Source organism: Symphalangus syndactylus, chromosome 9 (genome assembly GCF_028878055.3).
Source record: "Symphalangus syndactylus isolate Jambi chromosome 9, NHGRI_mSymSyn1-v2.1_pri, whole genome shotgun sequence".
NCBI lineage: Eukaryota > Metazoa > Chordata > Mammalia > Primates > Hylobatidae > Symphalangus > Symphalangus syndactylus.
Genome location: NC_072431.2, coordinates 71006618 through 71143385, shown reverse-complemented (window position 1 = coordinate 71143385; position 136768 = coordinate 71006618). Strand labels below are relative to the sequence as shown.

General features: G+C 44.1%; 2 protein-coding genes and 1 non-coding gene across 7 annotated transcripts; 1 reads left to right on the top strand and 2 right to left on the bottom strand.

Annotated features, from left to right (window-relative positions):
• Positions 1-8237: 8237 nt before the first annotated feature.
• Positions 8238-8344, bottom strand: LOC129490832 (U6 spliceosomal RNA). Its single transcript, XR_008660324.1, has one exon. It is a non-coding gene; the product is annotated as a U6 spliceosomal RNA (small nuclear RNA).
• A 13305-nt stretch (positions 8345-21649) lies between these two features.
• On the top strand, positions 21650-107526 carry LOC129489831 (vitamin K epoxide reductase complex subunit 1-like protein 1). The gene is made up of 3 exons (XM_055293013.2): positions 21650-22142; positions 97673-97782; positions 103050-107526. The coding sequence occupies exons 1-3, from the start codon at positions 21808-21810 to the stop codon at positions 103274-103276; spliced, it is 672 nt and encodes a 223-aa protein (XP_055148988.1). The 5' UTR covers positions 21650-21807; the 3' UTR covers positions 103277-107526.
• Positions 107527-109652: 2126 nt separating this feature from the next.
• On the bottom strand, positions 109653-132298 carry GUSB (glucuronidase beta). Of its 5 annotated transcripts, XM_055292973.2 has the most exons (13): positions 132034-132050; positions 131791-132001; positions 130029-130214; positions 129537-129721; positions 129210-129352; positions 125488-125675; positions 124386-124538; positions 123993-124171; positions 123762-123908; positions 119522-119606; positions 116947-117123; positions 113568-113703; positions 109653-110032 (listed from the first exon to the last, which is right to left on the bottom strand). In XM_055292973.2, the coding sequence occupies exons 2-13, from the start codon at positions 131998-132000 to the stop codon at positions 109866-109868; spliced, it is 1956 nt and encodes a 651-aa protein (XP_055148948.2). In that variant the 5' UTR covers position 132001; positions 132034-132050; the 3' UTR covers positions 109653-109865. The 5 variants fall into 5 exon arrangements, with proteins under 5 accessions (XP_055148948.2, XP_063502433.1, XP_055148952.1 ...); XM_063646363.1 differs by having other exon boundaries at positions 131791-132098; XM_063646364.1 differs by lacking the exons at positions 109653-110032; positions 113568-113703; positions 116947-117123 and adding an exon at positions 121042-121163 and having other exon boundaries at positions 132034-132298.
• Between the last annotated feature and the right edge of the window lie 4470 nt (positions 132299-136768).

The following is a 136768-nucleotide window of genomic DNA, read 5'->3' as shown; positions in this document are numbered from 1 at the left end:
TTAACATTGACATTTTCTATTTGATGGTATTTTTATAATAGGAAATTGAAACTGAGCTAATTAAAAAAGAATAAGGCTAATTAAAAAAGAATAAGGTGATTCATGCCTGTAATTCCAGCACTTTGGGAGGCTGAAGAGGGAGGATCACTTGAGGGTAGCAGTTTCAGACCAGCGTGGGCAACATACAGAGACCCCTGTGTCTGTAAAAATAATTTTTTTTTTTGAGACAGAATTTCGCTCTTGTTGCCCAGGCTGGAGTGCAGTGGCATGATATCGGTTCACCAACCTCTGCCTCCCGGGTTCAAGCAATTCTCCTGCCTCAGCCTCCCAAATAGCTGGGACTACAGGCATGCACCACCACACCTGGCTAATTTTGTATTTTTAGTAGAGATAGGGTTTCTCCATGTTGGTCAGGCTGGTCTGGAACTCCCAACCTCGTGTGATCCACCTGTCTCGGCCTCCCAAAGTGCTGGGATTACAGGCGTGAGCCACCTCGCCCGGCCAAAAATAACTTTTAAAAAATAAACCAGTTGTGCCAGGCGCAGTGGCTCATGTCTGTATTCCCAGCACTTTGGGAGACTGAGGGGGGCGGATCACCTGAGGTCAGGAGTTTGAGACCAGCCTGGCCAGCATGGTGAAACCTCATCTGTATTAAAAATACAAAAATTAGCTGGGCGTGGTGGCAGGCACCTGTAATCCCAGCTACTCAGGAGGCTGAGGCACAAGAATCGCTTGAACCCGGGAGGCAGAATTTGCAGTGAGCCGATATCAGGCCATTGCACTCCAGCCTAGACAACAAGAGTGAAACTCCGTCTTGAAAAAAAAACTAACCATATGTGGTGGCACATGCCTGTAGTCCCAGCTTCTCCAGAGGCTGAGGTTGGAGGATCACTTGAGCCCAGGAGATAGAGGCTGCAGTGAGCCGTGATTGCCCCACTGCACTCCAGCCTGAGCAACAGAGCTAGACTTTATCTCTAAAAACAAAAAAGAAAAACAAAAAAAGGCCGGGCGCGGTGGCTCACACCTGTAATCCCAGCACTTTGGAAGGCTAAAGCAGGTGGATTACCTGAGGTCAGGAGTTCAAGACCAGCCTGGCCAACATGGTGAAACCCTGTCTCTACTAAAAAATACAAAAATCAGCCGGGCATGGTGGCAGGCACCTGTAATCCCAGCTACTCAGGAGGCTGAGGTACAAGAATTGCTTGAACCCGGGAGGCAGAGGTTGCAGTGAGCAGAGATCATGCCACTGCACTCCAGCCTGGGCGACAGAGCAAGACTCCATCTCAAAGAAAAAACGAAACAAAAACACTAAAAAGAACATTTCAGCTGCTTGTCAAGAGACTGGACATGGAGGGGCAAGAGTTGGAGCAGGACATCTGGTGAGGAGCTGCCACATCAACATCTTTTGATCACTCCAGACCATGTTTTGAGTGGGGCCTCTGCTAGAATGTGGTCCAGCCTAAGATGCCTTAATTCTGACACTCAGTGCCGGTAGAGGCCCTGTGAGGTCACACTGTGGAGGCTTCTCAGGAAAGTGTTGGCTCTAAAATCAACGTCTTGGTTCATTCCTTTGATGCTGGAGACAATGACCTGTGTCTCCTCATATGTCTGCTCAAGACTGTTACAAACAGGGTGGAGTGTCTCTTAGTCTAGGAGCTTGGGCTGCTCTGGAGTTTGCACAAATACAAATCATCATCACAGGCTCTCATGCCGTGTGTCTTGGTTATGACCCAAAACAGCCCTTCAGCAGTGGACATCTACATAGTGGAAGTTCCCAAACACCTCTTTTTTTAAAAAAAAATATAGAGACAGGGTCTCACTATGTTGCCCAGGCTGGTCTCAAATTCCTGGCCTCAAGAGATCCTCCTGCCTCAGCCTCCCAAAGTGCTGGGATTACAGGTGTGAGCCACTGAGTCTGGCCCTTTTTTGTTGTTGTTGTTTTTAGACAGGGTCTTGCTCTGTCATGCAGGCTGGAGTGCAGTGGCATGATTACAGCTCACTGCAGCTTCAAATTCCTGGGCTCAAGTGATCCTCCTGCCTCAGCCTCCTGAGAAGCTGGGACCACAGGCATACAGCCACACCCAGCTAAGTAAAAAAAAAATAAAAAAATTCTGGAGACAAGGTCTCACTATATTGACCAGGCTGGTCTTGAACTCCTGATCTAAAGCCATCCTCCTGCCTCTGCCTCCCACCTTGAACACCTCTTTTCCCCAGTTTGAAAATGAAATCCACACTTTAAGAAGGAGGAACAAATGGGGAAGACAGGAAGCCAAGAAGCCAACCAGGCTTGCCTGGATAAACACTAAATCCCTTACATTGGTTTTACTTCAATGATACAGCTAATAAAGGGTTGTTGACTTTTTTAAGTTCCTATTTGGCAAGTGAACAGTTTCTTCCTCAGTAAATTTGAACATTAATAATCTATTCTGTGATTAAATGAAGCAAATATTTTACACATGGGAAACCATTGTTAAATGATTGATTATATTATAGAAAGGGATGAATGGGACGGGGGAAAGGCAGGGGTGGATGTCAGTGCCTGTGTCCCTGTGCTCCCCACCCACCTCCTCTGTCCCTGCTCCCCAATGGTGTTTGTCAAGGGGCACAGTGCGCTGAAGGAGGGGTTACCAGGTGGCATATCCAGAAGACATCATTCTCGGCTACATGGAATCCACTTACTTTGATCTAATTTCTTTACTCATAAAATTCATTAAACATTCACATCAGCAGCTTCTGAATATCTAAGCCAATTGTTAAACATAGTGATGTTACTGGATTCTTAAAACAAGCTGGAGGCCAGCCGGGCACAGTGGCTCACACCTGCAATCCTAACACTTTGGGCAGCTGAGGGTGGATCACCTGAGGTCAGCAATCAGAGACCAGCCTGGCCAACATGGCGAAACCCCATCTTTACTAAAAAAAATACAAAAAAATTAGCCGGGCAGGGTGGCAGGCCTGTAATCCCAGATACTCTGGAGGCTGAGGCAGGAAAATCGCTGGAACCCTGGGGTCAGAGGTTGCAGTTAGCCGAGATCGCACCACTGTACTACAGCCTAGGTGATAGAGCAAGACTCTGTCTCAGAAAAAAGCAAAACAAGTTAGAGAAGGGTTTTTTTTTTTTAGCTTCATTTTGAAATTGTGAAGACAGGCAGTGAGAGTGAGTGAGTTGTCCAAATTCCGACTGCAAGCTGGAGAGCGTGCAATTCCTGGCCTTTTGTAGCCAGAGTGTGTGGGCCCGCTGTGTGGTGGTGTGCACTCCCCCCTCCGTCTGCCGGCACTACCATGTACCACGTCTGGCCTTGTCACCTGGAGACTTGGGAGTCTTCTTTTGTTTTCCCTGACTTTTGTCACCAGATCTGCTTACTTACAGTCCTGTTGGTTGTGCCCCTCCCAGCCTTTCCCGTCTTCCTCCTTTTTATCTTGGTCATTATTTCAACCCAGCTAGAATCATATCTGGCCCAGATTACTGCATTAGTTCCTAGTTGGAGTCCTTTAAACTCTCTTTTTTAAACAAAGATGGCTGAACAGGTGGCTCATGCCTATAATCCAAGCACTTTGGGAAGCTGAGGCAGGAGGATCACTTGAGGCCAAGAGTTCAAGACAAGCCTGGGCATCAGAGTGAGACCCCCATCTCTACAAAAAAAATTTTAAATTAGCTGGGTGAAGGAAATAATGTATACAGTGGTCAATTTCCAAGACAAAGTGCCTTAGATTAGGTCAGCAAACTACAGAAGAAACAGGGTATACACGGCTCGGCGTGGTGACTCACGCCTGTAATCCCAGCACTTTGGGAGGCCAAGGCGGGTGGATCATGAGGTCAGGAGATCGAGACCATCGTGGCTAACACAGTGAAACCCCATATCTACTAAAAATACAAAAAAAAAAAAAAAAATAGCTGGGCGTGGTGGCGGGCGCATGTAGTCCAAGCTACTCAGGAGGCTGAGGCAGGAGAACGGCCTGAACCCGGGAGGCGGACGTTGCAGTGAGCCAAGATTGCGCCACTGCACTCCCACCTGGCTGACAGAGCAAGACTCCATCTTAAAAAAACAAACAAACAAAAAAACACCTAAAGCCCCTACCCAACAACCAATAGGTGACATCCAGGAAGATTGTGACCCCATAATACTCAGCCTATGTATGAGGAAATGGGAGGGACCTGCACACAAGAGGATAAATTGCTTGTTGAAACTGTTCTGAGTGTGCCTGCCTATCAGACACCCAATCCTGCAAGACCATTGTTAAAAGTCTTACTTTCACTGTTCTCTGGGTATCTGAGTCCATTCTTTGTGTTTGGACAGGTGAGTTTGTTTCTCACACTGGGCGTGGTGGTGCAACCTCCACCTCCCGGGTTCAAGTGATTCTCCCTTCCTCAGCCTCCTGAGTAGCTGGGATTGCAGGCACCTGCCACCATGCCCAGCTAATTTTTGTATTTTTAGTAAAGACGGGGTTTCATGGTGTTGGCCATGCTGGTCTCGAGCTCCTGATCTCAGGTGATCTGCCTGCCTCGGGCTCCCAAAGTGCTGGGATTACAGGTGTGAGCCACCGGCCCTGGTCCAGTTGTGAAGTCTTATACAGAGTATCAGTCAATGTTATTCCCTGGTTTTGAATGTATTTGTTTTACTTCAAGAGTAAGTTGGTGGGTGCAGTTGGTCACACCTGTAATCCCAGCATTTTGGGAGGCTGAGACAAGTGGATCACTTGAGGTCAGGAGTTTGAGACCAGCCTGGCCAACATGGTAAAACCCTGTCTCTACTAAAAATACAAAAATTAACCAGGCATGGTGGTGGGTGCCTGTAATCCCACCTACTCGGGAGAGTTTGAGACAGGAGAATCACTTGAACCCAGGAGGCGGAAGTTGCAGTGAGCTGAGATCATGCCACTGCGCTCCAGCCTGGGGGATAGAGTGACACTCTGTCTCCAGAAAAAAAAAAAAAAAGGAGGGAAGTGGTATCTAGAGGAATTAAATGAAATTTGATGCTAAGAGATAAAGGGAGAAAATTGAGAGTGTAAAAAAGCAATATTTAAAGAGTTTAGCTAGTGTTTTTATCAGAAATAGTGTTTCTTGGACTCTTCTCCATTACAAAAGTGGCCAGGTATAGTGACTCATTCCTGTAATCCTAACACTTTGGGAAGCCAAGGCAGGAGAAACGCTTGAGGCCAGGAGTTCAAGACCCAGCCTGGGCAACAGAGCAAAACTCCATTGCTCCAAAAAGGATTTTTTTCAGATTAACCAAGTGCAGTGGCACACACCTGTAGTCCCAACTACTTGGGAGGCTGAGGTGTGAGGATCACTTGAGCCCAGGAGGCAGAGGTTACAGTGAGCCAAGATCTCACCACTGCACTCCAGCCTAGGTGATAGAGCAAGGCCCTGGCTCTAAAGGAAATTTTAAAGATTGCCCTTGGAATTAAGATTAATATGTATTCCCTGTGGTTTCCAGGGTATCAAGGAAAAAAAAAGGAGGCAGAAAGACAGAGAAGAAGAAAAGGAAAATTTGAGCAAGAATGGAAGAAGGGCTGGGCGCGGTGGCTCATGCCTATAATTTCAGCACTTTGGGAGGCCTAGACGGGTGGATCACCTCAGGTCAGGAGTTCAAGACCAGCCTGACCAACATGGCGAAACCCCATCTATACTAAAAATACAAAAATTAGTAGGGCATGGTGGCGGGCACCTGCAATCCTAGCTACTCGGGAGGCTGAGGCAGGAGAATCGCTTGAACACAGGAAGCGGAGGTTGCAGTGAGCTGAGATCATGCCATTACACTCCAACCTGGGGGACAGAGCAAGACTCTGTCTCAAAAAAAAAAAAAAAAAAAAAAGTTTTCTGAGCCCAGGTGCAGTGTTTCATGCCTATAACCCCAACACTGGGGAGGCTGAGGCAGGCAGATCATTTGAGGTCAGGAGTTTGACACCAGCCTGGCCAACATGGTGAAATCCCATCTCTACCAAAAAATACAAAAATTAGTTGGGCATGGCAGTGGGTGCCTATAATCCCAGCTACTTGGGAGGCTGAGGAAGGGAGAATCACTTGAATCCGGGAGGTGGAGGTTGCAGTGAGCCGAGATCGCGTCATTGCTCTCCAGCCTGGGCAACGAGTAAAACTCTGTCTCAAAAAAAAATTAAAATAAAAATAAGTCAGTAAAATAAATAAAAATACAAAAATTAGCTGGGCGTGGTGGTGGGCGCCTGTAATCCCAGCTACTTGGAAGGCTGAGGCAGGAGAATCACTTGAACTCAGGAAATGGGAGGTTGCAGTGAGCCAGAATTGCTCCATTGCACTCCAGCCTGGGCAACAAGAGTGAAACTCCATCTCAAAAGAAAAAAAAAAAAAAAATATATATATATAGTGAGAGAGAGAGAGAAAGTTTACCTCTACTTGATGAGTCAAGTCTCTTCAGTGTGTGAAAAATAAATGCTTTTTTTTTTCAGCCACCCCAGACTTCTGGGAAAGGAGCCTGGAGCTGTGCCCAAGCATCCCAGCCTTTGCCCTCAATTGCAAACAGAGTGGAGTGTCTCTTAGCTCAGAAGTTTGTGCTGCTCGAGAGTTTGCACAAATACAAAGTTGAGAAATACTCCTTGCTGAAAGGGGTGTAAAAGGCAAAGGACAAACCAGCTGTCCTCTGAAGTGAAGACATTTCTATTCTATGTTGGGCTATGATCTTGGAGGATGCAGGCAAGGAACAAGTTTTGCTGGTTTTTCAGTGAGAGACCCCTTGTATTAAGAGAGGCTCTTCTCTCTCTACCTGGTGAGTTATTTCATCTCTTTGGTACCCATTTCCTCATGTTTAAACTTAGGAGTGAAACCACACGTCCCCTAAGATCCTTTTCTCTTAGCTGTTCTGTGAGTTAATTAATGAGATTTGTTTTCCCATTAGCATACATCCAAAAAGGTAATCAGGGTAGGTTTTCCATGTTTCCTGGAATCTTGTAATTGCCCCAAATGAAGTGGGAGTATTTGGAGGAGAAGCCCTTCCTTGCTTCCTTTATTTCATTTTTAGAGACGAAATCTCTCTGTCACCCAGGCTGGAGAGCAGTGGTGCAATCCTGGCTCACTGCAACCTCCAATTCTTGGCCTCAAGTGATCCTCCCATCCCAGCCTCTGGAGTAGCTGGGACAACAGGCTCACACCACCATGCCCAGCTAATTTTTAAAATTATTTTGTAGAGACAGGGTCTCACTGTGTTGCCCAGGCTGGTCTCAAACTCCTGGCCTCAAGTGATCCTTCTGCTGCAGCCTCCCAAAGTGCTGGGATTACAGGCGTGAGACATTGTGCCTGGCCCTTCATTGCTTTCTAATAACCTTAATTCTTTTGAATATCTTTAGAACTACAGTGGTTTTGTCTTTTGAGGCTAGAGTTGATTTCCATAAATAGTCATTTTGAGCCAGGTCTTTTGAATAAAGTGAGTAGCCAGAGATGATGCCACAACTTTGGCGAAAACAGTTTCCCAAGGATCACGCCATGAACTCTAAAATGCTGTGTGCCGGTCACTGGGCCACAGTTCACTCTTCTTGCCAAATTCAGAATTGCAAATGAAAACTTTATTTTATTTATTTATTTAATTTTTTTAGAGAGAGTCTCGCTCTGTCACACAGGCTGGAGTGCAGTGGTGTGATCTCAGCTCACTGCAACCTCCACCTCCCGGGTTCAAGAGATTCTCCTGCCTCAGCCTCCCATGTAGCTGGGATTACAGGCATGTGCCACCATGCCCAGCTAATTTTTGTACTTTATTTATTTTTTGAGATGGAGTCTTGACCTGTCACCCCGGCTGGAGTGCAGTGGTGCAATCTCAGCTCACTGCAACCTCCACCTCCCGGGTTCAAGCGATTCTCCCTGCCCCTCCGACTCCTGAGTAGCTGTGATTACAAGTGCCCACCACCACACCCGGCTAATTTTTGTATTTTTAGTAAAGACGAGGTTTCACCATGTTGGCCAGGCTGGTCTCGAACTCCTGATCTCAAGTAATCCACCTGCCTTGGCCTCCCAAAGTGCTAGGATTACAGGCATGAGCCACTGCACCCGGCCTAATTTTTGGACTTTTAGTAGATACGGAGTTTCACCATGTTGGTCAGGCTGGTCTCCAACTCCTGACCTCAAATGATCTGTCCGCCTTGGCCTCCCAAAGTGCTGGAATTACAGGCATGAGCCACTGTGCCTGGCCAATTTTTTCTGATATCAAAGGAATCACCAGGGTCTTCCCTTTCTTTTGATTCATTTATTTTCTTGGTTCTGAAATATTTTTTTAAATATGGAATGCTTCATGAATTTGTTTGTTATCCTTTCACAGGGACCATGCTCATCTTCTCCATGTCGTGCCCATTTTAGTATACGTGCTGCCGAAGTGAGCACTGGTTCTGGATTGATTGATTGATTGATTTGTTTGTTTATTTGTTTTTGAGACAGGGTTTCACTGTGTCTTCCAGGCTGGAATACTGTGGTATCATCATGGCTCACTGCAACCTCCGCTCCCCAGGGCTCAAGCAGTCCTCTTGCGTGGGCCTCCCAAAGTGTTGAGATTACAGGCATGAGCCACTGTGCCCAGCCTGGAATGTTTAACTGCTGACTTTGATGCCTGGTTTTGGTTGTACTAGACACTCCCACTACTTTTTTCTGTAAAAATTACTGGTTTCTTTAGCTCCTTAAAAAGATCTTTGGTGTTTTATATATCAAAATATGTGAGGCCAGGTGTGGTGGCTCATGCCTGTAATCCCAGCATTTGAGGAAGCCAAGGTGGGAGGATCTCTCAAGCCCAAGAGTTCAAAACCAGTCTGGGCAACATAGTGAGACCCTGTCTCTATAAGAACTAAAAAATTAGCTGGGCACGATGGTGCATGCATGTAGTCCCAGCTCTTGGAAGGCTGAGGCAGGAAGATCACTTGAGCCCAAGAGGTCGAGGCTTTAGTGAGCCATGATCATGCCACTGCACTCCAGCTTGGGTGACAGAGTGAGACCCTCTCTCAAAAAAAAAAAAAAAAAAGTAGATTAATAATTGCGGAAACATTTTCTATGCTCCAGATTACTTTAAAAATTAGACCTAATCTTGGCCAGGCATGGTGGCTCACGCCTGTAATCCCAGCACTTTAGGAGACCAAGGCAGGTGGATCACTTGAGGTCAGAAGTTGGAAACCAGTCTGGCCAACATGATGAAAGCCTGTGGGTAAAAGTAAAGTTGGGTGTGGTGGCTCTCTCTGGATTTCTTGATGCTTTTAATACCCTGAGTCCTCTACCCCACTCTGAACCACATTGACACTTGTGCACCAAGGTGCGTGGTGTGGCCCCAGTGCCCACAGGATCGCTTGTAAGAACTGCTTCAGCCCCCACCTGTGGCCTCTCCTCCAGGGTGAAGTCTGGTTCCTGATGTTCACACCACACTCCTTCTCACCAGGGTGCACAGGCATCACTGCCTACAAAACATTTGATTGAAACCTGTTCCTTGTGGGGCCACCTTACCTGTCCAGGATGGCTTTCTCTGAAGCCAGTTCTCCCACCACAGTGGAAGTAAAGAAAATTATGAAAATTGGCCAGGCACAGTGGCTCATGCCTGTAATCCCAGTACTTTGGGAGGCCGAGTGGGGCAGATCACTCATGGTCAGGAGTTCGAGACCAGCCTGGCCAACATGGCAAAACCTGGTCTCTAATAAAAATACAAAAAATTAGTCAGGCATAGTGGTGTGTGCCTGCAATCCCAGCTTCTCAGGAGGCTGAGGCAGGAGAATCGCTTGAGCCTGGGAGGTGGAGGTTGCAGTGAGCTGAGATCATGTCACTGCACTCCAGCCTGCACGACAGAGCAAGACTCTGTCTCAAAAAAAAAAAAAAAAAGAAAAGAAAAGGAAAAGAAAATTATGAATACTCTCTCTTGAATATATGGGCATCTCCTGAACAGGGAGGTGGTTGAGGGGAGGTCCTGGCAGGTGGGACAGGGAATCCTGGCAGAGCAGCAGCTGGGACTTCAGTGTATTCAGTGTCCGGACCACAATGGTGCCCTTTGTCACAAGTATCCATCTACATTCACTGACTTATATGGGGAAACCTGGGGAAAAACCAATGATATGGTTTGGCTGTGTCCCCCCCCAAATCTCATCTTTAATTTTAGCTCCCATAATCCCCACATGTTGTGGCAGGGACCCAGTAGGAGGTAACTGAATCATGGGGGTGTGTTTTTCCCATGCTGTTCTCATTGATAGTGAATAAGTCTCAGGAGATCTGTTAGTTTTATAAAAGGGCACTTCCCCTGCACATGCTTTCTTGCCTGCCACCATGGAAGACGTGCCTTTGGTCTTTGTTTGTCTTTGGTCACAATTGTGATGCCTCCCCAGCCATGCTGAACAGAGAGTCCATTAAACCTCTTTCCTTTATAAATTACCCAGCCTCAGGTATGTCTTTGTTAGCAGCGTGAGAATAGATGAATACAATCAACTTCAATAGCTTAAGTGGGTCTAGCCACCACTCCAGAAGAGATACAGGATTATAAACCATGGTGGCATCCACACAGTGCTAACTCAGCATATGTGCAGAGTATATGAGCTGTGGGGCTATGGTGGGCTCCACCTAGATTTCTTTCTTTCTTTTTTTTTTTTTTTTGAGATAGAGTCTTGCTCTGTTGCCCAGGCTGGAGTGCAGTGGTGTGATCTCAGCTCACACTGCAAGCTCCACCTCCCGGGTTCACGCCATTCTCCTGCCTTAGCCTCCCGAGTAGCTGGGACTACAGGTGCCCGCCACCACACCAGTCTAATTTTTTGTATTTTTAGTAGAGACGGGGTTTCACCATGTTAGCCAGGATGGTCTTGATCTCCTGACCTCGTGATCCACCCGCCTCAGCCTCCCAAAGTGCTGGGATTACAGGCATGAGCCACCACGCCCAACCCTCCACCTAGATTTCAAAACATGTATTGAACAGCTGGGAGCCCCAGGCAGAAGTTTTTCACAGAGGTGGAGCTCATGCGTGTAATCCCAGCACTTTGGGAGGCCGAGGAGGGCGGATCACAAGGTCAGGAGATCAAGACCATCCTGGCTAACATGGTGAAACCCCATCTCTACTAAAAAAAATACAAAAAATTAGCCGGGCATGGTGGCAGGCACCTGTAGTCCCAGCTACTTGAGAGGCTGAGGCAGGAGAATGGCGTGAACCCAGGAGGCAGAGCTTGCAGTGAGCCGAGATATAGCCACTGCACTCTAGCCTGGGTGACAGAGCGAGACTCCATCTCAAAAAAAAAAAAAAAAACTTAGCTGGGTGTGATGGCGGGCACCTGTAATCCCAGCTACTCAGAAGGCCAAGGCAGGAGAATCGCTTGAAATCAGGAGGTGGAGATTGCAGTGAGCCGAAATTGCACCATTGCACTCCAGCCTGGGCAATGAGCAAAACTCCGTCTCAAAAAAAAAAAAAAAAAAAAGTGGCCGGGCATGGTGGCTCATGCCTGTAATCCCAGCACTTTGGGAGGCCGAGGCGGGTGGATCACGAGGTCAGGAGATTGAAACCATCCTGGCTAACATGGTGAAACCCCGTCTCTACTAAAAATACAAAAAATTAGCTGGGTGTGGTGGAGGAAGCCTGTGGTCCCAGCTACTCGGCAGGCTGTGGCAAGAGAATGGCATGAACCTGGGAGGCAGAGCTTGCAGTGAGCCGAGATCGTGCCACTGCACTCCAGCCTGGGCAACAGAGTGAGACTCCATCTCAAAAACAAAAACAAAAACAAAAAAAGGAAAGAAAAAGAAAAAGAAAGAAAATGTCTGCCTTATATCTGTTCACAGCTGTCGCCTCAGAATGAATTGTGCCCTGGGTCTCACCCATATCTGATTTAGATGAGACTCTAAACTTTTGAGTTGGTCCCGAAACAAATTAAGACTTTTGGAGCTATTGGGATGGAATGAATGTATTTTGCAGGTGAGAAGGACATGAATTTGGGTGGTCGGGGCAGAATGCTATGGTTTGAATGTGTCCTCCAAAGTTCATGTGTTGGAAACTTAATCCCCAATGCAACAATGTTGAGCAGTGCAACCTTTAAGAGGTAATTAGGTCACGAAGACTTTGCCTTCAGGAATGGATTAATGTCGTTATTGTGGGAGTGGGGTTCATTATGATGCGAGCGAGTTCCTTATGAAGGATGAGTTCTGCCCCCTTCCTGCTCTCTCTCACCATGTGATACTTTCTGCCATTGTCTGATATAGCAAGAAGGCCCTCACCAGATGTAGCCCCTCTACTCGGACTTCCCAACCTCCAGAACCCTGAGTCAGATAAATTTCTGTTCATTATAAATTACCTGTTATAGCAGCACAGAATGAAGACAAGTGCCTCTGAATTATTCACCCTGGAGAGAAGAAACTGGTTTTAAAAATGCAGATTTTTTAGTGTCTCCCAGAGCTCTGAATCTAAATCTCTGGATAGCTAAACCTCTGGATATGTAATTTTTAACAATTTTCCTGGTGATTCTTAAGCACATTCAAATTTGAGAACTGCTGCTCTATGCCCAATATCATTTTAACCTGGAAAATATGCACTCACCAACTGTTCAATGTTATTACCTGAGTTTGCCTGGTCATAAAGGTCACTAGAGGGCTTGATAAAAAACCAAACACCAAATGTTCTCACTCATAGGTGGGCATTGAACAATGAGAACGCATGGACACAGGAAGGGGAACATCACACACCGGGGCCTGTTGTGGGGTCAGGGGAGTGGGGAGGGATAGCATTAGGAGATATACCTAATGTTAAATGACAAGTTAATGGGTGCAGCACACCGACATGGCACATATATACATATGTAACAAACCTGCACGTTGTGCACATGTACCCTAGAACTTAAAATATAATAAAAAAATAGAACTAAGAAGTTACATAGTATAATATACTGTGAAAGTAAATGTATTTAATAAGAGAAGAAATGGAAAATATCAAATAAAGCAACATAATAATTTCAAAATAAATATATATATATATATATATATATATATATATATATATACACACATTCTTAGGTCACTCTGCTGGTGGCAATCATGAATGAAACAAAGCCCAAGAATTTACATTTATTTATTTATTTGCTCTTTTTGAAATGGAGTCTCTGTCACCCAGGCTAGGGCGCAGTGGTGCGATCTCGGCTCACTGCAACCTCCACCTCCTGGGTTCAAGTGATTCTCTGGCCTTAGCCTCCTGAGTAGCTGGGATTACAGATGCCCGCCAACATGCCCGGCTAATTTTTGTATTTTTAGTAGAGACAGGGTTTCACAATGTTGACCAGGCTGGTCTCAAACTCCTAACCTCAGGTGATCCACCCGCCTTGGCCTCCCAAATTTCTGGGATTCGAGGTGTGAGCCACCATGCCCAGCCAAGAATCTACATTTAAATGCAGTTGTTAAATGTTCTTCTAAGTAACTGTGTACACATTTATCTATTTTGTGGAATTACTGGAATATAGATCAGTTAATTTTTGGATACCTTTAGCCCAATATGATAATTTTAGTTTTGAATACAGTTTATTTTAAGCCATTGCTTCCAGAAGAATTTAATCTGATCCAATGTTGCATTTTTCTTTCACCCATAGAGACAAGAATGAAGATAATAGCTTCTTGAACATTAACTATGTGCCAGTCACCATGTAACTGATTCTCCTCAAACCCTCTGAGGCATGGACCACTGTACTACTGCCATCCCCATTTTACAGAGAAGATACTGAGGCAAAGGGGAGTTAAGTACTTTGCTAGGCACAGGCAGTTATTAACGCGGTAGAACTGGGATTCCAAACCATTCTTGTAAGCAATGCAACACTGCGTCTCTGGACTTAATCCAGACCAGTTTCTCTGATGCTCAAAAGTTGCCTGCATTAAATGCGCTTTTGTGAAATTCCTTCCTTCCTTCCTTCCTTCCTTCCTTCCTTCCTTCCTTCCTTCCTTCTTTTTTTTGAGATGGAGTCTCTCTGTCACCCAGGCTGGAGCGCAGTGGCGCAAACTCCACTTACTGTAACCTCCATCTCCTGGTTCAAGCGATTCTCCTGCCTCAGCGTCCCTAGTAGCTGCAATTATGGGTGCCCACTACTATACCCGGCTAATTTTTGTATTTTTAGTAGAGACAGGGTTTCATCATGTTGGCCAAGCTGGTCTCAAACTCATGACCTCAGGCGATCTGTCTGCTTTGGCCTCCCAAAGTGCTGGGATTACCGGCGTGAGCCACCATGCCTGGCCAAAATATATTTCTTATATAAAAGAGAAAGTTTTCCTTGTGCTGTGTTTTACTCATGGTTAAAAGGTTCCTAAAATGGGCCTTGTTCTTTTCTCTTCTTCTTCTTCTTCTCTAGAGCAGCTAGAAAGAAAGACACTTGTTCTTAACCCAAAGAGGCCTCTTCTAAAAATGTTTTCTATATTGGTGAGACTAATTAAACTGGAAAAGATCACCAACTAAATGATGAAACAAGGTAAAGCCTTTTGCTGATTATTTTTGAATAATTTATTCCTGGCCTGGCACGGTGGCTCACGCCTGTAATCCCAGCACTTTGGGAGGCTGAGGTGGGAGGATCATGAGGTCAAGAGATCGAGACCATCCTGGCCAACATGGTGAAATCCTGTCTCTACTAAAAGTACAAAAATTAGCTGGGTGTGGTGGCACATGCCTGTAATCCCAGCTACTCGGGGGGCTAAGAAGAGAGAATCACTTGAACCTGGGAGGTAGAGGTTGCAGTGAGCTGAGATGGTGCCACTGCACTCTAGCCTGGCAATAGAGTGAGACTCCGTCTCAAAAAAAAAAAATTATTCCTGGGCTCCCTATGACTTGTTGAGGAATTGCAAGATACTGGGAAGTCTCTAATTAGGGAGTTTTAGAATAAACAGAAGTATAAACATTCATAGGAGTTAGATTTGAAGACAACGGCTTTTAACACACAGACCCACCAGGACGTGAGCATCTTGGTGGGGGTTATTTATTATGTGTTTTACTTTGAACAGAGAACATGCACATTCATTATCTCAAAAGTGTTCTTGTCCTCACATAGTGAAGGAAATGTGTGCAAGATAAGGATGAATGTGGTATGCAGGGAGATCCAGGCATGGCTGGCGTTTGGCTTTGCTGATGGCTACAATGTGGACTGTGGACAGTGGGCAAATTAACTCACCACTTTTTGAATGGCCTTTAGAGCGGAAATCCTAAAAAGATTCCAGGACTTGCAGCAGCCACACAGGAGATTGAGTATTCAAGGGAATAGAATGCTGGAGAACACAGAGACAGTTAGGTTAACTAAAGAAGATGAAAAATTAGGCTGGGCACAATGCTTCATACCTGTAATCCCAACACTGTGGGAGGCTGAGGCAGGAGCATCATTTGAGCCCAAAAGGTTGAGGCTGGCTTGAGTGACATAGTGAGAGCCCCATCTCTACAAAAAATAAAAAGAAATTAATTGGGTACGGTGGCATGCACATGTGGTCACAGCTACTCAGGAGGCTGAGGTGGGAGAATCGCTTCACCTGGGGAGGTGAGACCCTGTCCAGGAGGAAGAGGAGGATGAAGAGGAAGAAGGAGGAGGAGGAAGAAGAAATAGAAGAAGAAGAAGAGCTGGGCGCGGTGGCTCATGCCTGTAATCCCAGCACTTTCGGAGGCTGAGGCAGGCGGATCATGAAGTCAAGAGATCTAGACCATCCTGGCCAACATGATGAAACCCCATCTCTACTAAAAATACAAAAATTAGCTGGGCGTGCTGGCATGTGCCTGTAGTCCCAGCTACTCGGGAGGTTGAGGCAAGAGAATCACTTGAACCCAGGAAGCAAAGATTGCAGTGAGCTGAGATCATGCCACTGCGCTCCAGCCTGGTGACGGAGGGACACTCCATCACTAAAAAAAGAAAGAAGAAGGAGAAGGAGAAGGAGTAGGAGAAGAAGAAGAAATGGTCTCTGAGCAGCCATGAAGAGTAGGAAGATAACCCAACCTACCTCTCGCTGGGTCTATGGGGAAAATATTGATTAAGGCAGGGCAGGTCTTCAGAGAGAGACTAGGTTTGGTGAGTAAGAGATTCGAAAACTAGAAGGGAATGAGGATATTTAAGTTACTCTTATTGCATAATATATAACCCCAAAACTTTAGATGCTTAAAATCTTTTTTTTTTCATGGTTCTGGGAGTTGACTGGGTTCAGGTAGGTGATTTTCACTCAGGGTGTCTCATGCCGTTGTAGTGGCTGGGGCTGGAGTCTTCACAAAGCCTTCTTCAGTCCCATGTCTGGCAACTGATGTTGGCTGTCACCTGAAACCTGTGCTGGGACTGTTGATTGGAACATCAAAATGTGGCCTCTCCCTGTGATCTGGGCTTCCTCATAGCATAGTGGCTGGGTTCAAAGAGCAAGCATCCCAAGAAGACCATGGAGAAAAGGTGTCTCCTTTTATGACCTACCTTGAATCACTTCTGCCAGTCACACTTTCTTGAATTCAAGGGGGAGGAGGACAGACCTGACCTCACCATGGGAGCAATGTTAAAGTTATGTTGAAGAATAGCACATGCTATTATTATTATTATTATTATTATGTCTTGCTCTGTCACCTAGGCTGGAGTCCAGTTGTGCAATCTCGACTCACTGCAACTTCCACCTCCCAGATTCAAGTGATTCTCCTGCCTCAGCCTCCCGCGTAGCTGGTATTACAGGCACATGCCACCACGCCTAGCTAATTTTTGTACTTTTAGTAGAGATGGGGTTTCACCATGTTGGCCAGGCTGGTCTCAAACTCCTGACCTCAGGTGATTCACCCGCCTAGGCCTCCCAAAGTGCTGGGATTACAGGTGTAAGCCACCACACCTAGCACATGCTATTAGTAAAAAGTCAGAAAACAGGTGAGATGGTTCGCACCTGTAACCTCGCATTTTGGGAGGCTGAGGTGGGCAGATCACTTGAGGTCAGGAGTTCAAGACCAGCCTGGGCAACATAATGAGACCCCCATCTCTATAAAAATAAAAAATTGAAAGTCAGAAAACAAAAGATGTTGGCAAGGATTCAGAGAAAAATGAACGCTTATACACCATTGGTGGGAATGTAAATTAGTACAACCATTACAGAAAACAGTAGGGAGATTTCTCAAAAAACTAAAAATAGAACTGCAATCCAACCAGCAATCTCACTACTAGGTATCTACCCAAAGGGAAAGAAATCAATGTATCAAAGAGTACCTGTACTCATATGTTTATCACAGCACTATTCATAGTAGCAAAGATGGAATCAACCTAAGTGTCCATCAACGGATGATTGGATAAAGAAAATATGGTACATGTACACCACAGAACATGACCTAGCCACATAGAGAATGAAATCATGTCTTTTGCAGCACTGTGGATAGAACTGGAGGCCATCCTCCTCAGTGAAATAATTCAGAAACAAAGTCAAATACTGAATGTTCTCACGCATGGGAGTTAAACAATAGGTACACATGGGGAGCAATAGATATTGGAGACTCCAAAAGATGGGAGGATGAGAGGAGGGTGAGGGGTGAAAATTTCCTATTGAGTACAATGTTCACTATTTGAATCATGGCTACACACAAAGCCCAGACCTCAACATTCCACAATATATGCATATAGCACTCCACAATATTTGCCCCTGGTCCAGTTGTGAAGTCTCATACAGAGTATCAGTCAATGTTCTCCCTTGATTTTGAATGTATTTCTTTTACTTCAAGAGTAAGTTGTCAAGCGTGGTGGCTCACACCTGTAATCCCAGCACTTTGGGAGGCCGAGGCGGGCAGATCACTTGAGGTCAGGAGATCAAGACCAGCCTGGCCAACATGATGAAAACCTGTCTCTACTAAAAATACAAAAATTAGCCAGGCATGGTGGCAGTCACCTGTGATCTCAGCTACTCAAAGGCTGAGGCAGGAGAATCTCTTGAACCTGGCCGATGGAGGTTGCAGTGAGTTGAGATCACACCACTGCACTCCAGCCTGCGTGACAGAGCTAAAAAAAATTTTTATAAAAATAAAAATAAATAAATAAAAATTTTAAAAAAAGAAGAGCACACGGGATGGCAGAACTTGTTGCAGCCACCTTGGAATATAGAATCTGCCACAGAGGGCAAGTAGAAAGTGTGTCAGAGTTTAAGATTTCAGAAATCTAGCCATCCCAAAGGATCACAACAGCCATTCCTGGCTTTGGGGAGTGGAAGCAAAGGTCATCAGAACTGAGAAAGACGTGGGATGATGAGTCAGGCGAATTGCATGCTCATCCACGTGGACGCTGACATCCTCAGGAAAGCAGAAGGACTTCAGATAACAGAGGGCAAAACACGATTTCATTCTTTTTTTTTTTTTTTTTTTTTAGAGACAGGGTCTTTCTCTGTCACCCAGGCTGGAGTACAGTGGCGTGATCATAGCTCACTGTAGCCTTGAACTCCTGGGCTCAAGCAATCCTTCTGCCTCGGCCTCCTGAATAGCTAGGGCTACAATGTGTGCCACCACGCCTGGCTAATGTTGTATTTTTATTTTTTTGTAGAGATGGGGTCTTGCTATGTTGCCCAGGCTTGTTGATAACTCCTGGCCTCAAGCGATTCTCCCACCCTGGCCTCCCAAAGCATTGGGATTACAAGCGTGAGCCACTGTGCTCTGCCTCAAAACACTCTTTTAAAAGCTTTTGTTTTTTTTCTGGAGTGGTGAAATAATTAATCTCTGTGGTGAGGACTTCCTTTTTATTTGGGAAAAGATATTTGCTGTGGGCCTATTGTTTCTGCAAAAATACTAGCAGCTAACATTTTTTAAGTGTCCATTCTTTCATTCATTCATTCAAAATATATATATGGGGGCCAGACGTGGTGGCTGACACCTATAATCCCAAGGCCAAGGCGGGTGGATCACCTGAGGTCAGGAGTTCGAGACCAGCCTGACCAATATGGTGAAACCCCATCTCTACTAAATACAGAAAAAAAAAAAAAATAGCCAGGCGTGGTGGCGCATGCCTGTAATCCCAGCTACTTGGGAGGCTGAGGCAGGAGAATCACTTGAACATGGGAGGTGGAGGTTGCAGTGAGTCAAGATTGCGTCATTGCCCTCCAGCCTGGGCAACAAGAGCAAAACTCTGTCTCAAATTAAAAAATAAAAATAAATGAGGGCTTATGAGGCATCAAAGGTCATTTATAGAATGTTCTTAGCAATTTAATTCATGATAGCTAAAAATGGGCCAGATGTCCATCTGTAGTAGAATGGACAAGTAAAATTGTGGATATCTAATATAATGGACTATTATACAGTAATGAAAAATAACAATCACTACTTGCAATAGCATGGGTACACCTCCCAGACCTGTTGATGAAAGAAGCCAGATGATCAAGAAATCTCATCAACTGAGTAAAGGAATCTATAAGAAGGGAAGTTGCAGGAGTCCACTTAGATTTATTAAAATCATTAGGGATGTAGAGTGAGGTTTTTGTTTTGTTTCTGAATCAGTGTGTCACTCTGTCATCCAGGCTGGAGTGCAGTGGGGCAATGTTGGCTCATTGCAGCCTCAATCCACACCCCTGCCTCAAGCCCTCTGGGCTCAATCAGTCCTCCCCCTTCGGCCTCCCAAGTAGCTGGAACAACAGGCATGCACCACACCTTGCTAATTTTGTATGTATTTTTGCAGAGACCAGGGCTCCCTATGTTGCTCAGGCTGGTCTTGAACTGCTGGCCTCAAGCAATCCTCCTGCCTCAGCCTCTCAAAGTGTTGTGAGCCACCCCACCCGGGCAGAGTGAGGATGTTTTTGAGGACTGTGGTAGATAGCTTCCTCATATTCATGTCCTGTGTAATCCTCTCCCTTTGAGCATGGGCTGGACCTAGGGACTATTTTCTTTTTCTTTCTTTCTTTTTTTTCTTCTTTTTTTGAGATGGAGTTTCTCCTTGTAAGCCAGGCTGGAGTGCAATGGTGTGAGCTCGGCTCACTGCAACCTCCACCTCCCAGGTTCAAGTGATTCTCATATCTCAGCTTCCCAAGTAGCTGGGTTTACAGGCATGTGCCACCACATCCGGCTAATTTTTGTATTTTTAGTAGAGATGGGGTTTCACCATGTTGGTCAGCTGGTTTCGAATTCCTGACCTCAGGTGCTCTACTCACCTCGGCCTCCCAAAATTCTGGGATTACAGGTGTGAGCCACCGTGACTGGCTGGACCTAGGGACTATTTTCTAAGTAGCAATAGACTATGTAAAAGTGATGGGATGTCACTTCTGGGATTAGGTTTCAAAAAAGGACTTTGATCTCACTCTCATTTTCTTCTTCTGTCTCTTCCTCTTTCTCCTCCCTCTCCCTGGGGTAAGCCTGCCGCCTGTTACCAAGAGGTGCCAAGTGGACAGGAAATGATGTCTCCAGCCAACAGCCAGAGAGGACCTGAGGCCTGCCAGCAGCCGTGGAAGTGAGTTTGAAAGAGGATTCTGAAGCCTTGAGAGAGCTGCAGCCCTGGCTGACAGCTTGATTGTATCCTCGTGAGAGCCTGAGCCAGAGGACACTACCTCACCCAGATTCCTAGCCCATGGAAAATGTGAGGGAAAAAAAAGTTTATTAAGCTGCTAAATTTGGGGTGATTTTTACCCAACAATAGATAGCGAATACAAGGATATTGCTTATTACTCAAAATCACTATATAAAGCCCCTGAAAAATTGAAAGCTGCAACCAGGGAAACACTGAAAATCTCCAAGAACACTGTGTTTCTTCTTAAAGACAGTGAGAAAAGCACATACATCTGTTTTCCTTTTAGTTTTGGCCACCAGGAAGCTCAGAGCCAAATTTATGACGCAATTTTAATAACTATGTAAGCCCCTATGGCCTGCTTATCTGTGTTCTTATTCCTGGCCTTTCATTTTATTCTGACTTTTCTTTTTCTTCGTCCTGATTGTATTAGCTCATCTTTATTTTTCTATATTATATGACTTATGGCAAGCCACTTCAAATTCAGCTTACAGAGAAGCAAGGCATTTGTAAATTTTTTTTTTTTTTTTTGAGACTCTTACTCTATCGCCCAGGCTGGAGTGCAGTGGCACGATCTTGGCTCACTGCAACCTCCGCCTCCCGGGTTCCAGCAATTCTCATGCCTCAGTCTCCCAAATAGCTGGGATTACAGGCGCCCACCACGACACCGGGCTAATTTTTTTTGTTTGTTTTTTGTATTTTTAGTAGAGACGGGGTTTCACCATGTAGGCCAGGCTGGTCTCGAACTCCTGACCTCAAGTGATCCACCTGTCTTGGCCTCCCAAAGTGCTGGGATTACGGGCGTGAGCCACCGTACCCGGTCCATAAATCATTTTTTAAAAATAGTTTTTAAATTTAAAACATAGTTCTGCACATTAAAAAAAAAAAGTTTTGCACAGGTCAAACAGAGAGTCCCCGGAGGTGGTGGTGAGAAGATCAGGTCATAGGAGTGTGGCTCTGGAGCTCCAAGCATTAGCCAGAGTTGATTTGGATTAGGTCAGAAATATACTACGAAAAAGGGAAAAAGGATGGCAATTGATTGCCATCCCCAGAGGGAGGGGCCGAGGGTTCGCCCAGTCACCCACAGTGGCATCCTTGCAATGTGCTAGTTACACCGCTCCTCTAAGTCCCTCCCGCACTGGCCCGCTCGGCCCCGCCCCTCCCTGGCCCCTCCCTTCCCCACCCGTGCCCCGCCCCTCTTTCTTCCGGGCTCCACCCTTCGCGCTCGTCGGGCCGCGCCGCGCCGCGCCGCGTCGCGCTGCCTCAGTCTCCGCCCGCCGATCCGGCCTCCCCGGCGGTTGCGCACTCCACCCCCTCCCTCCGCGCCCGCGCGCGCCTTCCCCGCCCCGCCCGCCTCACTCTTTTCGGGGCGGTTGGGCCGCGCGCCTGTGGGGGCGGGGCCCGGAGCAGGCGACCGAGCCAATGGGGCGTGGCGGCGGCGGCGGTGGTGGCGGCGGCGGCGGAGGCGGTGGTGGTAGCGGCGGCGGCTGGGTCGGGCCCCGACGGGCGGCGGCGGCTGAAGTGGAGGCGGAGGGAGGCGGCGGTGGCGGCGGCGGCGGGAAGATGGCGGCGCCCGTCCTGCTGAGAGTGTCGGTGCCGCGGTGGGAGCGAGTGGCCCGGTATGCAGTGTGCGCTGCCGGAATCTTGCTCTCCATCTACGCCTACCACGTGGAGCGGGAGAAGGAGCGGGACCCCGAGCATCGGGCCCTCTGCGACCTGGGGCCCTGGGTGAAGTGCTCCGCCGCCCTTGCCTCCAGGTAGCCGGCTTGGGGGAGTGGGCCGGCAGCGGCCGAGCGGGGTGAGGGCGGAGTCTGGGGGTGGGGAGGGCGCGGCAGGAGCTCAGGCCTGGGGGCGGCAGGGACCGGGCCGCAGGGGGACTGGCGGGGTCGGGTCGGGGCCGGGCTGGGGGCGGCGGCGGGGCGCTCCTGCCCGGGGGGCGGCCTGAGCCCAGGCCGCGGGGCGGAGGTGGCGGGGCCGCGAGGCACCCGGGGAGGGATGAGGTGGCAGAGTGCAGCCGGGTGGCCGGGGCGGACGCGGAGCGGTCGGGCGGGCTGGGGCCGGGCTGGGCAGGAGCGTGAGGGAGCTGCGGAGCGTTGGTCCAGGCTGGCTTGACAGTTTTCCTGGTTCTCGGGAGGCGGGCCGGGGGTGTGGAACCTTGTCCGCCGCACCCGTGAGCCAGCGGCAACCTCTTGTCCCCCCGATCGCTGCAGCCGAGGCTTTGGGGCCGGCCCGGAGACAGGGGGGTTGCGTTTCCCACTGTCTTGCTGGTGCTAGGACAGGTGTTTCCGTGGTCAGGCCTCTGTACTCCAGCGCTAGTGAGAATTTGCAGACTTACTGGGACGGTGACATTTGCTGGCAAACACGAATTTGACCCTACTCTGGAAGAAGATACCAGCACTTAACATATCTGATTTCTTGGATTCCCTCTCGTATATTTCAGTGTGCCAGGAGAAGGAGATGGTCTGAGTTTGGGTCTAGTTTAAGCTTCATTGGAGTAAAGGACAAGAATGTTATGTGTGTGGTGGTGTTTTAGGCATTGGGATGACTTTTAAACGTTGTTGCCTATTAGTATAATAGGATACCTACAACAGATTAAAAACACACGCTTTGCTAAACTGGAGCGATTGGTTTGTGTTACTGATCATTTTAGTTTTTTTTTTTTAATGTAATTGGTTTGTCTGTTATGTTTTATTTTAAGGCATTACATTTTCCTAGGCAAGTTACTTTGAAAAAGGGGGGAATTTACATTTTAAAAGTGGCTGCTTTTTTTTTTAATGGGGAGATTGAAAACATAACAAAAGTCGAAGGAATTATTTCAAAATGGGTAAGTTACGATTTTAATAGAGACTATGTCTGATATTTAGATGTTTGTTAACAGCAGTCACATTTGAGCGATTTCTTCCCCTCCTGTTGATTGGTAAATTGGTATGTATCAGAAATGTATAGCTCACTAGTTTATTTCAACTCATATATTGTTGGTTACATGAACAAGGTAGCATTGGAGTTTCTCTTATTACTGGTTACAAACTTCAGGGAGCTGATCTTTCCACTTAGCCTTTTTCATGGACCAGATACTCTGTCTCATTTGCTCTTAAACCAAAATCCTGTCCTTTTTAGAGGGGAAATAATTATAGGGCCAAATGAAACATTTAAAAAATGCGTTTAAAATGTAGGTATCGGTTTACAGGGGAAAATACATAGATGTGACAAAAAGCTCACAATTGTTGTTGGTTATTCAGAACAAAGTTAATAGGCTGATTAGACCCAGATACACTTTGAGAACCATTGAGTGTCTTTTATGCAAACGTTGTTATGTTATTTCCACTTTCAGAAAGGACTTTTAAACTTACAAGTACCTTCCACCCAAAGTTAGTTGAATGAATAAATATTTAAGGAAAACATTGTGCAGCAGCACGTTTCAAGTATTTTAAGAAACAAGAAGAACTAAAAATGACTTTTGATCCTAGTTTAATATGGAATTTAAGCAGAATTATTACCAATTTTAGATTTTTTTTTTTGAAACAAGTAGTCTATAATAAATGGACCTTTTATTGGGGCATAGAAAGAGTACTTACTGTATGCTTAAGTTCTTTCTTTTTTTTTTTTTTGAGACGGAGTCTTGTTCTTGTCACCCAGGCTGGAGTGCAATGGCATGATCTCGGCTCACTGCAACCCCCGCCTCCCAGGTTCAAGTGATTCTCCTGTCTCAGCCTCCTGAGTAGCTGGGATTGCAGACATCCACCATCATGCCCGGCTAATTTTTGTATTTTTAATAGAGATGGGGTTTCACCATATTGGTCAGGCTGGTCTCGAACTCCTGAGACCTCAGGTAATCCACCCACCTCTGCCTCCCAAAATGCTGGGAAGCAAGCGTGAGCCACCGCGCCTGGCCTGCTTAAGTGCTTAAAATTGACTTTTCTTGGCCGGGCGCAGTGGCTCACGCCTGTAATCCCAGCACTTTGGGAGGCTGGGGCGGGTGGATCATGAGGTCAGGAGTTCAAGACCAGCCTGGCCAACATGGTGAAACCCTGTCTCTACCAAAAATACAAAAATTAGCTGGGTGTAGTTGCATGTGCCTATAGTTCCAGCTACTCGAGAGGCTGAGGCAGGAGAATTGCTTGAACCTGGGAGGCAGAGGTTGCAGTGGGCCAAGACCACACCATTGCACCCTAGCCTGGGCAACAGAATGAGACTCCATCTCAAATAAATAAATAAAATATAAATAAATAATTTTAAAAAATTTACTTTTCTTTAAAAAAGTGTATTTAGCATACACTCTAAATATTCACAGTTATATCCTGCAAGAGCTGTGTGTTTGTGCATAAAACATCAAGTAGCATATTAAAAGTATGTATAAATACATGTAAGACTAAAGGTAACTGGATCTCTTTATAGTTTTAAATGTGAATTTAATATGTTGTGACTGAAAGTGATGTTTCATTGTGTAGCTGTGGACATAAAATAGTTTAACTTAGATGCTTGCCAAAGGAGGGTAGGTAAAAATAAGATTTGCTAATAAGAAGAGTAAATAACTTATTTGCCATGTATACAGTGAAATTAAGAAATTTGTTCAATTTGATCAGCCTGTTTATAAACTACTTGCAAAAATCAAGTAGCTTATAAACTACTCATTTAATAAATGAATTTACGGCCGGGTGCGGTGGCTCACGCCTGTAATCCCAGCACTTTGGGAGGCCGAGGCGGGCGGATCACGAGGTCAGGAGATGGAGACTATCCTGGCTAACACGGTGAAACCCCGTCTCTACTAAAAATACAAAAAATTAGCCGGGCGAGGTGGCAGGCGCCTGTAGTCCCAGCTACAAGGGAGGCTGAGGCAGGAGAATGGCGTGAACCCCGGGGGGCGGAGCCTGCAGTGAGCCAAGATCGCGCCACTGCACTCCAGCCTGGGTGAAAGAGCGAGACTCCGTCTCAAAAAAAAAAAAAAAAAAATGAACTTACAAATCAACTTGTTTTGCAGGTAGTTTATAAGCAGGCTGATCAAAATCACATATGTATATATACATATATAATCACATGTATGTACATATATAGACTCATTTTCTTTTGGAAGTGGGTAGACAAAACATCATTGAAAGTTTTTATTTTGTCAAGCTGAAAGAGACTTTTCTTTTTTTTTATTTTGAGATGGAGTCTTGCTCTGTCGCCTAGGCTGGAGTGCAGTGGCGCGATCTCGACTCACTGCAACCTCCACCTCCCAGGTTCACTCCATTCTCCTGCCTCACCCTCCCGAGTAGCTGGGACTACAGGCGCACGCCACAACGCCCAGCTAATTTTTTAGTATTTTTGGTAGAGACGGGGTTTCACCATGTTAGCCAGGATGGTCTCGATCTCCTGCTCGTGATCCGCCCTCCTCGGCCTCCCAAAGTGCTGGGATTACAGATGTGAGCCACCTCGCCTAGCCTGAAAGAGACTTTAAATGAAAGCTGATTATTGGACACCTCAAGTTAGTTTCTTTTGAGTAGTGATTGCTTTGTAGCAGTAGTACTCAAAGATGTGACTCTTTTAGGAAAAGAAAGTTTGAGCCCAGAGAAAAGTTAACAGATATAAAAGATTCTGAAGAAAGGCATCTTCCAGGATCCAGAGTCAGCACGTGGTTTTGGATTGCTCAAACTCACTTTATTCTCATTTCACAATCCCTAAATGTCTTAATCCAAACACAGTAGTAGAGATTAATGAGAGAATCTTGAGAGGCAGGTGTTATCTGTGTGTAAAGTTCTCTATTATTTTGGGGTGGAATAATGATGGAAAATTTCAGATTTTATATTTCTAAAGAAATATTTCACCGAAATTAGTAGGCTACAATAGAAATGCTGATTTTTCAATTCTACCAGGTACAGCCAATAAAAACAATAACACACCACTGTCTCCTGTCATCATCATTTCATTTAACAAAAGGATATTTCCATTCAAACAATTTGAAAGAACAGAATCTCTCAGAATAAAAGATTTTTAAATGGAATCATTTAGCTATATGGAAAAGTTTACTTTCAGGCCAGCCTGGCCAACATGCTGAAACCCCGTCTCTACTAAAAATACAAAACTAGCTGGGCGTGGTAGCATGCACCTGTAATCCCAGCTACTCGGGAGGCTGAGGCAGGAGAATCACTTGAACCTGGGATGCGGAGGTTGTAGTAAGCCGAGATCACACCATTGCACTCCAGCCTGTGTGACAGAACAAGACTCTGTCTCAAAAAAAAAAAAAAAAAAAAAAGTTTACTTTCGTGTCCTTACTTTTTCCCATTTTCCCATAAATTGGTGAAAACTCTGCTGCAAACCTGCACCAGCCTGCCAGCTAACATTAAGTTAGCAGTCCCTACCCCCTTGGTTTGGTACACTGAGCTCAAATCTAAGGGATCTGGGTGGACTTCCACCTCTCCCAGTTCTTAGACTTGTGGCCTTATCTTCATGGTGCCTCAATTTCTTATGTTAAATAGGGATTTTAACACCTACTTAGGGCCTGGTGCAGTGGCTCACACCTGTAATCCCAGCACTTTGGGACGCTGATACCTGGCAGACCTCTTGAACTCAGGAGTTTCAGACCAGCCTGGGCAATAGGGCAAAACCGTGTCTTTACAAAAAATACAAACGTTAACCGGGCATGGTGGCGCATGCCTGTATTTCCAGCTTCTTGAGAGGCTGAGATGTGAGGATCACTTGAGCCTGAGAGGCTGAGGTCTGCAGTGAGCCATGTTGGTGCCACTGCACTCCACCCTGGGTGGTAGAGAGAGACCCTGTCTCAAAAAAAGAAAAACAAAAACCCTACTTTGCCAGATGAGTGTTATGATGAAAAGTGATACCTGTATGTTCCTGGAATAAAGCCTGTCCTCAGTTATAGCTGTTACCATTGATTGGAGATGTTCTTTTTTTTTCAGTGTTTGATAATAAATGCCTTTAAGTATAAGTTTCTTGTACATACTTGTTTTTACGTTTAAACATTAATTATTTTAAAGTAGTTTATTGCTGACTTCATGGCATAGTATAAAGACGTGTTCATTTAAAACAATTTTGAAGTTGTGCAAGAGAAACTAATATGCAGAATATTCTTTTTTTTTTTTTTTTTTTTTTTTTTTTTGAGATGGAGTCTGCTCTGTCACCCGGACTGGAGTGCAGTGGCATGATCTCAGCTCACTGTAACCTCCACCTCCTGGGTTCAAGCGATTCTCCTACCTCAGCCTCCCAAGTAGCTGGGATTAGAGATGCCCACTAGCATGCCCGGCTAATTTTTATATTTTTAGTAGAGAGAGGGTCTTGCCATGTTGGCCAGGCTGGTCTTGAACTCCTGACCTCAGGGGATCTGCCTGCCTCAGCCTCCCAAAGTGCTGAGATTATAGGCATCAGCCACCATGTCCAGCCATAATATGCAGAATATTATACGTAGGTATTTTCTGTATATTAGACCCACTCTAAGAAGGGTTTCTATGTAAGAATAGTACAAATGATCTGGAAAGGTTAATAGGCTTGACAAATCTATGTTTCTTAAAACTGTAAAAATAGTCCGGTTGTCCTATGGTATATGTATAGAACATATACCATAGGGGATTGGTTCCAGGACCCCTGTTTTTACTGAAATCCTGGCATACTCAAGTCCCCACTGTGGGCCCTGCAGAACCTGAATGTGAAAATTTGGGCCTCCAAATATGCAGGTTTCGGTCTGCATTTGGTTGAAAAAGATCTACATATAAGTGAGCCCATGCAGCTTAAACCCCTGTTGTTCAAGGGTCCACTGCATTTGAAAATCAAGTCCATAAAAAAGTTGCCTTATTTTTACAAAATGTTGGATTACTACCTCTCCCGTATCTTAAAAAAAAAGTACCATCTATTTACTACCCCATTGAGATAATAAAACTTTTAGAATTAGAATAGAACCTAGGGCTGGGCATAGTGGTTCACGCCTGTAATCCCAGCACTTTGGGAGGCTGAGGTGGGTGGATCACCTGAGTTCTGGAGTTCGAGACCAGCCTGGCCAACATGGTGAAACCCCCTGTCTAATAAAAATACAAAAAATTAGCCGGACATGGTGGTGGGCACCTGTGATTCCAGCTACTCGGGAGGCTGAGGCAGGAGGATCGCTTGAACCCGGGAGGTGGAGGTAGCAGTAACTGAGATCGTGCCACTGCACTCCTGCCTGGGCAACAAGAGGGAAACTCTGTCTTAAGAAAAAAAAAAAAATAAGAACCTAGAAGTATTTACTGCTCCTTGCTTTGTCTGAGACTCGGAGGTTAAGTGACTTGCCCAAGATAGCACAGGTAGTAGCAAATTGAGACTTGACACCTGGCTTCCAGAGTGCTTATTTAAAGTCCCCTTTGCACCCCCATTTTAAAAATTAAATTCTTGGCTGGACGCAGTGGCTCATGCCTGTAATCTCAGCACTTTGGGAGGCCGAGGTGGCCGGATCACGAGGTTGGGAGATCAAGACCGTCCTGGCTAACGTGGTGAAACCCTGTCTCTACTAAAAATACAAGGAAAAATTAGCTGGACATGGTGGCACATGCCTGTAGTCCCAGCTACTTGAGAGGCTGAGGCAGGAGAATCACTTGAACCTGGGAGGTGGAGGTTGCAGTGAGCCGAGATCGTGCCACTGCACTCCAGCCTGGGTGACAGAGTGAGACTCTGTCTCAAAAAAAAAAAAAAAAAATTCTTGTCTAGGTAATGCATTCACTGCTTCGGATTTGAAAGATAACAAAGCATGTGCAGTGAAAAGTCTCCTTCATATCCCTTCCACCAAACAGACAGTTCTCCCTCTCAGTAGACCACTGTGAAACATTTCAGAGTCATTTGACACATAGACAAACATCCATGTGACCATGTGATTCCTCCCTTTTTTTAACATGGGAGTATCATGTATGCATCCTGATTGATAGCCTGCTTTTTGCTTGGCATTTGTTCCATTGCTCCCATACTTTAAATGCTTATATTCATATTTAGTGAAATGTTAATAACTGCTAGTACGTAAAAGAGAATTTGTTCTAGTAGTTTTGACTAACCAAGATAAATTTCAGAAATAAAATTCTTAACATTATCATTGTTTCTTGGTATGCAAATTTCAGAAGCAGGTTGAACTGAAAAGAGTCCAAGAGGAATAGAGAAATATCACAAGGAAGTGAATCTGGACTGTAGTAGAGATAAATGTTAATACTTACAGATAATGCTTACTATGTGCTAGGCAGTGTTCTAAATGTTTTACATATATTATTGAAGTCTCTCAACAGTCCTATGAGGCAGGTAGTTTTTATCACCATTTTACAAATGAGAAAACTGAGCCACGCAGACTAACACTTATTCTAACCCAGGCAGTCTGGCTCAAGAGTCAAGCTCTTTACCACTACTCTTTCTGTCTTCCTTTCTTCCCTTCTTTTTTTCTTCCTTTCCCTCCCTCCCTCCTTCTTCCTTTCCTTTCCTTTCTTTTCTCTCTCTTTTCCTTCCTTTCTTTTCTTTCTTTTTCCTTCTTTTTATTTTTCCTTCCTTCCTTCTTTTCTTTATTTTTCCTTCCTTCCTTCTTTTCTTTATTTTTCCTTCCTTCCTCCTTCCTTCCTTGCTTCCTTCCTTCCTTTTCTTTTTCTTTCCTTTTTTTTCCTTTCCTTTCCTTTTTTTTTTTCTTTCTTTTCTTTCTTCTTTCATTTTTTGAGACATTGTCTCACTCTCTGTCCCCAGGCTGAGTGCAGTGGTGCAATCATGGCTCACTGCAGCCTCAACCTCCCTGGGTCAAGTGATCCTCCCACCTCAGCTTCCTGAGTAGCTGGGTCTACAGGTGCACACCCCACCACGCCTAGCTAATTTTTTCTATTTTTCATAGTGACGAGGTCTCACTTTGTTGCCTGAGTTGGTCTTAAACTCCTGGCCTCAAGCAGTCTTCCCACTTGGCCTTCCAAAGTGCTGAGATTACAAGTGTGAGCCACCACGCCCAGGCTTTTACAAACACTACTTTAAATTCCATTTAGATCTAATATTGATAGAGTGATAACCATTATCACCCAGATTTTTAAAATATGCAAACAGTGGTGCCAGTTTTTGTATCTGTGTGACAAAAATATATAGAGTTTGTATTATAGCTTTTACCTGTTTAGAGCACTCTTTGGAAAGGCAGGGAAATTACCGTGAAGGTATTGGTATTCCAGAAGTAAGTTCCTGGAGTGTTTGCCTTCTAAGGTGTGAGGACTTGGTTTGTCACACCCAGTTAGCTAACAGATAGTGTAGTGAGCTGTCCGGAAGACTTAGCAGGTTAGCCTAGGGAGGAAGGAGAAAGGGGTTCTGGGCACTTGGAGGGAAGGGGAGGGAAAAGAGTTTGTTTGAATCTGTCCTAGGTTGGGGTAGCTTTTTCTGAGGGAGGCTTTGTCATGTGGACCTGCTGCATATAAAGACAGCAGAATTGGACCTGAGGTGTGGTGCTAGCTAAAGCGCCACACAGATCTGGGAATTTAAGAGGAGTTCATTTCCTTAATCATTAGGAAGAACTTGAAAGGGTAGCAGACTGTGGTCATTTGAGAAGAATAGCAAGTTGTCATATTTGAATGTAACATACTCAACTGGGTTGGGAAAGAACCAGAATCTAGATCTTGCCCATAACAAGTGCAAAACCAGGTGTTCTTGTAAACCATGTAGTCTTGTAAACACTGGTAAGACATAGCACTGAGTCCTGGGCTTTTCTTCTATAAAGTTATTGTACAGACTGAGGATCCCTAATCCGAAAATCCAAAACCTGAAATGCCCCTGTGAGCATTTCCGTTGAGTGTCATATTGGCACTCAAAGTTTTGGATTTTGGACCATTTCAGATTTTGGACTTTCAGACTTGGGATGCTCAACTGGTATATAATGCACATATTCCCAAATCTGAAAAAATCCCAAATCCAAAGTATTTCAGCTCCAAAGTGTTTCAGATAAGGAATACTCAATTTTTACTAGGCTTGTATTAGATTCCCAGTTTTCAAAATTCGTATCTCAGAATCCCTGTTCTCTGTCAGTGAAACAGGGATTTCATACACCTTTGATTCACATTTTAATGTTTTAAACTTTAAAATATTATAAATGTTTATACACACTCAAATGCATCTCATGCTAAATTTTAATATATTAGAGACAACTGATTTGTACTGCCAGGTTATCTCAAGAGAGTTATACTAAGTGAAAACAAGTGAGAACCCTAAAAGGTTACATACTGTATGATTGCATTTATGTAACATTATTGAAATAACAAAGCTGCAGAGATGGAGAACAGATTTAGTGGCTGCTAGGTGTTAGGAATGGGAGGTGAGGGGTGGTGTGGTTATAAAGTGGTAGCATGAGGGAGCTATGTAGGGATGGAACAGTTCTGTGTCTCAGGTGTGATTATACAAAGCTGCAAATATGATAAAAATTTCATACAACCACACACACACATACTGCATATAAATCCTAGCATACTTAAGTCCCATTCTGCATACAAAACTGGTGAAACCTGAATAAACTCGGGATTATACCAAGGTCAATTTCCTGATGGTGACAGTTGAGTTACATAAGTTATAACATTGGAGGAATTTGGGTGAGGTACTTGGAACCTCCCTGTGTACTTTTTTGTAAATTCCTGTGATTTATAATTATAGTAATTTTAAAATAAAAAGTTGGCCAGGCACGGTGGCTCACGCCTGTAATCCCAGCACTTTGAGAAGCTGAGGCGGATGTGTCACCTGAGGTTAGGAGTTCAAGACCAGCCTGGCCAACATGGTGAAACCCCATCTCTACTAAAAATACAAAAATTAGCTGGGCATGGTAGTGGGTGCCTGTAGTCTGAGCTACCTGGGAGGCTGAGGCAGGAGAATCACTTGAACCTGGGAGGCGGAGGTTGCAGTGAGCTGAGATCATGTCACTGCACTCCAGCCTGAGCGACAGAGCAAACTCTTGTCTCAAGAAAATAAAATAGACTGGGTGCAGTGGCTCACACCTGTAACCCCAGCACTTTGGGAGGCCGAGGCGGGTGGATCACCTGAGGTCAGGAGTTCGAGACCAGCCTGACCAACATGGTGAAACCCCGTCTCTACTAAAAATACAAAATTAGCCAGGCATGGTGGTGCATGCCTGTAATCTTAGCTACTCGGGAGGCTGAGGCAGGAGAGTTGCTTGAACCCAGGAGGTGGAGGTTGCAGTGAGCCAAGGTCATGCCGTTGCACTCCAGCCTGGGCAACAAGAGTGAAACTCCGTCTCAAAAAATAATAATAATAAAATAAAAAGTAAAAAAGCAAAAAAAAAAACAAAAAACCCAGTGCATTTAGAATATTTGAGAGAAAATAAACAAAAAGAAGAAAATGTAAATTATCTATAATGCTTACACTCAGGACAACAATCCTTGGAATAGAGTGTCTCACTTTCTGTATAGAATTGAAACTTTTAAAATGCCATTTTATTTTTTAATTAAAATTTTTTCTTTCCTTTTTTTTCCTCCTCAGAGTTAGAAAGGATAAAAATGTTATTGATTAGTAAGACTGTAGCTTTATGTTGATATTTTGAAATTTTAGGCTAGTGCTTGTTTGTTCATGTAACATTATATAAGCACATTCAGTACTATTAGAACTGTTGCATTATGCGATGACGTGACTGCGTGATGCATATATCAGGATTAGTACATATTGTAAAGTTTTAATTTTTTACCAAAATGTTTACGACTACCAAGTATTCATTCCTTAACACTATTACAGAATTAATTTAGAAATGTTTTACTTTTAAAACTTCTGGACCGATGTAATTAAATCCTTAGATAGCGTTAATGTACTATTTAAAAAACACACACAAAACATTATCATTTGCAAAACATGCTTTATCATTTATTCATCTTTGCGAATCAGGTTTTTCTTGATACCATGCCATTAAAACAAAACAAATTTTACATAAGATTGCCCAATCATCCATAATTTAAAGTTGGTGTTCATCAGAAGAATTTTATTGTTCTCATTATACATGTTATACATTTGAGCTTTGTTTTTTTTTTTTGGAGTTGGAGTCTCACTCTGTCACCCAGGCTGGAATGCAGTGGTGCCATCTCGGCTCACTGCAACCTCCACCTCCCAGCTTCAAGCGATTTTCCTGCCTCAGCCTCCTAAGTAGCTGGAACTACAGGCATGTGCCACCAGGCCTGGCTAATTTTTTTTGTGTGTATATTTTTAGTAGAGACGGGGTTTCACCATGTTGGTCAGGCTCGTCTCGAACTCCTGACCTCAAATGATCCATCCCCCCCTTGGCCTCCCAAAGTGCTGGAATTACAGGCATGAGCCACCACACCCGGCCACATTTGAGCTTTAAAATACATTGATAGAATAAAATACTGCTTTAATCTTTTTTTTTTTTTTTTTTTTTTTTTTTTTGAGATGGAGTTTCACTCTTTCACCCAGGCTGGAGTGCAGTGGCGGGATCTTGGCTCACTGCAACCTCTGCCTTCCAGTTTCAAGTGATTCTCCTGCCTCAGGCTCCCGAGTAGCTGAGATTACAGGCACCCGCCACCAAACCTGGCTAATTTTTGTATTGTTAGTAGAGACGGGGTTTCACCATGTTGGCCAGGCTGGTCTCGACCTCCTGACCTCGTGATCTGCCCGCCTCGGCCTCCCAAAGTGCTGGGATTACAGGTGCGAGCCACCACACCCAGCCTAATCTGTTTCTTATGTTATAGATGCACATAAAATTTCATTTAGAAAAATGTTCTTGTACTACAATATTTAAAGCTATTGAATTATGATTCATAAGTTTTATTTTGTAGTTAGCATCTCTAACCAGGTGAATTTCAGGGACACTGTTGGCTGTCTTGTGATTACCGATCCTTTTAAAAACTCATTGTATTTGTGAAGTAAAGTAGTATAAAATCTATGACAAAATCGGGAATTAAAGTAGACAGTATACTCAACTCCACTGTGTTTAAAGAGTTTGATTAATTTCTATGCATTGTGCCAGTGGTTAAGATCTGGGACTCTAGAGTCAACCTGAGTTGAAATCTTGGCTCTGTCACTTGATCTCTTGTCTCAGTTTCTTCCTCCATAAAATGAGGGTAGTAATATTGTTAACTCATAGGATTATTGTGAACATGAAGTGTACCAGTACATGTAAATAGTCCTGGTGTCTGGCATAAAGGTACTCATAAAACATAGTTACTATCATTTTAGAACATGGTTTAGATCTTACTGTATGTTTAATTTGTCTTTTCCTCACTTAACATATCACAGCTGAGCACGGTGGCCATAATCCCAGCACTTTGGGAGGCTGAGGCAGGTGGATCATCTGAGGTTAGGAGTTTGAGACCAGCCTGGCCAACGTGGTGAAACCCCGTCTCTACTAAAACTACAAAAATTAGCTAGGCGTGGTAATGCACACTGATGGTCCCAGCTACTTGGGAGGCTGAGGCAGGAGAATTGCTTGAACTGGGGAGGCAGAGGTTGCAGTGAGCTGAGATCATGCCATTGTACTTCAGCCTGGGCGACAGAGTGAGACTGTCTCAAAAACAAGAAAATATTACCACCATTTTTCTATGTTGTTAAAAATTCCACCAGCAGTGGAAGAGAATATTAGGTGCCCTGTGCCGTTGCCAAATTGGACATTCTCATTTTTTAGATATTTGCCAATATGATATATGAAAATTGTCATGTTATTGTTTTGATTTGCATTTTCCCTAAGCATCAGCAAGATTTAATGGTTTCACATTTAAAAAATTTATTTTTTAATTTAGAATCACCTTGTTTGATAATGAGGTTTTCATGTTTTTATTAACTGTGTTTCTTCTCCTGCCTGGATAAATTTTAGAATTTTTCACATTGATTTAGACGAATGCTAGTACAAAGGTTTTCTCAAGTCTATGATAATTTTAATGATTTTTCTTGGTAATTTTTGTCTGTAGATTCAAGTTCAGACAGGCATTTCCCATTCTGATATCGTGTAAATATATGTAATTTGTTAGTTCTGAAAAACATGACTTCTTTAATCTCCTAGAATGTAGTTTACTGGGTGTTACATGAGTCTACAACATAATTTTTGTACAGACAAAAATTTTGCATTTCTTCTGGATATTGCCTGTTCATACCTTTGCCCATTTTTTCCCTTTCTAGGTTGTTTATCTTTTCTTCTTATTGCTTTGTAGGAGTTCTTTAGATATCACAATGGTTAATCTTTTGTTATATGTGTTACACATTTTCTCTTCATTTGTTATTTGTCTTTTAATTTTGTTTATGGTGTCTTTATATAGAAGTTTTAACTTAGGTGGTCAGATCTTTCACTTAAAAAAATTCTTCATTATTCAACTGGAAAATCTTTCACATATTTATAGTTTTTTTTTTTTTTCTGGTTTAGCAAAATCTCTAGCATCCCAAGATTGTCTTTAAAAAATTTTCATATATTTTATGTGAAAAAATTTTTTTCACACTGAGCTCTTTTAGTTTGTATGGAATTTCCTTTTGTGTCTAGTGTAAGGGTAGGGATCTAAATTTTTCTTAAATGGATAGGCTTTTGCCTATCTCGGTTCATTGACTTGTTCATATTTCAAATGCCACAAGGCTTTCCTGCATACATAAGGCCTCTTTCTGGATTCTCAGTTCTGTTCCAGTGACAGGTCTGTCTGTGTTTATTCCATTACCACCCCTCCCCCGTGGCTTTTTATAGAAGTTTGATATCTGATAGGGCAAATATGCTCATTTTCAAATTTTTCTTTGCTATTCTCATGAATTTACTGTTTCCGGTGAATTTTGGAATAATTTTGATGAGTTCTAAGACAAATCCCACCGAGATTTTGATTAGAATTGTGCTAAATTTATAGATGAATATGGGAAGGAGTCAGTTCTCACTAGCAGGTCTTTCCATCAAGGAGCATATTGTATCTGTTTATTCTGGAGTTGCCTCTCTGATAATGGTTTTAACCTAGATGCTCATTATGGCATTGTTTTGTTCTAAACACATGTATTACAAAGATAGTATTAGAGTAAATTAGTTGAGGGAAAAGCCTTATATCATCTATCCCTGTTTTCATTTCTCTTTTCACCTTTACTTTTGGTCTAAAGAGACTATCATGATATATGGTATATGTATACTCAGGTTCTTGTAATAATCGGCAGTATATTATGATCTCTTTTTCTTGTAGTCATTAATTTAATGATTAAGGACCATTTAATCAAGTTGATAACTGTACTTAATTAACTCTTATTGTTAGATTTGAAGGATGTTTCCAGTTTCTGAGGGTACACATTAAGATAGTGCCTATACTTTTGTTTTATTTGAAAAATGTTTCAGGAGGAGTTGTTTTATTTTTTCGAAAAACGTCTTTGAGGTAATACGTAATTGTTGTGAAAATTTCATACAATATCGTAGCATGTAAAGAAGAAAGTGCCTTTTGAGAAGGTGAGAGTTTTGTTTTTTTGTTTTTTGTTTTTTTTGAGATGGAGTCTCGCTCTGTCGCCCAGGCTGGAGTGCAGTGGTGCGATCTCGGCTCACTGCAACCTCCGCCTCCCGGGTTCACGCCGTTCTCCTGCCTCAGCATCCCGAGTAGCTGGGACTACAGGCGCCCGCCACCACGCCCGGCTAATTTTTTGTATTTTTAGTAGAGACGGGGTTTCACCGTGTTAGCCAGGATGGTCTCAATCTCCTGACCTTGTGATCCACCCATCTTGGCCTCCCAGAGTGCTGGGATTACAAGTATGAGCCACTGCGCCCCGCCAAGTTTTTTTTTTGTTTTGTTTTGTTTTTTTTCCGAGACAGACTCTTACTCTGTCGCCCAAGCTGGAGTGCAGTGGCATGATCTTGGCTCACTGAAACCTCTTCATCCCAGGTTCAAGCTATTCTCCTGCCTCAGCCTCTCAAGTAGCTGGGATTACAGGTGCACACCACCACCTCTGGCTAATTTTATGTATTTGTAATAGAGACTGGGTTTCACCATGTTAGCCAGGATGGTCTCAATCTCCTGACTTCATGATCTACCCGCCTCAGCCTCCCAAAGTGCTGGGATTACAGGCATGAGCCACCATGCCCAGCCGGGAAGGTGAGAGTTTTGTTCTCCAAACTTTCAGTTATTGGAGTGCCTCCTTGTTACTTTTGCCATATGCTTGTATCATCTGTACTATTAATTCGTAACAGTTTTCTTAAAATTTACTAAAGAAAACCAAAAATCCTTAGAGATAAGAGCTGTGAACTCATACATTGATGTATATTAGATAAATACATGATGTTGATATTATGTACATTGCTGTATATTAAATAAATATAACATTGATGCATATTAAATCAATGAGTTTTTCAAAAGTATGTATACTTTATGACACACTGGCACAGTGAGTGGAAGTGTAGGTTCTGAAATCAAGGTTTGGTGGTTTTAGATCCTAATTGTGCTATCTCCTCCCTCAGTGATACTAGATAATAAACTTAAGTCTCCACTTCCATTTTATTTGTTAAATGAGGTTAGTATGCCACCTGCCTTGTAAGGTTATTGTAAAATTAAACAGCAAGTGTACAAGCAGTCAGCACAGCCCTAGTACATAGGTGTTGCACTACTACTAGCTATCATTCAATAGAATAATTTGTAAATACCTCGCGCCTCCTTCAAAGTTAGTTCTCACACAAGCATCTCATTTTTAAAGTGTTTACATAGTATTCATTGTAAGAATGTATTGTGATTTATGAAACAGCCTTTTTTAATTTTGTTTTTTTTCTGTCATTTAAAAAAAAAAAAGCAACGAATAACAGGATTGCTTCCTAATATGTATCACCATATTTCCCTCCCAAAGGACTGTACTAATTTGCTGTTCTGTCAGTTTTTTTTATCACTTTATCACTTTAATAATAGTGAGGGGTGATAGTGGGTTTAAAAATAAAAGTTGTTTTTGTTTTAGTTAACATTTTATTATTCACCAGCCATTAAGGAGCACATTAATTACTATTTATTCTTTCTTGTTGAATCTGTGCAATTTTCTGAGAAGTAGGTAAACCCGCCCCTGTGTGTGTATGTGTCTGTGTGTGTGAGATACAATTTGTGTGGTGCTAGAAATTGAGAAATTATGGTAATTTCTTATTATTCTGGTCAGGGATCCCTGGAATATCAAAATTGTCTGCAATCTATAGCCACTGTTTTCAAGTCTATAGCGTCCCTGGAAGAAACATTTATATTAAATATTTGCACTGACAAATGGACAACAAAAGGACTCTACATTTTATTCTTAACTAGGACTTGGGCACCAAACTCCAGGTTAGAAGACTGGAATGAACCCAGCTGGTTCAGGTGGAAATGCTGTTTTTTTGGAATCTAGTTAAGCTTAAATTGTTTCAAACTAAAGCAGGCCATGAGATGAACCCTTTTCATCTTCCCAGTTCTCAAACACACTGAGATCTTCACCACATTTCACTCCTTTCTGTCAGTTGCCCCAGGTCATGTAACCAGAGTGAGCCCATTTGCCCTGGCTGACTGCTGATCTGGCCTTGGACACCTGCCCTGGCCTCTTCTACCCAAGTTGTAGGTTTGGCCCTGGCTCTCCCTTACTGCGGGGGTGTGGGGGGTGCAAGGGGGAGTGACAACCTTCTTAACCACTTCAATCACGTGAGAGAAGCAGAAAAGTGAGGTCGCATCTGTGTGCTGACCTTTTAACAGTGATGCTTCCCAGTAGCACTCAGACCCAATCAGTGTTCTCACATCTGCCTTCCTCCTTCCTGAGAATTAGGAGAAAGAAGAGCTCAGCCTTGATTTCTTACCTGAAAAGACAGCACATAAAAACTTGCAGCCATTCTCAGAAGTATTGGTTTTCTGTTGGGTTGTTGCTTGTGTCAAGTCAGCCAGAAAGAGGTAGAGTAAAAACTGGCCTGCTGAGTAGTAAACATAATCCATGGCCCCCCCAACCCTCCAACTACACATCAACCTGCAGGGAGTTACTTCTTACTCTTGAGACGCTCTTTCGTCTTGCTTAATAGTTCGTGACAGTTCTTCATTTTCCTTCTACCACTCTCAATTTTTTTTTTTTTTTTTTTTTTTTTTTGCTGGCTTATTCTCCTGTATCTGGCCATTGAATGTTGATGTCCCACCAAGCAGCCTTAGGCCCTTCTGTCATTCTTCTTTCCCTTAACAGTCACAGCCATGTCCATGGTTTCACTCATGGGCGAATCCAACATTTTTATCTCTACCCCAACCTCTGCTGTTGAGTACTCCATTTGCTAGTATCTAATTGCCTACTAGACATCTCTACTTGGATGTCCCAAAACTAATAAATTCAGTATGTCCAAGATTTATTTCATACTCTTCCTCCAAAAATGCTGTTGGCTATCTCAGTGAAAGCCATCACCACCTAAGCAATTGTGCAAGTCAGAAACCTGGGACTTGTCCATGATTCTTTCTCTTCCTTCCCTCCCCCACCAAATTCAATCAATCACCAGGCCCCATTGATTGTTTTTCACCTTCTTTTATTGTGAACTATAACATACAGAAAAATCATTGAGTGGTGCATCTTTTTGTTGTTGTAATAACCAAAGTATAACCCTGTAACCAACATTCTGGTCATTAAATAGACCAATGCCAGCACTCCAGAAAGCCCTCCCTTAACTTTCCCCTAATCAACTATATGCGTCCCCCTTCTCAAAAGTTACCTCTGTCCTGACTTTTATGAGAATCATTTTCTTACTTTTCTAAGATCGCAACCTAAACTTGGTAGTTTGGTTTTGCTATTTGAACTTTATATAAATGGAACCGTTTAGTTTGTTTTCTTTACTTGGCTGCTTTCACTCAGTGTCATTTTGTGAGATTCACCTGTGTTTTATGGAGCTGTAGTTTGTGCATTAGTCATTGCTGAATAATACTCTATTATGAATATAACACAATTCATTCTCTCTTTTTGTTTTTGTTTTTGGAGACTGAGTTTCACTCTTGTCACCCAGGCTGGAGTGCAATGGCATGATCTCAGTTCACTGCAGCCTCTGCTTCCTGAGTTCAAGCCATTCTCCTGCCTCAGCCTCCCAGGTAGCTGGGACTATAGGTGCAGACCACCACACCCAGCTAATTTTTTTTTTTTTTTTTTGGGGACAGAGTCTTGCTCTGTTGCCCAGGCTGGAGTGCAGTGGTGCGATCTCGGCTTACTGCAAGCCCCACCTCCCGGGTTCACGCCATTCTCCTGCCTCAGCCTCCCGAGTAACTAGGACGACAGGCTCCCGCCACCACATCCAGCTAATTTTTTTTGTATTTTTAGTAAAGACGGGGTTTTACCTTGTTAGCCAGGGTGGTCTCTATCTCCTGACCTCGTGATCCACCCACCTCGGCCTCCCAAAGTGCTGAGATTACAGGCGTGAGCCACCGCACCCGGCCCCTAATTATTGTCTTTTTAGTAGAGACGGCATTTCACCATGTTGGCCAGGCTGATCTCGAACTCCTCACCTCAGGTGATCTACCTGCCTTGGCCTCCCAAAGTGCTGGGATTACAGACGTGAGCCACCACACCCAGCCTTCACTCTTTTTGATTGATATTTGTCTCCAGTTTGCAGCAATTATGAATACTGCAGCTATAAACTTTTTTTTTTTTTCGAGACGGAGTCTCACTCTGTTGCCCAGGCTGGAGTGCAGTGGCGCAATCTCAGCTCACTGCAAGCTCCTCCTCCTGGGTTCACGCCATTCTCCTGCCTCAGCCTCTCCGAGTAGCTGGGACTACAGGCGCCCGCCACCACGCCCGGCTAATTTTTTGTATTTTTTTTAGTAGAGACGGGGTTTCACCGTGGTCTCGATCTCCTGACCTCGTGATCCGCCCGCCTCAGCCTCCCAAAGTGCTGCGATTACAAGCGTGAGCCACCGCGCCCAGCAGCTATAAACGTTTTTGTATATCTTCAGTTTTACTTGGTAATGCCAGACTGTTTTCCAAAGTGGTTGCACTAGTTTAGATTCCTACCAACAATATGTGAGAATTCCTGTTTATCCACCTCTTTGCCAAGGCTTAGAATTGTCAGTCTGCTAAATTTTATTAACCGTTCTGGTAGGTACATAATGGGTTTTTTTGTGTGTAACTGAGGTATATGTCATACACAATAAAAACAAAAATGTACAGCCTGAAGAGTATTTTACCTATAAATCTATCTATAACCACTACCCAGATGAAGATATAGAATATTTCCATCACCCCGGAAAGTTCTCTCATGGTAATTTCCAGAAAGAAGGTGCTATTCTAACCACACTGTTTTGACTTTGGCCACTATACATGCGTTTGGCTTGTTTTTGAGCTTCATATAAATGGGCTCAGACAGTATGGACTCTGCTGTGTCTGGCTTCTTTTGCCCAGCATAATTGTTTTTTTTTGTTTTTTTTTTGTTTGTTGGTTTGTTTGTTTTTTGCAATTTATCCAACTTGGTGGTGGTATCAGTTACTCTTTTTTTCTTGCTGAGTTCTGTTATATGATTATATTACCCTTTGTTTATTCATTTTCTTATTGATTGTTTCTAGGTTTTGGCTATTGTGAATTAAGTTGCTATGAATATTCTCATATATACTCATTTCTCTTGTGTATATATCTAGGAGTAGATTTCTGGGTCATGGGATAGGTGAGTGTTTAACTTTATTAGAGACGACAGAACAGTTTCCCAAAGTGGTTGTACTAATTAACACTCCACTTTGGTTTTAATTTGCATTTCCCTGATTACTAATGAAGTTGAGCAGCCTTTTATATGTTTTTCGGCCATTTGGATATCTTCTCTGTGAAGAGCTCATTGAAGTCTTTTGGCTAATATTCTGGTAGGTGTTCTTTGTTTTATTGGTTTGTATAAGGGATAAATATATTGATCCCCTCCCCTCCCTGCCCCATACCTGTGTTGCATATATCTATTACTAGCTGGTGGCCAGCCTTTGCTTTTTATTCTCTTAAAGGTGTCTCTTCACTAACAGAATTTTTTTTATTTTTATTTTTAATTATTATGGATACATAATAGCCATACATATTTATGGGGTAGATGTGGTATTTTGATGCAAGCATAGAATGCATGGTTATCAAATTAGGGTAGAGTACCCCATCACCTGAAGCATTTATCATTTCTTCATGTTAGGAATATTCCAATTCTAGTCTTTTAGTCATTTTGAAATATAAAATAAATTATTGTTAACTGTAGTTGCCCTATTGTGGTACTGAACACTAGACTTACTCATTCTTTTTAACTGTATTTTTGTGCCCAGTCACCAATCCCTCTTTATTTCCCCCTTCCCTTCCTGTCGTCTACTCTATCTACATGGGTTCAATTTTTTTTTCTTTAATTCCCACATATGGGTGAGAACATGCAATGTTCGTCTTTCTGTGCCTGGCTTATTTCTCTTAACATAATGTCCTCCAGTTTTATCCATGTTGTTGAAAATGACAAGATTGCATTCATTCTGATGGCTGAACAGTACTGCATTGTGTATAAGTGCCACATTTTCTTTATCCATTCGCCTGTTGATGGACACTTAGGTTAATTCCATATTTTGGCTATTGTGAATAGTGCTGCAATAAACATGGGAGTGCAGAAATCTCTTTGATACACCAATTTCCTTTCTTTTGGTTGTATACCCAGTAGCGGGATTGCTGGATCACACGGTAGTTCTATTTCTAGTTTTTTTGAGGAACCTCCACATAGCGATTGTACTAATTTACATTACCAACAACAGTGTACAAGGGTTCCCCTTTTTCTACATCCTCACCATCATCTCATCCATTTAAACTGGAGTGAGACGATATCTCATTGTAGTTTTGATTTGCATTTCTCTGATTAACGGAAATTCTTAATTTTAATGTAGTTGAATGTTTCTGCCTTTTCCTTTGTAATTGGGGGTTTTTGTATCCTGGTGTGAAGATAATCTACATTATTTTCTGTTACTGTTTTGCCTTTCTCATTTAGATCAACAATCTGTGGAATTTTTGTGTGTGTGGTGTGAGATGGGGTCAGTTTGTTATCCTAGATGACATAAAGATGATGATGATGATGATGTTTAGTTCCATTTATTGAAAAGGCCATCTCCTCCTGCTTTGTAGAGCTACCTTGGTCATAAATCAGGTAGTTGTGTATACCAGGATTTGCCTTCCTCTTCTATTCCTGTTTGTCCTCTCCCAGTGACCCATTGTCTTAAGTACTGTATTTCAGCAATTCTTAAAGTGTGGTCCCAGGACTATGCAGGTTTCCTGAGACCCTTTCAGAGGCCAGGTCAAAACCATTTTGATAGTAACACTTGGTTGTTTTTTGCCTCACACTCATTCTCCCACAAGTGTACAATAGGTTTTTCCAGAGGCCGCATGAAATGCAGTGTTGCAACAGATTGAATGCAGAAGCAGATAAGAGAATCCAGCTGTCTCCCATCAAGCCAAACATTAAGGAGATTTCCAAAAAATATCAAACAGTGCCACTCTTCTCACTCATTTTTTTTAATTTGTTTTGGAAAACAGTTATTTTTCATTAAAGTGTTATTTATGTTAGCATATAATAGATTTCTTTGAGATGGATCAATTCATTCATTATTTTTAAATGAATGAATTGGTATTTAAAACTTTCATGTTTGGACCTGGTGCGGTGGCTCATACCTGTAATCCAACAGTGTGGGAGGCTGAGGCGGGCAGATCACCTGAGGTTAGGAGTTCGAGACTAGCCTGAGCAACATGGTGAAACCCTGTTTCTACTAAAAATACAAAATTAGCTGGATGTGGTGGCACATGCATTTAATCCCAGCTACCTGGGAGGCTGAGGCAGGAGAATCACTTGAACCTGAGAAGTGGAGGTTACAGTGAGCCAAGATAATGCCACTGCACTCCAACCTGGGTGACAGAGGGAGACTCCATCTCAAAAAAGTAAAAACAAATAAATTTCCTGTTTTAATTTCTAATATGATAAATATAATAGGTATGTGCCACTGCACTCCAGCCTGGATGACAGAGGGAGACTCCATCTCAAAAAAAGTAAAAATAAATAAATTTCCTGTTTTAATTTCTAATGTGATGAATATAATAGGTATGTGCCCCTGCACTCCAGCCTGGGTGACAGAGGGAGACCCCATCTCAAAAAAAGTAAAGATAAATAAATAAATTTCCTGTTTTAATTTCTAATGTGATAAATATAATAGGTATAATGCATGTTAACTAAAACATTTTAGAGTCTCAATAGTTTGCAGGAATGTCAAACCAAAAAGTTTGAGAATCTCTCGTCTAGTTTTATGTCTTGATATCTGGTGGATAATAAATCTTGGTTATGTGTGGCCCTGGGCCCTGTGCATTTCCACATACATTTTAGAATCAGCTGTGATGTTCCACAAGAATACCTGTTAGGATTTTGATTGGAATTGTGTTGAATCAGTTTGGGAATAATTGATTTTTTTTTTTTTTTTTTTTTTGAGACAGAGTTTCACTCTTGTTGCCCAGGCTGGAGTGCAATGGTGTGATCTCGGCTCACTGCAACCTTCACCTCCCAGGTTCAAGCAATTCTCCTGCCTCAGCTTCCTGAGTAGCTGGGATTACAGGCACCTACCAGCACACCCCGCTAATTTTTGTATTTTTAGTAGAGATGGGGTTTCACTATATTGGCCAGGCTGGTCTCGAACTCCTTCTACTAGAAATACAAAATTAGCTGGATGTGGTGGCACATGCATTTAATCCCAGCTACCTGGGAGGCTGAGGCAGGAGAATCACTTGAACCTGAGAAGTGGAGGTTACAGTGAGCCGAGATCGTGCCACTGCACTCCAACCTGGGTGACAGAGGGAGACTCCATCTCAAAAAAGTAAAAACAAATAAATAAATTTCCTGTTTTAATTTCTAATATGATAAATATAATAGGTATCCAGACAGACAACCTAGACATGGCAAAAACTAGTATAAACAAAATTGGGACTCCAGTGATAAGCTGGGAAGAAATAGTTGCCATGCAGCATGTTCAAAGGGCTCATTTCCTTTAAAAAGCTGGATCGCTTGCTGATAGAAAAGACCAACAACTCAGTAGACAAGTGGGCACATTCAGAGACAGTTCAAAGGAAAGACAAGTGGCTCCTAAATGTATGAAATGATCCTCAGTTGCAGTCAGTGTAAGAGTTAAGCAAATTGAAACTATACTGAAAGCATTTTAAAAATACCCGATTAACATGATTAAGAAGTTTGATTATCTATTGACTAAGGTGTAGGAAAATAGCTACTTCCGTATATTAATGGTAAGATTCTAAACTCTATGGAGGGCAGTTGAATAATATCCATTAAAATTTAAGAATGCATATACCTTTTGTAGTATAGTATAGTTTAGATCAGTTGTGATGCATTTACACAATGGGATATTATAGAGCAATAAGAATGAATGAATTACAGTTCACCTAACATGAATGACTCACAATCATAATGTTGGGTGAAAGAGCCAAACACAAATATAAATTCAAAAAAAGACAAAATTGTGATGTTAGAAGTCAGGGTAGTATTACTCTTGGGGAGCTCACTGGATGGAGACATGAGGGGCTTTTGGAGGCTTGTAATCTTTTTTTTTTTTTTAATCTCTGTGTTAGGTGGAATTATATTGAGAAAATTCATCAAGCTGTGAACTTAAGAATTATGTACTGTTCTGAATGTATGCTATACTTCAATACACATTTTAATGTAAATAAAAATAGTGTGCATACATCAAGTCACACATCACACAATCACACATAAAGAATGCACATAACTTTTGTTTTAGCAGTTTCATCCTAGGCATATAACATATATTTACACACATTCTTATATATGTGGGGCTTAAAAATAGCATGAAGGTATTCATTGCTGTGTTTATAAGCACAAAAACTCGTACAAAACCTAATTACCCGTAAGTAGGGAACTCGTAAAATAAATAATTGATATAGTCATACAGTAAATTTGTAGCAGGTTTTTTGTTTTTTTTTTTTTTTGAGACAGAGTCTTGCTTTGTCACCCAGGCTGGAGTGTAGTGGCACGATCTTGGCTCACTGCAACCTCTGCCTCCTGGGTTCAAGCAATTCTCTGCCTCAGCCTCCCGAGTATATGGGTTACAGGCACCTGCCATCACGCCCGGCTAATTTTTGTATTTTTAGTAGAGACTGGGTTTCACCATCTTGGCCAGGCTAGTCTTGAACTCCTGACCTCGTGATCCACCCGCCTCAGCCTCCCAAAGTGTTGGGATTACAGGCATGAGCCACTGCGCCCGGCCAGGTAGCAGCTCCTAAAAAGAGTAAGGCAGTTTTATATGAAGTAATTTAGAAAAGTCTCCAAGATACATTAAATGAAAAGACCAAAGTGCATGAACAGTATGTGTAGTATGCCACTGTGTATGGGTGTGTTTTATCTCAATAGGCATATATTTGCAAGCATATATAATTAGAATATATTTGGAAAGATGGGAAGATATACTAACACTGGCTGTCTCTGAGGAGTGGAACCGAGTGGCCAGAAGGCAGAATTGGGTGACACTTTCTATACTAATTTGTGACTTAAAATTTTTTTAAATTTTTAATTGTGATAAAATACATATAGCGAAACTTACTATCTTAAACATTTTTAAGGGTACAGCTCAGTAGTGTAAAGTATGTTCATATTGTTGTACAACCAGTCTCTAAAACTTTTTCATAGCCATTAAACAAGTACTTAATACTTCCCCTACCCTTAGCAGTCACCATTCTACTTTCTGTTTCTATGAATTTGACTACTCTAGATAGCTCATGCAAGTGGAATCATATAGTGTTTGTCCTTTTGTAACTGGTTTGTTTCACTTAGCACAGTGTTCTCAAGGTCCATACTATTTTGTGACTTTTGAATACTTTATTACCCATTTTCAAAAGAGCATTAAAGTAGAAAGACACGACCTTATTCAGAGCTGGTTAATTACATGGTAAAAAGTTGATGGCTGGCATGTCTTATTCATTTCAACCAATATTAAATGCCAGTTTGGGCAGCAAAACAACTTTCTGCCAAAGTGCCATTTGAAGCCTGGTTTATGACATGTTTCTCCTTTTGTCATCTTTGGGTGCCACCCAAAATGCAGGCTTAAGGCCCCAGCCTCTTGACTCTGTTCAACAGTTTCCCCCCTTGGCTTATTGTCCAACTTTGGCCTATTCTTCCAAATCCATCTCTTTATCCTAGGAACAAGCTGCTTCTATGCCAAGGGCATGGCTTCCTCTTTGCAGATTGTCTCATATCTCTGACCTGGAAAAAAGGGGGTTTTTCATTCTGCTAGCTTTTTAGTGCTGCTTTGAGATCATTATTCTAGAGCCCTCTGTAGTAATATTGTTTCTCATGGATTGAAATTCATTGTTTCCAGTAGGATTTTTGACAAGATGTGGAAACAGAAGGACAAATTGAAATGACTCTGAAGCTTATGGGAGGACTGAGTATCATTAACTGGCACAGAGGGAGAAAGGCAGGCTCTAGGTGGAAGATATGTGACTTGCTTATGAAAACAGTGGTGTGAGATTCTGGCCTGCGAAAACAGCTGGAGTTATAAGCCAGAAATGGGGACTTAAAAAGTAGCTTCGTGCCGGATGTGGTGGCTCACGCCTGTAATCCCAGCACTTTGGGAGGCTGAGACAGGCGGATCATCTTAGGTCAGGAGTTTGAGACCAGCCTGACCAACATGGAGAAACCCCATCTCTACTAAAAATACAAAAATTAGCTGGGCGTGGTGGCACATGCCTGTAATCCCAGCTACTCGGGAGGCTGAGGCAGGAGAATCGCTTGAACTGGGGAGGCAGAGGTTGCAGTGAGCCAAGATCACGCCATTGCACTCCAGCCTGGGCAACAAGAGTGAAACTGTCACACACGCAAAAAATAGCTTCGTGTGTGTATGTGTGTGTGCGCATGTATGTGTATGTGTGCATGTATGTGTATGTGTGTGTGTATTGAAAAGACAGAAAAATAGCCAGGTGTGGTGGCTCATGCCTGTAATCCCAGCACTTTGGGAGGCTGAGGTGGGCAGATCACAAGGTCAGGAGATCGAGATAATCCTGGCTAACACGGTGAAACCCTGTCTCTACTAAAAATACAAAAAAATTAGCCAGGCGTGGTGGCGGGCACCTGTAGTCCCAGCTGCTCGGGAGGCTGAGGCAGGAGAATGGCATGAACCTGGGAGGGGAGGCGGAGCTTGCAGTGAGCTGAGATCGCGCCACTGCACTCCAGCCTGGGTGACAGAGCGAGGCTCTATCTCAAAAAAAAAAACGAAAATATAGAAAAATAAAGAAAATGTTACCCACAAAACAGATCATCATTCTTAATACCTTAAGTGAATTAACTGCTGTTTTTTCCTCTGGTTGTATGTGTATAAAACTACATATATAGCAGGGCGTGGTGGCTTACGCCTGTAATCCCAGCACTTTGGGAGGCTGAGGCTGGTGGATCACTTAAGGCCAGGAGTTCGAGACCAGCCTGGCCAACAAGGTGAAACCCCATCTCTACTAAAAATACAAATATTAGAACTGGGTGTGGTGGCACGTGCCTGTAGTCCCAGCTACTCAGGAGGCTAAGGCATGAGAATCGCTTGAACCCCAGAGGCAGAGGTTGCCGTGAGCCAAGATTGCTCCATTGAATTCCTGCCTGGGTGACAGAGCAAGACTCTGCTAAAAATAATAATAAAAATAGTAATAATAGAAGTACATACATAAACTTTAAAATGTAGTAGAAATTGTATTTTGTATTCACTCTTTTCCCCTCTGTGAATGAAGAAGTCCAAGGCCAGTCACGTAGTACTTCTGCAAAAGAGGTTATGAATGAATTTGTGGGACTTGTTGAAATTTCACAGGTGAGATCCTACACAGATGGAGAAGAAAATGTGGCAAGAATAGGATTTTGGAAACTTGCCTAGAACTTTCAAGATTCAAGAATCAGAAATGATAATCAAAGAGGTAAGAGAATTAAGAGTTTAGTGTCAAACTAAGAAGAGCAAATTCCAAGAAAAAAAGGAGGAAAAATTTTGTTTGGTGTTACAAAGAGGTAGAGCTGGATGAAGACTAAGCATTTAAATATTAAGTTGAGGGCATAGTGGCTGGCACGTGCCTGTAATCCCAGTGCTTTGGGAGGCCTAGGCGGGAGGATGCCTTGAGACCAGGAGATTGAAGCTGCAGTGAGTTATGACCCAATACACTCCAGCCTGGGTGAAAGTGAGACCCTGTCTCAAAACAGCAACAACAACAAGATACAAATTGAGAAACTTACTTGATTTGCGATATATATTCTGTCCAGCAGTGATAGAATAACAAGGACTGGATTTACCTTGCTATTTTAAGCAACAATATATGAAATAGCAATTTGTAGGCATTGGGTAACAGGCAAAGCAAGACTGTGGTCACTGAAAGGTGGGAAACAAACCTACTGAGCTCTGTGGTTGCCCCAATTTATTATCTGGAGGTAGTTTTCAGGCTGCAGAGCAGGGATGGGGAAGCCAAATAGAGCATGGTATCTTAGAATTGGGCGGACAAGGTGGGGGTTGGCGGGGAGGGAAGGTTGTCATCATTCGTGGGGCAGAGTACCAGAGAGGTGGGAGTTGTACACAGAACTCCAGAGATAGGTGGAGGAGTCTCCTGAAGTCTGGTTGAGTCCTGATCTACAGGTGCATGAGAGGAGAGCACCTGAGGCCAGAGAAAGAACCACACTGGAAAGCAGCAGGCCAAATAATTCCTGGGACTCACACAGAGCTGGGAATAGTCTGTGTTCCCATTAGCCAGAGTATATGCAAGGGCATCAAAAGGGCATAGCCTTTGTAATGAGGCTAAATTCGCCCTAAGTTAAAGGCTACTCTGGACCTACTCTAACAATGAAAAAGCAAGTCTTGGAAGATACAGCTGATTTAAAGAATCTTACCTGTGTGTGAGAACAAAGTCCAGCCCTATTTAAAGAAAAACACAAAATCCAACACCCAAAACATGAAACTCGTAATGTTTGGCATTCTGTAAAATGACCAGGCATGCAAAGAACCAGGAAAATGTGACATAATCAGGAGAACAATCAACAGAACTAGATCCAGAAATGACAGAGGTGATGGAATTAACAGACGAAGACATGAAAACAGCAATTATAAATATGCTGTCTGTTCAAAAAAGTAGAGGAAATGGTTAACGTAATGGAAAGAGAAGTGGAAGGTGTATTTTAAAAAGACCCAAACAGAACATCTAGAGTTGGAAATAAAATTTAAAATACAGTGATGGCATTAACAGAAGTTGAGGCACTGCAGATCAGTGGACTTGAAGACAGCAATAGAAACTGTCCAAAATGAGAACAGAAAGAAAAATGGAAAAATTGATAGAGCATCAATGACTGTAACAAGGACAATTGTTGGAGATAGAAATAGTCTAACATATATGTAATTGGAGCCCCAGAAAAGAGGGAAAGGGAAGAACAGAAAAAAAAGACTGTAAAAAATAATGACAAGAAAATTCTCAAATTTGATGAAAACTATAAGCCCACATATTTAAGAATCCCAAGGAGGATAACTATAAAGGAAACCACACCAAGGCACATCATCATCAAACTGTTGGCAACCCATTATAAAGAGAAAATCTTGAAAGCAGGCAGAGAAAAAATACACATCATGTACAGAGTAACAGAGATAAGGATGATAGCAGACTTCTCATCAGAAATTTAGCAAATAAAAATACAATTGAGAGACATCTTTAATTTTATTTATTTATTTATTTATTTTGAGATGGAGTTTTGCTCTTACTGCTCAGGCTAGAGTGCGATGGCGCAATCTTGGCTCACTGCAACCTCCGCCTCCCGGGTTCAAGTGATTCTCCTGCCTCAGCCTACTGAGTAGCTGGGATTACAGGCATGTACCACCATGACTGGCTAATTTTGTATTTTTAGTAGAGACGGGGTTTCTCCATGTTGGTCAGGCTGATCTCAAACTCCCGACCTCAGGTGATCCACCCACCTTGGCCTCCCAAAGTGCTGGGATTACAGGTGTGAGCCACCACGCTCGGCCTTCATTTTTTTTTTCAAGACAGAGTCTCACTCTTGCCCAGGCTGGAGTGCAGTGGCATGAACTCAGCTCACTGCAACCTCTGCCTCCTAGGATCAAGTGATTCTCCTGCCTCAGCCTCCCAAGTAGCTGTGATTACAGGTGCATGCCACCACGCCTGGCTAATTTTTTTTATTTTTAGTAGAGACAAGGTTTCACCATGTTGGCCAGGCTGGTCTCAAACTCCTGACCTTGTGATCTGCCTGCCTCAGCCTCCCAAAGTGCTAGGATTACAGGTGTGAACCACCGTGCCCAGCCTGGAGAGACATCTTTAAAGTGCTTTTTAAAAAAGACTACTGGGGCTGGGTGCAGTGGCCAACACCTGTAATCCCAGCACTTGGGGAGGCAAGGCAGAAGGATTTTGAGACCAGCCTGGGTGACATGGCAAAAGCCCATCTCTACAAAGAATGCAAAAATCAGACAGGCATGGTGGCACGCGTCTGTGGTTCCAGCTCCTTGGGAGACTGAGGTTAGAGGATCGCTTGAGTCCGGGAGGCAGAGGCTGCAGTGAGCTGTAATTGAGCTACACTGCACTTTAGCCTGGGTGACAGAGCTAAAGAAAGGCCTACTGGAACTTGTTGCCAGCAGACCTGCACAAGAAGTGTTGAAGTTGCTCAGGCAGAAGGCAAATGGTTTAAAATGGAAATTTAGATCTTCACAAAGGATTGAAAAGTGCTAGAAATGGTAACTGTGGGAGTAAACGTAAGAATTTTTTTTTCTTTTTTATTCTCTTTAAAAGATGGCTGCATTGAAGGTGATTGCTAACAGGTACAGGATTTCCCTTTTTGCACAATGGAAATGTTCTGCAATAGTGGTGATGGTTGCACAACATTGTGAATTAAAGAAGTAGTAGCTTTAAAAAGATAGTTGCTTAAAGCAAAAATAATAATGCATTATAGGTTTTATAAAACGTGGGAGTAAAAGTTATGACAATAGCCCAAAGAATGGAAGGGGATGGGAAGGGTATAAGAAACCTTAGTCAGGTTATTTATTTATTTATTTATTTGAGACAGAGTAACACTTTGTTGCCCAGGGTGGAGTACAGTAGCACAATCCCGGCTCACTGCAATGCCTGCCTCCTGGGTTCAACAAGGTTCAACAAGCCTCCCGAGTAGGTGGGATTTCAGGTGTGTGCCTCCACACCCAGCTAATTTTTGTATTTTTAGTAGAGATGGGGTTTCACCATGTTGGCCAGGCTGGTCTCAAACTCCTGACCTCAAGTCATCTGCCTGCCTCAGCCTCCCAAGGTGCTGGGATTACAGGCGTGAGCTACCGTGCCTGGCAGAAACCTTACTAAGGTTCTTAAGCTGTACATGGAGTGGTATACTTCACCTGGAAGGCAGACTGATAGTTAACAATGTATAATTTAAAACCTAGAACAACTACCAGAAAAATTAAAGAGGTATAGCTAATAAACTGATAGTGGAAATAAATAGAATTCTAAAAAGTAATTAATCTAAAAGAATGCAAGACATGGCCGGGCACGGTGGCTTACGCTTGTAATCCCAGCACTTCGGGAGGCCGAGGCGGGCGGATCACGAGGTCAGGAGATCGAGACCACGGTGAAACCCCGTCTCTACTAAAAATACAAAAAAAATTAGCCGGGCGTGGTGGCGGGGTGCCTGTAGTCCCAGCTGCTCGGAGAGGCTGAGGCAGGAGAATGGCGTGAACCCGGGAGGCGGAGCTTGCAGTGAGCCGAGACTGCGCCAGTGCATTCCAGCCTGGGTGACAGAGTGAGACTCTGTCTCAAAAAAAAAAAAAAAAAAAAAAAAAAAGACATATGGGGAAAGAAAGAAACAAAGCACAGATGTGATAAATGGAAAAAGACAGTAAAATGATAGATTTAAACAGAGTCATGGATGAGTTATTACATTAAATGTAAATGGTCTTGAAAAATTCATTCAGGTTAAAAATACAGGAGAAGACAAAAATCTCCATTTTCACCATCATCGAGTATACTTCTTTCCAGTTGATTTTTGTCTGTGTATATACATTTGTTCCTGTGTATGTATGTATATATGTATGTTATACACATTGTATACATATTATGTGTATATACACACATATGCCTGTGTATATGTATACATATAGGTGTGTATATATACACATACATACACATATGCATACAAATGCAGGTGTATACACATAAATAATGTGCAGTCTTTTAGAAACAAAATTGGAATCATGCTTTTTGTTTCCTTTAACTTTTAATCGCGAACATTTGGACCTGTAATAAAATATTTGAAAACAGCTTTTAATGTCTGTATAGTATTCCACTGAGTGCCACATTATAACTTGTTTCATTCTAGATAATTTGTCATATAAGTTGTTTTAAATTGGCATTTTTTGTTTTTTTTTTGAGACGGAGTCTCGCTCTGTCATCCAGGCTGGAGTGCAGTGGCACAATCTCAGCTCACTACAACCTCCGCCTTCTGGGTTCATGCCATTCTTCTGCCTCAGCCTCCCACATAGCTGGGACTACAGGTGCCCGCCACCACACTCGGCTAATTTTTTGTATTTTTAGTAGAGACAGCATTTCACCATGTTAGCCAGGATGGTCTCAATCTCCTGACCTCATGATCCGCCCTCCTCAGCCTCCCAAAGTGCTGGGATTACAGGCGTGAGCCACCGTGTCTGGCCAAATTTGCCATTTTAAATAATAAGAGTATTCTTGTATACTTCATGTAAATCTTTACATCATTGATTTTTTGGCTGTATTCCTACAAGTGGAATTGTCAAATTTACATCTAGAAAATTTAAACAATTTATGTTTCCACTACAAATGTATGGAAGTGCCAATTTAACCTTATGCTTGGTCCACGTGTGGTATTAGTGTAAAAACATGGCCACCCAGATTTTTCAAAAACTTGATTACTGCAGACACCCAATCCTCACTGTGCTTGTAGGATACTTACTTTATCTCTGAAATCTTTGAAATTCTATCAAAATCTCTTTGCCTTAAATTTGGCTAAAACATAAAATGTATGCATTTATTTTTTCCTTTCCTTCTCTTCCTACCCCTTTTCTTCATCAGCCTAGTTTTCATTCACTTCTTTGGTTCCTACTTCAGCTTCATTGGTTCTAGAATGTGAACGTTTTGAAGACATATTCCATGTCTCCCATATTCTCTGTTGTATCATAGCCATAGTATACTAGATGCTCAATAAATTTGTCAAAAAGGCTGGGCACGGTGGCTCATGCCTGTAATCCCAGCACTTTGGGAGGCCAAGGTGGGCGGATCACCTGAGGTCAGGAGTTCGAGACCAGCGTGGTGCCGGTGGTCTCAACTACTCGGGAGGCTGAGGTGGGAGGATTGCTTCAGCTCAGGAGGATGAGGCTGCAGTGAGCTGTAGTACCACTGCACTCCAGCCTGGGTGACAGAGCAAGACATTGTCTCAAAAAGAAAAATAAAAAAAGGAGTATGGTGAAATTTTTAGTAGTATAAAGTTAGGTCTAAGAGTTTTATTTGCAAAGATTACCGTGTGGGAGTAATCTCTAGACATCTTTGACTTCCTGGCCTATTTTGTAAGACCCCCAAAGGTGGAAAACTGGATCAGGGAAACAAGCAGAGCTTGAATACACAGTGCCTATTTTTGAGAGGACCACCAATTCAGAATTTGAAAGAATTGGAGTTATTCCTTTCCTTAATTACACTTTGGAGTTTGGCCCCAGGGACCCAGAAATGAATGTGAGTTCCTCTTCTCTACGAGTCCAGTTTAATGCTAGACATACATGGTAATAAGCAGAGTCCGTGCAACAGAAATCAGTGGCGTGAAAGTAAAGGGGAAGAGATCCATAATTCATGGTTGACTTGACGTTTTCCACTGAGGGGCCAGCATGGGTTTTAGGCAGAATGAAGGACATTTGAGATTTCATTTTGGGGCCATAGGAGGCGATAACCTGGGATGGGTAAAAAAATTATAAAGCAGTGCTTACGCTCAGGTTGGGGACCTTGAACTTGTACTGGTGCTAATTATGGGTTTTTTCCTAGTAGTATTTACAGCCCCTATACAGGGTGGAAAATGAAACTAGTGTATTTACTCAAAATAGGTGACTTGAAGGAAAATTGGATGGAGCAAAGTAGTGCTTTATAATCAGCCCCAGTTTTCAGGATAAGACTGCTAAAGACTCATTACTTTTCACATTATAATGTGAAATTAATTATTAAAACCTTAAGTAAAAATGGAGGTTTTTGGCCAGGCTCAGTGGCTCATGCCTGTAATCCCAAGCACTTTGGGAGGCCGAGGCAGGCACACCATCTGAGGTCAGGAGTTCGAGACCAGCCTGGCCAACATGGTGAAACCCTGTCTCTACTAAAAATACAAAAATTAGGTGTGGTAGCGTGTGCCTATAATCCCAGCTACAACAGAGGCTGAGGCATGAGAATCGCTTAGAACCTGGGAGGCGGAGGTTGCAGTGAGCCGAGATCATGCCATTGCACTCCAGCCAGGGTGAGACACTGTCTCAATAAATAAATAAATAAAATACATAAATGGAGGATTTAAATATCTTTCCTCATACCAAAAACTATTCATGGTAGCAATATTTCTGACAGCCCCTGGCATCCTTTTGTTACTAGCTAGGAAGAGAAATATAGATTGTTTTCACAGTCCAGAATGACCCTCCCTAGGCCTCCCGCTGTTCAGTTGTGATTACTGTCAATAAACACCACTGTGAATACTACTGTTTTGTTTCATTTTGTTTTAATCAGAGAGAAAAGGTTTTATTTATTTTTTTTTTTTGAGACGGAGTCTCGCTCTGTCGCCCAGGCTGGAGTGCAGTGGCGCAATCTTGGCTCACTGCAAGCTCCGCCTCCCAGGTTCACACCAACCTCCTGCCTCAGGCTCTCCGAGTAGCTGGGACTACAGGCGCCCGCCACCACGCCCAGCTAATTTTTTTGTGTTTTTAGTAGAGACGGGGTTTCACCTTAGTCTTTATCTCCTGACCTCGTGATCCGCCCGCCTCGACCTCCCAAAGTGCTGGGATTACAAGCGTGAGCCACCGCTCGGAGAGAAAAGGTTTTAATACTTTCTCTGCGACTAGGTAGGCTAATGATCTATAGATCTTTGAGCAGGTGTTTATTTTTCAAGTTCAAGTTCACTTGAACTTCAGGGAGTCTGAGATTACAATCAGAACATTTGGTTATTTCCAATGGCAGTTTTACTCAGCTGGTTAACCTAAGCAAGATAAGTTTTGTTTTCAATATCTTCCTTCATCAGTTTTTTTTTTTCCCATATCAAAGACAACAGTTTCAATGGAGCGAACACTGGATTAAGTATGAAAATGTGCTCTGGTCCCAGCTTTGATTACTTACTGGGAAAACAAGCAAGCAGTGTGTCAGATCTGTTAACTCCTTTGATACACAGAGGCCACAACTGCTCTGCTCATGAATATTGACAGTTGAGACATTTTCGTATACCCTTCAAATCTGTATTAGTAGAATCTCAGTTAATAGAAATTTATTTGGCTGGGTGTGGTGGCTCATGCCTGTAATCCCAGCACTTTGGAAGGCCGAGGCGAGCAGATCACCTGAGGTCAGAAGTTCGAGACCAGCCTGGCCAATAAGGTGAAACTGCCGTCCCTACTAAAAATAGAAAAATTAGCCGAGCATGGTAGCGTACGCCTGTAATCCCAGCTACATGGGAGCTGAGGCAGGAGAATCGCTTGAACCCGGGAGGCAGAGGTTGCAGTGATCTTGCCATTGCACTCTAGCTTGGGCGACAGAGCGAGACTCCATCTCAAAAGAAAAAGAACAGAGATTTATTCAAGATTATTTATCTGGATTTAATCTGTTGACACAAACTCAAAATGCAAGTAGCTACTTAAGGCTAGCCTGGTATTTCTCAAACCACTGAAGGCAGAGTTTTTAAAATTTCCAATCCAGGCCAGCCATGGTGGCTCATGCCTGTAATCCCAGCACTTTGGGAGGTCGAGGCAGGCGGATCACGAGGTCAGGAGATGGAGACCATCCTGGCTAACACGGTGAAACCCCATCTCTACTAAAAATACAAAAAATTAGCTGGGTGTGGTGGCATGCACCTGTCTTCCCAGCTACTCAGGAGGCTGAGGCAGGAGAATTGCTTGAACCTAGGAAGCAGAGGTTGCAGTGAGCCAAGATCGCGCCAGTGCACTCCAGCCTGGGCAACAAAGCAAGACTCCATCTCAAAAAAAAAAAAAAAAAAATCCAAAGCATTGTAGACTGATATGTTTGCAAGATGAAGTATTAAAAAATAAATAAAAACATCAGACATGTAAAATACAAGCTCATGTAATTTATTCAGCTGAATTACGTTTTAGTAATATCAATACAATACAGGCTGGGCATGGTGGCTCATGCCTGTAATCCCAGCACTTTGGGAGGCCGAGGCTGTTGAATCATCTGAGGTTGGGAGTTCAAGACCAGCCTGGCCAACATAGCCTTGGCCTCCCAAAATACTGGGATTACAGGCATGAGCCACCGCGCCCAGCCTAATTTTTTTTTTTTTTTTTTTTAGTAGAGACAGGGTTTTGCCATGTTAGCCAGGCTGGTCTCAAACTCCTCGCCTCAAGTGATCCACCCACCTCGGCCTCCCAAATTGCTGGGATTGCAGGTGAGCCACCGTGCCCGGGCACAGCATCACTTTTAAGTGACAATATAAAGCTAAGCTTTGCTATGTTTTGATTTAATAATACTCTTAAGTAGAGAAACCATTGTTACCGAGATGTCGTGATGGGAATGGAAGAAGAGATCTTAAAAACAATTTCACCAAGTTCAGGATATGGACTTCCAGTTGTATCCAAAATAAAGCAAGTCTCCTTAATCCTTTATCTTTCAGCATTAGCCAATTGTAACAGTTTATGCCATGAAGAGTTAAGTTATCTTTAGGTGAAGGAAATAGATTTGGTTCTATTACATTTCCTGCGTGTGGATCTCATTGGTTGGAAAATTAAATTTCAGAATGTTCTGTTTCATTTATAAGGTATTTGGTGATAATCTGTCGAAACTGTTCTTTGAAGCTTCTAACTTTTGTTTTAGCCTTTTTTTTTTTTTTTTTTTTGTGAGACGGAGCCTTGCTCTGTCGTCCAGACTGGAGTGCAGTGGTGCAGTCTCGGCTCACTGCAACCTCTGCCACCCAGGTTCAAGTGATTCTCTTGCTTCAACCTCCTGAGTAGCTGGGATTACAGGCATATGCCACCAATCCGGCTAATTTTTGTATTTTTAGTAGAGACGGGGTTTCAGGATCTTGGCCAGGCTGGTCTTGAACTCCTGACCTCATGATCCACCCACCTCGGCCTCCCAAAGTGCTGGGATTACAGGCGTGAACCACCGTGCCCGGCCTTGTTTTTGCCTTTTAATCTTACCTGTTGTTAAAAAGCCTGTTGCTTTCCTTCCTGGTAAGGAAGTATTAAAGGAAGTATTAAGATACTTAAAAGTAACAAGTTGGCTAACCAGTTCACATCTTTTAAAAGTTGGAAACAAACTTGTTTCTTACCTTGCAGAAGCACTGAGTCTGTTCTGTAATTCAAATTTCTCCTCAGTACCATTGTTTTAACATGAACCTTATTTTAACATTAATTCACTAACAGTATCCTTTTCTGTTAGCACATAATAAAGAGAATAATGTGTATTTGCATTCTCATGATTTTTATTATGACACTACACACATACTGTTTAGTTCAACTGACATTTTTTGTACCAAGATCACACACCAAGCAGTGTGTGATTTTCTTTCTGGTGCAAGCTGCTTAATCTGGGGAACTACCCCAGAATGTTTTCTTGCCATTGCAGCTGTGCTATCAGAACATTCTTGTATACAAAATTCCAGACCAGTTTTGTTGCCAACATAATTCTCATCGTTTTACCCAGTTCAGAACTAGTTGTGTTTGTTGGATGTAAAACTGAGAAAAAGAATTCTTCCTTCACATCACCATCATCTTTGGATAGCACATTAGCAATATCTGTGCGCTTGTCAAGGTACAATGAAAAGCACTTTGCAAGTTTTTTTTTGTAAATTGGTCTTCTGTATCATTAGTTTCCAAACGTAGCAAGCTGTGCTTTCATTGGAAAGTGCAGATTTACCCTTTGATGTAAGTAATACTCACTTGTTCTTGACAACAGCATTTTCATTTTAGCAATCCAAAGTGCTGGGACAGGAAGCATCTAAAACATTTGTGGATAAAATACTGATCATCTGCTTCTGTTAGCCTTTAAAATGTAGTACTCTTTCAAAGAATTCTCTCTGTTTTGAGCTTATGTCTGTACATTTGGTTTATAAATGCCCCTTAAATTTTGATGATTTTGTTGCTCCATTAACCAGTATATCTCTGCAGTTAACACACTTGTGACGTTACACTTCACCATTAATTATGGCTACAACCCTGAACTCAGTATATGAGGGCTCAGTCCCACTCCTAAGTGAAAGTGATGTGGCATCTTTTGGTCTTCATCTCTTTGGATTCACTTCCTTCACCGTCCTATGGTTTACTATATTCAGAGGCATGTCTTTTTCCACTGAAAAGATGCTGCAGAATCAACTGAAGCTTGTTTATCCGTATGTAAATTTGGTTAAAAAGAATGTAAACTTCATTTCTGTAGTTTAACTCATGTTAAATTACAAATTTAAATACAGGCTTAAAATGAAAATGTTTGCAAAATTAAGTAGTTATAAAAATGAATAAACCCATGCATTTTCTCAGATTTTTGTATACATTTAGGTAGTTGGTAAAATAGGCATGGCATTTCCCATGTAACTTGATTCTGCCATACCTGCCTAGTACGTGTCATGTCATATACACCTCCCCATGTGAGCTTGACAGCACCTAGATAGGTTATTACTCTCTGTTCAGCAAGACAAATCACTGGTCGTGCACTTGCATGTCATGGCATTGTTGAATGTGTATAAAAGTTTTGTTTGTTTGTTTTTAAACAGAGACAGCATCTTGCTATTTTGCCCAGATTAGTCTTGAACTCCTGGGCTCAAGCAGTCTTCCCACCTCAGTGTCCCAAAGTGTTGGGATCACAGGCACGAGCCACCGTGCCTGGCCTACACAACTTTCTAAACGCTTATTCTCAATTTCTGAACTGACCTCATCGTGGATCCATAACAAATAATTCATAGACCAGCACTGGTTTGTGGTTTTGCTCTGATAGGCATTTTGCTCTGACTGGATGATTGTATCATTCTTAGAAAGTTATACGTTTTACATGCATTAAGTCCATAGAAAATAGCTAGTTTCACTGCATCTTTTTAAAGGATTTATTTGATACCTATTATATCACAGAACAGGGCACATTACCCACTATTGACATATAATCCCATAATATAATATCAAGGTAAAAGGGAGAGGACTGATTGAGCCTGGGAAACAGAGGTTCCTGTGAGCCGCTGTCACACCATTGTACTCCAACCTGAGTGACAGAGCGAGACCCCATCTCAGGGGAAAAAAAAAAGAAATTCTGTAACTTTATATTTCATCATATTGCACTCTAATTTTCAAAAGCTTGACAATGCATTCATTTATAGGCATCTGCTATTTTAACTAGAATTTCAGAACATTTAAAGTAGGCATGAGCTGTGCGTAAATGTTTCTGAGGTGTGAATTTACAAAAGTAGCTTATATTAGTGGAGCTGTAGAATATTGTTTCTTCTCCAGGAAGCCACCAGGAACCATATATTGTGTGCTGGAGCTTGTGGCTCTTTCCGAGCTCACAGTGTTGACAGCTGATGCATTTCAGTGCATGTAACATCCCGTGTTTCTCAGCTGGCTCCATCGTGTGTCAGTTTCTTCTGATTTGTGTAATGGATTAGTGAGAATAACCTCATGAAGCATCTGCATGTTGAATCTTAATGCACGAAGGCCCATGTAGCAGGCAGTATGTTCCTCAACAGCTGACTGAGGGCTCCAAGAAAGCTTTACTGACACCATGACTAGGTTTGTCGTTGCTTGTACCCTTTGAAACTGGGCACTTAAGGCCTAGTCTATAAGAATCTAGTACATCAGTGCTTCTCACATTGTGATGAGGAAATACTCCCACCACCCATCAGATGGGGATCTATACTTTGTAAAATACAATTGAAACAAAGTACTAGAAAAATTCATTTTAAAAGATAAAAATATAAAATATAAAAAATATATGCCACATTTTTATTAATAGATGCAATACATAAAATTACATTTTAGTAAATGTTACAACATAGGAAAGTTTTTCTTTTCCATTTCTGTATGTATTTCATCATGGACTAGTAAACAGTTCCAGGAGCAGCACTGGTCCGTGGAACCCACTCTGAGTAGCACTGTGGTAGTTACTGAGTCTTGCATGCCAATCTGTCTGTGTTACCGGCAAGACTGGGTAGGGAGGTGTGGGTATCTCAGAGAGCTGGTAATACCGTCAGCAGCAAAACTGCAAACGAAAGAGCATCCTGTGGGGCTGCTCCCTCCACAGGAATGTACATGTCAGAGCCCATCTTGGCTGCTATAACTATGAAAAGTTAAATTTTGATGAAATATATATCATATTCTTTATTCTGATACTGAATTTTCTGTAGAGGAAGATTGCTTCTCTGAGTCCTGGGAACGTTCCTGGTTCCCTTCTTTAGCACTGTTGCACAGACCCTTTGTTTTTTTCATGCAACATGTCCTTATGGAAGGAGATCTGGGCCTGCTATTCATTGTACTACAGCAGTCAAATAGGAGCTGGGATGTTCTCCACCCAGATCTTCACACACATACAACATTCTGTGCCATTAGAAGGGAAAAAAGAGGCAGGCGCAGTGACTCACACCTGTAATCCCCATACTTTGGGGGGTTGACGCAGGTGGATCACTTGAGGTCAGGAGTTTGAGACCAGCCTGGCCAATGTGGCGAAACCCCGTCTCTACTAAAAATACAAAAATTAGCCGGGTGTGGTGGTGGGTGCCTGTAATCCCAGCTACTCGGGAGGCTGAGGCAGGAGAATCGCTTAAACCTGGGAGGTTGGAGGTTGTGGTGAGCCGAGATCGGGCCACTGCACTCCAACCTGAGCGACAGAGTGGGACTCTGTCTCAAAAAAAAAAGGGGGTGTGGGGGTGAGGTGGGGTGGAATGAGAATATTCAATTACCAGGATGAACATTCAGAGGTCTGATTGAAATTATATGGATGAAATCACTAAGGAAAATTTCTGAGTAGTTCTTTTGATGTGGCTTTTTGTGCCAAAATAAACTTTTAGGGCCTCCCACCAGTACTAGGTATATGGGAGAGTTTCCAAAGCTGCCAAAACAGAGCTGGAATGACTACAAGTGGTAATTGGAATGGCCTTTTGACCCACGTTAGACTCCAACCCTTATTTCTTGAGTTTAGAGGCATTATAAAAAAATAAAAATGTGTCTTGAATTTGGTACAGTGTATTACTATAGAGACGCAAAATCTTCGGTGCCTTTATTTTATTTTTAATTTAATTTTTTGAGACAAGGTCTCACTCTGTCACCCAGGCTGGAGTGCAGTGGTGCAATCCTGGGCTCAAGTGATCCTCCCACCTCAGCCTCCTGAGTAGCCGGAACTACAGGTGTGCACCATCATACCACCATGCCCAGCTAATTTTAAAAATTTTTGTAGAGGTGAGGTCTCACTTTGTTGCCCAGGCTGGTCTCCAACTCCTGGACTCAAGTGGTCCTCCCGCCTTGGCCTCCCAAAGTGCTGGGATTACAGGTGTGAGTCACCGCGCCCAACCCAGGCACTTCTTTTTTGCCACTGTCTCTCCTATCCCTTCCCTCTATATCCTCTGTAAATAAATTGTCCTGCATCCTTAACCTCCCCATCTTTCCCTTTGCAATCTTACCTCAGTGAAACTCACCTCTTCCAGCACTGCTTTTTAATGGCAATTACTTATTCTCTCACAGCCGATATACCATGGAGTCAAAGAGAGTGGTAACAGCATTCTTTCTGCTTCCCCTTGCTGTTTTCAAGCTAATTCTTTTCCACCCTTATATTGTTTTATTATTTTCATTCTTAGAATTCTCTTGTTTGCATCTACTTACTCTCCCTCTGGCTGGGTGTTGTGGCTCAAGCCTGTAAGTCCAGGACTTTGAGAGAGTGAAGCGGGAGGATAGCTTGAGACCAGGAGATTGAGACCAGCCTGGGTAACATGGCAAGACTCTGTCTCTACAAAAAATAACAAAAATTAGCTGGATGTGGTGGCACATGCCTTGTGGTCCCAGGTACATGGGAAGCTGAGGTGGGAAACTCACTTGAGTCTGGGAGTTCAAGGCTGCAGTGAGCCATGATTGTGCTACTGCACTCCAGCCTGGGTAACAGAGCAAGACCATGTCTCAAAAAACAAAAAACCCCACAAATACTTACTCTCCCTCTTCGGTTTGTAATTTGTGATTGTGAGCTTATTTTCTTTCTTTTTTTTTTTTTTTTTGAGACAAGAGTCTCACTCTGTTGCCCAGGCTGATGTGCAGTGGCTCGATCTTGGCTCACTGCAAGCTCCGCCTCCTGGATTCACGCCGTTCTCCTGCCTCAGCCTCCCGAGTAGCTGGGACTACAGGCCCCTGCTGCCATGCCTGGCTAATTTTTTGTAGTTTTAGTAGAGATGGGGTTTCGCCGTGTTAGCCAGGGTAGTCTGAATCTCCTGACCTCGTGATCCACCCACCTCGGCCTCCCAAGGTGCTGGGATTACAGGCATGAGCCACCGCGCCCGGCCTGTGTGAGCTTATTTTCTGAACTCTTTTTTTTTTTTTTTTTTTTGAGATGGAGTCTTGCTCTGCCACCCAGGCTGGAGTGCAGTGCTGCGATCTCACCTCACTGCAACCTCCGCCTCCTGGGTTCAAGCGATTCTCCTGCCTCAGTCTCCCAAGTAGCTGGGACTTACAGGCGTGACCAGCCTGATGGTACCTTTAATCTGTAATTCTCCCTTCATCTCTCCATCCCTTGCAGTTTATTAAAGAAACCAGTTTTTTTTTGGTTTAGTAGAGTTTCCCACCATCTGGGAAATTGGGAGTTAGATCTAGAGGTTTGATAGTAGAGGCATGATGGGAGGTGAGGCTATTTATGTTCAATGCTTAAATCCACTAATTTATTAGGTGTTGCAAAATGGTGCTAGTCCATCATTCATTCTTCATGTATTAGCTGCAATACTTGTATAAGAAGAAACCTCCTGGCTGGGCACAGTGGCTCACACCTGTAATCCCAGCACTTGCTGAGGTGGGCAGACCACTTGAGGTCAGGAGTTCAAGACCAGCCTGGACAAAATGGTGAAACCTCACCTCTACTAAAAATACAAAAATGAGCTGGGCATGGTGGTGTATGTCTGTAATCCCAGCTACTCAGGAGGCTGAGGCAGGAGAATCGCTTGAACCCAGGAGGCGGAGGTTGCAGTGAGCCAAGATCGCACTACTCTACTCCAGCCTGGGCAACAGACCGTGACTCCGTCTAAAATTTAAAAAAAAAAAAAAAAAAAAAAAAAGGAAACATCCTTTTTGTCTACTGCTTGATTACCCAGTGATACAGTTTGTATAGAAAAGGCAGGTTATGTGCCTGGTTTTTTTCTCTTTTATTTGCCAGTTTTGAAAATAATGAGTTGGTTCCCTAGCATTTCCCATGTTGACCAATTAGTTTGTATTATTAGAAAGTCATAGAATTTAAATGTGTTTGATGTGCTTCAATGCATCGTGGTTATTATTCTTATTGACACCCAGACTTCTCTGCCTTCTTCTAAGTCCTTTTCACCTGACTTCCATCGCCTTTGATAGCTTCCTTGTCTGGTATGACCAGATGTTCTTGGTTCATCTTGTGCATTTCCTGCCCCCTACCTGAAACTAGCCATTTCTCTGAGGAGTCCTAGATTCTTTTAGAGGGAAAAAGAATTAGAAGATCATAACCTAGATCTTATTGCTATAGATTGGTCATTGTTTGAGATATAGGAAATATCTTTTTTTTTTTTTTTTTTTTGAGATGGAGTTTTGCTCTTGTTGCCCAGGCTGGAGTGCAATGATGCAATCTCAGCCCACCGCATCCTCCACCTCCTGGGTTCAAGTGATTCTCCTGCCTCAGCCTCCTGAGTAGCTGGGATTACAGGCATGCTCCACCATGCCTGGCTAATTTTGTATTTTTAGTAGAGACGGGGTTTCTCCGTGTTGGTCAGTCTGGTCTCGAACTCCTGACCTCAGGTGGTCTGCCCACCTTGGCCTCCCAAAGTGCTGGGATTATAGGCATGAGCTACCAAGCCTGGCCTGAAATATCTTTTTTTAGGATAACAGTACATGGTTATCTTTAAAATACTCTCAATTCAAATTCAGGACATCAGAGTGTTTATTTTATCTCTTATATCTTATCCCTTTTCTTCTACACCAGGAGTTTCAGGTCTCAAGGATGTTAGATGATAGTATTAGCATATCACGTAATTAGTCATTTACTTAATTCCTCATTTTACAGAGTGAGACTTTCTCTCGTGCACCAAGAGCCCCAATGAGACAAAAAAGTGTCCTGATTACTTTCTCACACCTCTTTTTTCTTTTATCTTCACATTCCTAATCCAATTGGTGATTAAGTCTTATTGATTTTAACCCCTTCCCTCCACCTTTTCTCTGTGCGTTGATTTCGGCCTTCATCATTCTTCTAGGTTTCCTATCCTTCCGTTCTGCTGTGCATGTGGCTATGAGGGTGTAGTGTAAAGTGCTTTTTGCCTGCATAGGACAGTCAGAATTCCTGTAATTCTCTCCATGATCTGTCTTCTCTCTACCTCTCCCTCCTTGATACACTATACTTCAGGCATTGGAAGTAACCTGCAATTTGCCAGACTTTTCATGTTCCTCTGCCTTTGCTCAGCTACTTACTCATTGGGTCTCATATGCCCTTTCCTCTCCCATGATAAATTTTTCCCAACATTTTATTATGAAAAATTTGAAACATACAGAAAACTTTAAAGAATTTTCTAGAGAATGCCTGTATATCCACCACTCAGATTCTACCATTAACCTTTCACTCGTACTTGCATTTTTATTTGCTATACAAATATCTACCCCTGTATCCATCACTAAAAACTTTCTCCTAAGTACTTTAACATGCATATTGTTAGTTCATTATTTGCTTACATTTTCTTTTGAGCCAAAATACACATACAATGAAATACACAGATTTGAAATGTATATTCCCTGAATTTTAATGAACGTGTACCCCTAAGTAAGCCAAAACTCTGTCAAGTTATATAGGGTGGTGGCTTTGCCTACCAGGGAACATTTGACAGTGGTCTGGAAATATTCTTGGTGTCGTAACTGGGCAGGGTAAGGATAGGTTAGTACTGACATCTAGCAGGTAGAGTCCAGGGGCAGCTACAGTGACAGTTCTTTCTCAATAGTGCCACTGTTGATGAGCTTTGATACTTTGCTACTACATTACTACAAACCCTAAAGGTTTCATCATGCCTCTTGCCAATCAGTTCCCTACCCCGCAACCTCCTAGAGATAACCATTGTGATTCTTTTGTTCTACTACAGTTTTCCTTGTTCTAGAAGATCATATAAATGGAATCAAACATTGTATACTTCATGGCAGTATTGCCTAAAAAGGGAAACATTGCCTGTAACTCTTCAGGGAATGCAAAGTTTTTCCATGGATTATAAAAGAAATCCCTTGGAGGGTTTCACATAAAGGACACAGAGATACGTAGATAATATTTTCAGCAACATTGCCAGAGCAGATTAAGCAAAGGCATTCATATGACCATTTCCTTTTGAAATTACTAAGACATAATGCTGACATGAAACTTACTGCAAGCGCTTTTACATAGGAGAGACATACTGTCCAAAGACATAGCTTTCTGGTGGTCTGGGTTGCTTTAAGAGTCAAACCTAGAGAAATGAATGGTTGGGATGATCTTCACTTTCCACAAAGGGCACTTTTCTCAGCCAGGTGTCGGTAACACATGCACAGCATCCATTTCAAGGTGCTTTCTTGCTTCAATGCAGGTAACCTATGGTATCAGTTAAGGGGAAAGCCACCAAATTTGGAGATCAAATAAGAGGTAACTGAGAAAATATATGTTGCATTAATGTTAGCTATGCAATTTTTTCTCAAAGGTGGTATATGAGAATATCCGAAGGCAAAGGAAGATTCTTTAAAAACCAACACAATAGGCCGGGTGCGGTGGCTCCCATCTGTAATCCCAGCACTTTGGGAGGCTGAGGCAGGCAGATCACTTGAGGCCAAGAGTTCAAGACCAACCTGGCCAACATGGTGAAACCCCATCTCTACTAAAAATACAAAAATAATCCAGGTGTGATGGTACGTGATTGTAATCCCAGCTACTCCAGAGGCTGAGGCATGAGAATTGCTTGAATCCAGGAGATGAAGGTTGCAGTGATCGCGCCACTGCACTCCAGCTTGGGTGACAGAGCGAGACCCTTTCTCAAAAAATAAATAAACAAGTAAAAATAAATAATAATAATAAACTAAAACAACAGCATAGCTGTGGTTCCACTCCAAGAGAAGCCCAGGTCCCCATAGTCCTATACTACCTGTTCATCCTTGACAGCTCTGATGGCTAATAGTCATATGTTTATTAGTCATTGATTAATGGAGTGATGCATTTATCAAAGGTTACTTGTTGATGTCATTCAGTCTCTTGACTTTAAATACCAAGCTATATGCTGACCACTCCAAAATTTTTATTTCTAACTTAACTTGCAAATTCATATATCCATTTGCCTCTCTGACATTTCTACTTAAAAGGTAGTTCAACTTGTGTCCAAAACTGAATTCCTGATCCTGAATTCCTGGTCTCTGAAGCCTTTTCTTTCCTAACTCAGAAAATAGCAACTTTTCTTCCCAGCTAGTAAAGTCAGAAACCTCTGTGTCATCTTAGACCATTTTCTTGCCTCACACTGCACATACAATCTGTGAGCAAGTCTTGGTGGCTCTACCTTCAAAATATATCCTGGGCCTAACCAGTTTTCACCACCTCCACTACGGTCATCTTGTTCTAAGCTACCATGCTCTCTGCTGGGGTTATTGCAGTAGCGGACTGAGTTTATTTCCATCCTTCTTCCTCATAGTCTATTTTCAATACTACAGCCAGAGTGACCTTTTAAAAATATAAACAGTGGCCAGGCCACACGCGGTAGCTCATGCCTTTAATCCCAGCACTTTGGGAGGTAGAGGCGGGCGGATCACAAGGTCAGGAGATCGAGACCATCCTGACTGACACAGTGAAACCCTGTCTCTACTAAAACTACAAAAAAATTAGCCAGGTGGCCAAAACCACCCCTTGGATGCCCATTTCGTTCAGAGTCAAAGTCATCGTCATGGCCTAAAGACCCCATGATCTACTGCTACCCTTGCCCCGGTGTTTTTTTTCTTGTATCTCCTGTTACTCTTCCCTTCTTAACATTTGCTTGCTCTGTTCCATGCATCCTGGCTGCCTGGCTGTACCTCACACCCGCTGGGCATGCATGACTTGCTTTCTCACCTCAGTGAGGCCTCTTTGCCTCACTACCCGACTTTAAATTTTGAATGTAAGTTTAGATTGCAGTTCCTTCAACCCTGTACTCATCTTTCCCTGCTTTGTTTCTGTTTGCTTGTCTACTTGTCTCTCTCTCCAAGAGAGGGTAAACACCATGAGGACATACAATGTTGTCTATTTTGTTTATTGTGTTCCCAGCACCTGATACCATGCCCGGCAAATGGTGGGCACTCAGTATGTATTTTTTAAATAAATGATTGGGTCTCTCCCACCTGCTGGACCCTGCTAGACACTGGGGACTCACTGCTGAATGATCCTTCTCCTCCTGGAGCATAGACTGGTACAGGAGACACCGTAACTGATTAACACATAGATTCATATACATCATTTGATAGAAGCTCTTGAGAAAGGAGCTTTGGTTGTAGGAGAGAATAAAATAGAAAGCTAACAGGAGGAGTGGGGAGGCTCCTTCTTGGCCAGGTGTCAAAAGCTGGGATCTGAAAGATAAGAATTAAGTAGCTTCTGTGGTGTCGTGTCCTTTCTCTTTCCTACACTGTTTTTCTCTCTTTTAAAAATTAAAGATGGGCCAGGCACGGTGGTATGCGCCTGTAGTCCCAGCTTCTTGGGAGGCTGAGGTGAGAGGATTGCTTGAGCCCCGGGGTTCAAGTCCAGCCTGGGCAACATAGTCCCTGTTTTTTAGAAAAAAAAGAGAGAAAGGAGGAAGAGAGGGAGGGAGGAGAGAAGGGAGAGAAGGAAGAAAGGAGAAAGGAAAGAGAAAGAGAAAAAGGAGAAGGAAAGAAAGAAGAAAGAAAGTTAAATATGGGTCTTTCTTCACATTGACCACTTTTATTAATCTTTGATTTGTACTATTTTTGTTTCCTTTTTCATAGACTGCTTCTCTTACATTTATTAGTATCTTTTACTTTGGGTTTTTTTTTTTTTTTTTGAGACAGAGTCTGGCTCTGTCGCCCAGGCTGGAGTGCAGTGGCGCAGTCTCGGCTCACTGCAAGCTCCGCCTCCCGGGTTCGTGCCATTCTCCTGCCTCAACCTCCGGAGTAGCTGGAACTACAGGCGCCCGCTACCGCGCCCGGCTAATTTTTTGTATTTTTAATAGAGACGGGGTTTCACCGTGTTAGCCAGGATGGTTTCAACCTCCTGACCTCGTGATCCGCCCACCTCGGCCTCCCAAAGTGCTGGGATTACAGGCATGAGCCACCGTGCCTGGCTACTTTGGGGGGTTTTAACTGGCTGTTATTTTTGTAACTTTTTGAGATTGATACTCAGAGCACTAAAGCATGAAGTTATGGTTATAATTTCTCTCTAAACACAGTGTTAGCTACATCCTACAAGTGTTGATAGTAGTGTTTTTAGTAGGCATTTTATAGACCTTTTATATGTTCAATTTAATTATGAATATATTTGGATTTAAAGCTAACAACTTAGGATTCCTATTTCTCCTACCAGTGCCATGTTCATTTTTCTCTTTCCTTGCCTTCTTTTGGATTAATCAAACATCTTATTCCATTTCCCCCCACTGTATTATCTTATTCATATACATTAATTTACCTTTTAGAGACAAGGTCTTGCCGTGTCACCCAGGTTGGAGTGCAGTGGCGAGATCATAGCTCACTGCAGCCTTGAACTCCTGGCCTCAAGCAATCTTCCCACTTCACCTTCTCAAGTAGTTGAGATTACAGGTGCATGCCACCATGCTCAACTAATTAAAAAATTTTTTGGCCGGGCATGATGGCTCATGCCTGTAATCCCAACACTTTGGGAGGCCGAGATAAGTGGATCACAAGGTCAGGAACTCAAGACCATCCTGGCTAAAATGGTGAAACCCTGTCTCTACTAAAAATACAAAAAATTAGTAGGGCGTGGTGGGGGGGCGCCTGTAATCCCAGCTACTCAGGAGGCTGAGGCAGGAGAATGGTGTGAACCTGGGAGGCGGAGCTTGCAGTGAGCAGAGATCATGCCACTACATTCCAGCCTGGGCAACAGAGTGAGACTCCATCTCAAAAAAAAAAAAAAAAAAAAAAAATTTTTTTTAGAGACAGGTCTCACTGTGTTACCTAGGCTGGTTTCAAATTCCTGGCCTCAAGGATTCTCCAACCTTGGCCTCCCAACGTGCCGTGATTACAGGCATGAGCCACCTCATTTCTTTTAAATCATTACCCTGCAGGTTATACCATGCATCATTGGTTTATTGAAGTCTAATATAAATTAATAGTTGTATCACGTTTCTATCAGTGCGTGGATCTTTGGATATTTAGGCTTCATTTACTACTCACATGCCTTTTTTGTCATTATTGTCATTTATTTTAATTCTGCATATTTTTGACTCCACAAGACATTTTGTTTGACATAATCAGTATTCATTTAGTCTCCCTCGTATTTCTCCTTTCAATCATTATTCCCCCTCTAATTTTGCAGTGCTTCTGTCTAGGATCATGTTCCTCTTTTTTTTTTTTTTTTTTTTTTGGAGACAGAGTCTTGCTCTGTCACCCAGGCTAGAGTGCAGTGCAGTCGCGCAGTCTTGGCTGACTGCAACCTCTGCCTCCTGGGTTCAAGTGATTCTCCTGCCTCAGCCTCCCGAGTAGCTGGGATTACAGATGTTCTTCACCACCACTCCTGGCTAATTTTTGTATTTTTACTAGAGACGGGGCTTCGCCACATTGGCCAAGGCTGGACTCTAACTCCTGGCCTCAGGTGATCTGCCCGCCTCAGCCTCCCAAAGTGCTGGGATTACAGGTGTGAGCCACTGCGTCCAGCCAGATCATGTTTCTTTTGCCTGAAGAACTTCCTTTGGTGTGAACAAATTCAGTGTTTGTTCATCTGTAGAAGAAATTGTTTTTAACCTTCATTTTCAGCCAAAATGTAGACTTGCATCTGGAATTGTGGATTGGCAGTTCATTGTCTTTTGGCTTTCTTTCTGTTTTTGTTAGCTGTCAGTCTTAGTTTTGCTGCTTTAAGAGTGCTGTGTTCTTCCCTGCCTTCTCTGGCGGCTTTTAAAGATGGCTAATTTTCTTTTCTTTTCAGAAAGTTTACTGTGATGTGCTTGCAAAAGTATTTATGTGTCCTGCTTGGGGTTCAACTCTTCTTGAATCTATGGCTTAGTATGTCTTTCTTCAATTTTGGAAAAGTTTTAACCATTATCTCTCTCCCCCTCCAAATTTTGCTTTTGTCCTATTCTTCCCTCTGTTTTTGCTGATGATAAAGTAGAGCATTTGATCATAGGAAAGGTAACTGAGTTGGAGTTATTAAGGACATAATTGATGTGCTTGTTCATCTGTGTGAGGCTGACATCTCTTAAAAAGATGATGGGAGCAGGGTGCAGTGGCACTTTGGGAGGCCAAGGCAGGGGGATTGCTTGAGCCCTGATGTTCAAGACCAGCCTGGGCAACACAGCAAGACCCTGTCTCTCAACAAATCACAAAAATTAGCCGGGTGTTGTGGTGCATGCCTGTAATTCCAGCTACTTGGGAGGCTGAGGCAGGAGGATCACTTGAGCCTGGGGAGGTCGAGGCTGCAGTGAGTTGTGATTGCACCACTGCACTCCAGCCTAGGCGATAGAGACCCTGTCTCAAAAAGAAAAAAAAAAAGATGATAGTAATTGGGGAGGAGAGAAAGACTGATAAGCAAAGAGTGAAACAGCCTCCTTGAATGAGAGCGTGTGAGGGAGTGACTCTAAGTGTGATTATGAGGTTGGCAGGTGGCAACAGAGAGCGGTGGCTGGAGCATATGTAGTTATATGGAAACACACCTCCAAGAAGCAGGAAGATTTGCAAGAGGGAAAGAGGAGCAAACTCCTGACAGCAAAAATGAAAAGGAAGGAGGGTATTTTCCTTCCTGGCCTTGACAAATTAGGAGTGTGAGACCAAAAAGTGTTTCCAGTTGAATTCATATTGTCAGGGAAGAGCGAAAGAAGGCAGAAATATTTTTCTAAAGTTAATAGCTTATTGATCAATGAGCAGGGATTTCAGAGGACAGAACTGAGAGATTTGGGACAGGAGAGGAATGAGAAATTAGATTTTAATGGAAAGTACAGGGCAGTGTGGGTTCACGTGATGATAGGTGACTTAGGAAGCCTCACCTTCTGGCAGTGACAGGTAGAAGGGATGCTTCGAAGCTAACAGGATCGGTCTTGCTAGTTTCTGAGATATGGATGGGTAGTTGGATTTCTACTCTGATTACAAAGTCTTCCCCTTCCATTATAGCAGTGCATGAGGTGGTACCACTCTATGGTTTTAATGTGTTGAGACTTAAAGCCTGCAGTAGAGGGTGACCTAGCCGGGGTAGGCTTCCCAGTAAGGACTGTGAGATCAGTATGTTCTAATGTCTTCATACATGGCTTACTGAGGCTGGGCATAACAGCTTCCCAAGGTTTTTCAAGGTTTTGAGATTGTAAAACCCAAAGCTAGACCCTGGACCAGGTTGAATGTACCAAGTTAAACACCCATTGTGAGGCCTTTAGTGGCCAATCAGCCACTTAGCAGCAAACTTGTCTTTGTCTTCTGTTAATCTGGAGGCTGCCTTTTCATCCTAGAATGGCACACTCTATCGATAGTGACGTTATACTGCAGTTGGCCAGCTTTTTCTGTTAAGAGCCAGAAAGCAAATATTTTAGGCTTCACGGGCCATAGGATTGTTGCCAAACTAACTACATGACTATTCTATAATATTATAGTTTGAAAGCAGACAGAGTAATACAAATGTAAATGGCTGTTTTCTGATTAAACTTTATTTACAAAAACAAGCAGTGGGCTAGATTTGGCCATGAGTTGTAGTTTGCCAACCTCTAGTCAAGTAAAACCTCCAGGGTATTCCTCACTGGAACCACTGTTAGACTTTGACAGTATACTTCATGGTAAACTTTTTATGTGACACGTGGTCTTCAAATTGGGTGAAAATCTATCTAGTAATTTTTGCAGATGTGGTAACAAATGATGCAGTGCTTAGTTTTTATTTATATAGATTATAAATATTTGTTACTCTGTATTCTATGAATCTTTTTCTCAGCATTTGATATAGAATATTATGTTCTTCCTTAGATTCTCCTGTACCTTCCTGTTACCGTTCTCTCTCCTGGTTCTCCCCGGACTCCAGCTGTTTTCCATCACCTTCACGGGTGCTTTCCTTCCTGATTGGTCCTTCGCTTAACTTGTGGTGTTCCCTATTAACTCCATCTGTAATCTTCCCTTTCCCTCATATTCTCCCTGAACATTCTTCTTCATGGCTATTGTGTTTAGAACCATACTTCTAAATCTGCATTTCAGACCCATCTAGAAACCTTCAGGTTTTTATTTTGGGCTGCTTATTGGATGGAGTTATCTGTGTGACTTGGAGGTATGTGAAAACTCAACATGTCAAAACTCAACTCAGTCATCTGTTCTTCCTCCTGTGTTCTTTGTCCCATGAATGGCCTCACTATCTATTCAGTCATCCTGGAAACCCGGGAGTCGGTCATTCTTCCTCAATTCAGCCAGTTGTCAGATCCTGTCAGTCTTACTTCTTCAATCTTTGGATCCATCTTCAGTGCTCTAAACTGTTACAGTCTCCGAATTGGTCTCACTCTTTGAGTTCTGACCCCTTCAATCTGTGCTGTATGCCAATGCCACAGTGACTGTTAACCCCCTCAGGCAGAATTCAGCCTCTTCATTTGAGTCCATAGGTACTTTGCAGTATTTAGTACATTATATTATGTTTCAGAGTATGATGTTTCTCCCTATTCTTTAAGCTTCTTGAGGGTAGGGGCTGTCATTCAGTCACAAGAAATAGATGTTGGAAGCAGTAAGGGCTTTGAGGTTCTCTATATGTTAGGTTGGTGCAAAACTCCAAAGCCCTTACTGCCTGTAACGTCTATTGCTTATTATATAGGATTTGATAAAATTTGAGTAAGTGCATTTTAGATTCCAAGATAAACATAATGGATTTAATGCACGTGCTTATTTCTATACCCTTAGGAAACCCCAAAGAAATGAAAGTAAAGGAATACAAGAAATTGTATAAAACCACAGGACAAAAGAATGAGAAAATAGGCAGTGTCCAAGAACACTGGCAGCCAAGCTTCTTCATTCCAATCTGTATCCTAGAAGTAGGAGGCTGGTGGAAATGATTTTTCTGAGAGAAATGTTTTTTTTTCTAGAAAAAAATATGTACAGATATTGACCTTTGCTTAATTATTCACCTATGGTAACATCTGTAATTATTCACCTATGCTAATATATGTTGGGTGTTGACAAAGCCACACTCAACAAGAATTCTATTCTGCCTCTAAATTTTAATTAATTATTATTATTATTTTTTTGAGACAGAGTCTCACTCTGTCGCCCAGGCTGGAGTGAAGTGGCACAATCTTGGCTCACTGCAACCTCCGCCTCCTGGGTTCAAGCTATTCTCCTGCCTCTGCCTCCAGGGTAACTGGGACTACAGGCACCCGCCACCATGCCCAGCTAATTTTTGTAGTTTTAATAGAGATGGGGTTTCACCATATTGGTCAGGCTGGTCTTGAACTCCTGACCTTGTGATCTGCCCGCCTCAGCCTCCCAAAGTGCTGGGATTATATGCATGAGCCACCACGCTTAGCCTAATTAATTTTTAAAATTAATTTTTAAGTTTCAAGGGAACACTTACACACTGCTGGTGAGAATGTAAATTAATACAACCTCTTTGGAAAACAGTATGGAGATTTCTTAAAGAACTAAAAGTAGAACTAACTACCATTTGATCCAGCAGTCCCACTCCTGGGTATCTACCCAGAGGAAAAGAAGTCATTCTATGAAAAAGACACCTGCACACGCATGTTTATAGCAGCACAGTTCACAATTGCAAAGACATGGCACCAGCCTAAGTGCCCACTGGACCAATGAGTGAATAAAGAAAATGTGGTATATATACATCAGGGAATACTGCTCAGCCATAAAAAGGAACAAAGTAATGTCTTTTCAGCAACTTGGATGGAGCTGGAGGCAATTATCCTCAGTGAAGTAACTCAGGAAGGGAAAACCAAAAACAGTATGTTCTCACTTATAAGTGGGAGCTAAGCTATGAGTACTCAAAGACAAACAGTGTATGTACTAGATATACTAGACCGTGGAGATTCAGAAGTGGGAGGTTGGAAGAAAGGTGAAGGATAATACACATATTGTGTGGCCAGGCACGGTGGCTCACACCTGTAATCCTTGCACCTTGGGAGGCTGAGAAGGGCAGATCACTTGAGGCCAGGAGTTCAAGACCAGCCTGGCCAACACGGTGAAACCCCATCTCTACTAAAAATACAAAAAATCGCTGGGCATGGTAGTGGGTGCCTATAGTCCCAGCTACTTGGGAGGCTGAGGCAGGAGAATCATTTGAACCTGGAAGACAAAGGTTGCAGTGAGCCAAGATCATGCCACTGCACTCCAGCCTGGGCAACAAGAGTGAGACGGTGTGTCAAAAAAAGGGAAAAAAAAAATCATAATGGGTACAATGTACACTAATTGGGTGACAAGTGTACTAAAATCCCAGAATGCACTATAAGTAGGAAGGATATGGATTCACTATATATAGTGGATTCTGGGATTTTGTATATTGTATAATTCATCCATGTCAACCAATACCCTCTTGTACCTGTGAGAAACAAACTCACCTGTCCAAACCCAAAGAATGGACTCAGAGACCAGGAGAACAGCGAAAAGTGAGGCTTTGAATGGCAGCCTTGCAACTTAAGGTGTCTGGTGGACAGGCACACCCAGCACAGTCACAACAAGCCATTTATCCCCTTGTGTGCAGGTCCCTCCCCCAGTTGCTCATTCGCTGAGTACTACAGGGTTACAGTCTTCCCAGACATCACCTATTGGTAGTTGGATTAAGATTTCAAGTATGTTCTTTAGGATCTTTCTGCTGCATCTTATTGTAGCCCACCATGCATTGCAACTGTCTCAGCACTCTCCAAACGTCTCAGCACTCTCCAAACATTTGTCTTTCAGCCCTAGTGACTGCACTTACCTGATAAGAAAGGGTACAATTATTTATGTTGCAAGATAGCCTAAACTAAATTCTTTGGTGGGGTGGGGAGGGGGTAGTTAAGGGGGCTCCAACTGATAGGCGCCTGGCTGCTGGGTGAAAGGGAAGGCAGGAAGGAGGAGGGAGCGTTGTCGGCTCAGTACACTCTGCTTCTTTATCTCTTTATTTCCGTGAAGCCTGTTTAAACCTATACTAAGGCACTTAGAATTGAAAGTGGACTGCCACACATAGGTTATTTTCTACATGCCCCAAGAACGATTGAATTTTTTTTAATGGGAAGAAAATTTTAAGCTTCTATACAATGATATTCACTATTTGGTTTATAGTTTGTTGAGTTTAGAGAAACGTGTATAGTCATGTAGCCACTATTAGCATCAACATCAGAACAATCCCTTCCCCTACCTTTTTTCTTTGTTTCTTTTTTTTTTTTTTCAGATGGGGTCTCACTGTGATACCCAGGCTGATCTTGAACTCCTGGGATCAAGAGATCCTCTCACCTCAGCTTCCCTGATAGCTGGGATTACAGGCATGTGCTCCTGGCATAGAACAATTCCCTTTTGTAGTCAACCTTTCCCCATCCCTAACTCCTGGCATGCATTTATTCTCTACCCTCATAGTTTTACCTTTTCCAGAATATCACTTAAATGGAATTTTATAGTATCTAGTCTTTGAGTCTGGCTTTGTTCACTTATGTATTTGAGATTTATCCATGTTGTTTCATGTATCAGTACATGAAACAATTCCTTTTTATTGCTGAGTGATAGTCCATGGTATGTACCAGTGTATTCATCCATTCACCCATTGAAGGACAATTGTGTTGCTTCCGTATGGGACAATTATAAATAAAGCTACTGTAAACGTTTCCAAACAGTTTTTTGGGTGAGCATAAATTTTTGCTTCTCTTGAGTAAATGGGGTGGAGAGGGTGAGGATTGCTGGGTCATATGATAAGTATATGTTTAACTTCATAGGAAACTGCCAATTTGATTTCCATACTATTTTGTGTGACCACTAGCAATGTGTGAGAGTTTCAGTTGCTCCACATCCTCACCAGCACTTGGATGTTTATTTTGTTATGTTTATTTGCTCTTCTGGTGGGCGTGTAGTGGTGTATCATTGGGATTTTCATTTGCATTTCTCTAATAACTAAAGATAATGGGCATCTTTCCATGTGCTTATATGCCATCTGTATATATTTGGTGACTTGTTTGTTTAAATCTTTTGCCTTTAAACAAATTAGATTGTCTGTTTCCTTATGGTTCAGTTTTTAAGAGTTTTTGAAAAAAGAGGGCTGGGCATGGTAGCTCACGCCTGTAATCCCAGGACTTTGGAAGGCTGAGGCAGATGCATCACCTTAGGTCAGGAGTTCGAGACCAGCCTGGCCAACATGGTGAAACCTCAACTCTACTAAAAATACCAAAAAAAATTAGCTGGGTGTGGTGGCAGGCACCTGTAATCCACCTATTCAGGAGGGTGAGGTGGGCGAATAGCTTGAACCCTGGAGGCAGAGGTTGCAGTGAGCCGAGATCGCGCCACTGCACTGTAGCCTGGACGACAGGGAGACTCCGTCTCAAAAATAAATAAATAAATAAATAAAAATAAATAAAATAAAATAAAAATCAGTTGTGTCTCTTTCTGAGCTCTGTATTCTTCTCTGCTGATCATTGTGTCTGTCCTTTCACCACTACCACACTGTCTTGATTACAGTAGCTTTACAACATCTTGAAGTTAGTATGTGTTCACCAACTTTATTCTTTTTCAAAACTGTTTTGGCTTTTCTAGTTTCTTCACTTTTCTGTGTAACATTTGTCACTATCTACAAAAAAATGCTACTGATATATATATATATGTATATGTGTGTGTGTGTGTGTGTGTGTATATATGGCTTTTTTTAACTTTACTTTTTAAAAATTTTTTTTGTAGAGACAGGTTCTCCTGGGCTCAAGTGATCCTCCTGCTTCGGCCTCCCAAAGTGCTAGGATTGCAGTTGTGAGCCACCATGCCTGACCCCTACTGATATTTTGGTTAGCTTGCATTGAGTGCGTAGATCAATCTGAGGATAATTAATATCCTAAAAATATTGAGTCTTCCAATCCATGAACACAATATCTCTATGTATATAAGTTGTCTTTATTTTTATCAATGTTTTATAATTTTCAGCTTATAAATAATACACGTATTTTGTTAGATGTGTGCCTATGTGTCTATGTGTGCTATTATAAATGATATTACAAATATTTTTATTTCTAATAGTTCATTACTAGAATAAAGAAACATAATTTTGATTTTTGTATATTGGTCTTGTGCTGGGCAACCTTATAAACTTCTTAATTCTAGAAGCTCTTTTGTATTTTCCTTGTGTGGAAATAAATGAAGACAACTCAAGTGAGGACGAGTAAAGCTGTTATTCAGAGCTTGCTGTAGGAAGGTCATCAGCCACTACTATTTGCATTTGGCATAGACTCAAATGGGATTCTTAAAGAGGAGTGTAAAAGCTTTAGAGTGGAAGAAAGAAAGGACTTCAGGTGTGCCCTGACTGGAAGTTGTTGGCGTGGAGGAGCTGGAAGCAAGGCTCACTAGAAGTGAGTCCTCCTGTGTGATTGGTTAGGGGAGCGTATTTGGCTTGCCGTGCTTGGTCCTAAATTGGAAACAGCAAAAATTAGGGAAGCAGGCAGTTATTGATCAAGCATTGGCTGTTTGGGACTGATTGCTACAGCGGTTGTAGTTTGGCTTCCTTGGTTGGTGGCTGCAGAGGTTGTGGGTCAGAGTTCTATATATATATATATGGTTTAGGCATCGTCCATTTTTGTATTCAGTCTCACTTGGGATTTTCTATATAGACAATCGTGCCATCTAAAAATTGAGTTTTATTCTTTTCTGATCTGTATGCCTTTGATTTTTTTTCTTCCTTTATTTTACTGGCTAAGGGCTTTCAGTACAATGTTGAGTAGGAGTGGTGAGAGCAGACATCCTTGCTTTCTTCCTATCTTAGGGAGAAAGAATTTCATCTTTCCCCATTGAATGTGATGTTAACTATAGGAGTATTTTAGATGACCTTTATCAAATCAAGGAAAATCACCTCTCTTCCTAGCTTGCAGTGAGCTTTAATCATGAATAGATGTTGTATTTTGTCAAATATATTATCTGCGTCTATTGAGATGATCATGTGGTTTTTCTTCAGTCTGTTAACATGATTAAATACACTGACTGGTTTTTGAATGTCAGACCTGACTTGCATTTCCAAAATTAATCCCACTTCATCATGATATATTATCCTTTCTGTATATTGCTGGATTTGATTTACCATATTTTGTTGAGGGGTTTTAAGAGTCTGTTTTCATGAATGATACTGGTCTATGGTGGTTTTTTTTTCTTTTTTTCTTTTAATGCTTTTGTATGGTTTTGATGTCAGGGTAAAGCTAGCCTTACAAAATGAGTTGAGAAGTGTTCCCTCCTCTTCTGTTTTCTGGAAGAGATTGTGTACAATTGGTATTATTTCGTATATATTTGGTAGAATTTGCCAACGAAACCATCTGGACCTGGAGTTTTTATTTTCTTATAAGATTTTTAACTAGTAATAGGAATATTCAGATTCTGTATTTCTTGAGTGAGTTTTGGTATTTGTGAATTTCAAAGTATTGGTCCTTTTCATCTAAGTTGTCAAATTTATGGGCATAGAGTTCCTTTATTATCCTCTTAATGTATATAACTGTGTCTAGTGATATCCCTTCTTTCATTTCTGATATTAATACTTTATCTTGTTTTTTTATTCTTTTGTCAGGTTTATCAATAAAGGTTAGCTAGAGGTTTCTTTATTTTCTTTTTCTTTTTTTGAGATGCGGTCTTGCTCTGTGTCCCAAGCTGGAGTGCAGTGGGGTGATCTCGGCTCACTGCAACCTCTGCCTCGTGGGTTCAAGCAATTCTCATGCCTTGGCCTGCAGAGTAGCTGGGATTACAGACATCCACCACCATGCCCGGCTAATTTTTATATTTTTAGTAGAGATAGGGTTTCACCATGTTGGCCAGGCTGGTCTCGAACTCTTGACCTCAGGTGATCCCCTGGCCTCAGCCTCCTAAAGAGCTGGAATCGCAGGCATGAGCCACCATGCCCAGCCCATTTATTGATTTTCTTGATCATTTCAAAGAACCAGCCTTTGGTTTCATTTATTTTCTCTATTGTTTTTCTGTTTTAAATTTCATTCATTTCTGCTCTAAGTTTTGTTTTGCTTTCCTTCGTTCTGCTTGCTTTAGATCTAAATTGTTCTTTGGGTTTGTTGTTGTCGTTTTGAGGCAGGGTATCATGCTGTTGTTGCCCAGGCTGGAGTGCAGTGGCACAAACTCAGCTCATGGCAACTTCTGCCTCCCGGGTTCCAGCAATTCTTCTGCCTCAGCCTCCCAACCAGCTGACATTACAGGCACCCGCCACCACCTCCAGCTAATTTTTGTATTTTTGGTAGAGACAGGGTTTCACCATGTTGGCCAGGCTGGTCTCGAACGTCTGAGCTCAAGTGATCCATCCACCTTGGCCTCCCAGAGTGCTGAGATTACAGGGTGAGCCACTACACCTGGCCTGTTCTTTTTGTCATTTTTTAAGGTGGTAGCTTGGAGTAATAATTTTAGACCTTCCTTTCTAATATAAGCATTTTAATGCTATAAATTTCTCTCTCAGCACTACTTTAGCTGCATAACACCAATTTTAATTTGTTATATTTTTATTCAGTTCAAAATTTGTTATTTCCTTGAGACTTCCTCTTTGATCCATGATTTTTTTTTAGAAGTCTATTGTTCAGTTTTCAAAGAGTTGAACATTTTGCAGATATCTTTCTGTATGAGTTCTAGTTTAATTCCGTTATGGTCAGAGGACACACTTTGTACGATTTCAGTTATTTTAAACTTGAAGTTTGTTTATGATATGTTTGTTTTGTTTACGATGTGGTCTATCTTGATGAAACTTCCGTGTGTATTTGTAAAGAATGTGTGTGCAGCTGGGCGCAGTGGCTCATGCCTGTAATCCCAGCACTTTGGGAGGCTAAGGCGGGTGGATCACGAGGTCAGGAGTTCAAGACCAGCCTGGCCAAGATGATGAAACCCCATGTCTACTAAAAATACAAAAATTAGCCAGGCACAGTGGCAGGTGCCTGCGATCCCAGCTACTCGGGAGGCTGAGGCAGGAGAATCGCTTGAACCCAGGGGCTGGAGGTTGCAGTGAGCCAAAATCGCGCCACTGCACTCCAGCCTGGGCAACAGAATGAGACTCTGTCTCAAAAAAAAAAAAAAAAAAAACAGTGTGTCTGCTGTTGTTGGGCAGAATATTTTGTAAATGTCAGGTCAGGTTGCTTGATGGTTCTCTTCAGACCTTCTGTATCCTTTCTGATCTTCTGCCCACCTGTTCTGTCCATTACTGAGAGAGAGATTGAAGTCTTTAAGTATAATTGTGGATTTATTCTTTCTTTCAGTTTTGTTAGTTTTTGTTTCATTTATTTGGGAGTTCTCTTATTAGATGCCTGTATATTTAGGATTGTTTTGTCCTTTTGGTTAATTGATCCTTTTACCGTTATATGTCTCTTTCTTCCCTGGTAAGTTCCCTTGTCCTGGAGACTACATTTTCTGGTATTAATACAAGCACGGTACCTTTTTTTTTTTCCTTGTGCAAAGTTTATACAACATAAAGTTTACATTTTAACTATTTTCTGGATTTCTTTTGATGAGTGTTTGTATGATGTAACTTGTTTCGTCTTTTTACTCTTAACCTATGTTATTATATTTAAAGTGAGTTTTTTGTAAATAGCATATACTTGAGTCTTTTTTGCTTTTCAGTTCAGTTTGACAATGTGTGTCTTTTATTGGTATATTCAGACCATTTACTTTTAATATAATTGTTAGTATGTTTAGATTTAGGTCAACCTCTCTGTTTTGGTTTGTCCTTTCCCCCATTTCATGCCTTTTAGATATTGGTATTTTTTGGTATTTTATCTATTGACTTTTTATTTTTATCTCTGTGAATTCTTATGTGGTAGCTCTAGAAATTACAGTATGCACATATAGCCTTTCATATTCTAGTTAGATTTTATATTTAACAACTTTAAGGAGAATATAGAAATCTTACAACTATTAATATAAAGATTCCTTAATCCTCACCCGCCTTATGTTATAATTGTCGTTTGTGTTATATCTACATATATTGAAAAACCCACTCCACAATGTTACATTTGCTTCCAACAATCTTAAGTTTTTAAATTGAAAAAAACTCTTTTGATACATCTTTAGTCAGTTTTCTAAAAATTTTAATGTAAATTAGCTGCGTGTGGTGGCTCATGCCTGTAATCCCAGCACTTTGGGAGGCTGAGGTGAGGGGATCACTTGAGGCCAGAAGTTCAAGACCAGCCTGGGCAACATAGTGAGACCCCCATCTCTTTAAAAAAAATTATTTTATTGTAAAATGATAGTCAATAATTGTATATATTGATGGAGTACAACATGATGTTATAATTTACCAGTATAATATGGAATAATTAAATCAAGCTACTTAACATATCCATCATCTCAAATACTTATTTTTTGTGGTTGAGAACATTCGAAATTTATTCTCTTGGCAGTTTTGAAATGCGGAACACACTATTATTTACTATGTTCACTATGCTATGCAATAGATCTCAAAATAAAACTTATTCCTCCTGTCTGAGATTTTTGTATCCTTTGACCACCATCTCTTCATTCCTCCCACTCCCCCAGCCTCTATAACCACCATTCTACTCTCTGCTTCTATGAGTTCAATTGTCTTAATTTCCACATGTAAGTGAAAACATGCAGTATTTGCTCTCTGTGCCAGGCTTATTTCACTCAGCATAATGTTCTCCAATTCCATCCACGTCACCAATGACAAAATTTCCCTCGTTTTAAAGGCTGAAGAATCTTACAAATGTTAAAGCACTTTAGATATTAAAAAAAAGTCTAAGCCGGGCTCAGTGGCTCACGCCTGTGGTCCCAGCATTTTAGGAGGCCAACGCGGGCAGATCACGAGGTCAGGAGTTCGAGACCAGCCTTGCCAACATAGTGAAACCCCGTCTCTACTAAAAATACAAAAAATTAGCCGGGCGTGGTGGCGGGTGCCTGTAATCCCAGCCACTCAGGAGGCTGAGGCAGGAGAATCACTTGAACCCAGGAGGTGGATGTTGCAGTGAGTGGAGATCGCGCCACTGCACTCCAGCCTGGGTGACAGTGTGAGATTCCATCTCAAAAAAAAAAAAAAGGTCTATTGTATTTACCCAGATATTTACCATTTCTGTTTTTCTTCATTTCTGAAATTTCATATTTCCCTCTGGTGTCATTCTCCTTCAATGTGAAGAACTCCTTCAGCATTTCTCATAGTGCCAGTCTGCTGGTAGTAAGTTCTCTTATTTTCTTGCTTCTGGAAGTGTCTGATTGTTCTTGATCCCTCAAAGAGATCTTGAGGGATGTAGAATTCTCAGTTGACAGTTCTGTTCAGTACTTTAAAGATTTTGGCCTCCATTGTTTCTCTCTCTCTTTTTTTTTTTTTTTTTTTTTTGAGACGGAGGCTTGGTCTGTCACCAGGCTGGAGTGCAGTGGCATGATCATGGCTCACTGCAACCTCCGCCTCCCAAGTTCAAGCGATTCTGCTGCCTCAGTCTCCCGAGTAGCTAGAATTACAGGCACGCGCCACCACACTCATCTAATTTTTGTATTTTTAGTAGAGACGGGTTTTCACCATGTTGGCCAGGATGGTCTTCAATCTCCTGACCTCGTGATCCACCTGCCTTGGCCTCCCAAAGTGCTGGGATTACAGGCATAAGCCACTGCACCTGGCCCCCTCCATGGTTTCTGATGCAAAATTGGTAGGCATTTGAATTCTTGTCTGCTTATATAATGTGTCATTTTTCTCTGGATGCTTTCAAGAGCTTTTCTGTCTTTGGTTTTTAGTAGTTTGGTTATGATGTGTCTGGGTGTGGCATTCTTTGAGTTTAATCAACTCTCATGTAAACTGAGTTTTTGAATCTATAAATTTTTATATTTGGCTAAATTTGAGAAGTTATTAGCCACTATTTTTTCGTACTTTTTTGTGCACCAATCTCTTTCTTTCTCCTTCCAGAAGTCCAGTGAAATAAATGTTAGACCTTTTGATACTGTCCTATATTTAAGATTGTTAAATATAGGACACTACCAAAATATTGTCCTATATTTCAGATTGGTATTTAAGATTGTTCTTTAAGTGTCTATTCTTTTTTTTTTTTTAACATGTTTTTCCTCTCTGTTGTTCAAATTGGGTAATTTCTGTTAATCTTTCAGCTCATTGAATCTTCCCTTTGGTATCTCCATTCTGCTATTGACCTCATCTAGTGGATTTTTAATTTCAGATCTTATATTATTTAGATCTATAGTTTCCATTTTTTTTTCAAATGGTTACTTTTTCTCTGCTGAGAACGTCCATCTTCCCAGTCATTTCTCTTTACTTTCACTTGTGGAACATAGATGTAATAACTGTTTTAAATCTTATTCTCATAATTCCAGCATCTGTGTCATCTCAGGGTTGACATCTGTTCATCATCATTTGTTTCTCTTGAGAAGTGGTAACATTCTTCTAGTTCTTTGTACGTCATATAATCTTGGAGTGCATCGTCAGTGTATTTTGAAGATTATGTTTAAGAGTCTGGGTCCTGTTAACATCTGGAGAATGATGATTTTGCTTTGTTTTAACAGGCAATCCAGTTTCACAAGCTCTGCCTCTCCTTCTGTGGGTGATGGGTTCAATGCCAGTTTTATTTTAAAAGCGTTTGCTATCCTGTTTGAGTTTGCCCTCATGTGCGCCTCTCAGTGATTTGTCTGCAATTTGAGTGATGGTTTATATCATAGTTTATTTCTGAGAGACTGTGCTGTGCCTTTGGGGTCTATTCCATGCATGTGCCACTTGGGTGAGTCTGGGACTTGTGTTAGTTCCTACACAGAATTAAGGGATTCCCTTCTCTGGTCCCTTCCTTGCTGGGATTTTCTTCCCCGTTTCTGGCTCCCAAGCACCCCTTTCGCTGTTTCTCTTGCTAGGAAGATAGCTTTCTCTCAGACAGTTTTAACCTCCTTCTCTGTCACACAGTTCCATGTGACTGGCTTCACCCGAAGAGTGAGGCAGTGAAAGAAAAGAGAAGAAACAACAGGATTCCTTTTACATGCTTACGGCCACAGAGACCCCTTTTCTTATTTCTTCCAGGAAAGGAGACAGGCTTTGAGGTGCCTGGACTGCTGGCCAACCTTTAGGCAAGGCCAAGAGGGAAAAAATAATGAATGTGAAAGTATGCTGTCATCATGCTCCCCAGCCCACATGGATCTCTTGTCCTCATCCTCTGGCCAGAAAGAAGTTTTATGGGTTTTGTTTTGTTTTTTGTTTTTGCTGTTGTTGTTTGTTTGTTTGTTTTGCTGTCTGACCCCTCACACACCTTACCCCTTGGGCAATTCTGCAAAGAAGAGGGGAAAAGAACCCAAGAAACTCCAATGTACTAGTTGATCTTCCAGTTTTTACTCCTCTCCTCTATCAACTAGCTATTTTTCCTTTTCAGAATCCTCAGTTGCTTTTTGTGTTGTCCAATTTTTAATTGTAACCTGTCAGGAAGAGCAGCTTGTAGTGGGCATATTCCATTTTATCCAGCACTGGAATTGGCATTCAGATTTTTTTTGTTTTATTTTGTTTTGTTTTTGAGATAGTATCTCATTCTTTTAGGCTGGAGTGCAGTAGCACAAACACAGCTCACTGCAGCCTTGACCTCTGGGCTCAAGTGATCCTCCCACCTCAGCCTTCCTAGTAGCTAGGACTACAGGTGTGTGCCACCACATCCAGCTAATTTTTTTTGGTGGTTTTGTTTGTTTGTTTGTTTCGGTAGAGGCAGGGTTTTGCCATGTTGCCCAGGCTGGTCTCAGACTCCTGGGTTAAAGCAATCCCTCCAACCTCAGCCTCCCAAAGTGCTGGCATTACAGGCGTGAGGCAGTGTGCCTGGCTGACACTCAGATTTTTAATGCCTTGGTCTTACAAATGAATAGACAGTTAATGGTCCTCAAACATTTGAGAAGAGTCTCTAGTATGAGAGACAGACACATATGGACGTATGTCCAAGGAACTCACAGCAACCAACAATTGAAGTAGCCAGAAATAAACTTAAAATAAACATAAATTATTTGATCTTCTTAGATCTAAGAAAAAGTGATACCCTTGGCTGGGTGCAGTGGTTCGTGTCTGTAATCCCAGCACATTGGGAGGCTGAGGTGAGTGGACCATCTGAGGTCAGGAGTTCGAGACCATCCTTGCCAACATGGTGAAACCCCGTCTCTACCGAAAATATAAAAATCAGCCAGGCGTGGTGGTGGGTGCTGGTAATCCCAGCTACTTGGGAGGCTGAGGCAGGAGAATTGCTTGAACCCAGGAGGCGGAGGTTACAGTGAGCAGAGATCGCGCCACTGTGCAACCAAGTGAGACTCCATCTCAAAAAAAAAAAAAGTGATATCCTTAAAGCAAGATGCTATTTATGTAAAAGGAATAATCAGAGACTAAGAGAGAATACATAAAATTAAACATATGTTAGCAATAAGTTTAATAAATGAATTTAACAGGTTTGGGAGAGTATATCATGGTAATCTCCTAGAAATGGAGTAAAAGGAAAAAGAGGGAAAATAGAAGAAAAGATCAAAGAAAATTAGAGGGCCAACATTTAGCTAAAAAGTGTATGAAAATTTCCTAATATTGAAGAATGTGAATTTCTGCATTGAAAGAGCCTTTCACAGTGAATGACTCAACTCCCACAACAAGGCACATCCTTTGTGAAATTCGAGAATGCCCAGATTAAAAAGAAGATTCTTAGAGCAGAAACAGGTCACATTCGAAGCTCAGAATAGCATCAGAATTTTCAAGAACCAACTCTGAAAGCAGGATGGTGGAAGAATATCTTTAAAAATGTTGAGGGATTTGTGGCCTTCAATGCTGCCGAGGAAGCATCGTTCAAGCCTCTCTTCCCACTGTGGGCATGTCTAAGCCAGAGTCTCCTAAAGACCCTGAACAGCTGCGGAAGCCTTGAAACAGCCGAGTCTGGGGAGCCCTTCTGAACCATGGGGAATGCTTGTGACTGTGTGGTCCTAGACCCAGACTCCAAGCACTCCGGGGGCTTTGGGTTGGTCATCTGCCACTGTGGAGGAGATGGATGCAGCCATGAATCAAGGCCATACCAGGTGGTTGGAAGAGCTGTGGAACCTCAGAGAGCTGTCTGAAGAGAAGATTCTCAACAACTGGGTGCCCATGTGACTGTGGAAAAGATACTTGTTGGTAGCATTAAACAGGACTCCGAAGGACATCACCTAAGAGATTATTTTGAACAGGATAGGAAAATTGAAGTGATTGAAATCACAAATGACTGAGGCAGTGGCAAGAAAAGGGTCTTTGCTTTTATGACCACGACTCTATGGGTAAGATTGTCATTCAGAAATACTATCCTGTAAATGGCCACGGTTGTGAAGTAAGGAAAGTCTGGGTTGCAGCAAGACATGGCTGGTGGCTCATCCAGCCAAAGAAGTGAAAGGGGTCCTGGAAACTGGTGGTGGTCGTGGAGGTGATTTGGTGGGAGTGACAAGTTTGGTCATGGTGGCTTTCATGCCAGCCATGATGGTGGTGGATATGGTGGCAGTGGGGATGGCTATCATGGATTTGGTAATAATGGAAGCAATTTTGGATGTGGTGGAAGTGACAGTGATTTTGGCAGTTACAACAGTCAGTCTTCAAATCTTGGACCCATAAAGAGAAAAAACTTTGGAGGCAGAAGCTCTGGCCCCTATGGTGGTGGAAGCCAATATTTTGCCAAACCCTGAAACGAAGGTGGCTGTGGTGGTTGCAATAGCAGCAGTAGGTGTGGCAGAGGGCATTAATTACTGCAGGAAACAAGGCTTAGCAGGAGAAACAAGGCTTAGCCAGAGCAGCGACAGGGAAGCCGCAGGTTACAACAGATTTGCGAACTTAACCAGGCACAGTGGTGGCAGGGCCTAGCTGCTTCAGGAATATACTTCAGACAATACTCGTGTATGGGCAAAAGACTCGAGGGCCGTATTTGGGCTGTAATTGTATAACAAGGCATTTTAGTTTCTGTTCTCTGGAAACTGAAAACAATCCAACAAAGAATTTTAATGTAGACTGTTTTTGCACCCATGCTGTTGATTGCCAAATGTAATAGTCTGATCATGATGCTAAAGAAATGTGTCTTTAAAACATTCTGAGGGAAAATTGTCATTACTTTTTTTAGTTTTTATGTTTTTGTGACAGGGTCTCACTCTGTCACCCAGGCCAGAATGGAGCGATGTGATCCTTATTCACTGTGGCCTTGAACTGCTGGACTCAAGCTGTCCGCCTACCCCAGCTGCCCAAGTAGCTGGGGCTACAGGTGTGTGCCACCACACCTAGCTAATTTTTTTATGTTTTCTAGAGATGGGGTCTCACCATGTTGCCCAGGCTGGTCTTGAACTCCTGTCCTCAAGCAATCCTGAGCCTCCCAAAGTTCTGCAGTAACAGGCATAAGCCATCACACCTAGCCAGAAACTTATTTTTAATGTATAATTACATACCAAATCAATCAATTATGATAGCAGAAGAAAGATATTTTTAGATGTCCAGCATCTCAGAAATTTGACCTCCAGTATGTATTTTCTCAAAGAAAGAAACTATTAGAGGATTGTGCCACCAAGTAAAGTAAACCAGGAGAAATGGAAGACACCAAATATAAGAAATGGAAGATTCAGTGTGGGGAAGAGATTGGAAGTCTTAGGACGACAGCTGCAGCAGGCCCAGAGAGTAGCCAGCCTGAACCATGTCATCCAGAGTGCACCAGGAAGGCAAGGGCTCCAAGAGAGATGTCTTCAGAGAAAGATGCAAATCATAGATTTCTTCACATGGTTGATCTTGTTTAAAGTATTGCTCAGAAGGGGTTCAGAAAACCAATAATAGTGACATAGGAAACTAAGCAAACAAAATATAAATTCGTAACTCCATGAAAAGCAATTTGTGTTCAAAAGGAAATATGATGACAGTTAATTGTAGATATTTTTGTGATGGACAGTATAACATGTCCCTGGAAAAATTTATTTTCTACAGAATTGAGCCCTAAAAATACCAGAGCAAGGAGCCTATAGCTTAAGAGAGTCCTAAACAACATATCAAGTAAAAGAGAATGAGAGTGGAGATTAAACTATGTAGTGTCTAGGAATGCTCACTTGTAAATCCTTAGAGAAACTAAGGATAAAAGTTGGGATAGTGCTTTTAGAGGAAAGAAGAGGTGTTTAATTGCATTGGGGCACAGACAGGGGCTAGCAAAGTTCTATTTCTTTTTTTTCTTTTCTTTTTTTTCTTATAAGACAGGCTCTCACTCTGTCACCCAGGCTGCAGTACAGTGGCACAATCATAGCTCACTGCTTGCAGCCTCAAACTCCTGGGCTCAAGTGATCAGCCTTCCGGGTAGCTGGGACTACAGGAATGTGCCATCATGCCCAGCAATTTTTTTTTTCTTTCTTCTTTTTTTAGGTAGGGACAGAGTCTCATAATGTTGCCCAGGCTGATCTTGAACTCCTGAGCTTAAGCAGTTCTCCCACCTTGGCCTCCCAAAGTGCTGGATTACAGGCATGAGCCACCATGCCCTGCCAAAGTTCTATTTCTAGATGTGGGTGTGGCTACAAGGGTATGTGCCTTGTAAAAAAATAATTTTTAAAAATACGTTATTCAACGTATTTTATTTTTGTATGCTTATTTTATTTTATATTTACTATATTGTTTGGTATATTATGATGTTAATATAATATTTTTTAGAAAGACCCCAGGATAGTGGTTATTCTGGGGGAGGAGGGGTAACTGGAAGAAGGGAATGGGGTTGGGTGCCTCTAAGGTGCTGCTGGTATTGTTGTGTTTCTTTTTCTTACGGTTTTTTTTTTTTTTTTTTTTTTTTAGAGTTTTGCTCTGTCACCCAGGCTGAGGTGCAGTGGCGTGATCTCGGCTCACTATAACCTCTCCCTCTCGGATTCAAGCGATTCTCTGCCTCAGCATCCCAAGTAGCTGAGACTATAAGGCGAGTGCTACCACATATTTGAGTAGAGATGGGGTTTCACCATGCTGGCCAGGCTAGTCTTGAAATCTTGGCCTCAATTGCTCCACCTGCTTTGGCCTCCCAAAGTGCTGGAATTACAGGTGTGAGCCACTGCGCCCAGCTGTATTGCTGTTTCTTCATCCGGCTACTGATGCACGCATGTGTTCAGCTCATAGAAATTAACTGAACTTTATACACCTGTACTTTATGATGTGTAATGATGCTCCAATAAAAAGTATTTTTAAAAAGTACCAGAGGTTATGAGACAGGAATGGGGCAGACCACTCAAAACCAATGTAACCTTGTGACCAAAGGATTAAAACAATGATATTTCTAGTAAAACTACTGGCAGAGTTTAAAGACTTGTTGGCCGGACACAGTGGCTGACGCCTGTAATCCCAGCACTTTGGGAGGCCGAGACGAGCGGATCGTGAAATCAGGAGATCAAGACCATCCTGGCTAACATGGTGAAACCCCGTCTCTACTAAAAATGCCAAAAAAAAAAAAAAAAAAAACTAGCCTGACGTGGTGGTGGGCACCTGTAGTCCCAGCTACTTGGGAGGCTGAGGCAGGAAAATTGCATGAACCCAGGAGGCGGAGCTTCCAGTGAGCCAAGACCACGCCACTGCACGCCAGCCTGGGTGACAGAGCGAGACTCTGTCTCAAAAAAAAAAAAAAAATTGTTGAATTTTTCTTTTTCTTTTCTTTTTTCTTTCTTTTTTTTTTTTTTTTTTTTTTAATTGAGATGATGTCGTGCTCTTTCACCCAGGCTGCAGTGCAGTGGCGCAATCTCGGCCTGCGTCCTGGGTTCAAGTGATTCTTCTGTCTCAGTCTCCCAAGTAGCTGGGATTACAGGCGCCTGCCACTACACCCGCATAATTTTTGTATTTTTAGTAGAGACAGGGTTTCACCATGTTGGCCAGGCTGGTCTCGAACTCCTGACCTTAAGTGATCTGCCTACCTCGGCCTCCCAAAGTGCTGGCATTCCAGGCATGAGCACTTTTAACATGCTGGGGAAGATGATGTCTGGACCGTGCAACTTGGTGTTGTGTTACTGTCATTCTTCTATTTACTGATCGCCTATGACTTGATTCACTCTACAGAATCTTGTTAGAACAGATCATTCTGGGCTCTGTGTCAGACAATATAGTGATAACGATGTAAACAATATATACTGATAGAACCAAAAATTTTGACATAAGTACAAATTATGGTATAATTGGGAGGGGGACAGGGAAGTGAAAGTCTACCAAATCATAGTCTAGTTTAGCATACGGTGATAGATGATCCAAAAATAATAAGTGGACAGGCCTGGTGGCTCATGCCTGTAATCCCAGCACTTTGGGAGGCTGAGGTGGGAGGATCACTTGAGCCCAGGAGTTCAAGACCAGCCTGGCCAACATGGTGAAACCCCGTCTCTACCAAAAAAAAAAAGTTTTAAATTTAAAAACAAAAATAATGAGGCATTTTTGTAAAAAGAAATTTGTGGGTAAATAGTGAGAGAAACCACTAAAATGAGTTGCTTCTAAGGAGGATACCTCAGGGGTCAGAGGAATGCTGCTTTTTGTTCCAAGTCTTGTAGCACTATCTGATTTTTTAAAACTATATATAACTGTAATAACATTAAAAATAATGAAAACAAAACAGCAACTTACCAAATAAGTTTACAAATCTTCCACTAAGTTCCTCAGGACATCTTACATGTACCCTTCTAAGCCTCGTAAATGTTTCTCCCACCTTTTTAGACTTTCCAAAGTCCAATCCTTTTTAATGGTCAGGAGTTCGAGACCAGCCTGGCCAACGTGGTGAAACCCCAACTCTACTAAAAATGCAAAAAAATTAGCTGGGGGTAGTGGCATGCACCTGTAATCCCAGCTACTCGGGAGGCTGAGGCAGGAGAACCACTTGAACCTGGGAGGTGGAGGTTGCAGTGAGTCGAGATTGTGCCATTGCACTCCAGCCTGGGCAACAATAGTGAAACTCTGTCTGAAAAATAAATAAAGATAAAGAGAATTTTAAGATGATTGTTTTAAAGAATAAATGTTGATATTCTTAAAGTGGTAAAAGCAAGATAATGTCATATTTATTAATAACAAAAATTTAAACAACAAAGAAGAAAGCAAATGATTTCCAAAATATCAATAACAGATCAGTAAATAAAGGTAATCAGAAGTTTAACTTCCTTGTGGCCGGACACAGTGGCTTGTGCCTGTAATCCCAGCACTTTGGGAGGCTGAAATGGGCGGATCACTTTAGATCTAAAAAATACAAAAAATTAGCCAGGTGTGGTGGAACATGCCTGTGGTCCAGCTACTTGGGAGGCTGAGGCAGGAGAATCACTTGAATCTAGGAGGTGAGACCAGCCTAGGCAACATGATGAAACTCCGGCTCTACCAAAAATAAAAAAAATTAGCCCAGTGTGGTGGTGGGAGACAGTAATCCCAGCTACTCAGGAGACTGAGACAGGAGTCTCACTTGAACCCGGGAGGCAAAGGTTGCAGTGAGCCGAGATAGCACCACTACACTCTGGCCTGGGTGACAGAACGAGACTCTGTCTCAAAAAAATAAAAATAAATAAAAGAACTAAAAGTAATTCTCAAGTGGTGAGTATGTAGAGGTGGAGATGACACAAGAAAGGCATAATTATTGAAGCTGGGTGATGGGTACCTGGGGTTTTTTGTTTTTTTGTGTGCGTTTTCTTTTTATGATACCTTTTCTCTTTACCATAGCAAAATGATACATGGGTGTTTATGACCCTCTTGTGCTCACTTTGTGTATATGCATTTGAAGTTTTCTATTATATAATTTTTTTTTAAAAAGCAATATTTGGCTGGCCACAGTAACTCACACCTGTAATCCCAGCATTTGCGGAGGCCAGAATAGGTGGAACTCCTGAGCTCAGGAGTTTGAGACCAGCCTGGGCAACATGATGAAACCTCATCTCTACCAAAAATACAAAAATGAGCCAGGCATGGTGGTGGATGCCTGTGGTCCCAGCTATTTGAGAGGCTGAAGAGGGAAAATTGCTTGAGACTGGGAGGTGGAGGTTGCGGTGAGCGCAGATCGCACCACTGCACTCCAACATTATTGACAGAGTGAGACCCCATCTCAAAAATAAATAAATAAATAAAAACAAGCAACATTCTGGCTTACCATATTAGAGAGTCAAAAGATAATATTTAGGGCTGGGTGTGGCGGCTCACGCCTGTAATCCTAGCACTTTGAGAGGCCAAGGTGTACAGATGACCTGAGGTCAGGAGTTCAAGACCAGTCTGGCCAACATGGTGAAACCCCATCTCTACTGAAAATACAAAAATTAGCTGGGCATGGTGGCGGGCGCTAGTAATCCCAGCTACTCAAAAGGCTGAGGCAGGAGAATCACTTGAACCCAGGTGGCGAAGGTTGCACTGAGCTGAGATTGCGCCGCTACACTCCAGCCTGGGTGACAGAGCGAGACTGTCTCAAAAAGAAAAAAAAAAATAGCAGTGTAAACATTATTTAGAAATGTGGAAGTAAATAAGAGTGAAAACAGGGCCGGGCACGGTGGCTCACGCCTGTAATCCCAGCACGTTGGGAGGCTGAGGCGGGCAGATCACGAGGTCAGGAGATCAAGACTATCTTGGCTAACAGGGTGAAACCCCATGTCTACTAAAAAAACAAAAAAATTAGCTGGGCATGGTGGTGGGCGCCTGTAGTCCCAGCCACTTGGGAGGCTGAGGCAGGAGAATGGCCTGAACCTGGGAGGTGGAACTTGCAGTGAGCCGAGATCGCACCACTGCACTCCAGCCTGGGCGACACGAGCGAGACTCCGTCTCAAAAAAAAAAAAAAGGTGGAAACAGTTAACAGACATCAAAGTGGATGGCTCTGGGGATGAGAACTGACTTGCAGAGGGCTGGAGGAGGGAACATCTCTGTATTAGAAGGCTTTGATGTTATTTTATTTTGAAACCTTATGCATGTATAACTTTGATAATATATTCATTTGTGGATTGCCACATTGTTTTCGAGGAAAATACCCATGTGATCTTACATGAATAATAGGCATAGACCAATGCTTTGAATATATAAAAATTCTGTTTAGCCATGATAATTTTGGCAGTATGCCACTTATTTCTGTTGACAAAGGCAGTGATTTAAATTGGAATTCCTGCCTGGGATGAGTAGGGCTAAGAGGTTTGATTGCATATAGTTTCCCCCTGTCTCTACTCTGGCCCCCAGCAGTTTGTTCTTTATGCAACAGCGAAGAGTGATCATAAATAAGCTTATCTCACTCTCCGGTTTGAAAGCTACTAAACATCTTTCATTGCAATTAGAATAAAATTCAAACTCTTCGGCATGGCCTACACACAAGGCCCTAAATTATGTAAATGATTGACTCGCGCCCGGTTCTCCTGTCACTCTCCTCAATCAGCATGCCCCAGCCTCAGTGGCCTTCCTTGGCACACCCACAGCTCATTCCTACCTCAAGGCCTTTGCCTTGCCATTGCTCATGAGACCAATTGCTTACCATCACTCAGGATCTCATTCAAAACTTAATTCCTGGAATAGGTCATTCCTGACCATCAAGCTAGAGGAGCTTGCTGCACCCCTTCTCTGCCCACAGCTGTGGATCTCCAAGTGTGGTCTTCAGACCAGAAGCGTCAGTGTCGCCTGCAAGCGTTTTATTTTGTGTTGTGTTTTCTCTGGAAATGCAGAGCCTTAGGCCCCACCACAGACCCACTGAAGGAAAAGCTACATTTTAACCAGACCCCAAAGTGATTGCGCTTTAAAAATTTCAGAAGCACCGATCTAGAGTTTCCCCTTCTAATTTTCCTGTGTATCTGTTACAAGGTGTGACCATTGCTGCAGGTAATCTGGCATTTGTTTACCTGTTTATTATTTCTCATCCCTAAAAGAATTTAAGGTCCACAAGGGCAGCACCTTGTCTGGCTCATTCACTTCTGGATCCCTGGCACGTAGCATCAGTGCACACACTACATGCTCAATAAGTATTTAGATGAGTGAAAGAATAAATGAATATAATGGAAATTATTTTATGTTCTTTGAAATGTATAACTGAAGGCTGGGTGTGGTAGCTCAGCCTGTAATCCCAGCACTTTGGGAGGCCAAAGTGGGAGGATTGCTTGAGTCCAGTACTTCGAGACCAGCCTTGGCACATGGCAAAGCTGCAACTCTACAAAAAAATAGCAGGGTGTAGTAGTCTCAGCTACTTCGAGAGGCTGAGGCAGGAGGATCACTTGAACCTGGGAGGTCAAGGCTGCAGTGAGTCATGGTTGCAACTGCAGTGTAGCCTGGGCAACAGGGGAACATCCTGTCTCAAAAAAAAAAAAAAAAAAAACAAGAAAAAAAAGGATTGTATAATTGTACAATAAAAATCTTCATGACTTTCACTTGTTTGTAAAATCGGGGTGATTTTTCTCTCCCAACATCATCATTATGCAGGGGTTTCATTGTATATCTTGGCCATCGAGTGCCATTAAACTATTGTGGCCCGTGAAGAATCACTTATTTATGCTTGCTTTGGGGCAGTTTGTCTTCAGAACCAAAGTTTGGATTTTGTTTAGAGTGCTTCTCTACTGACTTAACGCCATAAATGGTTATTTTTTTTAATATTTAAGAAGCATTCTCATTCAATCCAGAGTTAACATTGTCCTTAAAGGTTTTTTATTCAAAATGAATGTTAGTTTGATATTTATATCAAGTTTTATCAAATAAGTTAACAATTTAAAAAAGAAAATCGGGTTTTAAAAATGTTAAGTCAAATGCAAGGTTTAAAGTTAAATTGCAAATAAAAACTGATAGGGCATATAATGTATCCGGTGTTTTACATCTGAGATAGGATTCCAGGAAAGACCTACAGTTTCTGATATTATCCTGCATTTTTTTTTTTTTTTTTGAGATGGAGTTTTGCTCTTGTTGCCCAGGCTGGAGTGCAGTGGTGCAGTCTCGGCCCACTGCAACCTCTGCTTCCAGGTTTCAAGTGATTCTTCTGCCTCAGTCTCCCAAGTAGCTGGGATTACAGGGGCACACCACCATGTCCGGCTAATTTTTTGTGTTTTGAGTAGAGACGGGTTTCACCATGCTGGCCAGCCTGGTCTCGAACTCTTGACCTCGTGATCTGCTCGCCTTGGCCTCCCAAGGTGCTGGGATTACAGGGGTGAGCCACGGGCCCGGCCCTACATTTAAAAAATACATTCCCAGTATATTTCTTAATGCATATCCTGGTGAAATTTGTGAAGAAACAACTTTTCAATCTATATTCTTTGAGTGAATAAATAGCACACTTTACATCTATGGCTTTCAACTGGGGGCAGTTGTGTCCCAGCGGACGTTTGGTAATGGCTGTGACTGCGTTTTTGGTAGTCACACCTGGGGTGGAGGAGTAGTGGCAGCATCTAGTAGGTGGAGCCCCGAGGTACTGCTAGTTATGTAACGCACGGAACACCCCACAGCACAAAGAATTATCTAGCCCAAAATGTCAGTGGTCCACTGTTAAGAGACCCTGGCTTAAGCATAGAGAAGTCTCCTTCTGCAAATACTAATGCCATTGGAAAACGAATACTTTGCCCTACCTTCTGGAGAAGAGAATATATAGAAATTGGCAACTGAGAGATTCAGATGGGTATACTGGCACTTTTAGATATGTTCATTTTAGATGATTATTTCTAAGGAGAAATCTAGTGACTGACCTCCCTCTCTTTGGGGCAAATCACTCTCTCAACACAGGACATTTAAGACATTTGACAACTTAGTTGATTTAGAATTGGATAACGTTCTCAAATAATTATACATTTTTTAAAATAGGGAAATTCAAATCTAGGGTTACTGGTTTTCCTTATTTTACAGATGGGGTCGAGGATTTGGTCTTTTGGGTTCCATTTTTGGAAAGGATGGTGTATTAAACCAGCCAAACAGTGTCTTTGGACTTATATTTTATATACTACAGTTATTACTTGGTAAGTATTTATCAATACAAAAATAAGTTTGTTATATTCCGTTTAGTACTTTGTGTCTTTGCCCTGAAGTGTCTTGATGTTAAATAAAAGCATGTGTTATTTATAGAACCACTAGCGTGTACATTTTTGTGTTGTGAAAACTTGATTCACTAAGATTTTTATTAATGTTGAATTTATGTCAATTGCTGTTTAATCATGGAGAGCAGTATCTCATGATGTCCAGAAAAACCAGTCCCATTCCAGGAAATTATCACTCCCATCTTCCCTGTTAACGTTTTTCCTTATTTTATAGACTGTAGCCTTGAAAAATATCACATATTAAGGGGACATTAACAAGAAACCATATTCATAATCCCATCACCTTTACATATCCACTATTTCTACAGTCTTCTGCTTTTAAAAATAATTCTGGGGCCGGGCGCGGTGGTGCACGCCTGTAATCCCAGCACTTTGGGAGGCCAAGATAGGCAGATCACCTGAGGTTGGGAGTTCGAGATCAACCTGGCCAACATAAAGAAACCCTGTCTCCACTAAAAATACAAAATTAGCTGGGCGAGGTGGTGCATGCCTGTAATCCCAGCTACTCATGAGGCTGAGGCTGGAGAGTCACTTGAACCCGGTAGACGGAGGTTGTAGTGAGCTGAGATCGCGCCATTGCACTCCAGCCTGGGCAACAAGAGCGAAACTCCATCTCACAAAAAAGAAATAATAATAATAATTCTGGGCCAGATGCGGTGGCTCACGCCTGTAATCCTAGGACTTTGGGAGGCCAAGAAGGGCAGATCACTTGAGCCCAAGAGCAACATGGTGAGACTCTGTCTCTACAGAAAATACAAAAATTAGCCAGATGTGGTGGCACACACCTGTAGTCCCAGCTACTTGAAAGGCTGAGGTGAGAGAATCACTTGAATCCAAGAGATGGAGGTTGCAGGGAGCCGAGATCACACCACTGCACTCCAGCCTGGGGGACAGAAAAACTAGTCTCAAAAACTAGTAATAATTTAATGTGAACTTTGTTTCAACATAGTGTCGTTTATCCTGTTATTGTTAACATCTAGGTTTCACACCTTTTACTTCCAAATAACGCTGCAGTGATCAACTTTGTTTAAAGACCTCCTGCTCCTTCCTTCTTTGAATTATCTCCACAAAATAAATTTCCAAGAATAGGATCAAAAAACACAGATATTTTCTATTTTAATCAGTGTTACCAATTTGCTTTTCCCTCAGTTCTTTGGTTTCCATGAAGCTGCAGCCGTCTTTATTTTTAAGACGTGCTTTGTAAAATTTCTTTTTTTTTTAATTGTAATGATGATCTTCACCTGGAAAAATTGCTAATAGTTACACATTAGTACCTGTTACTTTAAATTTTACTCTTTTTAATTTCCTTTTATTGCTCACTTAGTTATTGGATCCTGATAATAGTACATTTTTATATGTGTTACAAACATTTTATGCATTCTTTATCCTTTTTTGTTAGTGTTATGAACTTGTATTGTATTAAGTTTTTATACTTTTAGAGTTAAATCCATCCATTGTTGCCTTTGCATTTTATTTTTCTTCTTTTTTGTAGATCTTGTTGCATACCAATGCTTTTGTATTTTAATTGTTAATATTCCATTATCTGTCAGCTCTTTTGATTTGGTTCATTAAAAATACATGTAACTCTTCTATCTGAAATTGATTTGTTATGAGGCAAATTATAAATCTAAATCATTCTCAGTAGTTCTGTCGAGTTTGCCCAGTTCCATATCTATGTATTTATCTTGCAGAAGTACAAAGATGTGTGCACAAGGATATTCATAGCAGTACAGTCTAAAATAGCAAAAAAAAAAAAAAAAAATGGAGGTAGGTTAGAAATAGGTAATGGTTGAATAAATTAGAAAATACTATGAAATACTACGTAGCCATTAAAGGAAAAAGGAGATCTATATTTATATCCTAGAAAGATAAAGACACTATTTAGTGAAAAAAGCAAATTTTGGTATAATAGGTATAGGATAAACGTGTTTGTATACATGCATGTAAATGCATAGAAAAGGGTCTGGTGGTCGGGGAGGAGGGAGAAATTTCACTTTGTATTCTGCATATTTCCATTTTGCTGGATTTCTAGAGAAGAATATGAAGTATCAGCCCGAACGCAAGACATTTCCCCTTAAAGGCAAAGAACCTAAGAACAGCCTTTGACTAGATTAACTTTTGAAGATAGAGGTGCAACAGCCAAATTTCTGTTTATACCATTAATTTACTGCCATGGTGTATGCATATTTTAAATCATATTTATCATATGTGTTTTTTCATTCGCATTTTTTGACTCGCATTTAGATGCTTCACGTGCCTTTTAATGTTGGTGTCTTCATGGGAGGCACATTTGAACTAACCTAACAGTTTCCAGAGCACAGCATCTGTACTCCCTTCTAAGCTGTTTGAGATACAGCATTTTTAATTTAATTTTTTCATAGGTAATCCATTCACATGGTTCAAAAGTTTTTAAAAAGGACCGGGCACAGTGGCTCATGCCAATAATTCCAGCATTTTGGTAGGCCAAGACGGGTGGATCACGAGGTCAGGAGTTCAAGACCAGCCTGGCCAATATGGTGAAACCCTGTCTCTACTAAAAATACAAAAATTAGCCAGGTGTGGTGCTGCACACCTGTAATCCCAGCTACTTGGGAGGCTGGGGCAGGAGAATTGCTTGAACCTGGGAGGCAGAGGTTGCAGTGAGCTGACGTCGCGCCATTGCACTCCAGCCTGGGTGACAGAGTGAGACTCCTTCAGGAAAAAAAAAAAAAATATATATATATATATATATATATAATGTTACACAAAGAAAAATCTATCCCACCCCTCCCCTTTTTGCCTGGTTTCCACTGCTCCTCAGCCCCGACTGCTAGCTTGTTATTTATTGTCTCTTTATGCATATACGAGAAAGTACAAATACACAATCTTAATTTTCCTCCTTTTTAAAATATAGAAGGCAGATGCTATACCCACTGTTTTACAGCTTGCATTTTCTTTTTTTGCCTGATGAATATATCGTCGTAATTTTTCCATATCAGTGTATTAAATGTCTTCATTCTTTTCTACAGGTGCAGAATAATCCATTGCATAATTGTACTATCATTTATTTAGAGTTACAACACATTTTAAATTCCATTGGGAATTTGACCCTGAGCCACACGTACCTAGCTGCATTACAGTAGCATTTAACGGATATCTGGTATTTATACACTATTCTAAGTGCTTTAACCCTGCATTATCTCAGCTCATTTAATTGTCCAGCAGTCTTAAGAAGTAGGCATGATTGTTATCCCAATTTTACAGTTGAGAAAAGAGTGGCATGGAGGAAGAAATAACTTGCCCGTATCATTTTGAAATTAACTTTCTTAGATAAAATTGTGACCACATTAATTTTGAAATGTTAGTTGTTTAGCATACATGAAGTCAGCAAACTTTTTCAGTGAAAGGCCTGGCAGAAAATAGGCTTTGCCAGTTGCCGCAGCCACTCAACCTTCTAGTATGAAAGCAGTCACAGACATTACATAATGAAATTACATAAATGAATGAGCATGGCTGGGTGCCAATAAAACTTTATTTACAAAAGCAGGTAGCTGGCCAGATTTGCTAGTCCCTGCAATAAGTAATTCAGCAACACCTTAGTCTTGAAGTGCCCTATGAAAGCATCTAGTCCCGTGGCTGTGCTGCAGCCGGCCCACAGGTGTCTTCTTGTTGCTTTTCTTTTTGCCAACAGGGCCCAGGATTTCAGCTCTTTAATTGACTTCTTTAAACCTGCTCCCACCTGTTATTTTGTTCCTGTTTCTGTCATCCTTATCCATGAGTCACTGGGTAGGAGGGTAGTTTAACATGCTCTGCCTTCTCTGTCCTTGAAAATAAATGCACATATTCTCTATACTGTTGCCTGTAAGAAATTAAAAACAGTACATGTGAGGATAGAGTCCAGAATTCAGGTGCCTTTTATTTTTCCTTTTTTTTTTTTTTTTTTTTGAGACAGAGTAAGACTCTGTCGCCCAGGCTGGAGTCCACTGGTGCAATCTCATCTCACTGCAATCTCTGCCTCCTGGGTTCAAGTAATTCTCGTGCCTCAGCCTCCCTTGTAGCTGGGATTGCAAGCGTGAAATACCATGCCCAGCTAATTTTTTTTTTTCTTGTACTTTTTAGTAGAGAGGGGGTTTTACCATGTTGGCCAGGCTGGTCTCAAACTCCTGACCTCAAATGATCTGCCTGCCTCAGCCTCCCAAAGTGCTAGCATTACAGGCATGAGCCACCGCGCCTGGCTTCAGATGCCTTTTTGTATTGAGAGCCTGGATTTAGCACACATGTCCACCATTTTTCTTGATCAGGTTTGACCCACATGCAGCCAACGGGTAAAATGTGGTTTCCCTTATCCACCAGGGTGAGCCCTTCCTGAAATGTTTATCAAGAGTTTTTCTCTCTTCAGCAGCTTGTTGGTGTAGTCACCTCTCATTGTGGATTTTTAATCAATTTGATCTAAACTTGGAAAAGCAAATTTTACTTTCCACAGATGGGCAGGATGTAGTGAAAGGCTAGAGAAGGTTCTCACCAAATGTGTGCAGCTCGGAAGGAAAAGGTTATGGTCCTCATGTCCCTTTATTCATCTGGTGTCATGGGGCTGTTGATGTTACAAGTCAGCTTCATTGCTTAATGTGATTGTGAGATTGCATGTTTTCTTTGTGTGCATATTTTCAACTAGGCTAGTTTGTGAAATTAATAATATTTCACCTGAAAGATTGAGAAATCAAAAACATTGCCGCTATAAAACTGGCATTTGGCCGGGCATGGTGGCCCATGTCTGTAATCCCAGCACTTTGGGAGGCTGAGGCAGGAGGATCACCTGAGGTTAGGAGTTGGAGACCAGCCTGGCCAACAAAAAATCAGCCAGGCGTGGTGGCATGTGCCTGTAATCCTGGCTACCTGGGAGGCTGAGGCAGGAGAATTGCCTAAACTCAGGAGGTGGAGGTTGCATGAGTCGAGATTGTGCCACTGCATTCCAGCCTGGGCAATAGAATGAGACTCCATCTCAAAAACCCCAAAACCTGGCATTTGATCTGCAGAGTCAACCTGTGTAATTTTAACAAAACAGACCAGTATTTCTGTTCTCAATTTTCAGAGTTTGGCAGGAAGACCAGTATTCAAACACTGCAGCAAGTCACACAGTGTTAGTCCTTGTCACTCAGAAAGCCTCTCTCCAGCACCAAGGCCTGACTGAGCCCGCATCTCTTCTCTTACAGGCATGACAGCAAGCGCTGTGGCGGCTTTGATCCTCATGACGTCCTCCATCATGTCGGTCGTGGGGTCCCTGTACCTGGCCTACATTCTGTACTTTGTGCTGAAGGAGTTCTGCATCATCTGCATCGTCACGTACGTGCTGAACTTCCTTCTTCTCATTATCAACTACAAACGACTAGTTTACTTGAACGAGGCCTGGAAGCGGCAGCTGCAGCCCAAGCAGGACTGACGCCCGACAGACTCTGCCCTGACAGAGTCTTTCCATTCAGTTTATTTTGCCGCAGGTTTTTATTATTATTGTTATTATTATTATTATTCACAACAGACACTTTCCCTAAGAATCTCAAACTGATTTTTTAAAATCCTGTAAATTAGAAGGGGCCCTCGCTATTTTTTGTGTCAGTCTTCGTTTTAAATATCGATACAAAAAGGACACGCCGAGCCAATCAAAGACAAGCTTTAACTTTACTTTGAAGATGTTTCTGAAATGATAAAATGTAGCCCTAGCCCCCTGCCCTCAATTGTAACGTGAGCAACCATTGCTAGTAATTCTTTAATGTGTATAAATTCAATTTCAGGTATAACAAATGTGATCATAACATGAAAATATTCTAGAATAGATACTGTATTAAATATTGCCATGTTTACAATATGTAATGTTTTTAGCCAATGGATTTAAACATGTAGATTCAACTAGAATCCATTTATGTGATATTTGTAAATAAAGGTAGAAATATTAGATCCATTTCTGCAGAACTTACTGTACAGTTTAGTTGGAGTGTAGCACCGAAGAACTGTCAGCTAAGCATTGACTGAGGAGATAGTGAAAATAGCCTATACACAGCATCTTGTGAAAAGTACTGGCAGCCATGGGTGCAGCAAATAATAGGGTGAAAAAAATAATAATAGGGTGGTCGGTTCCCTTTCATCTCGCTCTTCTGAAAGGAAAAAATTGAATTGGAACGTTCAAGTCCGGTTTGTGTTCAGTCATAAAACTGGGCCAATTGTTAACCTTACAGAATGAGTCATGTGGCCAGACCTTCAAGTCCAAGGCTTTCAGGACACTAAGGATGGGAAAATGGGTATTTTTCTTTGGAGAAAAGCTGGAAATACAAACATGGCATTTTTAGGTAAAGTTTCTTCCACCAGTTGAATTTTCATGCAGATATTTTTCCTTAACGTTGGTGCCAGTCAAGCAAACAGTATTATGATGGAAAAGACCAGTCCAAGCCCCATCGCTCCAGAGTGGGAGCCAGTGTTCTTGCTAATTGTTTCTTTCTGCACTAACCACTCGGATGTCTAATTTAGTTGTTTTGCAGTCAAATACTGGATTTGTAACCTTCAGGGCTGACATGCTGCGCAGTTTGCTTCATCGGGAGATAAGGAACTGGTAGACACATCTCAAGGCTAAATCTGGTTGTGTCGCCACTGCTCTCATAATGACACACATACAGTAAGAAGAATTTTGGAAGGGAATTTGAGTACACCCAAATGAAATGGTGACAGGACGTTTGTATGGTTAACATCTGATATCAGAATGTTAAAAGTGCCTTCTGTCTTAAATCTCAAACCAAATATTCTGTGTGTTGACCTTGGGCAGAAGAAGTGTCCTTCCCTCCTTTCTTCACCATCAGGTAGAAAACCTGCACTCTGCAGAAGGGTCCTGTGCGATCATTTAATCTTCTGGTTGAGAAGCAGCAGTAATGTTTTTGCTTCCAACCAGATTAATCATTTGATGTTAAAAATAGTCAATGAGACCAGTATCTCTTGAGTACTTTATTTGCCTTCTCTTTGAAGGGAGGGGACTGGCTCTGCTCTGTAAACTCAAATGTGTAGAGTCAGCAACAATTCCGTAGCTACCAACTGACTCAGAATTGACACAACGTAGGTCTTCTGGCCCAAGGCAGGTATCAAGTCCAAATTGTAATGAACTTTTCACCAGTTTCAACCAGTTTCTTAAAAGAAAGCTTAACTCAAGATTTCATCAAGACTTGTGTTTTCCCATGAATGTGAATCTTTCAATGGCTGTTGGAGTATGTATGTACTGTTCTTGTATTCTGAAGTAGTTAAAGAACTCTAGAAAGCACTGATTAGCCATCTGGTGTCTATGGAGAAAGAAGTCCTCAAGTTTGAGCGCTGTACAGTGAGGCCATCCTGTAGCAGCGCATCCAGCTCTACCAAGGCAGTCCTCTGGTTCTTTTTTCTAAGCTCCAGTGGAAATGGCCTAATGGTTAAAACTGTGGTATACATAACATCAGTTGTGCTAAACAAGTTCCTCGTGTCCCAATATCCAATGGTTTTTCATCCTATTTTGTACCAATCAACAGAGTATAGTTAAAGCTTGTCTTGATGTTGCATTCTTGCAAATAAATGTCTTCAACTCTTACCTGAGAAAACATGGGAAAATGGTCAGCCAGACCCTTCCAGTTTTTCCTTTGCTTTTCTAAGCCTCGGGGAAACCACTGTTTCAGTTGTATAAAAATTTTTGCCACATTCCTATGGCCCAGTCGAATTAATACCCTTTTTCTCACTGAGAGGAACACGTACAGTCTGTCATAACAGCATTGTAATGCCAGTATCTCAGTAAGTAACAGAACCCTGGCGGGTGTTAATTGGGTGTTTTTTGCCCTGGAGAATTCAGATTCCCTTCTATACCTTCTATTCTGCCCAGAAGAGGGGGGAATCACCAGTGTTATAAAATTAGAAGATTGTTTTGCCTGTTTTAGACTGAATATTTGAACACGGCAGCATTACTAGCCACCAGTGTTAAAGGACAGATGAGGGGAAACATTTGTTTTTAGCAGTAATTCCATGCTTCATCTTTTTTAAGTAATTTGTTCCAAATGAAGCCATTTATTGACTTGATGTTCACAAATATCATTTGAAGAAACAAGAGGAATTGGGGTTAGATGATAAATTCTAGGGAATCTAGGTGATTTGGATGATTTCATTTGGTTTTGCATTACAGCTAGTTGCTCTCAGTAAAGGTAAATTTCCGGTGAAATAACTCAGGTTTAACTAGCTGTGTGCCGAGAATCACTGTTCCTTCATACATGTGTCTTCTCCTTAAATTCATTACTTTCAAATGATGTTCAAAGCATTGACTATTTTCGTTCAAAGAGACTACATTCGGCCGGGCATGGTGGCTCACGCCTATAATCCCAGCACTTTGGGAGGCCGAGGCGGGTGGATTACCTAAGGTCAGGAGTTCAAGACCAGCCTGGCCAACATGGTGAAACCCCATCTCTACTGAAAATACAAAAATTAGCCAGGCGTGGTGGCACACCCCTGTGATCCCCGCTACTCGGGAGGCTGAGGCAGGAGAATTGCTTGAGCCCGGGAGACAGAGGTTGCAGTGAGTCGAGATCGTGCCGCTGCACTCCAGCCTGGCCGACAGAGGGAGACTGTCTCAAAAAAAAAAAAAAAAAAAAAAAAGAGACTACATACAAAGAGGACCAAGACTACAGTGAAATTAAAACTGTTTGCTGGCTGGGCATGGTAGCTCACACCTGTAATCCCAGCACTTTGGGAGGCTGAGGCGGTTGGATCACCTGAGGTCAGAAGTTCGAGATCAGCCTGACCGACATAGTGGAACCCTGTCTTTACTAAAAATACAAAAATTAGCTGGGCATGGTGGCAGGCACCTGTAATGCGAGCTACTCTGGAGGCTGAGGCAGGAGAATTGCTTGAACCCAGTAGGTGGAGGTTGCAGTGAGCCGCGATTGCGCCATTGCACTCCAGCCTGGGCGATGAGTGAAACTCTGTCTCAAATAAAAAATAAAAATAAAAATCATTTGTTGACTTTTGTTTTTCATTTAGTTTTTGAAAAGACTGTTTGCAAAAGTAGAGAGTTATCTTCAGCAATTACTTCATAACTTAGATTGGTACCAAGAGTGACAGGAGATCTTGTCTTGAAAATCATTATTAGATGCCAACAAGGAGACCCACTGTGATTTCTGGTAACCTATTTGGGGAGAAAGACCTAATGACCTATTATGCAATCTCTGTCCTCAGGTCATTTCCTCCAACACACAAGCATTGGCGAAACATTTCAGACACCTCAGGCAGCACTTACGGTTTCTAATTGTGAGAACTACTCTTCCATCAAACAAAAAAGGCAAGGGTGGGATCCCCAGCTACTTGGTTAAATATTTTTTACTACAAATTTGCCTAGAAAGGTGAAATGTTTTGTTATAAAACTGTATTAGGCATGGCCTAAGTATTAGGTGTATGATCTGTGTAGTATGTTCCATCAGAAATACTTCTTACTAGTGCTTTAAGCTTCAGAGTAAACATTCATTTAAAATGGAGTTCACTGTGCAGGTTTCCCCTTTAATTTAGATAGAAATACTCTTTATCAGAGATTTAAGGCACCGTTTTGCTAACTGGTAAATAAAACCAAATGTAAATATGTAAGAATGTTTATTTGTTGCACATAACTTTTTTGGTATAAAATAAATGTAGAAGTTACCTGTGGAAGTTGTCCTCCCATTATTCTTAAACTGCAGGGTTGCATTCCAAAAGAGCTGAAACGAAGTCTTTTTAGACTCAGTAGGAGCCTTATATTCTTGAAGTCAATACTGTAACCTCATTTCTAAGGTATGCAGGGTTGATTCTTTTTCCCTTAAATCATATGTACCTTGCAGAAGATTCAGTCCTCAGACCTCTAGTTCCTGGAATTCCTGTGGGTTTACGGTGTATGTGATTGTCAAGAATTAATGACAAAATGTGTCACTGCCCACAGTTCTGTGAACACTCAGAATGTATTAATGAGCTGTTTTTCCATAGTTTTACTTTTGCTTACCGTGAGTACTCCATGTATAATTCTCTAAAAAGGTAGCATCAGCAAGAAAGATGAATCCGTTGGAAATACAGCTGAGCCATACTTCACGGAATAATAGAACAAGTGTGTTCTGTGCTGGAGCCTAAGACCTATGGAAAGGGACTGCCCCCACTGGGTTCAATGGTTCACGCCTGTAATCCCAGCACTTTGGGAGGTGGAGGCGGGCGGATCACTTGAGGTCAGGAGTTCAAGACCAGCCTGGCCAACATGGTGAAACCTGCCTCTACTAAAAAATACAGAAAAATTAGCCAGGATTGTGGTTTGTGCCTGTAATCCCAGCTATTCAGGAAGCTGAGGCAGGAGAATTGCTTGAACCAGGGAGGTGGAGGTTGCAGTCAGACGAGATCACGCCACTGCACTGCAGCCTAGGTGACAGAGGAAGACTCCATCTCAAGAAAAAAAATGGACTGCCGCTAATTTGTAAACCATTTAAATGTGTCTATTACATTTAACTGAATGTTTGTCAACTAAGTTTTATTCATTATACTTTGACATACTGGAACACAACACTTGATTCCTTTGAAAAACTAAAGAAAAGTTGATAACAAAAAAAATATAGAAGCCCTAGATTCCTAATTGGAACTGACTACACTCTCATTTTTAAAAAATGGACTGACGATGCCTAATAAAACCAGGTGAAATTAACTTTATTCTTTCTTTCATGGAGCTTGCACAGGAAAGCTAAAAAGGAGGGTCTGTGTGGAGACATGAGGCTCAACCACAAGAGAGGGGAAAATCAAGTTGTTCTATAGCAAGAACCATATTGGAGGCCGGGCACGGTGGCTCACGCCTATAATCCCAGCACTTGGGGAGGCTGAGGCGAGCAGATCGCCTGAGGTCAAGAGTTCAAAACCAGCCTGGCCAACATGGTGAAACCCCAGCTCTACTAAAATTATTTTTAAAAATTTAGCTGGGAATGGTGGCAGGTGCCTGTAGTTCCAGCTACTTGGGAGGATGAGGCAGGAGAATTGCTTGAACCCAAGGTGGAGGTTGCAGTGAGCCAAGATTGCGCCACTGCACTCCAGCCTGGGTGACAGAGCAAGACTGCCTCAAAACAAAACAAAACTGTATTGGTTCATTGTCTTTCAACAGACTGGACACCAAAAGGAATATTTTTCCAAAGCATATACTTCAAATCAGAATTGAAGCACCAACCTTGCCTTACTGGAGCCTGAGAGGGAGGACAGATCCTTAAGGAAAGACTGTGCTCTGGGAGGGGGCAGGTGGCGTCATTTTGGGGTGTAAAGACATAGAATGCTGATTTGTAGGCAGAGTTGTTTAAGGAGGTCTTGTCACATTCAGCGGCATCCGCTATGATAAAGCCAATGGGCTTTTATACTCATCTGTCCATTTCTGTCAAGACCCTATGGCTGAGGTCAGAACAATGTTCTGGGAGAACCAGTTACCTCTAATCTTCCAATTCAGACACTGCCAGCTTAACTATGTGGAAACTGGCACGCAGACCCTGTTAAGTGCTGCAGCAATGACAGCGTTTCTATGAATTTGTTGGTACATGTGGGACTTTAGCTCATCTGAGGAGTTGAACAGCAGCTGTGAAAGTCTTCTACTCACTCCCTGTCGAGGCTGGCCCGGTTTGCTACACAAACACGGTGGCCCTAGGACCGTGGGGCCATTCCTGCAGACGCCCTCTGGAACTAGCTGCTCTGAACGTGGTGGGGGTGTTGGAGCAGCAGTTTCTCAAAAGTCCACACATAGTTAAGGCTCTGAAAACAGCGCGACGCACAGAAATGATTTCAGATGCTTTTCGGTAGCCACTTTCATGCCAACTCTTTATTTCCATACTAGAAAATCTTTTATTTCCACCTTTAGTGTTCCCCGCTAGCACAGATGACCACAAAACCCAGGCCAGAAACGTTCTGGTCTGTCGTGAACAGTCCAGGAGGCACTTGTTCTGCTGCTGTGGAAGTTGCCCTGACTCGGGGAGGAAGGGACACGCAGGTGGTGTCAGTCTTGCTCAAGTAAACGGGCTGTTTCCCAAACATTGTGACTTGGCTACTGAGTGGGGATACCTGGTTTCATTGGCAATCTTCCAGTATCTCTCTCGCAAAAGGAACGCTGCACTTTTTGGTTGTCTCTGCCGAGTGAAGATCCCCTTTTTATTCCCCAGCACTCTCGTCGGTGCTAAAAAAAAAAGAAGACACAAAGCGATTCAGATGACTTCTGATGGGTCAAGTTAGAACCAGTCTGGATCCAAGATAGGCACTAAATAGAAATGTCTGTGTTTTCTTTTTTCTCCCTGATGCCCAGGCTGGAATGCAGAGAAACAATCATAGCTCACTGCAGCCTCAACCTCCTGGGCTCAGGCGATCCTGCCTCAGCCTCTCCAGCACCACCATGCCTGGTAATTTTTTAGTAAAGACAAGGTCTCATTATGTTGTCCAGGCTTGTCTCAAACTACTGGGCTCAAGCAATCTGTCCTCCTCCGCCTCCCTAAAGTGCTGGGATTATAAGCACAAGCCACCATGCTCAGCCAAATGTCCTCTTACAGTTCCAGGATGCTTGCTCTGAAGTGACAATTTATGGGTTGAAATATTTAAATACCACTGCTCTGCCCAAACACCCAGGTTCCCTGGTGTGTTAATTTCTAGTTTTCTAGTCTGTTAGGAGAAAAACCCAAAACAGTGGCCAGGTGTGGTGGCTGACGCCTGTAATCCCAGTGCTTTGGGAGGCTGAGGCAGGTGGATCACCTGAGGTCAGGAGTTCAAGATCAGCCTGGCCAACATGAGGAAACCCCATCTCTTAAAAATACAAAAACGGCTGGGCGCGGTGGCTCACGCTTGTAATCCCAGCACTTAGGGAGGCCGAGGCGGGCAGATCACGAGGTCAGGAGATCGAGACCACGGTGAAACCCCGTCTCTACTAAAAAATACAAAAAATTAGCCGGGCGTGGTGGCGGGCGCCTGTAGTCCCAGCTACTCGGAGGCTGAGGCAGGAGAATGGCATGAACCCGGGAGGCGGAGCTTGCAGTGAGCCGAGATTGCGCCACTGCACTCCAGCTAGGGCGACAGAGCGAGACTCTGTCTCAAAAAAAAAAAAAAAAAAAATACAAAAACTGGCCGGGCGCATTGGCTCATGCCTGTAATCCCAGCACTTTGGGAGGCCAAAGCAGGCGGATGAAAAGGTTAGGAGTTCAAGACCTGCTTGGATAATATGGTGAAACTTCATCTTTACTAAAAATACAAAAATTATCCAGGCATGGTGGTAGGTGCCTGTGGTCCCAGCTACAGGCAGGGCTAGGGCAGGAGAATCGATAGAAGCCAGGAGGCAGAGGTTGCAGCGAGCTGAGATCGTGCCACTGCACTCCAGCCTGGGCGACTGAGTGAGACTCCACCTCCAAAAAAAAAAAGCACTAAAAGTTTATCTATTTCTTGCAAACTAAGGTTTACATGCTGGGCACCCAGCTCTCTGGTAACTGGGTAGGCAGAGGGCTGGGGGTATCTGGGACAGTTACCCTTGAAAAGGCTTGGGCCTTTCTGAAGAGATAGCGCCTAGTGGGAGCCAGGGTCCTGACCAGCCTCAGGTCCCTGCGTGGGACCTACTCATGGAGTTCAAAGTCCTCCGGGGCTGACGTCCAGCTTGGCAGCACCCACCACCGGTGGTCATTCGCCCCAAGCTGAGGCTGGTGGGGAGCACAGCTGGCAACGACCTGTCAGGGCTGGGCTCTCAGGACATTCTCTGTCCCTGGTGAGACCACCACTAAATGGAAATGTTAAATGGAAAGGAGGCCTTCCCCACCAAAAGGTTCAAGACTGTTTCTTCCACAAGTGAACACAGGCACCGCCAAGTACTACATCAAATGCAGCCCTTACAACAACCCACAAGGAGGTGGCATTATCCCCACTGGACAGGCTTATGAAAAGCTTAGGTGACTTGCCCAACGTGATGCAGCTCATTTCTTTTTTCTTTTTAAGACAGAGTCTCAGCTGGCCATGGTGGCTCACGCCTGTAATCCCAGCAGTTTGGGAGGCCCAGATGCACGGATCACCTGAGGTCGGTAGTTCAAGCCCAGCCTGACCAACATGAAGAAACCCTGTCTCTACTAAAAATACAAAATTAGCCGGGTGTGGTGGCGCATGCCTATAATCCCAGTTAATCGGGAGGCTGAGGCAGGAGAATTGCTTGAACCTGGGAGGTAGAGGTTGCAGTAGGCTGAGATAGCGCCACTGCACTCCAGACTGGGAAACGAGCAAAACTCCATCTCAAAGAAAAAAAAAAAAAAAAGAGTCTCACTCTATCATCCAAGCTGGAGTACAGTGGTGTGATCTTAGCTCATTGCAACCTCCATCTCCCAGGTTCAACCGATTCTCATGCCTCAGTCTCCCAAGTGGCTGGCATTACAGGCATGCGTTACCACGCCCGGCTAATTTGGTATTTTTAGTAGAGACGGGGTTTCTCCATGTTGGCCACGCTGGTCTCAAACTCCTGACCTCAGGTGATCTGTATGCCTTGGCCTCCAAAAGTGCTGGGATCACAGGCATGAGCCACCATGCCCAGCCTGCAGCTCATTTCTTATCACATAAAGCCTCGCGCCTCTCCGCAAAACTGCCATCAGGGATGTCCCCAGAAACCATTTATCACAGGTGCCACGCAGAGGAGAGCTTCCTGTTCTCCTTTTCCCTTTACCTCTTCCTTCTCACCTTGTTCATTCATTCATCTGTATTCCATTCTCACTTTTAAGCTTCACCTTTCAAAGGCCTGTCTTCCCCTATAAGTAATGTATTATAATTCCCACCATTACCATATGCTTCTCCAACCCACCAAACTGCTATCTTCAGTTTATGGTAAGTCCATAAACTAAGAAGAAATGGGACACATTCATTGCGAACTTGGCAGCCCCCCATCCATCCTCACATGAGAGTGCAGATGTTATTCTCTTTGAAGACCAATTTTGTGTTTTAAAGACAAGTCTCACTCTGTTGTCCAGGCTCTTGTGCAGTGGTGCAATCATAGTTCACTGCAGCCTCCAACTCCTGTGCTTAGGTTATCTGCCTGCCTCAGCCTCCCAAGCTGCTGGGACTACAGGCACACACCACCACGCCTAGCTAATCTGTTCATATTTTGTAGAGATGGGGTCTTGCTATGCTGAACAGGCTGGTCTTGAACTCCTGGCCTCAAGCAATCCTCCCACCCTGGCCTCCCAAAGTGCTGGGATTACAGGCATGAGCCACCACGCCTGGCCTGAAGACTTTTAAATGCTGCCAAATTCAAGATGCATTGAAACTCACCTGTATTTGATGAGCCGGCTTTTCACAAGTAATATACAACAGACTGAAATACCTTAAGCTTCTCAGGCTTTGTACCCTTCTATGGAATAATGAGTGTATCCCAAAAGTAAATCCATAATGAGGTCCCGCTTTTCCTTCCTCCTCGGCTATAAAATAGACAAGGAAAAGGCAAGCCAGCCCTTTCCGATTCACTATAGCTGACTCTCCTATTTGCTTTTTGACCATATTTGGGAGGCGGGGGCCTGACTGCTTTCCTACTTCCTAAGCACAACTTAACTTTTCCTAGAAAATTCTCAACGCAACCTACATGGATTAAACCAGCTTCCCCACTTTGTTTCCAATATTCTTACAATCGAAATGGCCAGAATTGGAAAGGCAACCTGAAAAAATAAGGACGGGTACATTATCCCATGAGCCAAACTGCCACTTACACTGTTCAGTCATGAAATCGGCAAAATTCCAGATGAGCTCTCCAACCACGTATTTTCTGCGTTTTTGATCCAGAACCACATGGTACTGCTCTAGCAGACTTTTCTGGTACTCTTCAGTGAACATCAGAGGTGGATCCTGAGATTCAAGGCAAAGAGAATGTAAGAGTCAGAACTGGCAGAATTGTAAACGTTAGATAAAAATAAAGATCTACTTGATGGTGACCAAAATATCTGTCCTCGCAGGGGGCTATAGTGACTGCAGGACTCTCTGATGCTGGGGTAAAGACAGCCAGGAAATGATATAATCCAGAATAAAAAAGGAGGTTAAAAAAAAAAACAACCTTAATGAGCAACTGCTTTATTTATAAACGTAATTTGATATTCGTTTCACATTACTTTTCCACCTCTACCTGCTGGTACAGTCTTAAGGCTAAACTATACTACAGGTAAAAATATGTCTTTCGGTCAGGTGCAGTGGCTCATGTCTGTCATCCCAGCAATTTGGGAGGCCGAGGTGGGAGGACTGCTTGAGCCCAGGTGTTTAAGACCAGCCTGAGCAACATAGCAAGACCCCATCTCTACAAAAAGTACAAAAATTAGCCAAGCCTAGTGGCACACATCTGTGGTCCCAGCTACTTGGGAGGCTGAGGTTGGAGGACTGCTTGAGCCCCAGAGATCAAGCGACAGTGAGCTGTGTTCACACCACTGCACTCCAGCTTGGGTGACACAGTGAGACCCTCTCTCTAATAAATATAAATACATATATATATAAATTAAATTAAACTCAACCAAACCAGGCTGGGCATGGTACCTCAGGTCTGTAATCCCAGCACTTTTGGAGGTCGAGGCAAGAGGATCACTTAAGCCCAGGATTTCAAGACTAGTCTAGGCAACACAGTGAGACCCAGTCTCTACAGAAAGTCAAAATATTAGCCAGGCGTGGTGGCGCACGCCTGCAGTTCAAGCTACTTGGGGGCTAAGCAGGGAGGATTGCTTGAGCCCGAGGTTGAGCAGTGAGCTGTGATTATGCCACTGCACTCCAGCCTGGGCAACAGAGTGAGGCTGTCTCAAAAAAAATTTCTTTAATTAAACTAAATCAATTCAGTTATCCTAGTCATATATCAAGACCTCAGTAGCCATGTGTAGCTAGTGTGTACCATTTCAGACAGTGCAAATATAGAACATTTCCATCATTGCAAGAGTTTGGTTTTTTTTATTTTTTGAAACAAGGTCTCACTCTGTCACCCAGGTGGGAGTACAGTGGTGCAATCATAGCTGAATGCAGCCTCGACCTACTGGGCTCAAACAATCCTCCCACCTCAGCCTCCCAAGTAGCTTGGACTACAAGCACTCATAACCATGCCCAATTAATTTTAAATTTTTTGTATAGAGATGGGGTCTATGTTGCGCAGACTGGTCTCAAACTCCTGGGCTCAAGAGATCCTCTGACCTTGGCCTCCCAAAGTGCTAGCATTCCAGGTGTGAGCCACCATGCCCAGCACTGCAGAGGTTCTATCAGCACTGACCTAGACCCTCTCAAGAGTTTCTTAAGAATTCAGAGCTGGGGCTTGGCACGGTGGCTCATGCCTGTAATCCCAGCACTTTGGGAGGCCAAGGCAGGCGGATCACTTGAGGTCAGGAGTTCAAGGCCAGCCTGACCAACATGGTGAAACCTCATCTCTACTAAAAATACAAAATCAGGTAGGTGTGGTGGCGCATGCCGGTAATCCCAGCTACTCGGGAGGCTGAGGCACGAGAATCGCTTGAACCAAGGAGGTGGACGTTGCAGTGAGCCGAGATCGCGCCACTACACTCCAGCCTAGGCAACAAGAGCGAAACTGTGTCAAAAAAAAAAAAAAAAGAATTCAGAGCTGGTTACCTTTTCAAAGAGGATGAACAAGCGAACATAACCAAGAGCCACTTCCCCGACTTGACTAGTTTGCAGAAGTGGCATTCTGTAAGCACGATAAATTGAAGGGTGCAAACAGAACAGCGCAGTCCACTGTGGGTGGCTGTTCCCTCTGTGTCAACCAGGAGCTGTGACAAACAAGTGTCAGCTGGCTGGGGTGGGAATGAGGGGCTGGATGGGGTTCAGGAATCCACATGAAAAAAAAAACCTCACAAGACAAACCAACATATCTTTGGTGAGGAGGACAAAAAAATGAGGACAGGCTGGGCATGGTGTCTCATGCCTGTATTCCCAGTACTGTGGGAGTCCAAGGCAGGAGAATCACATTAAGGCCAGGAGTTCTAGACCAGCCTGATAGTGAGACTCCATCTTTACAAAAAAATTTAAAAATAGGCTCCACATGGTGGTGCATGCCTGTCGTCCCAGCTACTCAGGAGGCTGAGGCGGAAGAATTGCTTCAGCCCAGGAGTTCAAGGCTGCAGTGAGCTATGATGGCACCACTGTACTCCAGCCTGGGCAACAGAACAAGACCCTGAAAAAAAGAAAAAGAAAAAAAGGCTAGCACAGTGGATCACGCCTGTAATTCCAGCACTTTTGGAGGCCAAGGCAGGAAGATCAATCGAGTTTGAGACCAGCCTGGACAACATAGCAAGACCCTATCTCTAAAAAATAAAAATTAAGAAAAAGGATATTTTAGTTGGTGATTATGGTGCCAACATGGGCATTCCAGGCAGAAGAAACAGCTCAAGCAAGAGCAGGAGAGCAAGTGAGGGCAGTGGAAACAGATCAGTGGCTGGGAGTAAGGGGAGAAGGGGATGACAACCCAGGAGAGAGAAGAGGACACTGAGTGTCCTGACCAGGGGTTAGGGCTTTGTCCTGTGGGCCTGGGGGAGCCAATGACAGGACTCCCGAAATTTTCATCTGTGGCTGGCGCAGAGGCTCACACGTGTAATCCCAGCACTTTGGGAGGCTGAGGCAGGAGATCACTTGAGGCCAGGAGGTCAAGACCAGACTGGGCAACATGGCAAGACCCCATCTCTACAAAAGTAAAAAAATTAGCCAGGCCTGTTGGCATGTGCCTATGGTCCCAGCTACTCAGGAGGCCCAGGTGGGAGGATCACTTGAGCCCAGGAGGTTAAGGCTGCAGTGAGCAGTGATCGTACAGCCTGGGTGACAGAGAGATCCAGTCCCAAAAACAAATACAAATTTGGATTTGTTAGAAAGACTACTTGGGCAAGCGTGATAGGAGGCTATCTGGTAACAAAGCCAGTAAGGAGGCCACCTCTGAGGGCCAGGCGAGTGGGGCAGAGGCCTGGCTGCTGGCGGAGAGGGAACGTGGATGGGGCAGTGGGAGATGAGCCCAAAGCTGAAGCGAGGGGAGCAGTGCAGTGGGCGCAGGGCAGGCCGGGAGAGGCAAGTGACATCTCTGCCCTTAGAGAACACACAAGCAGAAAGCTCAACACTGCTTACCTGGTGAAACCCTGCAATCGTTTCTGCTCCATACTCGCTCTGAATAATGGGCTTCTGATACTTCTTATACCAGTTCTCAAACTGGGTGGCCAGCTGCAGCTGAATCAACTCCAGGTGCCCATAGTCATGATACCAAGAGTAGTAGCTGTTCAAACAGATCACATCCACATACGGAGCCTAGGACCAGAGCGGCAGAGCCCGTTCAGCACCCAGTAGACAGCATGACTCAGCACTCATATACACTGCGGGGGCTCCTCTGGCAGAGAAGGTAAGAAGAGGGATGTAATCCCAGCACTCTGGGAGGCTGAGGCAGAAGGATGGCTTAAGGCCAGGGGTTCAAGACCAGCCTGGGCAACACAGCAAGACCCTAGCTCTACAAAAAATAGTAGTAAAAAAATTAGCAGGGCATGGTGGCTCATGCCTGTAATCCCAGCACATTGGGAGGCCAAGATGGGAGGATCGCTTGATCCCAGGAGTTTGAGACCAGCCTCGGCAACGTCGCAAGACCTCATTTCTACCAAAAAAAAAAAAAAAAAAACCTAGAACAGGAACAGCTGCCTCCTGGGGCTGAGAACATCCAAGTGCACCAATTTAGATCCTGAAATTACCCTGCTCCATAGGCAGGAAACATGGTCACAGAGTGGCCCAAAGGAGGCAGGCCTGTGATTCCGTGCTGATGCTCACAACGTGCGCAGCTGGGAAGGGCTGTGAGAGGCAGAGCAGTTGCCAAGGCGCAGTCCTCAGCCAAAGCCCGGGGCCCCCACCACTGGAAATGACTCCTCTCCAGGCAGCACTCCCATCACTGGGCTTCCCCTCACCTTGCCCTGGAGAAGCGCTCCCACCCGAAGGGCTGATGCAGTCATTCTCACAGAGAAATCTTTTTTTGTTTCATTTTGGAGACAGAATCTCACGCTCTGTCGCCCAGACTAGAATGTTAGTGGTGCCATCTCAGCTCACTGCGACCTCTGCCTCCCACCATCAGGTGCTTCTCATGCCTCAGCCTCCCGAGTAGCTAGGATTACAGGCGTGCGCCACCACGCCCAGCTAATTTTTTGTATTTTTGGTAGAAACAAAGATTCACCAGTTGGCTGGGCTGCTCTTGAACTCCTGACCTCAAGAAATCTGCCTGCCTCGGCCTCCCAAAGTGCTGGGATGATAGGCATAAGCCACCATGCCCGGCTGTCACAGAGAATCTTGAGGCAGCTTTCACGAGGCAGCACTGTGGGCTGTAGAGGGCCTGGAAGAGTCCGTCCTAGGGGCAGGGCAGAGAAGACCGAGTGGGACCACCCCAAGCTTCAGCACAGCGGTGCTCACGGCTGAGCCGCACGGGCTTCTGTGTCCAACTGGCTAGTTTCTAATGCGTCCTGAACACACTTCTTTCTAGTAAAAATGCTGGCCGGGTGCGGTGGCTGACGCCTGTAATCCCTGCACGTTGGGAGGCCAAAGTGGGCAGATCACCTGAGATCAGCAGTTTGAGACCAGCCTGGCTAACGTGGCAAAACCCCATCTCTACTAAAAAATACAAAAATTAGCTGGGTGTGGTGGCATGCACCTGTAATCCCAGCTACTCAGGAGGCTGAGGCAGAATTGCTTGAACCTGGGAGGAGGAGGTTGCAGTGAACTGAGATTGCACCATTTCACTGAAGCCTGGGCAACACAGCAAGACTCCATCTCAAAATAAATAAATAAATAAATAATGCTAATGTCAGCCAGGCACTGTGGCTCATGCCTGTAATTGTAGCACTTTGGGAGGCCAAGGCAGGAGGAGATCCCTTGAGCTGAAGAGTTTGAGACCAGCCTGGGCAACATAGAGAGATCCCACCTCTACAAAAAGATATAAAATTAGCCAGGCACAGTGGTGAAAATCTGGAGTCCCAGCTACTTGGGAGGCTGAGGCAGGAGAAGCCTTCGGGTCAGGAATTCAAGGCTGCAGTGAGCTGTGATCGCACCAGTGCACTCCAATCAGGTCAATAGAGTAAGACCTTTCCTCTACAAAAGAAAAAGAAAAACTTAAGTTCCAACCCTGGACTTACTAAATCAAGATCTCAGAATGCAGAGATCTGGCATTTCATAAAAACTTCCTCTAGAGATTCTCATCAGCCAGGTGTGGGCCAGATGAACTCTAAGCTCCCTAAAACCTTAGACATTTTATAAGTCTATTAAATCAAGGTGCAAAAAATGCCGAGTCCAAACTGAGCAAACAAATCCCATCTCCCTATGCCCAGCCTCCTTGGATTGAGAAAGCCACACTGCCTGGCGAGTAAGCAGGGGGAGAATTCTCATTAACCCAAAGACCATCTGTGAAAACAGACCGGCTGCAGCCGGGGTGTGGTGGCCCCCACCTGTAACCCCAGCCCTTTGGGAGGCCAAGGCAGGAGGATTGCTTGAGCCCAGGAGTTGGAGACCATCCTGGGCAACGTGGCAAGAGCCTGTCTCTATCTTTTTAAGTAAAAAAGAAAATGAAATAAAACCCAGACTGGCAGCGCATGGTTCTTTCCAGCTGTCCCCATGAGCAGGCTTCAGGACGAGCCCAGGCAAAGGCAGAGAGAAGTGGGGTGGGGACTCCCAGGCTCACCGCCTTGTCTGCTGCATAGTTAGAGTTGCTCACAAAGGTCACAGGCCGGAAGGGGTCCAAGGCTTTGGTGTGAGCGATCACCGTCCTGTCCACAAAAGGCAGAAGACACAGGTTCCATCAGTCCAGGAATGGCTCAGACACCCTCCCACCCTCTCTGTCCCATCTTCCACCACCAGAACACGACACGGGGCCAGGCATGATGGTTCACACCTGTAATCCCAGCACTTTGGGAGGCCGAGGAGGGTGGATCACTTGAGGTCAGGAGTTCAAGATCAGCCTGGCCAACATGGTGAAACCCCACCTCTACTACAAATACAAAAATTAGCAGCCAGGTGCAGTGGCTCACGCCTGTAATCCCAGCGCTTTGGGAGGCTGAGGCGGGCAGATCACGAGGTCAGGAGATCGATACCATCCTGGCCAACATGGTGAATCCCCATCTCTACTAAAAATACAAAAAATTAGCCGGGTGTGGTGGCCGGCGCCTATAGTCTGAGCTACTCAGGAGGCTGAGGCAGGAGAATGGCGTGCACCCAAAAGGCGGAGCCTGCAGTGAGCCAAGATCGCGCCACTGCACTCCAGCCTGGGTGACAGAGCAAGACTCTGTCTCAGAAAAAAAAAAAAAAGAAAAAAAGTAGCCATGCATGGTGGCGCACGTCTGTAACCCCAGCTACTCAAGGAGGCTGAGGCACAAGAATCACTTGAACCCGGGAGGTGGAGGTTGCAGTGAGCCAAGATCGTGCCACTGCACTCCAGCCTGGCCCGCAGAGCAAGACCCTGTCTCAAAACAAACCAACAAAAACAAAGGGAAAAAAAAAAAACAAAAAAAAAACAAAGCATAGAGCCGCTGCTTTCTTCCCTAACTTCAGATGTATTTTACGTAAGGGCATATGATCCCCTAGTCCTAGACTGAGCTCTCTAACATCACTCTTTCTCCCCTCATCTCCGAATCCTATCCCCCAAGAGGAGCAGCCACTCTTCCAGGTACACAGAGATGAGGCCACTGGGCTGAATACTGGCAAAAATGAGGTTGACTCCCTGAAACAGCTCTTGAACACAGGAGGTGGATGGATGCAGACTCAGGAGGGATATTTATTAATGCATCAAGCAAACAGGGAGTGCAGGCTGGGAGATAGGCATGGGGCTAGGTGCGAGGTGCTCAGCAGTGACTCAAATCTAAGTCCACAGGTCCTGGGCAGTGGGAGTGGAGACGCATGCACAGAGAAATGGTGCAAGTGCCGGGCAAGGTGGCTCATGCCTAGAATCCCAGCACTTTGGGAGTTTTACTAGAGACCAGGAGTTCAAGACCAGCCTGGGCAACATAGCGAGACCCTGTTTCTACAACAAATGTATAAATTAGGGGCAGGCATGGTGGCTCACGCCTGTAATCCCAACACTTTGGGAAGCCAAGGCGGGTGGATCATGAGGTCAAGAGTTTGAGACCAGCCTGGTCAACATGGTAAAAGTCTATCTCTACAAAAAAAAAATACAAAAAAAACCTAGCTGGGCATGGTGGCACGCACCTGTAATCCCAGCTACTCATGAGGCAGAGGCAGAAGAATTGCTTGAAGCCAGGAGGTAGAGGTTGTAGTGAGCCAAAATTGCACCAATGCTCTCCAGCCTGGGCAACAGAGCAAGACTCCATCTTGGGGAACCAAAAAAAAAAAAAAAATTTAAACTTAGCCTGACATGGCCGCACACACCTGTGATCCCAGCTATTTGGGAGGCTGAGGCAGGCAGATAACCTGAGGTTGGGAGTTCGAGACCAGCCTGACCAACACGGAAAAACCCCATCTCTACTAAAAATACAAATTAGCTGGGCGTGGTGGCGGATGCTTGTAATCCCAGCTACTCGGGAGGCTGAGGCGGGAGAATCACTTGAACCTGGGAGGCAGAGGTTGCAGTGAGCCGAGATTGCACCATTGCACTCCAGCCTGGGCAACAAGAGCAAAACTCCATCTCAAAAAATAAATAAATAAATAAAGAAAGAAAGAAAGAAGAAGAAATGGCCCTTAGAAGGGAAGAAAAACCCAACAAAGGGACTCGTCTGTGCTCAGAGCTCCCGGCACCTGCCTGAGGCCTCCACAGTACAGACTGTTTGTTTTTGTTTTTGAGAGACAAAATCTCACTCTGTAGCACAGGCTGGAGTGCAATGACACGATCTCGGCTCACTGCAACCTCCACCTCCTGTGTTCAAGTGATTCTCCTGCCTCAGCCTCCCAAGCAGCTGGGATTACAGACACCTACCTGTGTTCCACTAATTTTTTTATTTTTGGTAGAGACAGGGTTTCAGTATCTGTTGGGCCAGGCTGGTCTCCAACTCCTGACCTCAGGTGATCCACCCACCTTGGCCTCCCAAAGTGCTGGGATTACAGGCGTGAGCCACTGCACCCGGCCTAGACTGTTGTTGAAGCCTGTTTTCCTCTTCTCTTTCCTCATTCCATTTCTTCTTTCACGCCCTCCCCCATCATTGCTCTGCCCATCCGAAGGCTGTGGCTGGCACAGGTCAGAACAGAACCCCTTAGCCTCAAGTTCCAAACCCACACTCTCCCACAGCCAGGCTCTCAGATGGGAAACTTCAAAGCCTTGTGACAGCCTGGCTGAACTACTCCAGCCTGGGTGGCTCCCTCCAAATCCTGCCTGAGAAAACAGGCATCTCCTCTGTCCACCTCCCAAAGAAGGCTTTCTGTCAGGAACCTGCTCCTGGAAGCCTGTACTTTTCCCCTTTGCAACAAAGGGCCTGTCCACCCAGTCCTGCTGAGCACACCCCTGTGCCCCCCAGCTCTGAATTGTCCTCGGCCCAGGCTGCAACAACTTCTCAGAGCCTTCTGCCTGCTGCAGACTTGGCTCAGCCCAAAGCACTGCATGAAATTGGGGTGTGCTGTATGTCAAGAAGCATTTCTACCACCTCTCCTGCCTCTACTCCAAGTGAAAAATCCAATTCTGAACGCTGAGTTAGAACTGCACGATTGTAAGGAAGAAAAGGGTGCCAGGTGTGGTAGTTCACACTTGTAATCCCAGCACTTTGGGAAGGTGAGGCAGGAGGATCACTAGAGGCCAGGAGTTCCAGGCCAGCCTGGCACACATGGTGAAACCCAGTCTCTAATTAGCTGGGCATGGTGGCTCACACCTGTAATCCCAGCACTCTGGGAGGCCGAGGTAAGTGGATCTCCTGAGGTCAGTAGTCGAAGACCAGCCTGGCCCAAGATAGTGAAACCCCATCTCTACTGAAAAACGCAAAAGTTGGCCAGGTGTGGTAGCTCACGCCTGTAACCCGAGCACTTCAGGAGGCCGAGGCAGGCAGATCACAAGTTCAAGAGATCGAGACCATCCAGGCCAAAATGGTGAAACCCCGTCTCTGCTAAAAATACAAAAATTAGCAGGGTATGCTGGCGCGTGCCTGTAATCCCATCTACTCTGGAGGCTGAGGCAGGAGAATCACTTGAACCTGGGAGGTGAAGGTTGCAGTGAGCAGAGACTGTGCCACTCTCCAGCCTGGCCGCAGAGTGAGACTCCATCTCAAAAAAAGAAAAAATGGAAAACTTAGCTGGGCGTGGTGGCAGGTGCCTGTAATCCCAGCTACTCGGGAGGCTGAGACTGGAGAATCACTTGAACCTGGGAGGCAGAGGTTTCAGTGAGCTGAGATCATGCCCCTGCACTCCAGCCTGGGCAACAGAGGGAAGCTCCGTACCCAAAAACTAAAAAATAAAGCAAAAATTAGCTGGGCGTGATGACACACATCTAGAATCCCAGCTACTTGGAAGGCTGACACAGGAGGATCACCTGAGCCTGGGAAGTCGAGGCTGCAGTGAGCCAAAACTGCACCGCTGCACTCCAACCTGGGCAACCAGAGTAAGAACCCATTTCGAAAAACAAAAACAGGCCCAGCACAGTGGCTCATGGGTGCCTGTAATCCTAGCTACTCAGGAGAATGAGGCAGCAGAATCACTTGAACCCGGGAGGCAGAGGTTGTAGTGAGGGGAGATCACGCCACTGCACTCCAGCCTGGGCGACACAGTGAGACGCTATCTCAAAAATAAAAAATAATAATAATAAAAAGAACAAAAAAGAACACTACAACTTCTGTGGGTAGATATTTGGTCTCCTGAATGTCCCGGTATGGATGGCCTTCCCATTGGGCTGAACGGGAGGCTGATCTTGAACACAGCACACGCCCACCCCAGCCAGCCACCTGCCAGGATCTCCTTCCCAATCTAGCCGAGGGCAGGCAGGGGGAACTCACTTCAAGTAGTAGCCAGCGGATTCTAGGTGGGACGCAGGCTCATTGGCCACAGACCACATCACGACGGCGGGGTGGTTCTTGTCCCTACGCACCACTTCCTCCATCACCCGCATGTGGTGATGCAGAGACACGTTGTTGAAGAACTGCCTGCGGGCCAGGAGGGAAGGGACAGAGGGTCATGGTGCGGCCCGCGGGCTGGGCAGGCAGAGCAGGTGCACGGCGGAGACTCACGGCAGCGCCAGGCCCACGCCGGGACACTCATCGATGACCACAATCCCATGGCGGTCACACATCTGCAGCACTTCCTCTGCGTAGGGGTAGTGGCTGGTGCGGAAGGCGTTGGCACCAAGCCAGCGAAGCAGGTTGAAGTCTTTCACCAGCAGCGGCCAGTCAAAGCCCTTCCCTCGGATCTAGGAGACAACAGAGCAGAGTGACCCCTGTCCCTGTTAAAGCTGCACTTCCTCCGAGAGCCAGGACCCTGGAGAGCCACCCCATGAGCCCCCTCTCCATTTGGAGCCATTTGCCTCATTGCCTTGAGCTGCCCTCAACTGCAGGACGCAGGGAAGGTGAAAGTGGAGGGTGACCAGAAGCAGCCCCCACAAGGACCCAGGAGCCCCGACGCACGTCCGCATCCTCGTGCTTGTTGACGCCGTGGAAATAGAAAGGTTTCCCATTGATGAGGAACTGGCTCTCGGTGACAGCCACAGTGCGGATCCCCACAGGGAGCGTGTAGAAGTCAGACACAGGCCCCAGTGACGTCTGTGCAGTCAGCCGCACCTACGACAGCCAAAGCGCCAGGTGTGAGCACCCTGACAGCCTGAACCCCATCCGGCCTGCCCTCTGGCAGGAGGGCCCCTCGTGCACCCCAGCAGCCGCCTCTGGGCCTGTAAGCAGAGAAACAGCAATCAGAGGCTCTGCCCTTCCCTGGCTTACCCTGGGGACCTGCCCTTCAAAACAGGGCCTTCCCCTTGACCAGACAAGGTGGCTCATGCCTGGAGTTCCCACACTCTGGGAGGCTAAGGCGGGAGGATCACTTGAGTTCAGGAGTTGAAGACCAACCTGGCGACAGACTGAGACCCCATCTCTATAAAAAAAAAAAAATTTCTTTCTTTTGAGACAGTCTCAGACTGTCCCCCAGGCTGGAGTGCAGTGGTGTGATCTCAGCTCACTACAGCCTCTGCCTCCTGAGTTCAAGCAATTCTCCTGCCTCAGCCTCCTGAGTGGCTGGAATTACAGGTGTGCACCACCATGCCCAGAAAATTTTCATATTTTTAGTAGAGATGGGGTTTCACCATGTTGGCCAGGCTGGTCTCGAACTCCTGGCCTCAAGTGATCCACCGACCTCAGCCTCCCAAAATGCTGAGATTACAGGCATGAGCCACTCTGCCCAGCCTACAAAATGTTTTCTTTAATTAGACAGGCATGGTGGCATGTGCCTGTAGTCCCAGCTACTCAGGAGGCCAAGGTAGGAGGATTGCTGCAGGCTGAGAGTTCCAGGCTGCAGTGAGCTGTGATCAGGCCATTGCACTCCAGCCTGGGTGACAGAGTGAGACCATCTCAAAAAAAAAAAGAAAAAAAACCACTGGGCCTCCCACCAAGGGTGAGAAACATCAGAAAGCTCAGAGGACCATGCCTGCCCGTCCACCTGCCTTGGGCTCCTGCTGAAGCCGGGGTCACCAGATGGGGGCAAAAGACCTCCCTTAGGCATGTCCCAAACCACCATTACCTCCAACGAGTACAGATAGGCGGGGCGTTCGTGCATCAGATACGGCCACCAGAGGCTGGCACCCGGCACCTTCAGTTGGCCCTGGGTCACAGACCCGTTTGCCACGACTTTGTTTTCTGCATCCAAAAGACGCACTTCCAACTCGAACAGGTTATTGCCCTTGACAAAGATCTGGTAATTCACCAGCCCTGCAAGAAACAAGAGAGACCAGGGCTGAGGGAGGGACACGACCTGAGTCACACAAACGGGAGTGCCCTGCAGCCACCGCTGCCAGGCAGCCATTTGTTTCTGTTGCTTTTTTTTTTATTTAATTATTTTTTTTTTTGAGATGGAGTCTCACTCTGTCCCCCAGGCTGGAGTGCAGTGGCATGATCTTGGCTCACTGCAACCTCCACCTCCGGGGTTCAGGTGATTCTCCTGCCTCAGCCTCCCAAGTACCTGGGATTATAGATGTGCACCACCACGCTCAGCAAATTTTTATATTTTTAGTAGAGATGGGGTTTTGCCATATTGGCCAGGCTGGTCTCGAACCCCTGACCTCAGGTGATCCACCTGCCTTGGCCTCCCAAAGTGCTGGGATTACAGGTGTGAGCCACCACACCTGTTGCTTTTTTTAATTTAAAAAAAGATTTTTTTGGCCAGGCGCAGTGGTCACACCTGTAATCCCAACACTTGGGGAGGCTGAGGTGGGAGGATCGCTTGAGACCAGGAGTTCAAGACCAGCCTGGGTAACATAGGGAAACCACGTCTTCCCTAAAAATACAAACAATCAGCCGGGCGTGGTGGTGCGTGCCTGCAGCCCCAGCAGCCCCAGCAGCCCCTGCAGCCCCAGCAGCCCCTGCAGCCCCAGCTACTTGGGAGGCTGAAGTGGGAGGATTGCTTGAGCCAGGAGTTCGGGGCTGCAGTGAGCTATGATCTCGAGGCAGGGCAGGTAGTCAAGAAAGTGACCGTGTCCTTTGGACATGCCAACCACGGTGCTGAGATACGTGATGTGTGAACAAGCATGTACAGCTACTGTGCATGTGCACCAAGAGAGCGACCCAGAACATGCTTAGAGTAACACCTCTTCCCAGCTCCTTAGGAATTCATCATGGAAGACTCCCAGAAAGGGAGTTTCCCCAGTAATAATCGGCGCTGTCTCATCCTTACGAGCAGCCTGTCCTGAATTCTCTGTCTCAGGGTAAACTGTGCATTCTGCACTTCATTTTTTTTTGAGATGGGGTGTCGCTCGGTCGCCTAGGCTGGAGTGCAGTGTTGCAATCTCAGCTGACTGCAACCTCCACCTCCCGGGTTCAAGCAATTCTCCCATCTCAACCTCCTGAGTAGCTGGGATTGCAGGCTCACACCACAATGCCCAGCTAATGTTGGCTAAGCTGGTTTGAACTTCTGAGCTCAAGTGATCCACCCACCTCGGCCTCCAAAAGTGCTGGGATTACAGGCATGAGCCACTGCACCCGGGCTGTTCTAAACTTAGCTTCCAAAATACTTTTCCTTGGCAATAAATTGCTCTATGGTGCATTGCCTTTGCCGTGTGATTCTTTTTTAAATTCTTTTTTATTCATTTATTTTATTTATTTTTTCTCAGACAGGGTCTCACTATTTTGCCCAGGCTGGTATCGAACTTTGCAGCTAAAGCGATCCACCCACCTTGGACTCCCAAAGTGCTGGGATGACAGGCATTAGCCACCACACCCAGCCTAAATTCTTTTAAACTTAGAACCGCGGCCCCACAACAGCTGTCAATAATCTCACCACTGCACTCCAGTCTGAGGCAACAGTGCAAGGCCTCATCTCAGAAAGAGAAAAAGATATATCTATTTTTTTATTTTTATTTTTATTTTTGACATGGAGTCTCGCTCTGTCCCCCAGGCTGCAGTGCAGTGATGCAATCTCGGCTCACTGCAAGCTCTGCCTCCCGGGTTCACGCCATTCTCCTGCCTCAGCCTCCCAAGTGGCTGGGACTACAGGCCCCTGCCACCACGCCAGCTAATTTTTTGTATTTTTAGTAGAGATGGAGTTTCACCATGTTAGTCAGGATGGTCTCAATCTCCTGATTTCATGATCCCCCCGCCTTGGCCTCCCAAAGTGCTGGGATTACAGGCATGAGCCACCGCGCCTGCCCTGAAAAAGATATATTTTAAAAAAGAAAAAAACTTAAAACAAAAATTTTTCTTAAATACAGGCTGGGCACCGTGGCTCATTCCTGTAATCCCAGCATTTTGGGAGACTGAGGCGGGTGGATCCCGAAGTCAGGAGTTGAAGCAGCCTGGCCAGCATGGTGAAACCCCATCTCTACTAAAAATATAAAAATTAGATGGGCGTGGTGGCACACACCTGTAATCCCAGTTGCTCAGGAGGCTGAGGCAGGAGAATCGCTTGAACCCGGGAGGCGGAGGTTGCAGTGAGCGAAGATCACGCCATCGCACTCCAGCCTGGACAACAGAGCGAGACTCCATCTCAAAAAAAAAAAAAAAAAAAAAACAGGGTATCCCCCAGGTGGGCACAGTGGCTCACGCCTGTAACCCTTGCATTTTGGCAGGCCGAGGAGGGTGGATTACCTGTGGCTAGGAGTTCAAGACCAGTCAGGCCAACATAGTGAAACCCCATCTCTACTAAAAAAAAAAAAATACAAAAATTTGCCGGGCGTGGTGGCGGGTGCCTGTAATCCCAGCTACTTGGGAGGCTGAGGCAGGAGAATCGCTTGAACCCGGGAGGTGGAGGTTGCAATGAGCCAAGATCACGCCACCGCACTCCAGCCTGAGCAACAGAGCGAGACTCCATCTCAAAAAAAAAAAAAAAACAGGGTATCCCCCAGCTGGGCACAGTGGCTCACACCTGTAACCCTTGCATTTTGGCAGTCGGAGGAGGGTGGATCACCTGAGGTTAGGAGTTCAAGACCAGTCAGGCAAACATAGTGAAACCCCGTCTCTACTAAAAAAAAAAAAATACAAAAATTAGCCGGGCATGGTGGCAGGTGCCTGTAATCCCAGCTACTCGGGAGGCCGAGGCAGGGGAATCGCTTGAACCCAGGAGGCAGAGGTTGCAGTGAGCCGAGATCACACCACTGCCCTCCAGCCTGGTGACAAAGCGAGACTCCATCTCAAAAAAAAAAGGAAAAAAAAGAAAGACAGGGTCTCTGTCTGTTGCCCAGACCAGAGTGCAGTGGCGCGGTCATAGCTCACTGCACCCTTGACCTCCCAGGCTCAAGTGATTCTCCTGCCTCAGCAGCTGGGACTACCGGCACGCATCACCATGCCTGGCTAATTTTTTAATTTTTTGTGGTGATGGCCTTGCTATGTTGCCCAGGCTGCTCTTGAACTACTGGCCTCAAGTGATCCTTCTACCAGGGCCTCCTTGCAAAGTGCTGGATGACAGGCGTAAGCCACCATGCCCGGCTCCCCAGAAGCTGCCTGTTCCTTGAGCATGATGATAGCAAGGGAAGCTGGAGTGAGAGCAGCACCGTGGGGAAGGGACAGGATGGCCACCCTGAGCTGTGTGACCTTAGGCCAGACTCCTCTTCTCCAAGCAACGTCAACCATACGGGTGATTTTGGGAGCCTGTGCCCGCTCAGACAGGCTGGATTTTAGCTTCGTAGGTAGATGGGAATCTGTGAGGGTTTAGAGATGCTGGGACCCCCTTTTTCCTGGGAGAGCTTTCCAAATAGGGAACAAACAGAGCCACCCTGGGCCCCACGGAGGGAGGATCCTACCAGAAGCCCTCACCACTGTCTTGCTCCACGTCGGTGGTGACGGTGATGTCATCGATGTAGGTGGTGGGTGTCGTGTACAGAAGCACAGACCGCTGCAGTCCCGCGTAGTTGAAAAAGTCAAAATATGTGTTCTGGACAAAGTAACCCTTGGGATACCTAGGGTGGGAGGACTGTGGTTCGCTGGGCCCTTGCCCTGGATCCCCGACCTCAGCTCACAGGCCTCCCCGGCCTCCCCAGATCCAGGACCTCCACTCTGCGAAGGCCACCCTGTCCCTAGCAGGATGACCACGGGGTGGGGTGGGAAGGTGGGTGCGTGCAATGGAGGCAGGATGGTACCCACTTGGAGGTGTCAGTCAGGTATTGGATGGTCCCTGGTGGCAGGGTGGTGGGGGTGAGTGTGTTGTTGATGGCGATAGTGATGCGGAGCCGGGAGGCCAGGGGCCCCACCTGGACCAGGTTGCTGATGTCGGCCTCGAAGGGGAGGTAGCCCCCCTCATGCTCTAGCGTGTTGACCCCATTCACCCACTGCAGACACAGAAGATACGAGGAGGGGTTGGCAGGTCAGGGCATGAGAAGAGGCCCTGCTATCAGGCACTGCCTCACATAACCTGCAGCATGGGGCTCCGGGGCCTGCCAGCCAGACGGGAAGAATGACATCCCAATGGGGTAGATCAGGCCACCTATCCCCCTATACGGGGCACAGCCCCCAGGGCAGGGCAGGACCCCCCACCATCCCACCCCAGCAGACACGCTGTGGGTGGCAGCTGGGGGTCCCATGCTGTTCAGCAGCCGTGCCCACCCATCCGCCCTGCCTGCTCCTGGCCGCACTGACCACGATGGCATAGGAGTGGGCACTGCCAATCCTCAGCACCACTCTTGTGCGCAGGTCCTGGGTCCATCGCTCCGGCAGGATCACCTCCCGTTCGTACCACACCCAACCGACAAAATGCCGCAGACGCCAGTCCTGGCTGATGTCGTTGAAGCTGGACGGAACTGGCATGTCCAGGGTGGGGCCTGACTGTGGAGAGAAGGGCCAGGTTCAGCTCCTAGGCCCCCAAAGGGGTCCAGGACCAGTGTGCTGCACAGCTGTGACCCCAGGCCTAGCGCAAGCCCTGACACATAGCAGGGACTCTTGGCAGAACAGACAGAAAACTTGCTAATGACAGGTCAACTGCCAGGGCGGTTTGTGCACCTGGGCCAGTGGGGCAGAAGTTCCTCCTCGGAGTGGATGGGGCCCAGTATCTCCCGAGACAGGAGCGAGCCCAGGGCCACATCCCAGCCAGAGGCCAGAAGGTTCAGACCCGTGACTAAGAGGAAAATGGCCCACTGCCTGGCACAGGGAGAAACTCTGGTTGGGGGGATGGGGAGAGCTTTGCTTATGACACTGTGAGTGGGGTGCACACTGGCACCCAGCCCCCTCCTCTCTCCCTCCTGTACTTAATGCCGCAAAGTCAGAAAAAGAGGACGTAGACCAGGCAAAAGCGGCCCAGACCTCACCCGGTTCCACTTCTCTGCTGACCACATCCAAGTCAGGAGGGGAACAGGGGTGGCATCCTCAGCCTGATGTCACGTCCTGTCCTCTACGCGAACCTTGAAAACCAAGGGACTTCCTGCCTCAGGAGAGCTGACCTCAGGACATCTAAACTGTCACCTCCTCCCAATCCCGGGGCCCAGCTCTGTGCAGTGCATGCCACTGTGGCCAGAGGAGTGTGTGGGTGGCTCATGCCAGTAATCAGTGCTTTAGGAGGTCAACGTGGGAGGATGGATTGAGGCCAGGAGTTCAAGACCAGCCTGGGTAAATAGTGAGACCCTATGTCTTTAAAAAAAAAAAAAAAAGTTTTTCTTTTCTTTTTTTTTTTTTTTTTTTTGAGACGTAGTCTCACTATGTCGCCCAGGTTGGAGTGCAGTGGCATCCTGATCTCAGCTCACTGCAACCTCTACTCCCGGGTTCAAGCAATTGTCCTGACTTAGCCTCCCAAGTAGCTGGGATTACAGGCATGAATCATCACACTTGGCTAATTTTTATATTTTTAGTAGAGATGAAGTTTCACCCTGTTATGTTGGCCAGCCTGGTCTCAAACTCCTGGCCTCAGGTGATTCGCCCGCCTCCGCCTCCCAAAGTGCTGGGATTACAGGTGTGGGCCACCAAGCCCAGATAATTTTTTTTTTTTTTTTAATTAGCCAGGCGTGGTGGCACCAGCTAAATTGCAAGGCTGGGGCGGGAGAATTGCTTGAGCTCAGAAGTTAGGCGCCACTCCGCTCTAGCCTGGGAGACAGGTGCAAACCCAGTCTCAAAAAATATTTTTTTAATTAAAAATAAATATTGAAAGGAAGGACACTGCAGACTCAGCCTTCACCTCGGGAAGGGGCTCGGCAGAAGCCTTTTTTCTCCTCCTGCCTAATCCGCCCCGGCCCTCTAGGGGGCTCCCGTTCCCCCGTCCCCCAACCCGGCGCCCCCAAGCCCGCTGACCTTTAACCTCCTGCGGGCCCCCAGCTCGGAGACGGCCAGGGGAAGGAGCCTGCAGGGGGCCCGGGATCCCCCACTCCCACCGCCGGGCTTTCAGTCGCCTCCCGGCCCTGCCCCGAGATCGCACCTCCCGCAGCGGCCGCCGGTACCACTGCTCCTCGAAGCCCCGGCGTCGGTTGTCGGAGAAGTCGGCGCGGAAGCTCCAGAGGCCGTCCAGCTCCTTGCGCTCCCGCGACGGGCTCTCCTGGGGGTACAGCATCCCGCCCTGCAGCCCCAGCGCGCAGCCCCACAACAGCGGCCCAAGCGCCGCCCAGGCAACCGCCGACCCCCGGGCCATGCTTCCCGGTCCCCGGCTCCCGCGCTCCCCCACTCCCCGGCTCCCGCGCTCCCCCACTCCCCGGCTCCCGCGCTCCCCAGCTCGGCCACCGTCTGCGGCGCTATGAAAAGCGCGGGAGGTGCCCGTAGGGCTGGTCGCGTGACGCGCCGGTGTCGTGATGCGTCTGAAGCCATGCGCGCCATCTTGGTTCAGGACGAGTGCCAGGCGTGGAGGGGCGGGGCCGGGCACTGCCCGGTGGGGCTTGCGGCTGGAACCCCAGGCTAGGCCTTTGGGGAAACGAGACCCTCACACTCAGCCCCAGCCAATAAGGGCGAGGTCTGCTCCCCACCCCGACCCAGGCTGGACGATCCAGGGCCGCAGACCAGAACAGAACCCCTGAGATCGGTGGGATCCCCCTGTTTCTTCAAGGAGCACCTCCACTTGCTTTTCCCAGCAGGAATTCAAGGAGGCCCCAGGGGAGCCTCTTCCATGCCTGTCTGATGCAGCCTCTTGCAGGGATGCACGTCCTTGGGATGCGGCCATAGCCTTGACCCTGGGCTTCTGGAGCCCTGACCTTAACCCAGGGGCCAAGAGCTCCCTCTTGGTTTGCAGGCACATAAAGATGCAGGGAGAGAGGCCAGGTGCACTTTGGGAACCCGAGGGGGGCAGATCACTTGAGGCCAGGAGTTCAAGACCAGCCTGGCCAACACATAGTGAAACCCCGTCCCTATTTTGTAAAAATACAAAAAAAAAAAAGAAAAAGAATTAGCGGGGTGTGATGGTGCGTGCCTGTAATCCCAGCTACTCAGGAAGCTGAGGTAGGAGAATCGCTTGAACCTGGGAGGCAAAGGCTGCAGTGAGCCGAGATCACACCACTGCACTCCAGCCTGGGCCACAGAGCGAGACTCTGTCTCAAAAAAAAAAAAAAATTGCAGGGAAAGGGTGCCTGCAGGCACCATTTACTCCAGTAGGGAAGGCACTGCATGGGTAGAGGAGGAGATCTGGAGACAGCAAAGGAGACATAGATTTATGGAGGAGACTTTCATACAGGGACGGTGCAGTGGCCATTGCTGGACATGAGAACCACTACCATTTGTAAAAAGCATGCAGCTTACATAACATTTTCAACTAGCATCCTCGACCTGTTACTGGTGGAGTTCTGGGTGGTGAATCCCCACACATCAGCAACAATCTCAATTCTTGCCTCCTCAGAAGAAAGAATTGCACTGAGGGGCATGAGGCAGAAAGCCAGAGGGAGGCAAGTTGCAGAGCAGTAGTAAAAGTTTATTAAAAAGCAGGCCAGTGCCGGGCGTAATGGCTCACGCCTGTAATCCCAACACTTTGGGAGACGGAGGTGGTCAGATCACGAGGTCAGGGGTTTGAGACCAGCCTGGCCAATATGATGAAACCCCGTCTCTACTAAAAAATTAGCTGGGCATGGTGGCTTGTGCCTGTAGTCCCAGCTACTCGGGAGGCTGAGGCAGGAGAATCAATTGAACCCGGGAGGCAGAGGTTGCAGTCAGCTGAGATCGTACCATTGTGCTACAGCCTGGCGACAGAGCAAGACTCAGTCTAAAAAAAAAAAAAAAAAAAAAAAAAAAACAACAACAACAAAAAAAAAACAGGCCGGGCGCAGAGGCTCAGGCCTGTAACTCCAAACTCCAGCAGTTTGGGAGGCCAAGGCAGGAGGATCAGGATCACTTGATGTCAGGAGTTTGAGACCAACCTGGCCAACATGGAGAAACCCCATCTCTACTAAAAATACAAAAATTAGCCAGGTGTGGTGGCAGGCACCTGTAATCCCAACTATTCGGGAGGCTGAGGCAGGAGAAATGCTTGAACCCAGGAGGCAGAGGTTGCAGTGAGCTGTGATCACGCCACCGCACTCCAGCCTGGGCTACAGAGTGAGATGCCATTTCAGGAAAAAAAAAAATTATTAAAAAACTTTAGAACAGGAAGGAAAGAAGGAAAGTACAACTTGGAAGAGGGCCAAGTGGGTGATCTAAGAAACCAAGTGCCTTGGCCGGGCGCTGTGGCTCACGCCTGTCATCCCAGCACTTTGGGAGGCCGAAGCGGGCAGATCACCTGAGGTTGGGAGTTCGAGACCAGCCTGACCAATATGGAGAAACCCCCATCTCTACTAAAAATACAAAATTAGCTGGGTATGGTGGCACATGTCTGTAATCCCAGCTAATCGGGAAGGCTGAGGCGGGAGAATCGCCTGAACCTGGGAGGCGGAGATTGCAGTGAGCCGAGATCGCGCCATCGTACTCCAGCCTGGGCAACAAGAGTGAAACTCCTACTCAAAAAAAAAAAAAAGAAGAAAAAAGAAAAAAGAAAACAAGTGCCCAGCTTGACCTCTTGACTCAGGGTTGCATAGATTGGCATTCTTCCAGGATCTTGCCACTCCTGATTCCTTAGTTGGGGCTCTGAACATACATTCTTCTTAGACCATAAAGTCATTCACAGGGTGCACAACAGCTACGGATGTCAGGTGCCTCTGCCATACAAAGGGAGCCCTCATGTCCTAGGAACCTGGCCTGGACACAATTGTTTGTATGATTACTCCCCCACCCACTTTTTTCATGCTAAGTCCACCTTCTGAAAATGGACCTCAATACTGGAAATGGAGTCCCCAGCGTAGTGAAAATAAATACATTATGGGAACTGACAAGGCCTAAAGTCTTTTACCCAAATGTCTACATGGTTTTTTTTCATATTTTCTTTTTTTAAATTTGACTTTTATATTTCATTAGTGAAATGTTGACATGCTTAAATTAGAATACAGTTCACTGTTTATGAGGCAGCTTTAGGCCAAATTTAACAAAAGTAAGAAAAAGTAGGATGCAGACGTTTATACAGTATGTAAAAATCAGTAATTCAGGCCAGGGGCAGTGGCTCACGCCTATAATCCCAGCACTTTGGGAGGCTGAGGCGGGCAGATCACCTGAGGTCAGGAGTTCAAGACCAGTCGGGCCAACAAGGTAAAGCACCATCTCTACTAAAAATACAAAAATTAGCCAGGCATTGTGGCCGGTGCCTCTAATCACAGCTACTAGAGAAGCTGAGGCAGGAGAATCACTTGAACCTGGGAGGTGGAGGTCACAGTAAGCCAAGATCACACCACTGCACTCCAGCCTGGGGGAACACAGCAAGACTCTGTCTCAAAAAATTTAAAAAAAAGAAAAGAAAAGAAAAAAGAGTGAGAATCACTAACTGCCACGAGAATGGCACCAAGCCATTCATGAGGGACCTGCCCCTATGACCTAAACACCTCCCACAAGGCCCCACTTCCAACATTGAGAATCAAATTTCTTTTTCTTTTTTTTTCTTTTTTTTTTTTGAGACAGAGTTTCGCTCTTGTTGCCCCGACTGGAGTGCAATGGCGCTATCTTGGCTCACAGCAACCTCCGCCTCCCAGTTTCAAGCAATTCTCCTGCCTCAGCCTCCCGAGTAGCTGGGATTACAGGCATGCTTGCCCGGCTAATTTTGTATTTTTAGTAGAGACGGGGTTTCTCCATGTTGAGGCTGGTCTCGAACTCCTGACCTCAGGTGATCCGCCTGCCTTGGCCTCCCAAAGTGCTGGGATTACAGGCGTGAGCCACTGGGCCCAGCGGGGAATCAAATTTCAACACAAACAAACCATAACCAAACCACAGGATAGGGACTATTATTATTACCATTTCTCAAATGTGGAAACTGAGACACATGAAGGTTCAGTAACTCTTCTAACACCACAGAGCTAGTAAGATGCAGAACTGGGAATTTGACCTAATCAATCTGTTTCCAAGTGTTTATGCTGTCACTCTAAATCACTCTGCCATACCATCTCGCAAAGACTTCTTTTTCTTGAGAAAGTGTCTTGCACTGTCACCCAGGCTGCATCACAGTTTACTGTAGCCTCGACTACCTGGGCTCAGATGATCCTCCTGCCTTAGCCTCCCAAGTAGCTGGGACTACAGACACATGCCATCGCGCCCAGCTAATTTTTTTTTAAATTTTTATTTATGTATTTTATTTTTTTGAGATGGAGTCTCACTCTGTCACCCAGGCTGGAGTACATTGGAACAATCTCAGCTCACTGCAACCTCCGCCTCTCAGGTTCAAGTGATTCTCCTTCCTCAGCTTCCTGAAGAGCTGGAATTACAGGTGCGTCACCATGCCTGGCTAATTTTTGTATTTTTAGTAGAGACGGGGTTTCACCATGTTGGCCAGGCTGGTCTTGAACTCCTGACCTCAGGTGATCTGCCTGCCTCGGCCTCCCAAAGTGCTGGGATTACAGGTGTGAGCCTTCAGGCCCGACCTTACGCCCAGCTAATTTTTAAAACATTTTGTTGGCCAGGTGTGGTGGCTCACGCCTGTAATCCTAGCACTTTGGGAGGCCAAGGCGGGTGGATCACTTAAGGTCAGGAGTTCAAGACCAGCCTGGCCAACATGGCAAAAGCCCATCTCCACTAAAAATACAAAAATTAGCCGAGTGTGGTAGTGCACACCTGTAATCCCAGCTAATCGGGAGGCAGAGGAAGGAGAATTGCTTGAACCTGGGAGCTGGAGGTTGCAGTGAGCTGAGATCACAGCACGGTGCTCCAGCCTGTGAGAAGGGAGCAAGACTCCATCTCAAAAAAAAACACAAAAAAACATTTTTTAGTCTAGGCATGGTGGCTTACGCCTGTAATCCCAGCATTTTGGGAGGCTGAGGCAGGTGGATCACCTGAGGTTGGGAGTTCGAGACCAGCCTGACCAACATGGAGAAACCCTCATTTCTACTGAAAATGCAAAATTAGCCAGA

Bases quoted from the DNA above. Each gene is read 5' to 3' on its own strand.
- LOC129489831 (XM_055293013.2), top strand. From the start codon at position 21,808: ATGGGGCGTGGCGGCGGCGGCGGTGGTGGCGGCGGCGGCGGAGGCGGT. The intron at 22,143-97,672 runs GTAGCCGGCTTG...CTTATTTTACAG, and splicing joins TCCGCCGCCCTTGCCTCCAG to ATGGGGTCGAGGATTTGGTC. The intron at 97,783-103,049 runs GTAAGTATTTAT...CTTCTCTTACAG, and splicing joins TATACTACAGTTATTACTTG to GCATGACAGCAAGCGCTGTG.
- GUSB (XM_063646363.1), bottom strand. From the start codon at position 132,000: ATGGCCCGGGGGTCGGCGGTTGCCTGGGCGGCGCTTGGGCCGCTGTTG. The intron at 129,722-130,028 runs GTCAGTGCGGCC...CTGTGTCTGCAG, and splicing joins CCCACTCCTATGCCATCGTG to TGGGTGAATGGGGTCAACAC. The intron at 119,607-123,761 runs GTGAGTTCCCCC...TTTTGTGGACAG, and splicing joins TCCGCTGGCTACTACTTGAA to GACGGTGATCGCTCACACCA.